This window comes from Saimiri boliviensis, chromosome 11 (assembly GCF_048565385.1).
Source record: "Saimiri boliviensis isolate mSaiBol1 chromosome 11, mSaiBol1.pri, whole genome shotgun sequence".
NCBI lineage: Eukaryota > Metazoa > Chordata > Mammalia > Primates > Cebidae > Saimiri > Saimiri boliviensis.
The window spans coordinates 25,687,812-25,805,660 of NC_133459.1; the positions used below are offsets into that span (position 1 = coordinate 25,687,812).

General features: G+C 46.1%; 3 protein-coding genes across 7 annotated transcripts; 1 reads left to right on the forward strand and 2 right to left on the reverse strand.

Annotated features, from left to right (window-relative positions):
- Positions 1–4,154: 4,154 nt before the first annotated feature.
- Positions 4,155–9,933, reverse strand: CD164L2 (CD164 molecule like 2). 3 transcript variants are annotated; one of them, XM_003921271.4, is made up of 5 exons: positions 8,383–9,933; positions 7,734–7,901; positions 7,572–7,643; positions 7,024–7,068; positions 4,155–5,173 (listed from the first exon to the last, which is right to left on the reverse strand). In XM_003921271.4, the coding sequence occupies exons 1-5, from the start codon at positions 8,468–8,470 to the stop codon at positions 5,025–5,027; spliced, it is 522 nt and encodes a 173-aa protein (XP_003921320.1). In that variant the 5' UTR covers positions 8,471–9,933; the 3' UTR covers positions 4,155–5,024. The 3 variants fall into 3 exon arrangements, 2 of the variants coding, with proteins under 2 accessions (XP_003921320.1, XP_010344304.1); XR_005580801.2 differs by adding an exon at positions 7,256–7,378 and having other exon boundaries at positions 5,155–5,173; positions 7,734–8,459; XM_010346002.2 differs by having other exon boundaries at positions 7,734–8,459.
- Positions 9,934–17,236: 7,303 nt separating this feature from the next.
- Positions 17,237–20,409, forward strand: GPR3 (G protein-coupled receptor 3). The gene is made up of 2 exons (XM_003921273.4): positions 17,237–17,352; positions 18,408–20,409. The coding sequence occupies exon 2, from the start codon at positions 18,413–18,415 to the stop codon at positions 19,403–19,405; it is 993 nt and encodes a 330-aa protein (XP_003921322.1). The 5' UTR covers positions 17,237–17,352; positions 18,408–18,412; the 3' UTR covers positions 19,406–20,409.
- A 7,925-nt stretch (positions 20,410–28,334) lies between these two features.
- Positions 28,335–117,591, reverse strand: WASF2 (WASP family member 2). 3 transcript variants are annotated; one of them, XM_003921274.3, is made up of 9 exons: positions 117,395–117,591; positions 55,746–55,917; positions 43,519–43,653; positions 42,836–42,989; positions 39,955–40,072; positions 38,819–38,949; positions 36,223–36,378; positions 33,404–33,918; positions 28,335–32,389 (listed from the first exon to the last, which is right to left on the reverse strand). In XM_003921274.3, the coding sequence occupies exons 2-9, from the start codon at positions 55,873–55,875 to the stop codon at positions 32,232–32,234; spliced, it is 1,497 nt and encodes a 498-aa protein (XP_003921323.1). In that variant the 5' UTR covers positions 55,876–55,917; positions 117,395–117,591; the 3' UTR covers positions 28,335–32,231. The 3 variants fall into 3 exon arrangements, with proteins under 3 accessions (XP_003921323.1, XP_074236440.1, XP_074236441.1); XM_074380339.1 differs by lacking the exon at positions 117,395–117,591 and adding an exon at positions 71,176–73,747; XM_074380340.1 differs by lacking the exons at positions 28,335–32,389; positions 33,404–33,918 and adding an exon at positions 33,925–34,444.
- Positions 117,592–117,849: the final 258 nt, after the last annotated feature.

Here is a 117,849-nt window from a genome sequence, read left to right on the forward strand (position 1 = left end):
CAGTGAGCCAAGATTGTGGCACTGCACTACTCCAGCCTGGGTGACAGAGCAAGACTCTGACTCAAAAAAAAAAAAAAAGAAAGTGACTCCAGGCCGGGCGAGGTGGCTCAAGTCTGTAATCCCAGCACTTTGGGAGGCCGAGGTAGGTGGATCACTTGAGGTTGGGAGTTTAAGACTAGCCTGACCAAGATGGAGAAACCGCATCTCTACTAAAAATACAAAATTAGCCAGGTGTGGTGAGGCATGCCCGTAATCCCAGTTACTCGGGAGGTTGAGGCGGGAGAATTGCTTGAACCCAGGAGGCGGAGGTTGCGGTGAGCCAAGATCGGGCCATTGCACTCCAGCCTGGGCCACAAGAGTGAAACTCCGTCTCAAAAGAAAAAAAAGAAAGAAAGAAAGTGACTCCATGCTCAATCTTGAGTTCCACAAGGACTAGGAAACAACTGCTAAGGTAGGCAACTGAGCGGGAAGCCGATGCAGGGAGCCTGGGAGGCCAGCGAGGATGTAGCAGCCAGGGTCCAGATGTGAAGGATTGAGGCTTGAGCTGGAGAGGGACCTCAGGTGATAAGGGAGGAGAGGAAGGGCTCATTCGTTCATTCACTCATTCAGCAAACGCTCCCTGAAGGCCCGCTCTGCACCTCCCTGGTATTTGTGGGGAGGGATGAGGTGCAAGAGGCGTCAGGGGAAGTGGAGGCTGTGTTTGCCCAATAGAATGTGTCCACGAGAGGGACTCTGCAATTCCAGTTCTAGGAATCTGTCTTCCTCAGACTGTCCCACGAGTGTGCTAAGATCTGCAGACAAGCCTGTTTACCACAGTGCTATTTGTAAGCATCAACGCGGAAATGACCCAGCCAGCCATTGATGGGATTCACATGAGTTAGGGCCATTCAGACAAGTCATAGGGTGAGTCTGATCTAAAATGAGAGGGGCAAAGTACAGAACAGTACGCACAGCGTTATTCCACTTTGTATTTTTGAAATGCTAGAGGTGTGTGTATATAGATGTTGTAAATTCACAGACTTTGCGAATTGTGGCTATTTCTGGAGAGTAGGACCAGGGAGAAGGGTAGTTCTCACTTTTAATTATTTATTTATTTATTGAGACATGACCTCACTCTGTTGCCCAGGCTGGGGTGCAGTGGTGCAATCACAGCTCACTGCAGCCCCCGCCTCCTGGGCTCAAGCAGTCCTCTCACCTCAGTCTCCCAGGTAGCTGGAACCACACACAGGCAGAGCCACCACACCGGGCTATTTTTATTTTTTTTTATTTATTTATTTTGAAACACAGTCTTGCCGTGTTGCCTAGGCTGGAGTGCAGTGACTTGATCTTAGTTCACTGTAACCTCCACCTCCTGGATTCAAGTGAGTCTCCCAAGTAGCTGGGATTACAGGTGTGCACCACCATGCCCAGAGAATTTTTGTATTTTTAGTAGAGATGGGGTTTCATTATGTTGGTCTAGGTGGTCTTGAACTCCTGACCTCAAGTGATCCACCTGCCTCAACCTCCCAGAGTGCTGGTATTACAGGTGTGAGCCACTGCGCCTGGCCTAATTTTTTTTTTTTTTTTTCTTTTTCTTTTTCTTTTTTTTTTTTTGAGACGGAGTTTCGCTCTTGTTACCCAGGCTGGAGTGCAATGGTGCGATCTCGGCTCACCACAACCTCCGCCTCCTGGGTTCAGGCAATTCTCCTGCCTCAGCCTCCTGAGTAGCTGGGATTACAGGCACGCGCCACCATGCCCAGCTAATTTTTTGTGTTTTTAGTAGAGACGGGGTTTCACCGTGTTGACCAGGATGGTCTCGATCTCTTGACCTCGTGATCCACCCGCCTCGGCCTCCCAAAGTGCTGGGATTACAGGCTTGAGCCACCGTGCCCGGCCAAATTTTTATGTTTTGTTGAGATGGTTTCTCACCATATTGCCCAGGCTGGTCTCAAACTCTTGGCTTCAAGCAATCATCCCGCCTCGGTCTCCCAAAGTGCTGGAATTACAAGTGTGAGTCACTGTACCTCTTGGCCAGTTTTTTGTTGTTTTTTTTTTTGAGATGGAGTCTCACTCTGTCGCCCAGGCTGGAGTGCAATGGTGCATTCTCCGCTCACTGCAACCTCTGCCTCCCAGGTTCAAGCGATTCTACTGCCTCAGTCTCCTGAGTACAGGCACCCGCCACCACACCCAGCTAGTTTTTGTATTTTTATTAGAGACGGGATTTCACCATATTGGCCAGGATGGCCTTCAGCTCCTGACCTTGTGATTTGCCCACCTTGGCCTCCTAAAATGCTGGGATTACAGGCGTGAGCCATCATGCCCAGCCAGTTTGTTTTTAGTTATGTTTTTGTTTTTAAATAAATAGAGGGTCTCGCCCTGTCACCCAGGCTGGAGTGCACTGGCATGATTTTGGTTCACTGCAGCCTGGACCTCCTGGGCTCAAGTGATCCTCCCACCTCAGCTTCCTGAGTACCTGGGACTACAGGTGTACACCATCACGTCTGGCTAATTTTTGTTTTTTGTTTTTTGTTTTTGAGACGGGGTTTCACCATGTTGGCCAGGTTGGTCTTGAACTGCTGACCTCAGGTAATCTACCTGCCTTGGCCTCCCAAAGTGCTGGGATTACAAGCGTGAGCCACCACGCCCGGCCAATTTTTGTATTTTTAGTAGAGATGGGGTTTCACTATGCTGCCCAGGCTGGTCTCCAACTCCTGAGCTCAAGCGATCCTCCTGCCTTGGCCTCCCAAAGTGCTGGAATTACAAGCATGAGCCACCACACCCAGCCCGATTCTCATTCTTCATATAAACTTCCATATAGTCCTTTTTCAAATCCTCACAGGCATTTAGTACTTTTGCAAGAAAAAGAAAGCATCCAATAAAGGAGGATGAAGAAGAAAATTTGTGCTGGGGAGAAACGAGGGCAGGGTGGCCCAAGCAGGAGGAGCTGCTCATGTGGAAGCCTGGAGCAGAGAGAAGGCAAGGCCGATGGGGGAGGCAGCAGGGCTCTAGGGAGCTGGAGGAGTGCACAAAGGCGAGGCTGACTTCCAGAGGCTGGGAGCTTTGGAGGAAGTGAGGGTGTGAGGGGGGTGAGGAGGTGGACTGTGGTTGGCAGTGAGAGGTGGAGGCTGCAGTGAGCTGAGATCTCACCCCTCTACTCTAGCCTGGGTGACACAGTGAGACTGTCTCAAAATAATAATAATAATAATAAGGAAAAGAAAGAAAGAAAAGAAAAATTAAATAAGTTTTAAGACTCGCAGCTACACGCCTGGCTCCCAACAAGTGTCAGGGAAGACTTCTGTGCCCAGGGACAGGAGGCGGGGCTTCCCAGGAGAGCCTGAGAGAGGAAGGCCAGAAATGGCTGCTCCGGAGTTCCAGGGGGCCTTTCCACCTTGGCACTGGGCAGAAACCTAACTGCAGGAAGCCGAGAGAGCCTGGAGATGCCTCCAGAATGCAGTTCTGCTCACTGGAGTCAGAAAAGTCTGAATTAATTTTATTTTTTATTATTTTCCTTTTTATTGATGGGGTCTCAACTATGTTGCCCAGGCTGGTCTCCTGGACTCAAGCGATCCACCTGCCTCAGCCTCCCAAAGGGCTGAAATGATAGGCATGGGCTACGACGCCCGGCCCAGAAAGGCCTGAATTGAAACCCCAGCCCTGCCCTGTCCAGCTGTGTGACTTGAGCACATGTACTTACCTGAGTCTCTGTACCCTCATCTGTAAAGCGGGAGAGAGTGGAGCTAAGCAGGTGTCAAAGATGAAAAAATATATATATTTTGAGACGGAGTTTCGCTCTTGTTGCCCAAGCTGGAGTGTAATGGTGCGATCTCAGCTCATTGCAACCTTCGTCTCCCAGGTTCAAGTGATTCTCCTGCCTCAGCTTCCTGAATAGCTGGGATTACAGGAATGCACCACCTCATCTAGCTAAAGTTTTGTATTTTTAGTAGAAACGGGATTTCACTACGTTAGCCAGACTGGTCTTGAACTCCTGACCTCAGGTGAGCTGCCCGCCTTGGCCTCCCAAAGTGCTGGGATTACAGGTGTGAGCCACCGTGCCCAGCCAGAACTATTTTAAAAGGTGACAGCGACAGTCCTAGGTGGAATTCTTGTCAAAAAGAGGACAGCGGCCATACCCTCCCCCCATCCAATCTGCACACAACCCGACACAGGACATGAAGCACAGTGTAGAGTTCCTTTATTTGGGGGCAGTGCCCAGGCCAGTTGGTGGGAAGAGGCAGGCACACAACCCAGTGCCAGGCTGAGGGGCCCAGCAGGGATGATGGAGGAGATGAGGCAGTTGAGGGATTCTCTCAGCTGTGGGTTCCAGGCCCAGGACAGGAGGAGATGTCAGGCATTGCACACTGAGCCTGCTTGGTGCCCGCAGGAGCCAAAAATTGGTGGCCAGAGTTCTTCCCACCCCTGCCTCCTGCTTGCCCACAAGGGGGTCAAGAGGCCAGCCTCCGCATCCTCCTTCCCCCTCAGGATGGAGTCCAGGCCCAAGAGAGTCAGATTATGCGGAGGCCACAGAGGACACTGAGGAAGGTGACCCTGCCTCAGCCAGCCAAGGACCCCCTGCCTCCAGACGGGAGGCAGCAGAGGAAGAACAAACACTTTAACACAGGCTGCAGCGACCCACCCACAGCACACACGGCACACAGAGGGCCCCAGGCACGGCTCCCTTCCAGAGCAAATCCAAACTAGACACACAGCCCGGCTCCTGCCCACAGCCACAGAAATGTGGGCCGCAGGCTTGCCTGGGCTGGTACCTACTGGTTCTCTTCCCTGCTGGCAGCATGAGGGGAAACGACACAGGTGGGCTCAGCTGGGTTCCCAGACACCAGCCCAGGCTAAGTCCTGGTCCCAGCCAACATGGGACAGAGAAAGCCTCCCAACTGGAGGAGAGAAAGGGGGTGTGGCTCACATCGGGGATGCTGTCACCTTCTTGAGGGCTGCCCATGGAGGAGACAGCTCCCTGGGTACTGAAGGGGAATGGTGGGCAGGAGCCAGGAGGTGAGCTGGGGCTCAGGTACTCGCTGCTGGCCAGGTACTCACAGTGTTTGGTAGGTGCTGTCCTTGGCTTTGAGAAAGCGCAGCACAAAGAAAGCCACCGCCTGTAGGCTCAACACCAGCACGACGCCTCCAATAAAGCTGGCTCCATCAAATCCAGGGCTGTGGGCCTCAGGGACTAGGGGGCTCCCTGCAAGGGTGAGGCAGGGTGGGGATCATAGCAGCCACTGTGAACCAGAATCCCAGTCCCACCCTATAACCAGCACAGGTAACCTGGAGGCCCTGGTCCTCAATATGGGGTCCTTAAACCCTGTGCTCAGAAGTCTAGTCCAGATCCCACAGGCAGCTGGGAAGTGCATGGTGGGAGGGACAGTGGTGTTGGAAGGTGAGGCACTGTCCAGTCCTGGTTCTGCTCCTGGCTTGCTCTGTGGCATTTTTTTTTTTTGAGATGAGTTACACTCTGTGCCCAGGCTGGAGTGCACAGGCGCAATCTCGGCTCACTGCAACCTCCACCTCCCAGGTTCAAGTGATTCTTCTGCCTTAGCTTACTGAGCAGCTGGGATTATAGGCATATACCACCATGTCCAGCTATTTTTTTTTTTTGTATTTTTAGTAGAGACAGGGTATCACCTTGTTGGTCAGGCTGGTCTCGAACTCATGACCTCTACCCACCTCCACCTCCCAAAGTGCTGGGATTACAGGTATGAGCTCTGTGGCTTTTATGCCATGCCCATTCTCTCTGGCCCTTGTGATCACATGGTTCCAATAGGTGGCTTGGACTCGAGAGTGACTGGGCTCCCAGCCTCCCTGGGCCTCACTAGCCCAATAGGGTGGGGACAGATCCAGAACTCAGACATCCAGACCCCACTCAGAATTCCTTTCAGCCTTGGACGTCAGGGTTCAGAGCCAAGATGGAGTTGATATAGCCTCTTTTCAGGACTCCTAAGCCCTGAGACCCCAGTGTCACCCAATGTCAGAGCCCTTAGAGAAGGAAGAAGCAGGAGGAGAAGTGGAGGTCCCAACTCTCACCCTGCTAAGTGGGTGGGTGGGGACTGGACAGCGTGTTTCGGGGGAATACAGCTGAGGGACAGACTTGGCCAAAGTTACCTCACAGGACACACACAGGGTCCCCTGACCATTTCCTCTGCCTCATGGAGGGTAAAGCCTTAGGGTAACGGTTGCCAGGCTATGCCTTTGTGGCCCCCAGCTGTGCCACGGTACCTGTCCACTCCCAGCAGGGATTCGATTTCAGGCCCTGGGCCAGGTGCCAAGAGCAGGGCAGGGCTGATGGATGGAACATCATTCTGGGACAGTGGAAAGGGCATAGCCTCAGCTGGGACCATTTCCCAGAAGGTGTAAGGGGTGGAAGGAGTCTGAGAATATGAAGGGCAAACAATGGTCCCAGCGCTCAGGGAGCCCCAGGGAAGAAAGCTGGGGGATGAGGAGCAGAAGAGGGGAGAAATGAGCTGCATGAGGCCGATCTGGGGCTCCAGCTGAGGGAGCTGAGCCATCAATAATTCAGCTTCTGAGATCGGTTTCTGGCTTTAATTAACCAAGGGCCTCTTCAGCCATCCCTGCCAAGTCTGGTGACCTCCAGCCTCTGAGAGGCAGTGGGAAGCAAGGGGTGCGGTTCTCACCTCTGCTCTACCAGGAACCCGCCTTGTGACCCTCTCTGGGTCTGGAGGGTGCAGTAGGTGGGTCTCCTGTGCAATTTGAGCTGCACACCCCCACCTCCAAAGACAAATCCCTATGGGTCATCTTGCATTCCAGAACTGGCGATGGGGAGGAGGGATGGGAACTGTCATTCCTTGATCGCCATCAGTGAGTCAGACACTGAAGTGGGCACCGTACAACTTTTCATAAAACCCACACGGCAACTCTGTGAGGAAGGCATCATCCAACCCATTTCACGATGCAGAGACAGGCTCCAAGGGAGAAGGCGTGGGGCCAAGGTCACAGGGCATGTCGGTGCTTGAGCCCAGAGCTGTATTCCCCTGCGCCTCTGCTCCTCCCACTCCCCCGTCCCCAGGAAGTACCCACCTGTTGTGACTGTCTTCGGTTCATAGGTGGGGTGATGGTGAGCAGCTAAGGAGACAGGGAATTCATAAGAAAGCGGCCTTCCGACCCCTGACTCCCCCATCAAGACCCCAGCCCCCACTCACCATTAAACTTTCCATTCTGATGCAGCCCTGTCCCTGCTCCAGACATCCAACATACTTGCAAGCCTCAATCACACAATTCCCTCCACCAGATGTGCTCTCTCCATCTCTACCTTTGCGGCTCATCGCTGATGCCACTTCCTCCAGGAAGCACTCCCTCTCATTCCCTCTGAACTTCCAAAGTCCTTGCTATGCCTTAAACTGGAAGAGCTAACGCTCCCATCCCCTCCACACACCTGTGCGAATTTTCAGATAAGGAAACAGGCAGAGAGAGGAAGGGACTTCTCAGTGAGCTAAAGGCAGAAGTGATACTGGGCCCAGGTATTGGTGAGCACAGTCCACTCCCCGAGAGAGGCTCTTTCCTCCTGGGGGACAGGCTGTGGCTGGGGAGACTCATGCAACTTGGCTTCTGCGCAAGAACCCCCTTACCTGGACATGCCTCTGAGCGGTTGTAGGTGGAGCAACCTTCCTTGACCACCTCAGCTTGGGCCACACAGTGTCCTGGTGGGAGAAGGTGTAGGGGTGAGGTTTGGGGAGAGGGGCCAGGGCCTTGGGGTTCAGAGTGAACCTGGGGAGGGCTCAGCTCCATACCTGGCTCTTCTGGCCGGCACTGCTCCCACACGCAGCCGGAGAGATTGCTCGCTCTGTCTCCCTCCACGCAGCGCTCACAGACCTCCAGCTGTTTGCAGCCCCCTTGGACCGCTGGCCAGATGTTCAGGCGGATCAGGGCTCCCCGCCCAAAACCTCGAGCTCCTTTACCTGGGAGTGCGGTAGAATGGGAAGGGAGCAACTCCTCGAAACCAAGTTGTGGCACTCGCCCATCCTGACTCAACACTCCGGAAGCCCTTGCCCCTCTGCACACGTCTGGGCTCTCACATACACCTGCCCCTGGATCCTCAAGCCCCAGCGCACACCTGGAGCTCCCACAGAACATGTCTACACACGCCTAGAGCCTCCCCACAGGCACCCAGGGCCCCTTCCTTTGCATACCCTGAGGTTCCCAGATTCAGTTCGAGCCTCCTCCCCCAGACCGCTGAAGCTCCCTAGGCCCCCATACCTGGGGCCTATATTTACACAGAGGGCTCCACATAGAGCTAGAGACCCCTCTCCCACCTCTGGAGGCCTGCTCTCGTCCGGAAAGCCCCCTCCCCTCAAGCCCAGGCTGCTCCTAGAGAGGTGGCTGAGGGGCAGGCTCCACCAGCCCCTGTTGGGCCCCTAACCAGACCCTGCCGGGCGTTACCAGCCACAGCCAGCTGGGCACACAGGAGGAGCCAGCAGCAGCCGCCACAGAGCGCAGTTCTCACGGCACGGGGTCCCGGCGCCTCCATGGGCTCGGGGGCAGGGGCCGGGGGCGGCGGCCAGCGGCGAGGCGCGTCACTCCCAGATTGGGCTCTGCGGAGCGTGTAGGGAGAGAGACCTGGGCAACAGGAGCCTGGCCAGGTGGGGGCGTGGCCAGTGGGAGCGGCAGGTGGGGCAGGGCTCGTCGGTCGGGGCGGAGCCAGGTGAGGGCGGGGCCAGTTAGGGGCGTGGCTAGGGCGCGCGGCCTGGTGAATTCGGGGGTCTGGGGCCGGGCTTGGACTAAAGCGGGCGGTGTCCTGGACTGGTGGCCGACGTGGTTACCGTGTGCCCCTAAGGGCAGCTTCATGAAAACTCCGGTAAATAGCGACTGCTTTTATCCCTGCTTTACTGGTGAGGAAACTGAGGCTCGGACAAGATGAATGACTCGTTCAAGGTCACAGAGAGAGGCAGTGGCAAAAAATTAGATTTGAACATTATTTCGCAAGCAGAGGTCACTTCCCTGCCTTCAGGGCTCGGTGCAGGCACCGCTTTGTCGAGTACACCCTCCACCCAGGCCCCATATGACCGCTGGGATGGGTGCCAGCTGGCTCCTGCCCTCTGGCTACACAAGCTCAGCTCCCATGCTCCCTCTTCATTCACTTCACCTCTCCACCCACCTCCCTTCTGCCCCTCATCCGCTGTGTCTGCCTCCGGCCTACCATAACCTCTGGCCAGATCAAGGGTGACTCCATTACTAGGCAATTGGGTCTCTCCGCAGCCTTCCCCAAGGCCACCACTCCTGCCCTGGCACCAGCCTCTTTTGGTTCTCCTCGAGCTCCTTAGGGGGCATTTCCTCTTCTTCCTCTTCCTTCTCCCCCCTCTCCCCTCCTTCCCCCGTCTGCTTCTCCTAACCCTCTTATGCTGGCCCAGGTTAGTTCTAAACCCTGTTCCACACTGTCCTGGGCTCATCCTGGACATTCCACTGCCCTCAGTCTTCATTTAAAAGCCAACAGCTGAGGCAGGAGGATCACTTGAGCCCAGGGATTTGAGGCTGTAGCGAGCCATGATCATGGCATCGCACTCCAGCCTGTATGTCAGAGCAAAACTCTGTCTTGAGCAAATGAATGCTAAAAGGTCATGTATCCCAATAAATAGTAGGACATCTACTATGCACCTATAATAAAAAGTTTATTTTTTGGCCGGGCACGGTGGCTCTTGCCTGTAATCTCAGCACATTGGGAGGCCAAGGCAGGCAGATCACAAGTTCAGGAGTTCAGGATGGCCAACATGGTGAAACCCCGTCTCTACTAAAAATACAAAAATTAGCTGGGTGTAGTGGCAGGCACCTATAATCCCAGCTACTCTGGAGGCTGAGGCAGGAGAATCGCCTGAACCCAGGTGGAGGCTGTAGTGAGCCGAGAGAGCACCTCTGCACTCCAGCCTGGGGACAGAGCAAGACTCTGTCTCAAAAAAAAAAAAAAAAAAAAAAAAAAAAAAAAAAAAAAAGTGTTTTGTTTTTTTTTAAAAGCCAACAGGTCCCTCAGTCATCTCCAGGCCAGTTCTGGCTTCACAGCTGCCACATCTGCAACTGATAATACATAGCTAGCAATTATTGACCCCTTACTAGCAGATGTACAATTTGAGAGCTTTTACATGCAGCTTCATCTAATGTCCGCAGCTATCCTCTAGGCATGGGTTTTGTCATCTCCCGTTTGCAGGCTGCTCAAGGGCACAGGGTTTCAATGCAGCAGGCCAGGATATAAAGCTAGGACCGAATAATTCTAGAGGCCACGATCCCTCTGCTGTGCCTCCCGTGGGTTCACCGGCTTCTGGCACTTTCACCTGAGTGTCTCTGAGGCTCCCCAAACTACCCAGTCTCTTTCCTCACTCAGGGAGGCCCCGTCATCCCCCTAGTCACTCAGGTGGAAAACCAAGTCTCATCTTCAGCCCTCTCTCTGTATGAGCCTCCAGATTAAAATCCTTCGGGTTCTGTCCCCTTGTGTTCCCTCTGCAGGCCTCACTGCATCTCACCTTCCAGGCCCCTCCCATGCTGGCCCTCACAAATCATGGATTTGACCATATCTCTTCCAGTTAACAAATTTCCTTTTTCCTTTTTGTGTTTTTGAGACTGAGTCTCGCTCTGTCGCCCAGGCGGGAGTGCAGTGGCACCATCTCAGCTCACTGCAACCTCCACCTCCCATGTTCAAGTGATTCTAGTGCCTCAGCCTCCCAAGTAGTTGAGATTCTGAGATTACAGGCATGTGCCACCACATCCGGCTAATGTTTTGTATTTTTTTTTTTTTTTTTTTTTGAGACAGAGTTTCGCTCCTGTTACCCTGGCTGGAGTGCAATGGCGCGATCTCGGCTCACCGCAACCTCCGCCTCCTGGGTTCAGGCAATTCTCCTGCCTCAGCCTCCTGAGTAGCTGGGATTACAGGCACGTGCCACCATGCCCAGCTAATTTTTAGTATTTTTAGTAGAGACAGGGTTTCACCATGTTGACTAGGATGGTCTCGATCTCTTGACCTCGTGATCCACCCACCTCGGCCTCCCAAAGTGCTGGGATTACAGGCTTGAGCCACCGCGCCCGGCCATGATTCAGGTTTTTTTTTTTTTTTTTTTGAGACGGAGTTTTGCTCTTGTCACCCAGGCTGGAGTGCAATGGCGTGATCTCGGCTCACCGCAACCTCCGCCTCCTGGGTTCAGGCAATTCTCCTGCCTCAGCCTCCTGAGTAGCTGGGATTACAGGCACGTGCCACCATGCCCAGCTAATTTTTTGTATTTTTAGTAGAGACGGGGTTTCACCATGTTGACCAGGTTGGTCTTGAACTCTCGACCTTGTGATCCACCCGCCTCGGCCTCCCAAAGTGCTGGGATTACAGGCTTGAGCCACCGCGCCCTGTATTTTTTAAGTAGAGACAGGGTTTCACCATGTTGATGAGGCTGATCTCAAACTTTTGATTTCAAATGATTCACCCACCTTGGCCTCCCAAAGTGCTAGGATTACAGGTGTGAGCCACCATGCCCGGCCCCACTTAACAACTTTTCAGCAATGATTTGAATTGTTGAAAATTCAATGTGGGGACAACCCTTTGATTCCTGGTTCTAGAAGTCTCTCTTTTCCTGGCCTGGGCTCTTCCCATCACCTTCCTACCCTCTAAGAAGTAAGAACAGCGCCTTCCCCCTATACTTCTCTTCCTTTATCCTAGCTTATCTCTCTCCTAGAGGGTCCTCCTCAACCTTGGACTTCATTTGCCTAGTAAACTAATCTTTTAAGACACCACTACAAGGCCACCTCCTGCAGGAAGCCTTCTGTGACTGTCTCAGAATGAGGCTGAGCTGCTGTAGCACTTAGCTGGAGATCTAAATCCATCTGCTTTTCCACATCAGAGCCCTCACCATCTCTTGCCTGAATGACTGTATGGCCGCCTAGTGGGGCTTCTGCTCCCCATTCCAGTCTGTTCTGCACTCAGCAGTTAGAGTGACCCTTTGAAAACGTGTCAGGTCAGACCATAACATTCCCCGCCCGTCAATGACTTCTGTCTCACTGACCACATGATCTTGCCTCTGCCCGCCTCGCCTCTCCTCCCTCTCCCCTCTCCCCTCTCCCCTTTGCTGATTTAGCTGCCAACAAACTAGCCTCCTCTCTCTGGTCCTCATACCCATAAATGCTTTCTCTTCTTGGGGACTTTGCACTTGTCATGTCCTCTCCTTAAGACTCCTGTTCTCTCTTCAGGTGACTTGCTCCATGACCTCCCTCCCTGAAAGAGGCCTCCCAGTGATTCTATATCCCTACAGCTGCTCTTTTCTTCAGAGCATGTATCTAATGGATAATTAATTACTCATTTGTTTCCTAGGCTGTAAGCTTCATGAAGGCAGGAACCCTGTTGATCCTTTTACCTCCCTAGCGAACTCCTTGCACACAGTAAGAGCTGAATAGATGTTGGGTTTTGTTTGTTTTAAGACAGAGTTTTGCTCTTGCTGCCCAGGCTGGAGTGCAGTGGCGCAATCTTGGCTCACTGCAACCTCAATCTCCCGAGTAGCTGGGATTACAGGTACCCACCACCACGCCAGGCTAATTTTTTGTATTTTCAGTAGAGACGGGGTTTCATCATATTGGCCAGCCTGGTCTCGAACTCCTGACCTCAGGTGATCCACCTGCCTCAGCCTCCTAAAGTGCAGGAATTACAGGCGTGAGCCACCGTGCTAAGCCAGATGTTTATTAAGTAACCCTACTGTACCATGTTGTGACCATCTGTGTACATGTTTGTCCCACTGGTCTGTGAGGCCCCAAAGAGCTTCCTACTTGACAGATTTTAAGGATCTATTTGTAGATTGTCCATCTCTCTGCATTAAAACTGAAGCTTGGCCTGGCACAGTGGCTCAAACCTATAATCCCACCACTTTGGGAGGCTGAGGTGGGTGGATCACTTGAGGTCAGAAGTTCTAGACCAGCCTGGCCAACATGGTGAAACCCTGTCTTTACTAAAAAATAAAAAAATTAGCCAGGCATGGTGGCACACACCTGTAGTCCCAGCTACTTGGGAGGCTGAGGCAGGAAAATGGCTTGCACTTGGGAGGCAGAGGTTGCAGTGAGCTGAGATTGAGCCACTGCACTACAGCCTGGGTGACAGAGGGAGACTCCGTCTCTAAATAAATAAATAAATAAATAAAACAATACATAAATAAAACTGAAGCTCATTGAAGATGGCAGGAATTTTTGTTCATTGCTGTATCCTCTGTACCTGGGAAATAGTAGATGCTCAATAAATGTGTCTATTGACTGTTGAAAAGGCAGGAATGTGGCCAGATCATCTTTCCGTCCCTAGCACCCACTGAACAAACCCTAAGCCCAGGGGAACTGCCAATAAATAATGGCTGAATGAATGGGTCTATGCTAAGAATATGGGCACTAATGATGCCTAGACCCTTGGGTCTTAGATAGCAGACTCAGGCGTGGAGATTATCTGTGACCGACACACACAAGCACACACTCTCCCTACCTCTCCAATTCCTCTCTCCCCAAGAGATCTCTCAGACTGAAGACAGAAGAGGCAAGGAAAAAGTCTCACCTGGAAGTGAGCGCTCACAGCCATCTGGTGGCCACCTGGGGAACTGCAGGTATTGTCAGCCCTTATCAAACTTCAGCCTGAGCCCATTCTGGGAAGAGGGTGACATCTAGGGCAGAATGGAAGGCACACTGGACTTGGTTACAGATGGAACTGGCTTCATATCCCAGCTCTATCATTTGCTATGTGATTTGGGGCAAGTCCTTTGGCTTTCCTGGGCTTCACCCAAGAAATGGGGACATGGTCTCTCACCTTTGCAGGGTTGTCCTAAGTCCTGGGCTCTGGCCGGGCACCTGGTAGGTAGGTAAGAAGGGTTGGAGGAGGTGTCAAGGAGGTAGGAACAGAGGGCATGAGGAGAACAGGAGAGAAGGAACTTTCTCTTCCTCTAGAGAGCAAGTTCTCAGGGAATGGAGACCTGATTGGCATGAGCAGTTTTGGTGCACGAGGAAGAGCATGTGAAAATCCATAGCCCTGCTTTAGAATCTCAGCTCTCCTGGGTTTCTCAGAGTAATGTCACTGAACTCTTTTCCTCCCCAGCTGCCTTAGGATCAACCTCCCTTGCAAACAACAGGGTAGTTATCAGGATCAGGAAGTTCATGACCAACTACTACTTCAGTGGAAATAAATGGTTTTCTGTGTCCTTCACCCTGGGAAGGCAACAATACCTGAGACAGAAAACTGGTCAAAAAGTAGAAGACCACACTGGATGTCATCTTTGTATTTAGAACCCATTTTGGACCAGGCGCATTGGTTCATGCCTGTAATTCCAGCACTTTGGAGGCCAAGGTGGGCGGATCACTTGAGCCTAGGAGTTCAAGACCAGCCTGGGCAACATGGTGAAACCCTGTCTTCTACAAAAGATACCCGGCCTTAGCAGAGCCAGGTGTGGTAGTGCATGCTTGTAACTCCAAATACTCTGGAGGCTGAGATGGGAGGATCACTTGAGCCCAAGAAGTTGAGGCTACAGTGAGCAGTGATCGCACCACTGCACTCCAACCAGGGTGACAGACTGAGATCCTGTCTCAAAAAAAAATAAATAAAAACAGAACCCATTTTGGTGATGTTAAGACAACTGTCTTGGGCTTGATTTATGATTCCTTGGATTATGCTAAGAAAAATTAATCCAAACACGGACTTGCAAGACATGAAAGAAAAAGACCTCAAGAAAACAGCTAAAGGAATTCAAGAACAGAATGAAGACAGCCAGGGAGTAACGGGAGTGTGGTTCCAGTGCTGGCAAACAGGAATGACTTTACCTGCAGTGATGGTGCAAATTTTTCACCAGAGGATTAATAAACTACAAAAACTTTAAAAAAAATCATTGCCATTCAGAGTAGCAGAAGATAGTCCCTGATACTCCACTTTGATGCCAACCTCCCAGCAGCCTTCACCCATCGCTGAGACCAGAACTCTGTAGGGATCCAGCTCTGATAGGGGAGAAAGGGGATCCCTGAGTCTTGGGGCCCTGGTGCCCTTGGATCCTCTCTCTGACATCCCCACCTTCCTGGGCACCAGGCATACTACTCCTCTCTGTTTTCCTTTTTCCTCTGGTTGCTCCCTTTTAGGTCAATCATCCAGTCCAGGATCATTTCTTCAACACCAGTTACTTGTCAGGCATTTCTGCAGCAGAAATGGGACATAGTCACTATCCTTTTGGAGCTTAGATTCTAGTGGGGCTGACATGTAGTAAAACAAACAAACATGAATTCATTTATAATTTCAAGAGTGCTTCATCCTCCAAAAATTAATAAACCAAAAGCAGCGGCGAGAGTGATGCGGAGGTGAGTGGCAATCTGAGAGAGAGTTCAGAGCAGCCCGTTTCAGAAGTGACTTGGGAGCAGAGACCTGGGTGAAGAGAAGGGTTGTAGCAGAGGGAACAGCTGGTGCAAGAGCCCAGGAGCAGGAACACCCTCATTCAAGGTCTGTGCCTCCAATGGTGCCTCCTGAAGCCCCTCCTCATTCTCTGCTCCCACCCCTGAGTGACAATACCCATAAAACTCAGTTGCCACCTGCACACCTACCCCTCCCAGGCATCCCTCATTGGCCAGCTGTGACATTGATGGCCAACAGCTTGCAGGCCCCACCCAACAACCGCATGAGGCCGGTACTAATATTATCCCTATTTTATAGACAAGGAAATAGGCACAGAAAGCCAAAGAAACCCCACAAAGTCACACAGCTAGGAAATGGAGAAATTGAGATTTGATCACCTCTGCCCCTTAAGCCCCCTAAACTCACACATCCAACTGGAAATGCAACCTCTTCTCCAGCTCCGACCCCCTCCTCTTCCCGTGTTCCTTGCCACTTGACTAGCTCAAGTGCCACTTGACCACTTGAGCCACTTGGCCTCATACCCAAACCCAAAACCTGCCCAGCGGAGCCTGAGCATGGGGGCTGCAGCGGTGATGCTGTGATGGGGATGTCCGGTGGAGCCCGGGGTCCATCTCCCCCCTCCCACAGGCTGCATGATTCCAGGGAGTATCAAGGCAAGAGACACAGGGAGAAGGAGCAGCCAGCCCCCTACCGCAGGACTGACCACATCTGTCACATCTGGAGAAGTCTGCCCAGAGTGGTTCCCCTGGACTAAGGGCAGGCAGCGTTGGGAAAGAGGGAGCTCTTTCTCCTTGCCCCACCCATCAGGGTGCCTAAAATGGGAGGCTGAGAGGGGCCTGCCCTGAGGACTGAGCTGCCAGGCTTCTGCTTCCAAGTTCTTCCCGGCTCCCCATCTCCTCCTGCTTCGGGGAAGTGCACCCCCTCACCCCCTCCTCGCTGGCTTTCTAGATCCTTGAATAAATAATTCAGGTTTTGAAATCTTGCCAGGCCCACCCCTCCCGTGCTGTGAGGGCGCTATTGGGCTGACATGAGTGACGTCACCCAGTTCCTTATCCCAGCTCCAGCATCACGGGACCTGCCCTGGCAGGAACTTACCTGCCTGGTCACTGTCAGTCCAGAACCTCTGCCTTGTCCCCCTCATTCTGGAGCCCACTCATCACAGTCACCTGCTGTCTTCATTCCAGGACCCCACAGCCCTCATGGCTGAGCATTGTTGCTTCAGTACCCCAGCCCTTCTGACAGGGTCATGGTGACCTGAAGTCACCTGGACACTCCGTGTTCCAGGGCCATTGCCTCCACCATCCCGGGGTCCCTGAACTCCGCCCTGCGGCAGTCACCCTGACACTGCCATGGTTGCCCTGGGGACTTCCCCTCTACCGTTAGCGTCCCACGGCCGTCACCCCCCCCCAAGATCCTGTCACCATGCTCATGTCGTCACTGCCACCCACCTCCCCGCTCCCTCGTGCTCCTTGTCATCGTCACCTCAGGGCCCCATCGTCTTCACAACCCTGTCATTCTCACCAGGGACGCACAACCAGCCCCATCACAAGCTCTTCATTCGTCACCTGGATCTCGTCAGCCTCTCTGCTATCCATGGGGTGCTATCACCCCACAGCCTCGCCGGACCCCCTTTCCACTCTCCCACCACGTTCCCTGCAGCCTCCCTGAGACTTCAAGGCTCTCCCACCGGCGCCGCTGAAACCCCCGGCCCGCAGAGGGCGCCGCGTCAAGGACAGGCGGGCCTACTCGGGAGGGGGCGGGGCCGCAGCCACGGTTGCTTTTTATGAATGGGGGAGCGGGCGGTGCGAGGCCTCATTACTATGCCGCGCAACGCGCGCTGCGCCCCAGCGCGCCTCGCCCATTGGCTGATAGAGCCGCTGACGTCACCAGACCGCGAGCCTGGGGCGGGGCGGGGTGACTCACGCCGCTTCTCCCGCGGCCGCGGGGGCTTCTCGGGGTCCACGCAAGACCTGCGCTGCCAGGACCCGAGCGGAGCCTCCCCGCGGCCCGGCCGCGCCTGGTCCTGAGCGGTGAGTAGCGGGTCCCGCCGCGGGCACCAGGGGTCCTGGAGGGCACGCAGGATGCTGGGGCGTTGGGCCGGCGGAAGGCTCCTAGCGGCCGGCAAGGGTCCGAGTTCGAAGTGGGAATTCTGGGTTTAGCCGATTCTGGGTTAGCAGGTGTGGGCCCAAGTGCTCGGGTGCTGGGGCCGCGAGTTGGATAACCTGGCGAAGGGTGAGCATTCCTGCAGGGACCCGAGGCCCTGCAGGGACTGACTGATGGTCATCTGAGGTTGAGCCGGCAGGAGGCGTCTGGGGCAGGGACCCAGGGTTCTGAACAGCAGGAGGTGTCCGACTCAGGAATCCAGGTATCCAGCCAAGAGGCGGAGTCAGGCCCAAAATCCTGGTGTCCGGGCAGAAGGTGGCATCTGACTCAGGGCTTCCAGCAGGGGGAGTCGGTACAGAGACCTAGGGATTCAGGCAGAAAGAAGGGTCCAGCCAGGGACAGAAGTCTGGGAGGGTGGGGAGTGGGGGGCTGAGTTCCCAGGTGTTACCTCGGGAGTGCGGGGTGGTGGCTGACGGGAGCTTCACGCGCATTTCCCGGGGGCGGATTCTGAGGCTGGCAGTACTGAGAGTCGTGAGGGGTCTGGGAGCCTCAGGCACGAGCTAGCATCGCTAGCATCGTCGTCTCTGATGGGAGGGAGCAGAGCTGCTCAGTCTCCAAATGTTTCCCTACGTCAATCTTGAGGCTTCAGGGGCATCCCCTGGATCCTATGGCCCTCATCCATTTATAGTACCCCTTCTTCTGGTTCTCCTCTGGTTACACACATGGGAAAAAGAGACCCACAGGACCTAGAACAGGGATCCCCAGGAAGAGACCCTTGTTTAGAGGCCTAGGGGCATTGGAGAGGACAGTGGTATCCTGGGAAGAGCCCCAGGGCATGAATGTGGGGATTAGGCATTGGGACCCTATCAAGTATCCTGAGGAGAGACTCCCATCATGTATCCTGAGGGGCACCTCACCCCCTCCAGACCCCACCTCCCATCACCCAGCTTGGTCAGCTTCTCATAAGGCCTTTCTCCTGCAGGTACCATGATGTGGGGTGCAGGCAGCCCTCTGGCCTGGCTCTCAGCTGGCTCAGGCAATGTGAACGTGAGCAGTGTGGGCCCAGCAGAGGGACCCACAGGTCCAGCCGTACCACTGCCCTCACCTAAGGCCTGGGACGTGGTACTCTGCATCTCAGGCACCCTGGTGTCCTGCGAGAATGCGCTAGTGGTGGCCATCATCGTCGGCACTCCCGCCTTCCGTGCCCCCATGTTCCTGCTGGTAGGCAGCCTGGCCGTGGCAGACCTGCTCGCAGGCCTGGGCCTGGTCCTGCACTTTGCTGCTGTCTTCTGCATCGGCTCAATGGAGATGAGCCTGGTGCTGGTTGGCGTGCTGGCAATGGCCTTTACCGCCAGCATCGGCAGTCTACTGGCCATCACTGTCGACCGCTACCTTTCTCTGTACAATGCCCTCACCTACTACTCAGAGACAACAGTGACGCGGACCTACGTGATGCTGGCCTTAGTGTGGGGTGGTGCCCTGGGCCTGGGGCTGCTGCCTGTGCTGGCCTGGAACTGCCTGGATGGCCTGACCACATGTGGTGTGGTATATCCACTCTCCAAGAACCATCTGGTGGTCCTGGCCATTGCCTTCTTCATGGTGTTTGGCATCATGCTGCAGCTCTATGCCCAAATCTGCCGCATCGTCTGCCGCCATGCACAGCAGATTGCCCTCCAGCGGCACCTGCTGCCCGCCTCCCACTATGTGGCCACCCGCAAGGGCATTGCCACACTGGCCGTGGTGCTTGGAGCCTTTGCCGCCTGCTGGTTGCCCTTCACTGTCTACTGCCTGCTGGGTGATGCCCACTCGCCGCCTCTCTACACCTATCTGACCTTGCTTCCCGCCACATACAACTCCATGATCAACCCCATCATCTATGCCTTCCGCAACCAGGATGTGCAAAAGGTGCTGTGGGCTGTCTGCTGCTGCTGCTCCTCTTCCAAGATCCCCTTCCGATCCCGCTCCCCCAGTGATGTCTAGTTGCATATTGTTGACCCTTCAGCCCTGATCACTATGGAATTCCAGAATGTTAGGTTCTCCAGGGCTTCTTTCCAAACCCCCAGTTCCACCCCCCAGACCCAGCTGGTTCTGGAGTTCTAGGACATTGGGTGTTTCAAGGTTCTGTTTAGATCCCAATGGGGGCCCAGCTGGGTCCACGGTTCCAGAATGTTCAGGCGGTCAGGGTTCTCCTCAGAAATGTCTCACAGGCCAGCTGGCTTGCAATTCTGGAACGCTGGGAGTTTTACAGTGCCATTCCAAGTCCCAGATGTCTCTCCTCTCCCAAACTTGACCTTGACCATGTCACTTTACATTTGAATTTCTGAGCTAAAGAGTCAGAGAGATTAGTCACATAGTTGCCTAAATAGGAGAGAGAAAGATTATATATGCGCACATACAAAGAGAGTATCTATTATTTATTTATTTATTTATAAATTTACTTATGGGTGGTAAGGGGGAAAAAAGAGACCCACACCTTGATACCAGGGTACCCCTTGTCCCCTTACCCCCATTTCTGACCTCAGTTCCTGGAGGGGGGAAAGGGAGAAAGAGAAACCACGTATTTTGTTATTATTTTGGATTACTTTTTATCGAAGAGATCATAGAAACCAGAGCCTTCTCCCCCAGGCCCGCCCTCCTTGGGTTTGCAGGGGGAACACACCAGCCTCTGGTTTTTTATTTTTTTAAGAAGCCATCACCTGAGCAACCAAAAATTCCTCTGCGCTGGGGTCTGACTGCCCTCTGGTGGCCATTTGGGGAGAACTGCAGCCCGGCCAGGCAGCCAGGACCAGAACGCAACCCCAGCTCCATTCCAGCCTGGCATCCAGTGCCACAGCCATGGCCTGGGGGCCAAGCCTCACCCTGTGGTGCCCTAGAGGGGGGGCACGAGCCAACACCCCACCCCTCTGCCAACCGGGGTATGGCCCCCAGTGCATTCCCCGTTCCTGTCTCCAACCCAACTCAATAAAAAATGATTTTGTCATAAATACGTTTCCCTGTATGTGTGTGGAGGGCATGGGGTGGGGCCTGATAGGGGAGGGCCTAGAATAAGAGGGCCAGGACACGCCTGGGGGGCCTGTTGGGGTATCTGCAGAGGTGGATGGAGGGTGGAGAGTGGCTAGCAGGTGACTCCCTCTCAGATGTCAGTACCTCTCTGCTCAGACCTGGACACTGAGTGGCAAGGACCTTACCTCTCCATGGTGACAGAAGCCTGGGTACTTGGCCCTTCCTGGGTCAAGGATGTCCAGATTCTGCCATATTGGCCAGTGTGGGGCTTAGGCATGATGAATATGCTCAAAGCATGTCAGTTCCCTTAACAATAATGGCCCCTTCTTATTGTGGGTGCCTACTGTGTGTCTGGCACATATGCCACCTCATTTATGCCTAATAAGCATGCCATGGCACTGGTAGTGTCTTCTCCATTTACAAAGGAGGGCACTGAGGCTGAGTGAGGGACAGTGACTGGCCCAAGGCCATTCAGCTAAAAAATGGTAAGTGCCGGGAACATCTGTTTCCAGAATCTGTGCTGTGTAGTGAGCAATTTCCTTCCTTCCCAAGCCTGGAGCTTAGGACATTCTGGACCCTGATTTATGTTGGGGTTCATTTTAAGGGCCACATTTGGGAAGTGGTCAGAGGGGGTCTGGTCATTTTGGAGTCAGAAGAGCTTTTCTACACAAAGGTGGGTGACTATCACTGTGTGCCTTTAGGTACATATGTGTGCAGGATGCAGAGTTTGGGTATTTGGGGAGAGGCAGCTGACCCTAGAAATCAAATGTGTCTATCAGGCCAGGGCAGGAGCAGGTTTGGGGTGTGGCTAAACAGGAAGCTTTGATTGGCCAAACCTCCCAGCTTCCCAAGCCTTATTGTTGGGCGAAGGCTGGAGGTGGGGCTCGCGGAGCATTTCTGGCTCACCCCTCCATATACAGACAGGGAGCCTGAGGCCCCAAGAGGAGCAGCCACTTGCTCAAACTCACACAGTTGTGCCAGGCTAGGACACAGGCCTTTCTCCATTTCCCTGGCAGAGCCCTTTTGTCTGGTGTAAAGATCCCTCCCCAATAGTCCAAGGAGGGTGGTCATGCCAAGTGGCCCAGGCATAAAGTGGGTAGGCTGTACCAGGTCAGGCCAAGCCTTATTCTTTTTTTTTTTTTTTTTTTTTTTTGAGACGGAGTTTCGCTCTCGTTACCCAGGCTGGAGTGCAATGGCGCGATCTCGGCTCACCGCAACCTCCACCTCCTGGGTTCAGGCAATTCTCCTGCCTCAGCCTCCTGAGTAGCTGGGATTACAGGCATGCGCCACCATGCCCAGCTAATTTTTTTGTATTTTTAGTAGAGACGGGGTTTCACCTTGTTGACCAGGATGGTCTCGATCTCTCAACCTCATCATCCACCCGCCTGGGCCTCCCAAAGTGCTGGGATTACAGGCTTGAGCCACCATGCCCGGCTTTTTTTTTTTTTTTTTTTTGGAGACAGAGTTTCACTCTTGTTACCCAGGCTGGAGTGCAATGGCGCGATCTCGGCTCACGGCAACCTCCGCCTCCTGGGTTCAGGCAATTCTCCTGCCTCAGCCTCCTGAGTAGCTGGGATTACAGGCACGTGCCACCATGCCCAGCTAATTTTTTTTTGTATTTTTAGTAGAGACGGGGTTTCACCATGTTGACCAGGATGGTCTCGATCTCTTGACCTCGTGATCCACCCGCCTCGGCCTCCCAAAGTGCTGGGATTAAAGGCTTGAGCCACCGCGCCCGGCCCATGCCAAGCCTTATTCTATCCCCATCCTCCTGACAGATCCCTGGGAAAAGTCCCTACTCAGCAAGCACCTCCCCCACGCCAAGCTTTGAGCTAAACATCCCACACCGTCAGCATGGCTTCATCAGATGGGCACCATTGCTCTCCCCATTTTACAAAAGAGGACGTTGGGGCTCCAAGAGTAATGGGCCTTCATTCATTCATTGCTGTCCTTGTGGACTGCTTAAGTTCTAGCTGGGGGAAATGGTAATACAAAGTTTTTCCCAAAATGTTATGTTACACAGTGACAAGTCCTCAGAGAAAGAGCAGGGGAAGAAAGATGGGGAGAATGTGAGAAATTTTTAAGTGAGGATGCCCAGGAAAAGCCTCCCTGAGAGGTGACACTGGATTGGTCCAAAATCAGGGGTTGGTAAGAAGTTGAGCTGCAATTTGAACCCAGGCCCATCTGACTCCAAATCTCTTTCTTTCCTGGATGATGGAGTGTGCTTCAGAAACAACCCAGAAACATCAAGGAAGGGAACTGGGCAAGTCCCCAGGCCAGGGGAAGCGGGGGTTCTCCAGGTTAAACCCAGATTTCTGGAAGCACGGCACAGGGCAGGGCCTTGTTGCTGCCCCTGCCTCATGCTCCTGAGCCCCACTAAGGTCCAGAGGAGAGGCACCGTGTGCCCGCCCTACCCTGGTGGGGCTCAGCCCTTTGCTTCCCCAGCCCAGCTTCCAGCTCCAGGGCCCAAGAAAGGAGCTGCTGCCATCCTTGTGCCTGGGAGGGCCTGTGTCGGGCCCCTGCACTGAGGAGCTTCTTCTGTCCCTCTGGGGGTGGCTGTGGGCTGGAGCTGTGGCATTTCTGGCAGCCTCCATCTGGGGTCTCTGCCTTGGGTCATGGGCCCACCTTGAGGGGTGTGTGAATCTGTCCCTCAGATTGTACTGTGTATGGTGGGGCTGGCTTTTCCTTCCTCCCAGGATTCTGCAGATCGGCTTCACGCTTCTTCCCTGTACCTCCACTCCATGCTTCCTCCAGGAAGCCTCCCTGCCTGAGCCCTTTCGTGGCTATGAGAGTGTGATCCAATATGCCTTGCTACACCTCCCCTGAGTAAACATTTACAGAGAAGTCTTGTCTCCCTCCTCAGAATGAAGACAGGGCTGCACGTCCTTCCTCCAGTTGAGGGTCCCCCACAGAAGGAATGTCTGTCTTCTCAAACCGAAGGCTCCGAAGGCAGATCTTTCTCCTCAGAACTACGAGCTCCTGAATACAAGGTCATGACTCCCACCTCAGACTGGGAGCCTGGGGCCTCTTGAGAACAGGGTCATGTCTTTTGCCTCAGATTGAGGGTCCCTGAGGGCAGGACCGTGTCTTCCCCACTCAGACTGAGGCCTCCTGTGTCTCCTTCAGCCTCAGAGTCCTCTGTGTTCAGCCTGGAGCTGCTCAGCACTGCATGCTTGTGTGTGCGCACGCCTGAGTTTGCTGGAGTGTGCATGTTTGGGGAGGGGTAGCCATGCCTTCTAGCCTCTCTGCCTCTGCCAGCTTTCCAACTCCCCAGGAAGGTGAACTGGTGATGTAGCCCCCTGAATTGGGGGAGACAGGGCAAGGCCCAGAGCCCCACCTTCCTGCTGGAGTAGGCCCTGGGATGGGGCTGGAGCTCAACCCTCCTCTCCACCTCCCTTGGTCCTGGTGTGTGTGACGGGGGGCAGCCCTGAGTGCTGAGCCCCCGCCGGGGCCATGTCTGCCTCTCCTTGCAGTAAGTGAGGAGACAGCAGCTATTAATATAAGATGAGTTCATGGGCTCACAGCTTCCGCAGGCTGGAAAACAGGCTCCCAGGGCTGGGGGCTGCGGCAAGGCTCAGCTGTCAGATTCCCTCTTGGAGCCTGGAGACCACCAGTCCCGCATCCCCCCAGCTCCTTCCGTGCTGAGATCTGCATACACAGACACGTGCTCATGGCACATGCAGGCACACGTCTAGGCACCTGGCTATTCTGAGAACACACACACATGCAGACACATATGTACATATACCCAGATGCATCTGCACACTAGCACATACACACTTGTGCATGCAGATACATCACTGCACATGTGTACACGAACCATGTCAACTTTCTCTGTATGTGTACACAGATGCAACAAACATGTTTGCATAACCAAACCCATTAGCACACTCACATACTCAAACAACTGCATGGGTATATAGATGGTATCCATAGTCATGTATACACATTTGCATGCAGTACTGCATTCAAGTCCTTGTGTGGATAGAGGTGCACGCCCTTTCACACACAGCATACACACTCACACATGCTCCCTGCTGCTGGCAGTGCTCAGCAATCCTGAATTCACAGGTTGACCCTCGGTTTCCAGAACCAACGGGCTGGCTCAACCTCCACTCCTTGTCTCCCCTTTCCCTTGCCTCATGACAAGCAGCTCATGCTCCTGCCAACCCCAATGCCTGCCTTCAGCTTCCCACCCCCCCCGGGGGGGGGCGATCCCTGATTAATCCCCTCACTAATTGGCCAACAGTCCCTTGACTTTGCTGCAGGCCTTCTCAGGAGCTGGGAGCGAGAGGCTGCAAATTGGCCAAGCAGGATGGGTCTAGGGAATACTGTGCATGTAGAGGGTGAGGGTGGGGGTGCTGAAAGCCCAGTGCCTGGCTGGAGCCAGGCAGAGCACCCCCTGTTCCAGGATTGGGCCGAACACTGGCTTCATACTCTCTTGGGAGGGCACTCCTATGATTCGTTATCTACATAGTCACCCGAAGCCAGCCCGGCATGCACATTTACACACAATCACCAGCCATGTGTGCAGACATATTCCACCCACTCGGCACACTAACACAGGTGAACATCTGCACAAACCCAAGTACACTCATGAATGTACCAAGTATGCATGCAAGCAAAATTTTACATGTTCATGGTCACCTGCCAGATATACAGACATCATTTATATATGCACATCCAAACACACAGAAACACAGTCGCATGTATATGGCCTCACAAACACATACACATACACATTAGACGTGCCCATGAATGTCCTAGGTGTACTTCCAGGCATGCACCAACATCTATCCACACTGTGACAGACACATGTAGAGTCCAGATATGCATGCAGAACATCCATGCACACCGCTCACATGCGTGTATATGCCTTGATGAACAAGCTATGAAGTGGCCACAGCTAGGGAGAACCCTCTTTAGCCGGCCTCTGGCTTTACATAAAAGGAAGCTTGAGGTTTGCTCAGTCTACTGTGGGGGGGATAGGGCGTGATGGAACCCACCCAACTTCCAACCTGTCTTTTCCCAGCCTCCATGCTAAATGCCTAAGCCTGGGACCTCCTCTGGGCCTCTCCTAAGCCGTTAGGCAGCCACAGGGACACTGTCATGGCTCCAAGAAAAAATGGCATAGCTTCTGGCTTTAGCCCTTGCAGTTTCAGTCTTCTTGGCTGTGGCCCAAGCCCACAAGGTGCTCTGCTCTCCTGCAGGCAGTCTAGAGCATTGGAAAAAAGGTTTCTATTTCCATGCCTGCTGCTAGCTTGCTGTGTGACTTCAGGCAAGTTGCTGTGGCTCTCTGTACCTCGTTTCCTCATCTATAAAGTAGTAACAAAAGGCGTTGCATTGGTAATCCTTCCAAGATGCACAGTCTGGGAGCGGTGTCAGTTCCCAAGATGGTGCAGGGCCAGCGTAGAGGTGCTGCATACATCATCGTAGTCAACTGTTTGTTGAATAGGTGAGGAAGCTGAGGCCCAAGGTCTGGGCTAGATCTGACCTCTGATTTCTCAGCCAGGATGTCTGCTCCTTTTTAATGATGTGTGCAGTGTGAGCTCGTGTGTGCACACTGGTAGACATGCATGCAGTTTCTTAGGTAAAGGCAGGGAAGGCATCTAGGCAGGACCTCTTGCCCCAAATATTAACTGGCAATTCTCCCATGAAAGATTCCTTTGGATGTGAAAGGCTTTTTTTTTTTTTTTTTGAGACAGTCTCACTCTGTTGCCCAGGCTGGAGTGCAGTGGTACAATCTCAGCACATTGCAGCCTCCACTTCCTGGGTTCACGTGATTCTTGTGCCTCAGCCTCCCGAGTAGCTGGGACTACAGGTGCCTGCCACCATGTCTGGCTAATTTTTGTATTTTGGGTAGTGATGGGGTTTCACCATCTTGGCCAGGATGGCCTTCAACTCCTGACTTCAAGTGATCCACCCACTTTGGCTTCCCAAAGTGCTGGGATTACAGGTGTAGGCCACTATGCCTGGCCCATGAAAGGCTTTTTGTCCTTAAGCTTCAAGAGCACCCTCTAAGCACTCACACCTCCAGGGGCTGAGGGGGCTATTCAGAGGGAGCCCTTAAATTGCTCCCAGCCCGACAATCTAGGAGGGAACCAGGTGACAACTAGCCCCGAGCAGAACTTCCAGGAAATGGTGCCAGGTTGCCCTGGCCACTGAGCAGCCAGGAGGGGGCAGTGAGGAACTGGTGGAGGCAGCAAGTAGGGAGAGCGGCTGCTGAGGACTGTGTGAGGGCTGCCTTCGAGTACGGGTTCCTGTAATCGTGTGCCGGTTTATGTTCTTGTGAAAACAAGGACAAGGATCTGTGCACAGTATGTGCACTGGTGCTCATGTGTCTTGGTCCCTGGACCTTGGTCCTCTCACACGTGTGTCTCTGTGAAGCCCTGGTCCATACCTAGGGAATCCACTTTGTTTACAGGTAGCTAAGGGTGTAGGCACTTCCTGCTCTAAGGGTCTCCGCTAGGCCCTCAGCCAAGCTCACTTGATTTCAAAGCAAAAGCAAAAATGACCATCACTGTTCACTGCCCCTGTAAAACTGGGCACCAGGGAGTCTGGCAGGTAAGAATGGAAACCTTGGGCTCCCTACAACGTTAAAGCCCTCAAGGATTTTGGATGGAGACTCTTAAGATGTTTCAGTCCCATAGTAAACAGAGCATTGGGCTCTGGCTAGAGAGAGGACTGTGTTTGAACCACATTTTGTTCCTGGCCAGCTATGTGATCTCAGGCAACTGTTTCTCTCCTGTGTCAAATGCGGGACCCTTGCCTCTTAAGAATGAAACAAAAGATAATGCAGTCCTTGGCAGGTAGTGGGCGCTCAATAAATGCTCATTCTTCTCAGGATCAGCCCAAAGGGGTGAAGCGACTTGCACAGGGTCACAGCTCCCGAGTGGCAGAGCCAGAATTCATGCTCAAGCCTCTTGCTTCCCAGAGCCACATTCCTTCCCTCTAATTCCCTAGCAAGGGCGGCTCCCGAACCACCATTTTGTCTTCGGTCAGGGCGGGCGTCTGGCTGCCTGTCAGTCACCGGCCTCGGGAAGCCAAGTGCTGACTAAACACAGGCCTGAGCAGGCGGGTGGAGCGAGGGGGCTCTGCAGGGGCGAACTGGCTCCGCGGCCCCCTCCCCTGCACTACCACCTCCAGCGATGAGCTCAGAGCGGCTGGCGCAGCAGTTGCTGACAATTCAAAACTTCTGCCCCCTCTCCCGGGATGCCAGTGGGTGACTCTCTCCGAACAGCAGGCGTGACCCGCAGTCACCAACTCTGCTCCCGCCCCTCTCCCGGGGGCCACTGCACTGTGTCTGCTGGGCCCGGAACTGGGTGTCTGCTCATAAATTACCCCCAGGGACAGTTACCCGCAGCAGCTGTGCTCGGAACAACCGTTGCTTCCTGGGTAGGTCATTTTTTGGGTCAGAATACAAACTCAGCCCCCTGGCCTTTCTCAGGCAGGAGAGGGGGCGTGTAGCAGCCTAAACCTTTTATCGGATTCCATTGTAAATCGTTCTATTTAAGGTAAGTTGCTTGGGTCTGAGAGGCTGGTAAGATGCCGGCCAGATGTTGGGAACAGCATCAGCATTCAGCCTGTGCTCCTCTCCTGCCTGATGCAAACAGTTGCCAGCAGCTTGTCTCCTGTGGCCCCAGCACACCCCCTTTCTCATGTTGAGAAGGTGACTGGATAGCTGGCCCTGCAGGTCCCCCAACCTGGGTCTCCTCCTAAACTGAAATGGTTTCCAGCCTTCTTTACCTTCTGCACACAGTGTGCCTTCCACACCCAGAAGTCTCCAGCACTTCAGGCCCACCCACACTGGAGTCCCTCCTGCGCTCTGGCCACCAGCTGTGGCTATTAGTATCACTTCCTTCTACTCTCTTGTCCCATTAAAACAATACCACAAACACCACAGGTGGTTGAGTGGCTACAAAGACTTTATCAAATTATTTAAAATGTTGGCATTTAAGTATTCATGTGTGTACATAGTTACATGGAACCTTCAGGCCAGTGGGGCACAAATATGGTAGACACAGGATAAGCCTGGCAGGGAAGCAAGAGACCAGGCCTGGAGCCACAGGGCTTTAAAAAATTGGATGTCTTTCCGAGGGTCTGAGAATGCGGCAGAAGAGTAAAGGGTCACTTTACGGGGTCTGGCTTAACCCACTGCCCAGATCTCCAACCGAAGAGCTCCTTTCCCATCTTCAGGGGAACGGGGCCTGTTTTCACATGGCATCCCTAGCACACATACACCCATTCCCTAAAATCTTGACGTGGCAAACACACCCAAGAACCCACTGGAATATGTCCTTATAAATATATTTAAGAAAACAAGGCACTTTGGGAGCATTACGGCTCAATCTACTACATGTACATCATTCTAGACAGAAAGTAAAAATTGGTTAGTTTCTCAAGTGAATTAACTGAATAAACTTAATAACAAAATTGTTCCCTAACCCACACGGAGGCACTGTTCAAGTGAACATGGCAGGAGGCACAGAATGAGACACATCTCTGCACAACACCTGGACTCAGGTCAGCTGGACCCCGGCAGGACTCAAAGCCTGATGCCCCCAGGAAGCCTGACATCTCTCATGAGCAAAGCCCCCTGGCCTCGGAGCACTGGCTCCCTCCCTCCCCAGGCCCTGAGGTCAGGTGAGGGGCCGCAGTGGGAGGCAGTCCTAGAGCAGAGCTGGGACACGGTGAGAATGCTTAAGCAGGGTCACCAAAGCCACAGAGACCTCAATCTCTCCAAGCTGGCACTGCAGAGTCGGAGGATCGGCGCCACGGGAAGAGATTTCAGATTAGCCCTGACAACACTGCCTCAGCTGTGCGGTAACATTGGCCAGGGTTGTTTCTGAGGGTGCTCAAGCTTCCACTGGAGGGGAGCTGGAGCCTGGGCCAGCTGCTCTGAGCCTCCAAGGGCTGGCTGAGCCTGCCGCCTCCCTGGGCTGCTCCTTTGGAATGTACCCATCTCACAACAAAGGCAAAGCCACAAGTCGCTTCTGACACTATTGGAAGCTGGGACCCAGGGCCACAGGAATGGGGGCAGGTCCCCTGGGTGGGGTGAACCAGGAAGGAAGGAGGCTCCTTGGCTTCAGCACTTAGGAGTCCTTATGGGCCATTGTTCCATATTCTCACCAGCCTCAGCCCAGATTCAATAATCACTAAACTTTGCATTTGACATAACATGAATCCAGAAACAGGATTACCTGCATTGGGTCCTTTCTCATCTTAAAGGGCTCTGGGTTTAAAGAAGCCCTTTTTTTGGTGCATATGCATAAGTGGAGCCCAGAGGGCCTCTTGGCTGACTGGGTCCCCGGCCCCCCGAGCTGAGGAGGCTTCGCAAGGCCGGCTGCTACAAAGCGCAGAGCTTGGCTGCATAGATTTTAATGAGAGCGTCAGGCAGAGCTGTGCTGTTGCTCTCCGGGACTTGCAGATCATTACCAAACCAGCTGTAGGATGAGAACACAGCACATCGAAACCCTAGGAGGTCACTGAGCTAATGATCTAATCCTACCTTCCGCAGGCAGTGCCCCTCCCCACCTCCTCCTGCCCCCAGCCCTTTCCGCGATGGACTCAGTCCATTCCAGAAGCCAGGCCAACACCGCCCCCTTCAAGGTCAGAGCAGAATGATAGTGAGTGGCTCTAGCTCTCCCTTTTCCGGAAAGGAGGAGGATGGGGGTAATTTAGTCAAAGCCATTAGGCCCAAACCCTGGCCTGGCCAGGTCCCAGGTCTCCTATTTGGGAGAACCACTGCCCTCTGCCTGCCTCTCCAGCTACTGCTGGGCTGCAGCGCAGGCACCTTCAACGGCCATTTTAGGGTTCTGATAAAAGCACCTTCGGCTTCTGAAGTGCACCCTGGGAAACAAGGTGGGGGCCCACATAGCCTGGTGTCTCAGCAGGGAGCCTGATGCCAAGTCCTGTGCCAGAGACACCTGATCTGGAGAGAGAAAAGAGGGCACATGTGGGACTGGCCACAGCAGGAGGGCACACTGGCCCCTACAGGCTCAGTCCCCACACCCTGAGTTCCAGGAAAGAAGGCAGAGGGGAAGCGGTCAGCAAGGGCACAGAGGCAGAACCCATGACTATACACTCTCTCCTCAAGCCGGAGGGCTTTACGAGGGCTTTGGCAATTACTACAACCATTTGCTGTGCTGGGTAGGGACAGATCCTGTTTCTCTTTGTTTCAGGGCTCTGAAAGCTGGAGAAGCCAGCAGAAGCCGATTTCAGCATAAGAGGCTACACAATAGTTAGGGCAGAAGAGAAGAAACCTCACTGTTGGCCAGAGCTGACCAGTTTTTTCCTGAATAATAGCACCTGTGTATTAGCCTGGGAAAAGCGGGGAGGAAGGGAGGAAGCTTCACCATGTGCAGTGAGGGGAGGTGGAAGCAGGACCTGGAGCCCCTCTGCCTTTCAGCCTACTTCACAGCTGCCAGGCCCCCCCAGGCAGGTACCAGCACGGCTGCCAGCCTGAGGGACTGAAGTTTCCACAGTTGGCAGAATCTATGCTTAAATTGGGGAAATAAAAGGGGGAGGAGTTGCACAGGAATTGAAAACAGCACCTGTCAAAGCTGCCTATCCCCTTCCTTCTCTCACTACTTCTGGTCCCCCAGAAGGGCAGCTCCCAAGGCTATGTGGTTGATTGGTGACAGAAAAGGGGCAACAAAGAATGACAAGAGAGGCTATGAAGGTCTGAGCAGCACTGACAGCGCTGGCACAGACCCTGAGTCCTCCTACTGGGACCCCAACCTACGGTGAGGTCTGGAGTAGCACACTGCCATGAAAGCTCTGCCCAGACTCCAGTAGGTGCCCATTATTTGGTCCCAGAAAGCACAGGTGACTTGGAATCAGGAACTCTGGGCTCTAGCTACGTCACTATCCAACTGTGTGACCTTGAGCAAGTCACTTCCTATCTTTAGGCCTCAGCATCTTTAAAGGGTGGTACCCATGGAGCACCGCTGTTATTCCTGCCCTGCGGCTCCAAGTCTTCAGGCTTTGCTCCTGACAGCCAGAAGAGGCCTCTGTCCTCATGTGTCAGGGAGAGTTTGGTCATGGATACTAGAGGTTGAAACTGGGCTGTGTTGCCTGAAGGCACCTAGAGGTGGTGGTGGTGCATCCTGAACACCATACTCACCAAAGGGATCCTGGGAGGGAGGCAACAACCTCAGCCTGCAGAAAGGCATCACTTCTCGGAAAAGGGGATGAGACATTCTTTAGAGGCTTGATGCCTCCTGGAATAAAGGACATCCTAGGCATAGAGATCACTTAGAAAAAGGCAGGCCCACCCTGCTGCTTAGGGCAGAGGGTGAGACATCTGGCCATTGGAACCTTCGGCCTGCTCTGCCCTTTCAGTGCCAGGGAAATGGGCCAGCTGTGTCCATTCAGGCCACTCCCCCTGCTTTAGAACCAGAAGGTGGCTGGCATTATTCGAAGTGGCTGAGGGCACAGGTTTTAGAAGACTGCAGTTGAATATGGCTCCTAAGGGAAGGCACCATCTCCAACGGAAACCCGATCAAAGGAATCTGCTTTGGGATTTCTCCTTCCTTTCAAAATGCAACAGGCACTTGAAGGAAAGAGGGAACATCCCAGTTACAGAATCTCAGGAGCCCCACAGGGCCTGACAATGGGGAGAAGAAATACAGGTTGATTTGGAGGAAGCACTTGGATATATCTTTGGTTGCTTCAGGGAAAGCTTTGGCCCCTTAAAATTACTTTTTTCCTCCCTTTTCTCCCCCACAGGACTGTTGGGGTTGGCATCAAAGAAGGCAGGTAGGAAGGGAAGAAAAAGAAGGTGGGCAGCAGGCAGAAAGAGTTAATCCGACCAGTCATCCTCATCAAACTCAGAGGAATCATCTTCTGAGTCACTGTACTCAACAGCAATTCGACGAGACAAGATGGTAGCCACATCATTGCCCACAACATCCCGCTTCTCTTGTTCCCGTTGCTCCTCAACCCTGCGCAGCTGGAAACCTGGTGGCAAAGACAGAGAAGGGTGAGAAAGGCATGTCCTCAGCCTTGGACTCCATTTGGGACTGGGTAAGGGGGAGTGGCCACCAATGGGTAAGGCGTATAGGAAAAGACAGAAAAAAAAAAAGAAGGTTCTTCTGGAAAAGCAGAAGTAAAGACTGAGTTTATGAAATTGGTAGTCCTGATGCCACAGGTGTGTCTGAAAGGCAGCCTGCCGTCGTTCCTGGTTACACACTTTCAGGCTGGCACGGACCTCTCATCACGCTTTGAAATGGTGAGCAGCCACCACACTCCATCTAGCAGATCCTCAGTTTGCCCAATTCCATAAACTATAATGGGGCTCGGCTGCCATAGACTGTCCCCTCTAGACTAGAATTTTTTTGAGGATCACAATCAGAACAAACCACCATAATTCCTTGGGACCAGACCTGACCTCTGACAGAATAAATATTCCAATGTTCCAGGACAGTGAGATGATAAGTGGGGAGGGGAGGGGAGGGAAGAGGAGAAAAGAGGGAAGGAGATAAAAGAAAACATGAGAAAAATGGGGTGAGAAAGAGGGCAGGGGGCAAGGAGGGAAGACATGAAGGGCAAAGTGGTGAAGAAGGCTAGGGGAGTCGCTGAGTCCAGTTGAACAAGGACCCACTAGGACAGTGATTCTTGCTTTTTTCTGAAGACATAAAACCCTTCTGAGAAACTGATGAAAAATGGGGATCCTTCCCCAAGGAAAAAAAAATGCATGCAAACATACATAAGCATATATTTCCAAGGACTTCCAAGATCCCAGTTTAAGAATCCTTTACTTTAAACCAAGGTGGAAAGAAATCTCAATCTCCGTATTTTCAGGGTGAAGTCTTTTCTCAGGCTGCTCCTAGGCCTAATGTCCCAATCTCTCCCCACCCAACAAAAGCTATTTCCTGGGAAGAGCACAGAGGCCCCCTCACCCATCCCCCAATTAGTCATCCTAGCTTCAGAAAGACAAGGCTCCATAGTCCCAGACCCACCACTGGGACTTACCTTGACGGATGGCTGAAAGTAGGTCGCTACGGGCATCACTCACGGCAGGCAAGGAAGACTTGGGCTTGGTGGCATCAGAAAGTGGTGGTGGTACAGCAGGCTGGCCATCTGCACCAGTGAAAGGGGGAGGAGGAGGCCCCGGAGGAGGAGGGGGAGGGGGAGGGGGAGGTGCTCCTCCTGTTGGCTGGGACAAGGGAGGTGGTGGCAGAGTTGGGTAGTCAGCTGCCGGTGGTGGAGGAGGAGGTGGAGGGGCAGCGAAATCAGGGTGAGGTGGGAAAGATGGGGGTGAGGGTGGCGGAGGGGTCCCTGGAGACCCAAATCCTACAGGCGGTGGTGGAGGTGGGATGCCTATCATCGAAGGGGGAGGTGGCGGAGGGGCAGGTGGTGGAGCAAACCCGGGTTTAGGGCCTGGTGGAGAGCTTAGAGGAGGAGCTGGTGGTGGATGGCTTGGGCTGACCACACTGGATCTTTTGGGTCCAGCCAAACCAGATCCTCTTTGGTTGTCCACTGAGTAACTAAAAGGCCAGAGAAAAAAGACTCACCATCACTCTGAGAATGCAAACACCTACCTACAGTTAGCCTTGTCTCTATGCTGAGGTTTATCTTGGTTGACTATACTATTTCACTTTGGCTCAAACAGAAAGAAAAGCCTACCTATGGTCAGAACAGACCAATAATAAAATAAGCAGCCTTGTAAGGTAATGAGCTTCCCACCTGTAGAGGAGGATAGCCAGATTGAGTAAAACTAACCTGAAAGAAGTGAACTTCAGATACCTCTATCAGGTAAGGGCTGGCTGAGATGTCTCTTAGGCATCCCTCTACCTTTTCAGCTCTCCTGGGGAAGGTACCCTCCTGAACCCTTCTCTAAGAATGGTCCATGGCAGTTGTCAGTTTAAACCTGCAGTCAGGATTAAGGGTGCATGCAAGAGAGAACTGGAATAAAAATTCAACCACCCACCTACACACCAGGATCTGTTTCTCAGGCTATTAACATTCACCAGCATTGGAGAGGGCAAGAAACCCAAGCCAGGCTGACCACACCTGAGCGGGATATAGATTTAGGTGAGTGCATCTTCAGTGCTCATGTGGGGAAATCTTGAGAGAGAATGAATCTCAATCTGAGAATGTGCAGAGATGGGAAATGAAATGTGCCACCAGACTCCTGACCCAGGCTTGAAAGAGGATTAAGGCTACACCTCTCCTGGGATCAGATTTGCTCAGATGCAGCTTCAAGGTCTCAGGCCATGTGTGAGGCTGCAGGTTTTCTTTTTCCACCTCTGTATCTAATAGCTACTCCTTAGAAAAGCAGCCATTTTGGAGTCTTCCACAGACCTTCAAGCCTTAGCTGCATCTGACAGGGCAACCAGCTGGAGTGATTTGGTAAGCAGAAGGAGATTTGGGATTAATGGTTTCAAAGGCCAAGAAGAATGAGGGGAGAGGAGGAGGGCAGCACTGCTTTAGGTCTCCATCTGAGGGGTCCTCAACATATTCAATCTCTAATTAAGCAGTATTCAAGGAGAAAAGTGCACCTTTCAAAGCTCTCATTTGTCAGGCTACAGAAAGGACAAAAGTAACTGAGAAAACAGTGCAATCTGAACAATTCTCAGATCTCTTTTCAATGTGTTACTGAAGTGTTACTGCCTAACACGTCCTCTGTACACCTCTGCCAGGGACACTGACAAATAGCAAAATAGACAAATTTGGAGTTTCACCCCTTTTCCCTTTGTTTCATTCTTTCTGGAGATTCTACACAGCAGTGAAACTAACCAGAAGCAGTAAGAGAGGAAGTGACTCTATGCTAGGTTCCTAGACAACTGGGCAAGGTATTTGCAACTATTTAATGGACAGCAGTTTGTACCACTTCATTTCATGATGAGTTAAAGAAAAAAAGTTGGTGACTTCTATTTGTTCGGGTATAGTCAGGAATAGTTAAGAAAACAGGTTCTGGTCCAACTGACCAATCATGGCTCTGCCCTTACTGGCTGTGACTTTTGGGTCATTTCATTGACCCCTCTGTGCCTCACAGTTTACTCATCTGTAACACAGGGACAGTGTTTAGCATAATGCCTGGCACCTTGCAAATACTGGGTAAATGTTAATTATTTCTATTATCTAGACAGTTTTGTTTGAAGTTATTTTAGTGGTCTTGACCTAGGGTTTGAACTCTTTTTTTCTGAGACGGAGTTTCACTCTTGTTACCCAGGCTGGAGTGCAATGGAGTGATCTTGGCTCACTGCAACCTCCGCCTCCTGGGTTTAGGCAATTCTCCTGCCTCAGCCTCCTAAATAGCTGGGATTATAGGCACGTGCCACCATGGCCAGTTAATTTTTTGTATTTTCAGTAGAGACGGGGTTTCACCATGTTGACTAGGATGGTCTCGATCTCTTGACCTCGTGATCCACCCACCTCGGCTTCCCAAAGTGTTGGGATTACAGCCACCGTGCCCGGCCTGAACTCTTATTCTTTTTTTTTTTTTTTTTTTTGGCTCGCTCTGTCACTCAGGCTAGAGAGCAGTGGCATGATCATGGCTCACTGCGGCCTTAGCCTCCTAGGCTCAAGTGATCCTCCTACCTCAGCCTCCTGAGTAGTTGGGACCACAGATGGGTGCCACCATGCCTAGCTAATTTTTTTGATTTTTAGTAGGGATGAAGTCTTGCTATGTTACCCAGGCTGGTCTTGAACTTTTGGCCTCAAGAGATCCTCCTGCCTTGGCCTCCCAAAGTGCTGGGATTAAAGATGTGAGCCACTGCTCTTGGTCCATTCTTTTGTTCTTGAGTGTATAACCACCAATAGTGGATGGAATAGGTGCCACCATTTACCTGAATTCTGCTGGTGGGGGAGGCAAGTTGTCCTCGGAGAAGGAAGGAGAAGGGGAAGAAGCAGAGTCTGACTGCGGTGGTGGTGGATAGTTGCTTGTATCCACATTTTCAACACAGCCAATGCTGCCATTCTGGTACACCAAGGTGGGTGGATACCTGACAATGAACCGAATGCCAAAAACTGTCATTTAAAGAGCCTGAGTGGGTTTTCTTCTTAAAAGGTACTACAAAAATGCATTTGATACAAAAGCTATTAGGGAAAAATAAAATAGGTATATTTCCCGTATATTTTCTACTACACTGAAATTTTATTTTAAGACTAAATATTCTATTGTCAAACATATCTGAGATATTTCTGCTGAATTGTTTGTAGTAAGAGGATTCAACCCAGATTATCAAAACTATGCTGCTCCTTGCCCAGTCTTGGCCTTGTCAAACCCGGCAGTTCTTTTAAATTCTCTCCCCAGTGTCAGGTGCAGATATACCTGAATCCCAAAGTCTGTCCGGGGGCAAAGGGTGAAGCCAAGTCCCACAGGCTAGTGAGTTGCAAACATGTGACTGGCACACAGCCTGATTTTGAGGTCAGCAAGCCTCTTGAGAGCTCGAAGGCCAAGGAGGCACTGGATTGCAAAATGAAGCTCAGGATGAATGCAGGGTGCTATGAGATAGTAAATGTGGTCTATCTGCCAGGTCTCTTATCAAACAAAATGAGCTGACAATTAAAGTAGGGTGCTAGGGCTTGCCTCATGAAAACCTGTCCCTCAGTGCACTGGGCCTTGGGTGAATTTGTTTTGGGTGAACAACACCAAAACTTTAAACAAGCACAAATACACAAGCATCAGCTAGCAAAATCTGGCCTGCTATGCTCTACCTCCCGCCCTCTTTCCACCATTGTTGAGTTCTAAAGAACTCATCTAAAACAGACCCCAGGGAGAACAGAGTTGGAAGAAACTAACTGAATCTAAAGATTCTCTGATGTGGAAAATCCCCAAGGCCTAGAGCCCTGGAGCCTTGGCACGTCTCTTTATAGGTTCACCAACAGGCATGTCCAGATAGACTGGCCATGCAGCCCAACTCCAAACCGCCTGGACAACAGGAAAATGGGAGGCAAATCCTCATCTTCCTACTCCGCAAAAAAAAGACACACATGGGTAGCTGGCATTCTGAACATGCAAGCTTCTGGCTTTAGAGTCACTGAACCTGTGACAAACCATGCCTGTCTGAACAGGATGGGTCCATGGAACAAAATGGCCCCCTTTACTGGGAGGTGAAGGTAATGAAGGTACCCTCAGGAGTGATTTCCTAGTTTAAAAAAAAGGTTCATTTTTTCTTTTCACCGTCTTCATCACTCTTTAAAACAGATCTCTTGGCCGGGCGCGGTGGCTCAAGCCTGTAATCCCAGCACTTTGGGAGGCCGAGGCGGGTGGATCACGAGGTCGAGAGATCGAGACCATCCTGGTCAACATGGTGAAACCCCGTCTCTACCAAAAATACAAAAAACTAGCTGGGCGTGGTGGCGCGTGCCTGTAATCCCAGCTACTCAGGAGGCTGAGGCAGGAGAATTGCCTGAGCCCAGGAGGCGGAGGTTGCGGTGAGCTGAGATCGCGCCATTGCACTCCAGCCTGGGTAACAAGAGCGAAACTCCATCTCAAAAAAAAAAACAAAAAAAAAAAAACCAGATCTCTTAATCCATGAAGAACAAGTGTCAGAAGTGTCAAGATTTTTAAAAGTCAAGATTTTCATGTAGAGTTATTTCTAAAAGCTACAACAACTCAACTCTTTCCTTTTTTCATTCCCAGACACCCAGCATGGGCTGGCATGGTTCTCTGACAGCCATGATGCAATGTATTTAGAGAAAAAACCAGGGCGACATTCATTCCAAGCAGTCATGGTGACTTGGCTTTGAATGTCAACCAGGTCAGATACCAGGATAAGCATCACACCAAGCTTTAAAACCATCTTTCCCCCGCCTTTAAACCTCCAGTGTGATTTGGTATTGGGAAATGGGGTCAGACTGACACCTCTTATTTCTTTGCAGAGATATATAGGCTCAATACTGGCCGAGCAACCTTTCCCACACTGTCTATGAGGTCTGCATTCAGTCCCTTGGCCAGCCTCTCTCCCAAGACTGACAAAAGCTGACTGAAAAGTTGCTTCAGTGATGTGAACAACTTCCTTGCCCGGCCCTCCCCAGCCCTCAGAGTGAAATGCCCAGTTCTTAGGCATGACCTTCAAATCAATGCTCGGGAGGCAAAGGATTCCCAAGACCACTTTTCTTCTTCCCTTTCAGTCTTTCCTCTGTGGCCCTGAGATGTGTCAGTGTCTCGCAGAGTAAGGGCACTAGGAGCCACGGGCTTTCTTTTCCAGACCACTCCAGTCACCTCATTTAAATTGCTGAGTCTCTTGATTTATTTAGCAAATTTTAATCACCAGATGGATGCACTTTAAAGTAGCTGATTAATAGTGGTATTGATCTAAGCCACACAGACAGACTTCAGGGGGTGTGAAAGGTGTCACACCAGAGCTGTCAGACTGTTGTCCCCAGGTCCCCAGCCCCTTCAAAGAATGCTACCGACAGCACAAAGGCATTACCTACCCAGAAGGCCCCAGCTTTTCTTTGGACTCTACGAATTCTTGTCCCATCTTCATTTTCTCCCACTCTTCCTTACGTGTCTTGATTTTACGTGGGTTTACGTTCCCTCGATTTGGATTATCTTTCTTTTCTTTCTATAATGAAAAGAACAGGAAGGTCTCTGTAGAACATTTTCCAAAGTTCTTCATTAAAATTCTACCCATCTTCATGGATGCAAATCTAAGAGATGATCTGCCTAGACAACATACAATTAACTACATAATTTGCAGAATTACTGGGTTTGGCGTGATCTAGAGGCCATCTAATCCACACCATCTCCTAGGTGAAACATTTGCTCAATCCCACATTCAAATGCCTCCAGCAATGGGAAACCCACTACCTCTTTTCATTCACATTTTTGAAAAGCTCTAATTGCTAGAAGTTAGTAAATAGCTATTTATTATTTGCTCAGCCCCAAAGATCAGTCAAGAGAGATGAGATGTAATGAGACCTACGGTTATCTGGGGCATATATAAGGAAATAGTTAAAAAAAAAAAAAAATCAATGAAGAATTTTTCAGTCTGTGCAGCTGCTCTTGCCCCTGGCACTCTCTTGGGCCTCCCGGCAGCCATGCTTAATAGGAATGAGGTTGCAACTGGTAGGTCACATACATATCAGGAAGACTCTATGGGGAGGAAGAATCTCCAAAACTTACATATATCCCCCGACCCTGGCCCCACCCAACCAGTAGTGAAGGTGTTAAACTGCTCCTGTTGCAAATCAAACACTGCAGAACCTTGTGCTAATCTCTGAGAAATGAGCTGCAAAACTGGCGGGAAGGGACTAGCCCAGCTTGCATGTCCAGCAGAGTCAGGTGCAAATTGCAAGAGAAATAAATGGTGAATAGAAAAGTCAATTTCTAAAACTCAGCCTGAATATACTCAATTGTTAATAGCGCTGGGGGGAACAAACACATTTTTGGTGTGATTTATACTTTCATCTTGGTTGTGCTTGGTGTGGCCACATTTTTTTGAGTTTCACCTGGCATCCAAGCAAGCAGCCACTCAAAATGATTACTTCACATAAGACTGGCTTCCTTTTTATCCCCCCTCCACAATCGTGCCTACTGATGTGGAGAACAGAGGCCCCTTTCCCCTCACCCTATGCTTTCTCTTCTCTTTCATGATATCCTTGGTGTCCTGCAGCATCTTCTCCTTCCAAAGATCAAAGAAGTATGAAGGGTCTGTGTAGAATTTGAGTGCCTCTTTTCCATCATCCCTGGGATAGAAATGAAGACAAGTAGCTGTCAGTAGACAGATGAGCTCCCAACCAAATCCAATATTCCAAACACCTACCAGTTAGCAGTTTTTACACCAAGGAATCAAGAAGTCATTTGAATCGATTGCATATTTCCTCTCCCATACCAGCATTTCAATGCCCCTGAATGGCACCTCTCTACTTTTCAGGCTTTTTAAGAACCTTAGCCTTACTTTCAATTCCTGGTAGATAATTTGCATTGTCAGGGCAAGAACAGGTGATAGCAGTAGGGATTCTGATTACTTCTAATGATCTGCATGGCCACAGACATCTCCCTGAGGATATTTGGATATCCTGGTACATGAGAGGGAATTTCTACCATTGGTTCCTCTTTTCGCACCAGTTCCCCAGGACTCTCTAGGAAGCATCAGTAGCTTTCCACCTACTGGAAATCTGTGTATACATGTAGAGGTTCATGTGTGTGCATATGTACACATATATACATGAAAAGTGTGTGTGTGTACAGCTGTTATTTCTCTGCACACACAGATAAGAAACCACAGCACTCTACCTTCTTGCTCCCTTCTAAAATAGCTCAGCATCCACACGCGCCCCAACCACAAGGGGGCTCCAGTGAAAAAAGACAGCCAGCTGTTGTTAAGACCACAAGGTTTAATCACCAGCTCCTAATTAGTGGCTGTGCCAGTGGGACAGCATAAGTCACACTGCGTGTCCTTATAAGGGCTACCTGCCAGACTCAATGGTCCTGGTTGGAATCTTGCACTTTGGCATGGATAAGGCCCTCTTACTATCCAGAAAATATGTGCTTAGGAGTGAACATTTATCTTAATATTATTCTGAACTAAAAAGAACTGGAAAGGCAATTCTATTCCCTCCCCTCCAATCCTATCACAACACAGAAAGCACTTCCAAATCAAACATTAATGATTGAGACAGAGCCTAGCTCTGTTGCCAGGCTGGAGTGCAATGGCGCGATCTTGGTTCACTGCAACCTCCACCTCCTGGGTTCAAGTGATTCTCATGCCTCGGCCTCCTTAGTAGCTGGAACTACAGGCATGTGCCACCACACCCAGCTAATTTTTGTGTTTTTAGTAGAGATAGGGTTTCACCATGTTGGCCAGGATGGTCTGTATCTCTTGACCTTGTGATCTGCCCACCTTGGCCTCCCAAAGTACTGAAGTTACAGGCATGAGCCACCGTGCCCAGCCATTTGTTTACTGAGACAGAGTCTCACCTGTAGCCCAGGCTGGAGCGCAGTGGCGCGATCTCGGCTCACCACAACCTCTGTCTCCCAGATTCAAGCGATTCTCCTGCCTCAGCCTCCTGAGTAGCTGGACTACAGGCACGTGCCACCACACCCAGCTAATTTTTGTATTTTTAGTGGCGACAGGGTTTCGCCATATTGGTCAGGCTGGTCTCAAATTCCTGACCTTGTGATCTGCCCGCCTCGGCCTCCCAAAATGCTGGCATTACATGCATGAGCCACCACGCCTGGCCACATTAATGATTTCTATATTAAATCTTCTTCTGAGTTAGATATACACCAGTTATTTCTGTTAGGCCAATTTCAGATAATTGAGAGGCCATGCTAATTCTGATACTGTATGTTAAAAAGAAAAAATACCGCTAACTGAAGAAAAAAATTCTATTAATATCACTTGTTTATCCAATCCTATCACAAACCCTAAGTCACACTCCCTACGCTATTACTAGACGCACGACCCCTTTCTGCCCCACAACCCCTCTGCCCAAACCCAACTAGACTCAATAATGGAGGCTGCAGAGTCAAATCTCTGTCCTGCTATGCTGGTCTCTTTGAAAGCCAAGGGGAAAACATAATTTTACACAGTAAAATGAAGGACAGATGCCATGTACTTTATACCTGTGTGAGAAGGTTCCCTGAATCAGACTGGTGTTCTTGAATTTCACATAGGGATATGCATGTGCATCCTAATTTTACACACACACTCTCTCTCTACCTTGTAGTGTACACATGTCTGATAGAAGACATCTGCCTCCAGCTATCTGTAATTACTTTTTACCTGCTCCAAAGATACGTATGGATGTAAGCAAGATAAATAATCGCCTCTGCCCCTCTTCAGTGGTTTTTTGCAGGCTGGCAAAACTAGCAAACCACTAGAGGAGAGGGGCTTTAAGTTGTCTACAAGGCTACCTTGTTTTTCAAGTCCAGCCACAGCAGGGTAGGTCCTTTCAGAAGGAAATGTCTAAAGGATGTTCAAAACAAAGTGAACAATGCTCATTTGGAAGAATGCCAATTACTCCCTAAGCTTTGGAAAGACCCCTCTGGGCCCAGAGCAGCCAGTCCAAGAGGCTGGCCCCACTAACACGCCCAAACATCTGGTAATCTAGTGGTTTCCAAGTAAGTGGGAGCCTTGCTAGAATGTTGCCCCTGGGATCCATGCTGTAGAACCGCCTTGTAACAAAGTCCTTTTGGTTCTATAATAACTAAATTCCTTGGATGGAATCCAAGATGGACCTGGCTTATATGAAATTAAACTCTGTAGCATGCAATGTTACAGAACTTTCAATATATATTATACTCACTATGCATTTCAGAAACCAAACAATAATAAGTGACAAGCATCTGTGGGGTAAATTTTAGTTTCTGCCACCACAGACAACATTGAGGTAGGCAGTAAGCCTTTAAATACAAGCCTCTGATGTAAACAACCGCTTCAGATAAAAAGACAATCTAGTGTTACTAACCATAGGTTGAAAAGGGAGGAACTAGCCGGCCATTACCTGTAAGGGGTAAGATTGTTGAGAGGGGGAGGAGTATCACAGGTATTGTATGTTTCTAAGACAGGCACTGGGAGAGAGTTTCTGTCAAAAAGTTTCTGATCTTGAATGGTGGAGCTTCTGAAGGCCTTTCGGGTGTTGATTCCTTGTAGTGACACTGAGAGAAGATGGAAGGCATTAGAAAATGGACGACAGGCTATTTGAGCAAACACTGAGTCACACCAGTCGGAGAGGCCTCAGCTGCTGCATTTCTTGGCTGCGGCTGTCTGCAGCCAGGCTTTTTTTTTATTTTCCCTCCCGCTCGGGGAAGCCCCACAAGGCTGTCAGCAGCCCAGTCATTTCACGACTGAACAAAATGAGGCAACACAAAGGTTTACTATGTGGCCAGATCTAGCAGGCCTCTCCTTAGGAGGAATGAATCTTCCAAGTACTTTTATGGTAGCAGAATACGATTGAGGGAGGGGAAATCTGAGAAAGAAGGAATTGGGGGAATGGGAGAAAGGAGTACATGGGGGTGTGGTAGAGCTAGAAAGGTTCTTCCCACCACTCAGGCTTGTGTCATTTCAAAGCAGAACTCCATAGGTTTTTGTGATTTCTCCCCTCACTTTTTTTTTTAAATAAATCAGGGAAAAAATTCTACAAAACTGTTCAGCAGAGCCTGCAAATGCTGAGCTCAACTTTCTTACCTTCTTCTTCCTTGGGATCCAGCTGAGTGACTTTAACTTGTAGTCGGTCAACCCTCTCAGCAAGGGAGCTTACCCGAAAGGCAAAGGTATTTGCCTGAGTAAAGAGCTCTCCAAAAATGTCCTCTGCATATTTACCTGGGAAGAGCAAAGAAACAAGTCACTAGTACATGGAAGTAACATAAATGGTCAGAAAAACTGTCTACTAAAGATCGTATTCCCTAACTCCCAAACACATACATATATACATACATACACACATACCCTAAGACAGTTTGGGCTATATGCAGATGACTGCTCTTGGAGACAGAGAAATACTCTTCATAGTTTAGGAAGTCTGCATATGTTCTCTAACTAATAGAGCGTTCTTGACAGACTGTGAATAGTCATGAAACTCAAAACAGGCTGAATAAAACTGAAAGGTCTAATGCAAAAAGTTAAGCCTGGAAGAACATATAATATTTCTACACATTTTCAGCCTGGGCAACATGGTGAAGCCCCATCTCTACTAAAAATACAAAAATTAGGCACGTGTGGTGGCAGGAGCCTATAATCCCAGCTACTAGGGAGGCTGAGGCAGGAGAATCGCTTGAACCTGGGAGGTGGAGGTTGCAGTGAGTCAAGATCCAGCCACTGCACTCCAGCCTAGATGACAGAGTAAAACTCAAAAAAAAAAAAAGAAAGAAAGGAAAGGAAAGAAAGAAAGAAACCCTACACATTTGCCTATAGCCATTAGCCTCTTGCTGTTCTGTAAAAGCACTTTATAAAATGGTTCTGAAAAACGGACTGGGAGTTCAGAGGACGTTCTAGGTATCTAAAATTAACATGAAAAATAAGAAATTCGTTCCTGAATGGAGCCTTAAAAGTATAGTCAATGACCATGATTAGCTGTGGTATCTTTGAGGGGTCCTGAGCTTATCAGAGATGCACAGCTTCTAAGAGGTGGAAAGATTACTTTATGTTTTATAATCTATAACTTTATCTTTTTTTTTCTATTTTTCTTTTTGGAGACAGAGTCCCTCTGTGGCCCAGGCTGGAGTACAGTGGTGTGATCTTGGCTCACTGCAACCTCTGCCTCCTGGGCTCAGGAGATTCTCACATATCAGCCTCGTGAGTAGCTGGGATTACAGGTGCACACCACTATGCCAGGCTAATTTTTGTATTTTTAGTAGAGACAGGGATTTGCCACGTTGCCCAGGCTGGTCTAAAACTCTTGCCTCAAGTGATCCACCCACCTTGGCCTCCCAAAGTTCTGAGATTACAGGCGTTGAGCCACCACATCCAGGCTGTAACCTATAACTTTCAAAGTCTTTTCTCTAGGTTACAATCCTTCAAATCTGTATCTCAGGAACAAAGTGAAAAGCTGAAACTTCCAAGCCCTCTATGAAAAACAACATACCAGTGGTCTCTTTCCACAATGTCTTGATTTTTAGAAAAAGAAAAGTTCCGTACTTTCAACCCTGGAATGCAAAGAGAATTTGCAGCCAAAGAAACCTAACAGCAACTTGACACTACCTCTATATTGTCATTCCAAGCCACAGGCACATTCTTACTAGGAATGCAAAGTGGTGCATACAAATAAATATACCATCTGAGCTTCTTCTTTTGTATTTTTTGGAGACAGAGTCTTGCTCTATCCCCCAGGCCAAAGTACAGTGGTGCACAATCTCAGCTCACTGCAGCCTCCTCCTTCTGGGTTCAACCAATTCTCATGCCTCAGCCTCCTGAGTAGCTGGGATTACAGGTGCTTGCCACCACACCAGGTTCATTTTTGTATTTTTAGTAGAGACAGGGTTTCACCATGTTGGCCATGCTGGTCTTGAACTCCTGACCTCAGGTGATCCACCTGCCTCAGCCTCCCAAAGTGCCAGGATTATAGGTGTGAGCCACTGCGCCCAACCCTACCATCTGAGCTTCCTACTTGCAAGGTGAAGGCAGGCATGAGACTGTGCCCAATCAAATGATAATTTTTTTTGATAATTATTTAAAGTAAGCTCAGTTTTTAGCTTCAAAACTACATTATGCTTAGTCCATATTTGAGGGGGAAAAAATAGCCCAAAAGGCCAAAACCATACCTTCAGGTGAACTGCAGCTCACCTTCCCAGTACAACCTGAAGAGTGGGGGATAAGACCAATCAACTGCATATTTTGAATTGCTGGTAAATTTAAGTCAATAAGGATTTCTAATCAAGGAAGAAGCAAGTCCTTGCATACTGAATGGTTTGTGACCTAAACAACTATGGGAAGCTCCTGAGCTCAAATAACTCAAATCAGCTGATGAGTGTTTCTATTCTGCAGGTTGAGGATTTTATTTGATCCCTGTTCAAAATATGGCTAAGTTCCTATAAAAACCATACTGTATCATGTTCATCCAGGTAATGGAAAATTGTGTTTGGAAGGCTAAAACAGAGAAATATGCAACATTATGTGTAGAAAATAAATCAAGCTCAAAAATATCTGTTAAAAATAATGGAAGGCTGGGGCCGGGTGTGGTGGCTCACGCTTGTAATCCAAGCACTTTGGAGGCTAAGGCAGGCAGATCACCTGAGGTTGGGAGTTCAAGACCAGCCTGACCAACATGGTGAAATCCTGTCTTAAAATAAATAAATAAATAAAATAGAAGGCTAGGCGTGGTGGCTCAGGCCTGTAATCCCATCATTTTGGGAGGTCAAGGTGGGTGAATTACCTAAAGTCAGGAGTTTAAGATCAGCTGGGCCAACACGGTGAAACCCTGTCTCTACTAATAATACAAAAATGAGCTGGGCGTGATGGCGGGTGCCTGTAACTCCAGCTATTCAGGAGGCTAAGGCAGAAAAATTGCTTGAACCTGGGAGGCAGAGGTTGCAGTGAGCAAAGACTGAGCCACTGCACACCAGCCTGGGTAACAGAGGGAGACTCCATCTCCAAAAAGGAAAAAGCTGGCTGTGGTGACATACACCTGTAATCTCAGCTACTCAGGAGGTTGAGGCATAAGAATCACTTGAACTTGGGAGGCAGAGGTTGCAGTGAGCCGAGATTGCGCCATTATACTCCAGCCTATCTCAAAAATAATAATAACAAATAAAACAATAAAATAATAAAAGAAAAGAAAAGGGCTGGATGCAGTGGCTCACGCCTGTAATCCCAGCACTTTTGGAGGCCGAGGCGGGCGGATCAAAAGGTCTGGAGATTGAGACCATCCTGGTTAACATGGTGAAACCCTGTATCTATTACAAATATAAAAAATTAGCCAGGCATGGTGGTGGGTGCCTGTAATCCCAGCTAGGTGGGAGGGAGGCTGAGGCAGGAGAATCACTTGAACCCGGGAGGCGGAAGTTGCAGTGAGCCAAGATCACGCCACTGCACTCTGGCCTGGATGACAGAGCAAGACTCCATTTCTTTTTTTTTTTTTTTTTTTTTTTTGAGACGGAGTTTCGCTCTCGTTACCCAGGCTGGAGTGCAATGGCGCGATCTCGGCTCACCGCAACCTCCGCCTCCTGGGCTCAGGCAATTCTCCTGCCTCAGCCTCCTAAGTAGCTGGGATTACAGGCACGCACCACCATGCCCAGCTAACTTTTTGTATTTTTAGTAGAGACGGGGTTTCACCTTGTTGACCAGGATGGTCTCGATCTCTCGACCTCGTGATCCACCCGCCTCGGCCTCCCAAAGTGCTGGGATTACAGGCTTGAGCCACCGCGCCCGGCCAAGACTCCATTTCAAAAAAAAAAAAAGAAGAAGAAGGAGAAAAGAAAAATATCTATTAACCATCCAGCTATTCTGGAGGGGGGAAAAAAAAAAACCAATCACCTTACACCAAGAGAGTCACCAAGAGAGTATCTAGGATTTCCTGCTTCTTAAGTGAAGGGGGTAGTGACAGAGTGGGAGTAGAGGTTCAGTGTGGCACAGTGATTTTTTTTTTTTTTTTCACGAGACGGAGTTTCACTCTCGTTACCCAGGCTGGAGTGCAATGGCGCGATCTCGGCTCACCGCAACCTCTGCCTCCTGGGCTCAGGCAATTCCTCCTGCCTCAGCCTCCTAAGAGGCTAGGATTACAGGCACGCGCCACCACGCCCAGCTAGTTTTTTGTATTTTTAGTAGTAGAGACGGGGTTTCACTATGTTGACCAGGATGGTCTCGATCTCTCAACCTCGTGATCCACCCGCCTCGGCCTCCCAAAGTGCTGGGATTACAGGCTGAGCCACCGCGCCCAGCCAGCACAGTGATTTTCAAGATAAAATCTTACAAAGAACCTCAATATTTAAAACTGCTAACAATAAAATCTCTATTTTAAGAGGAAGTGAGGTGATGTGAAGGCTTCCCCACTGTCTCAACTCAGGCCCAAGGCAGACTTACAACTATACTATGAAACATGCAAGGAGCAGTTGACTCCAAATCAGAAAATCTGAATCAAAGTCTCAGATTTGGCCGGGCGCGGTGGCTCAAGCCTGTAATCCCAGCACTTTGGGAGGCCGAGGCGGGTGGATCACGAGGTCGAGAGATCGAGACCATCCTGGTCAACATGGTGAAACCCCGTCTCTACTAAAAATACAAAAAATTAGCTGGGCATGGTGGTGCGTGCCTGTAATCCGAGCTACTCAGGAAGCTGAGGCAGGAGAATTGCCTGAACCCAGGAGGCGGAGGTTGCGGTGAGCCGAGATCGCGCCATTGCACTCCAGCCTGGGTAACAACAGCGAAACTCCGTCTCAAAAAAAAAAAAAAAAGTCTCAGATTTATACTTGTGTACTCATCAGCAAGTCACAATCTCCCAGCCTTAGTTTCCTTATCTGTAAAGTGGGGATATCTACCCCATCAAGTTACCTTGAGGATTAAGTGAGCTAAAAATGTGAGTTGTTACAATGAGATTCTTCCTTATACTGCTCAACCACATTACGTGACTTAAGATTGTAAATACCTAAGGCCAGGCGCAGTGGCTCATGCCTATAATCCCAATACCTTGGGAGGCTGAGATGAGTGAATCACTGATGGGCAGGAGTTTTGAGACCAGCCAGGCCAACAGGGTGAAGCCCCTCCTCTACTAAAAATGCAAAAATTAGCTAGGCATGGTGCCTCATGCTTGTAATCCCAGTTACTTGGGAGGCTGATACATAAGAATTGCTTGAGCCCAAGAGGCAAATGTTGTAGTGAGCCAAGATCACACCACCACACTTCAGCCTGAGCAATGGAGTGACACTGTCTCCAAAGAAAAAAAAAAGTGTAAATTCTGAATACCCTAAGTTTTTGTTTTTAAATGTTTTTATTTTTTAGACATTGTCTTGCTCTGTTGCCCAGGCTGCAGTGTAATGGCATGATCTCCACTCACTATAACCTCTGCCTTCTGGGTTCAACAGATTCTCCTGCTTCAGTCTCCTGAGTAGCTGGGATTAAAGGCGCATGCCACCACGCCTGGCTAATTTTTGTATATTTAGTAGAGAAGAGGTTTTCACCATGTTGGCCAGGCTGGTCTCGAACTCTCAACCTCAAATGATCCACCTTGGCCTCCCCAAGTGCTGGGATTATAGGTGTGAGCCACTATGCCCAGCCTAAATATCCTGTTTCAAGCTTAGAGGAAAATTTTAGATATAATTCTAATCAGTAATTTGATAGTCTCTATTCCTCAAGTGCTAAAAATTACTCCCAATTTCAGAAAACAATAGTGTGATACTGAACTAGGGAAAACCAAAGTGTCTTGCTCAAGAGTTAAATTTCACTCATTCAAATGACCAAGACAGACCCAATATCCATCAGTACATCCATTAACAGGTAACACATTCTGCAAAAGATTCCAGGAAGCAGTTTTCAATTTTGTTTTTTTCCTTAGTAGAACTCTTCAAATGAAATGTTACACGGAAGTAGAACAGGTAAAACTGATTTTTAAAAATGTGAAGCTGCTCTTATTGAAGTCTGAGTGGGAGTCTTGGAGCTCCCCAGTGGCATGCCCCACCCCCTCACCCACACTGCAGTCAGTCAGAAACCCAATCTCTAGTTTGATTTTCTAATGACCTAAGTAGGGGTTCCATTCTCCTGGGTGGCCACAATACTGATCCAAAGTGCTGGCTGGCTGGCTATACCTGTATTTCCTAAGATATGGCAACCGAATATGCGAAATGCCAATCTTACTGTTCTGAGAACAAATCAGAATTCTGGATGTGCTGTCACGGAGCAATCTATGGCTGTGTAATTTTTAGTTTTAGGCTTTATCCATTTCATAATCAGACTTTCACTACTAAATTCAGAAGTTCCACCTAAGTACAATGCACGTAAGGCCAAGGTCATGAGCCTGAAGCACATATGAACCCTTCCCTGTACTCCTCTCAGCTAGATGAAATCCTAGTCATCTTTTAAGGTCCCATTCAAATGTAACCTCTTCTATGAAGCATTCCTTGACCCTGCCTGTCCCTACCTGTGCTGCCACTGCCCACAGAAAGTATTCTTTCCATTCTTTTTTTTTTTTTTTTTTTTGAGACGGAGTTTTGCTCTTGTTACCCAGGCTGGAGTGCAATGGCGCCATCTCGGCTCACCACAACCTCCGCCTCCTGGGTTCAGGTAATTCTCCTGCCTCAACCTCCTGAGTAGCTGGGATTACAGGCACGCACCACCATGCCCAGCTAATTTTTTTTTGTATTTTTAGTAGAGATGGGATTTCACCATGTTGACCAGGATGGTCTCGATCTCTTGACCTCGTGATCCACCCGCCTCAGCCTCCCAAAGTGCTGGGATTACAGGCTTGAGCCACCGCGCCCGGCTATTCCATTCTTACTTTTTTTTTTTTTTGAGACAGAGTTTCGCTCTTGTTACCCAGGCTGGAGTGCAATGGCACGATCTTGGCTCACCGCAACCTTCGCTTCCTGGGTTCAGGCAATTCTCCTGCCTCAGCCTCCTGAGTAGCTGGGACTACAGGCACGCACCACCATGCCCAGCTAATTTTTTGTATTTTTAGTAGAGAAGGGGTTTCACCATGTTGACCAGGATGGTCTCGATCTCTCTCTCTTTTTTTTTTTTTTTTTTTGAGATGGGGTTTCGCTCTTGTTACCCAGGCTGGAGTGCAATGGCACGATCTCGGCTCACCGAAACCTCCGCCTCCTGGGTTCAAGCAATTCTCCTGCCTCAGCCTCCCTAGTAGCTGGGACTACAGGCGTGCGCCACCGTGCCCAGCTAATTTTTGTATTTTTAGTAGAGACAGGGTTTCACCATGTTGACCAGGATGGTGTCGATCTCTTGACCTCGTGATCCACCCGCCTCGGCCTCCCAAAGTGCTGGGATTACAGGCGTGAGCCACCGCGCCCGGCGGTCTCGATCTCTTGACCTCGTGATCCACCCGCCTCGGCCTCCCAAAGTGCTGGGATTACAAGCTTGAGCCACCGCGCCCGGCCTTCATTCTTACATTCTTTGTGCATCAACAGCATGAAATCATGGGAAATACATAGACATGAATTATTCGACAAACATTTACTAAGCTTCTGCTGGGTGACAGGTACTATACAAGGTAGACACTGGGGTTCAAGGACAAATAACACATGATTTCTACCTTCGACTTTTTTTTTTTTTTCGGTTGCCCAGGCTGGAGTATAGCTGCGCTATCTCAGCGCACTGCTGCCTTGACCTCCTGGGCTGAAGCGATTCTCCCACCTCAGTCTTCCAGATAGCTGGAAGTACAGGCGCATGAAACCACACCAAGCTAATTTTGTTTATTTTTTGTAGAGGTAGGATCTCACTATGTTACCCAGGCTGTCTCAAACTCCTGGGCCCAGGTAATCCTCCTGTCTCAAGCTCCCATAGTGCTTAGATTACGAGCATGAGCCAATGCACTCAGCCAATAATTTTTTTTTTTTTTTTAGATAGTCTTGCTCTGTTGCCCAGGTTGGAGTGCAGTGGCACAATCTCGGCTCACTACAACCTCCGCCTCCTGGATTCCAGTGATTCTCCTGCCTCAGCCTCTTGAGTAGCTGGGATTACAGGTGCATGCCACCATGCCCGGCTAATTTTTGTATTTTTAATAGAGATGGGGTTTCATCATGTTGGTAAGGCTGGTCTCAAACTTCTGACTTCATGATCCACCCGCCTCGGCCTCCCAAAGTGCTGGGACTCCAGGCGTGAGCCACTACACCTGGCCCCAAGTAAGAATTGCGTATAAGAGACATAGGTAATCTGTAATATAATGCGATAGGATAATATAGGCATGTAATGGGAGCTCAAGAGTGCACTCTTGGCCCAACCTGGAAGAGGAGATCCCTGAGCGGGGCTTTCCTACAGGCAGCTAGGCAGCCAAAGATGGCAAGGGCTGTTCAGCCAGGCAGGATATAAAGAGCACTACAAGGAAGTATGAGAGAGCATAGCATGTCTCAGGAGAACTATTAGTAATTGATAATTCATTCTTTCTTCCCTTCCTTTTTCCTTTATATTAATTAATTAATTTGAGACAAGGTCTCACTCTGTTGCACAGGCTGGAGTGCAGTAGCATGATCATGGCTCACTACAGTCTTGAACTCCCAGGCTGAACCAATCCTCCCACCTTAGCCTCCCAACCAGCTAGGTCTAGAGTTGGGCACCACCACAACTGGATAATTTTTTTTTTTTTTTTTTTTTGAGACAGAGTTTCGCTCTTGTTACCCAGGCTGGAGTGCAATGGCGCGATCTCGGCTCACCGCAACCTCCGCCTCCTGGGTTCAGGCAATTCTCCTGCCTCAGCCTCCCGAGTAGCTGGGATTACAGGCACGTGCCACCATGCCCAGCTAATTTTTTGTATTTTTAGTAGAGACGGGGTTTCACTATGTTGACCGGGATGGTCTCGATCTCTCGACCTCGTGATCCACCCGCCTCGGCCTCCCAAAGTGCTGGGATTACAGGCTTGAGCCACCGCGCCCGGCCTCACCTGGATAATTTTTAAATTTTTTGTAGTGATAGGGTCTTGGTATGTTTCCAGGGCTGGCCTCGAACTCCTGAGCATAAGCAATCCTTCTGTCTCAGCCTCCCAGAGTGCTGGAATTATAGGCTTGAGCCACTGTGCTGGGCTCCCTTTTTCCATTTTAAAAGACTGTAAAATGAGGGTTGGGCATGGTGGCTCACACCTGTAAACCCAACACTTTGGGAAGCTGAGGTGGGCAGATAACCGGAGGTAGGTCAGGAGTTTGAAACCAGCCCGGCCAACATGGTGAAACCCATCTCTACTAAAAATACAAAAAATTAGCTGGGCATGGTGGCAGGTACCTGTAATCCCAGCTACTCAGGAGGCTGAGGCAGGACAATCACTTCAACTCGGAGACGAAGGCTGCAGTGAACCAAGATTGCGCCATTGTACTCCAGCCTACACAAGAAGAACAAAACTCCTTCAAAAGTAAAAAGATTTTTAAAAGATTATAAAATGGAAGACAGATTGTAGAAAATGAGTCTAGAAAGGAAGGCAGGTCTTAGAGTGTCCTGCATGCTAAGCCAAGGAATCTAGATAATTTCATAGAGAGGAAGAGGAGAAATAGTTGAGATGTATACTCTGACTATAAAAACATTTGTTATATCACAAAAGTTAACACAGAATTAATTGTCAAAGCCTCAGAAATTCAGAATTATAAAAGTAAAAAAGTAAGATTTAAGTTTTAGGCAGATCACTCTGGCAGGGATAAGGAGACAAATTTAAGGGGGCTGGATCAAAGAAAGAAGGCAGAGGGAGGCTTGGGTAATAGTTTAGGTGAAAGTCAATGAAGTCTGAACTGGGGCAATATTGGCAGAGACAGAGCTGAGAAATTCATAGGAAGTCTGAATTTAAACAGTGACTTTGCCTCTTACTGGCTGTGTATCTTTAGGAAAATTACCTTAATTTTTTTTTTCTTTTGAGATGGAGTCTTGCTCTGTTGCCCAGGCTGGAGTGCAGTGGCATAATCTTGGCTCACCGCAACCTGCCTCCCAAGGAGTTGGGACTATAGGCTTGCGCCACTATGCCCAACTAAGTTTTGTATTTTTAGTAGAGACAGGGTTTCACCATGTTGGCTAGGCTGGTCCCGAACTCCTGATCTCAAGCGATTCACCCCCCTCAGCCTCCAAAAGTGCTGGGATTACAGGTATGAGCCACTGTACCTAGCCAAGTTACCTTATTTTTCTGAGCCTTCTTTGCTTCATCTGAAAAATGAAAATACCACCACCTAATCTCAAAGGATTACTGAGAAGACTAAATGAGACAATCTATGTCAAGATCTTATCCAAACCCGGAATAAAGTAGGCAATCAACAAATGTGAGTTCCCTTCTCACTCTCTCCCCATTCTCTCCCCTTTTTTTGAGACTGTTGCCCAGGCTGGACTGCAGTGGCGTGATCTCGGCTCACTGCAACCTCTGCCTCCCGGGTTCAAGTGATACTCCTGCCTCAGCCTCCTGAGTAGCTGAGATTACAGGCACCCGCTACCACACCCGGCTAATTTTTTGTATTTTTAGTAAAGATGGGGTTTCACCACGTTAGCCAGCATGGTCTTGAACTCCTGACCTCGTGATCCACCCACCTCAGCCTCCCAAAGTGCTGGGATTACAGGTGTGAGCCACCACACCCAGCTCCTGTTAAGAATTATTTATTTGTCTCCCCTTGTAGATAATGAGCTCCTGGAGGGCAGAGACCATTTACTATTATTGCTGTATCCCCTCAGCATCTGGTACATAAAATACATACAACACATGTTTATCAGATGAATAAAGGGTCAGTTAGCCCTCACAATGTAAGAAAATCTTGTTTCCTTGGGCGTAAGACTTTGGCCCTCAGATCAGCTTCCTCAAGATAGGAGTGGCCTGATCACAAGTGCAAGTGTGAGCAATGGCACCCATCAACACCACCCTGGAAAAACAGCTGAGAGCATAACTTCAGTAAGTGAAAATAAGAACACCATTAACTAGATATTCTTTGTCCTGTGAAGAAGGAACCACTGTGTGATTGACTTCCACCCATTTGGCCTTCTCAGGGAGAGAGAGAGGCAGAAATTATGCCTTTAAAAAGCAGTGAGGCTCTCTGCAGCCTTCATGTCAGCTGCACTGCTGTTGTGCTACTGTCAATGTTCTTTTGTATAAGACAGGCACTGGCAGGGTTTCATTTCTTCATGATGCCCCATATAGGTTTTTCAAAGCCCTGGATCAACTGAGATGGTCCCTGAGGTAGGTGAAGGCTTAGGAATCTCAGACTCCATACATCATCTGGTCATACAGTTCTGTCTCCTCAGGCTCCTATTTTAAAGGCTGGGCCTATTGCTATCCGGGGGAATGCAGGCTTTCTTGATATTCCACTGCCTTCACTAAGGGTAGTGATGCGATAGGAGGGGTGAGTGCCTGAAATAATTCACATCAAGATGCCTTTGCTAAGGAAGATCACTAAATGGCATTTTGACGGAGGTGCTTATGGGAGCTGGAGTGGCACTAGACAAATGCAGAGCCAATCCAAGCATCTGCCCTTCCCATATCTCAGCTTCAAGCAAACAAAGTCAACTTGATTCAGAATGAATCCAAACCACATGCACGTACCCCACCCAAAGCAGTCTCATTCATTCTTGCCAATTAAAAAAATATATATAGTTAAGCTGGCTTTCCCTCAGCTCCAAAACAGTCTGGGCTAACCCCCATCTTCCTCCTAAGGAAGAATGGCTCCAGCTACTATTTGTGTCACTGTATGTTCACACAGCTTGCAAAACTCCCAATACCCCAGAGACTGCAGAAGTAATTTGTACCCTGAACTTGGACCTAGGGGCTTGCAGCACAGTTAAATGTGTACCAGGGTGGACAAATCAGTCAGAATCTCTCCAAAGGCATGTTTGCTTTGCTCCTCTTTGGGAAGAAAAGGGGTGGGGGTGTTGGGTAGATAAAGACTATTGGCACATTTGAGGCTTCAACAAAGTCAAGCTACATCGAACAGCTCATGTAATTACAGGCACATTCCCCGACCCAAGATACTGCTCTGTGAACCTCCCACTTTACACACACAGAATTCTGCTCTGTCATTCCGTCTGCAGTTTTTGCTGCAGCCCTTCCTGCCACCCTTCCCACAGATTTCTGTTGAAGCAGGTGGAGGGGGAGGGGGAGGAAACCTACAGAGTGGTGGTAGATAAAGAAGGTTGAAGAGAAGAAGCTACACCAAAAGGGAGCCTCTCTTTGGGGACCAGAGGGAGGATACATTTCGCATTACCTAGGGAAGGCAGATGGGGGAGAAACAGGAACGCAGGAGAAGAAGGAAACTAAATAAAGAGCACCAACGACCCCTGAGGGCAAAGCACAGGCTCTCCGAGGCACTCACTCAGGCTGCCCAGCTGTCGGATGACATTTGCCAGGGTGATGTTGGTCACGCATTCCAGCTCGCTTCTAACGCTAGGCAACGTCTGACGGCACAGGTGCCTTGGCTCGATGTTCCTCGTTACTAACGGCATGGTGGACCTGCTTCAGGCAATGTTCTGAATGATGAAAACAACCTAAAAAAGAAATAACAGGAAAGTATTACTCAACCACAAATTCCAGGCACACTAGGGCTGTGTGAATCTTTTTTTTTTTTTTGTCTTACCCTGATCTAAAACAGCTTTAAAAAAGAAAAAAAATTTTCGCTCCCCCTATCTTTCTTTTTCTTTCATTTTTAAGTCCTCCCTCCCCTGCCCCTTTTAAGGTTCGCTATTAGAAGATCTGCTATGTAAGTTTAGAAATTCTGGATTGATGACTGCTGCCTGAGGTACACAGGCAGCATAGAAACCTTAAAGCGCCAACTACTGCTCCAACCAACAAGAGTCCCCAGAGGCAAGGAGGCACGGTTAGAAAACAGCCCATTCAGCAGGCACTGGATGGTACAGATCCTATCCTTGGGGTGTTCATAACCTGCACAGATCAGATTCTGGGCCACCAATTATAAAGATCAAAAAAGAGCACTGTCACCTGATAATCTCCACAATGAAATCAAGCTGCCAATAGTGATTGATATACATCAGGATATAACTTTTCCAGTCCTTCCTTGGTGGATGGCTGTTAATGTATGACTAATCCTAATGCCAGTATTAAGTTTAGTTTGTAAATTGACAGAATGAGAGAATATAAAGTAAAAATTTTACACGTTCAATATGTCAAACATGATGCTGAGTAAACTGTGCTATAAGATTCCCTGTTGCTTTCTCTTCTACCTAACAGCTCTCTTTTCTCACTTCCATCTGGTTCAACACACCTGGGCCAAAAGGCTCCAGAGACAGCAGGAAATGTCTGGAGCAGATCCGGAAACCTTCCAGTTACTGTTTCTTATCCGGTAGGCTCAGCCCCTTTCCCTAGGAAATCCCCCATTACTTCAGGTTCATGCTGAGCTATTGTTTTAGATTTAGATTACCAAATTCCTAGTTTTACAAGGATAGGAAAGGGTTTTAATTTCCACAAAATGGATGTGACTATAGTCAAGGCACACTGGACTGGTCCTCTTCTCCACATCTTATAAAACTAAAGAAATCAAAAACAGCCTAATGGTTTCATGCTAGGGAAAACAACAAATTCACTTTAAATGGAAAGGTAAAGCATAAAGTCAACATGCCTAAATCCTCAATTTCTTTTCTTACTTTTTATTCTTTTTTGAGGCAGGGTCTCGTTCTCTTACCCAGGCTGGAGTGCAGTGGTGCAATCTCAGCTCACTGCAACCTCCACCTCCTGGGCTCAAGCCAGCCTCCCATCTCAGCCTCCCAAGTAGTTGGAACTACAGGTATGTACCACCACACCCAGCTAATTTTTGTTATTTTTTGTAGAGATGGGGTTTTGCCATGTAGCCCAGACTGGTCTTGAACTTCTGACCTCCCAAAGTGCTGGGACTATAAGCATAAGCCACTGCACCCAGCCTTTTTGTTTTTTTGAGATGGGGCCTTGCTCTGTCATCCACTATGGAGTGCAATGGTGCGATCACAGCTCACTATAGCTTTGACCACCTGACTCAAATGATCCTCCCACCTTAGCCTTCTGAGTAGCTGGGCTATGTCCCCAATATTATAAACTCCTTTTTTTTTTTTGAGACGGAGTTTCACTTCTGTTATCCAGGCTGGAGTGCAATGGCGTGATCTCGGCTCACCGCAACCTCCACCTCCTGGGTTCAGGCAATTCTCCTGTCTCAGCCTCCTGAGTAGCTGGAATTACAGGCACGCACCGCCATGCCCAGCTAATTTTTTGTATTTTTAGTAGAGACGGGGTTTCACCATGTTGACCAGGATGATCTTGATCTCTTGACCTCATGATCCACCCGCCTCGGCCTCCCAAAGTGCTGGGATTACAGGCTTGAGCCACCACACTCAGCCCTAAACTCCTTTTTTTTTTTTTTTTTTTAAAAAGGCAAAACGGATTTACTTACATCAAATCTTAAAACACCAGCTCATCACCAAAAAGTTGACTATGGATACAAAATGCTTAAACCAAACTAAACATTACAGACATATTGTCTGACCAAAAGAGAAAAAAAAAATAAAAAGCCTTTCAGGCTCAAAGCGGGAGTAGAACCCTTTGGAACAGACTGCTCCTTGTTATGGACATTCTGATCTGCTACAAGTAAAAATAAAACAGGAAGCCAGCAGCTTGGGGAACAAGATTTCCTGTCACCAACAGCAACAGCCCAAGAACCAAGAGAATCAGCTGTTTGCTTATAACTTTGAACCTCCCTTTAATAGTCACTGTGTGGCAGCTGTGCCTATCTTTGGGGTGCAGAGGTGTTTCCTGAATACTTGTCTACTGTCTCAGGAAATGATTTCCATTCCAATCCTCTGCTAAATTCCCCCTTTAACCCCAAGGGTTTTCTAGTCCAAACCCTGAACTTCCTAATTTAACTCTTTCCCTCTTTTATTTAATGTAAGGGGTATCAGGTACTAAGATGCAATCTTCAGTAACACATGGTAAAAAAGAGAGTTTAGAACAGGAAAGGTGGGAGGAGGTTCCAAATGAAACAACCTTGCAGGGCTCTGAACACCATCCTCTAGGTGTCCTTAGATTCCCAAATTTCAAACTTTCAAGATCAACCAGAAATTTGGTGTATGGCCAGGAATGATTGAAAACAGCCACTGTCGCTCTTCCACTGGTAATCATTTCAGTACTCATTCCAGCTTCTCAGAGGAGCTAGAAGAACCAGACTACCTTGAAATTCTGCGCTGAATGTGACCACTGACGGCATTCTGGACTTTCCCTCTGGATATCTAATAGAAACTAGATTCCAGATGGCTATATAAATTTCAGATTGAGTGTGGGGGGCAAATTCTAACACCTTGGTACCTGGTACCTTGGAAAAGCAGAACAAATGGAATTAACTCTATGTCATCTGGTTGGGGTTTACCTGGAACCAAGTTTTCAAAAGCAAATGGTTAGAAAACAGCCCGTTCAGCAGGCACTGGATGGTATAGATCCCACCCTATCCTTCTTCTTGTCAAAAAGGCCAGTTCCCACAACCGGTGGAAGAGTGCTCAAGAAATAACAGTATGTCAATATATACTAGGACAAAACAATTAGAAAAGTTTGTCTGCTATTGTTTGAAGTGATTGTTTCAAAGCCACCAAAGAGGGACAAGATTCCTTGTTATGTGGAATTACATGCACCATTGCTCATTTTTCTTTTGGATAATCAAGGATTGGTATGCATAAGAAGTATGAAATTATTCATGATCTGAACTACAACAGTAACTTGACCAAGAAGAAAAAATCTTACATTCAGAAAATGATAAACTTTGAATTGGGCAAAAAGATTTCCAGGCTTTCTCTCTTACACCTCAAGTTGTAGAAAATGTATGAGCTTTATGGAGTCAAGACAGTCTTAGGTTAGTACCCTGACTAACTGATCTGTGTGATCTTGGGGGCAATTTTCCTAGACATACTAAATAATACATATAAAATAAAATACCCACTACAGGGCTTTAAAGAAAAAAAAAAGGCATTTATTTGTAGTTCCACAGTCCCTAGACAAATCCTCCTGTAGAATAAATCCTATTTGTTGATAAATATGTTATCTTATTTTTTTTTTTTTGAGACGGAGTTTCGCTCTTGTTACCCAGGCTGGAGTGCAATGGTGCGATCTCGGCTCACCGCAACCTCCGCCTCCTGGGTTCAAGCAATTCTCCTGCCTCAGCCTCCTGAGTAGCTGGGATTACAGGCACGTGCCACCATGCCCAGCTGATTTTTTTTTTTTTTGTATCTTTAGTAGAGGCGGGGTTTCACCATGTTGACCAGGATGGTCTCGATCTCTTGACCTCATGATCCACCCGCCTCAGCCTCCCAAAGTGCTGGGATTACAGGCTTGAGCCACCGCCCGGCTTATCTTATTATTTATTTTAAGAAACAGGGTCTCAGGCCGGGCGCGGTGGCTCAAGCCTATAATCCCAGCACTTTGGGAGGCCGAGGCGGGTGGATCACTAGGTCAAGAGATCCAGACCATCCTGGTCAACATGGTGAAACCCCGCCTCTACTAAAAATACAAAACATTAGTTGGGCGTGGTGGCGCCTGCCTGTAATCCCAGCTACTCAGGAGGCTGAGGCAGGAGAATTGCCTGAACCCAGGAGGCGGAGGCTGCGGTGAGCCGAGATCGCGCCATTGCACTCCAGCGTAGGTAACCAGAGCGAAACTGTCTCAAAAAAAAAAAAAAGAAACAGGGTCTCACTCTGTCATCTGGGCCTCACTCTGTTGCCCAGGTTGGAGTACGGTGGCATGATCATAGCTCACTGCAACCTCAAACTCCTGAGCTCAAGTGATGCTCCCACCTCAGCCTCCCAAGTAGCTAGGACGACAGCCACATGCTACCATAACTGACTAATTTATTATTTTTTATAGAAATGGGGCCTTGGAGGTTGCAGTGAGCCAAGATCATGCCACTGCACTATAGCCTGGGTGACAGAGTTAGACTCCTCTTTTTAAAAAAAAAAAAAAAGAAAGAAAAAGAAATAGAAATAGAAATGGGGCTTTGCTATGCTGTCCAGGCTAATCTCTAACTCTTGGCCTCAAGCCATCTCCCCACCTTGGCCTCCCAAAGTGCTGGGATTATAGGTGTGAGCCACTGTACCCAGCCACTCATTGATAAATATTTAAAAATACTTTTAACCATAGACATATTATGTGGTGGAACGAAATATTTACATTAAAAAATTTAAAGACAAAACTAGCTTTGCAAGGTATTTTTCCCGGAGTTTTTCCTGGCGGCTGCTTCCAGCTGTGATCCTGGACCTCCTGAAGAACATATACTATCTCTTTCTTCCAGTCTTTCATAACCGGATTCCCCAACTGAACCACAGAACAAAAAAGATGATTACAGTGACAGTTTTCTCAGTTCCCCTCAAGACTGTATGTAACTAGCACCATTCTACGCATGCTGTAATATCGTACGTAATATAATACATACGATGAATGCCTACTGACATTAAGATTTAATTCTCTCATGAACTCTAGTTGAGAAAGGCTTCTCTGATCAGCAGCACTTCACTGGTATAGAGCACTGGCTGCTGGGGAACCACTGAATTAAGGAAGTAGATCAGGGCTATATTTGCATTTTAGACAAATCATTCTACATAAGCACAAAGATCAATTGGGAAACTTCACCAGCTGAGAAGGAGAAAGTAGAAATGGAAAGGCCCACCACACCACAGCTAGCCAATAGGAGTGGAGAAACTAGACCGACTGCAGTTGCAGGGGTGAGTCTAGCCCTTCAGCCCCACCTACTGCTCTCTTTAGTTTTATACAGTTATACTCACAAAGTGACAAAATGTGTTTCTTTATTAAAAGTGTCAGAATGCTAGTGCCAATGAAGGAAACACAGAGAAAGTGAAAAAACCAATGAAATGGGGGTTCTTGGTCAAAAAGGGACATTCTGGATACATGAAAGAGTGGAATGCCCTGTCTTTATGGAATCAGTGAAGGTCTTTTTCAGACATCTTTTACTTTGATTAGGGAAATTATATACTATAGTGATATCTGCTAATATGGGGAGTTGAGAAGGTCTTACCTTGGGAGATGTTACATAGAAGAGGAATTAAATTAGAACTGCTGAGAATATAAAAGTTACAGGGAAGTAGATTTCAATTTATCTAGGTCATTTTAATTAGAATTGTCCTATAGTAGAATGGGTTATCTTTAGATAAAGTTATGAGTTCTCTAGCCCCATCTTCTGGATGACCAGCTATCTGGCATATTGGGGGAGAAATTTCTAGCATTTAAGAAGGTGCTGGAAGGTCAGACTAGATGATCTCTACAATGCCTTCTAAATCAAAGATTTTACAATTTTTATTCTGGGCTTCGGTGTCCTCACCTACAAAATAAATGGACTAAGCTAAATAATCTATTAGAAGCTTCTCAGCTCTAAAATTTCCAGATTTGCTTCTACCCAAACTGCCATAATCTCCTCACTCAGCCAACATCCACTTGTATTCTGAACACACAATCAGAGGCACATTTAGGGACCGTAGAGAGGGGCTGATTATGGTCATGAATCAAGCTCCTTCTCCAGGTCTACATTTGTCTAGTTAGTAGGACCTATGAGATTCAGAATTGCCCAAAGGAAGTTCCAGACAAAGCCCTGAGGTTATTTACACCCAAGAGGCTCCCAGACTCATCAGGGAGTTAGCTGCCCAAAAAATTCCAAAGGAAAAAATTGTCTTTTGGACTAGTTTCAGACATCCAGGCCAGACTCATAAAAGACTGCCAGGCCTTCCTAGCCGTGGCCCGGCCGTATACTGACCAGTCTGGACTGTTAGTGCCATGATAGTGTTCACGCTTTGAAATGGAAACTGGAGGCCGAGTGCAGTGGCTCACGCCTGTAATCCCAGCACTTTGGGAGGCCAAGACGGGCAGATCACGAGGTCAAGAGATCGAGACCATCCTGGCCAATACATTGAAACCACGTCTCTACTAAAAATACAAAAAAATTAGCTGGGCGTCGTGGCACACGCCTGTGATCCTAGCTCCTCCGGAGGCTGAGGGGGAAGAATCGCTTGAACCCAGGAGGCGGAGGCTGCAGTGAGCCAAGACTGTGCCACTGCACTCCAGCCTGGTGACAGAGCAAGACTCCGTCTAAAAAGAAATGGAAACTGGATGAGGTCCTTTAAGGTCCCCTCAAACAGTGAGACTGTTCAAGTCTATATATTTGAAGTTATCATGGAGTTATTTTTACGTATCACATTTGGTCAATATAAAGTTAAAAAGAGACTCTGGGGCCAGGGACAATGGCTCACACCTATAATCCCAACACTTTGGGAGCTGAGGCTGGAAGTTTGCTTGAGCTCAGAAGTTGAAGACCAGCCTGGGCAACAAAGTGAGACCCTGTCTCTGCAAAAAAATTTAAAAATTAGCTGGGTGTGTGGTGGTTTATGCCTATAGTCTCAGCTACTAGGGAAGCTGAGGTGAGAGGATCACTTGAACCCAGAAGGTTGAGGCTGCAGTGAGCTGTGATTGTGCTACTGTGCTCCAGTTTGGGCAACAGAGACTCTAGTATCTACCCTACTTTCTGAACTCTCATGATTCTGCTCCCAACAGCCTGAGGTAGGGTGGGGTGGGGTGAGGTGAGGTGGGGTGGGGTGAGGTGAGGTGGGAGTTGGAGAGTGGAAGAAAATACAAAGGGAGGGATAACTGTGAGAGAAGGGAGGGTACACTCATCTGTGCCCTACACTCTGAATTCCGTACCAGGAGAGAAGACAGATGACTGCTCATTCTGGCTATGTTTATTACTAGCTGTTCATGACAAATAAACAATGCTGCATTTTGAGCCAAGGTCACTGATAACACCTGCAGATTTCTATGGTCACATCCAAAAAGCAAGCATATTTGAGCTACAGCAATAACCATCACAACAGAAATGCTTCTCAAGGCAGTTCCTCTTTAAAACATACCCCCAAAATGCTGATCAGCAGTAGCAGGGGATGGAACATGTGGGGATGTTGCATGTGTGGCAATTAGGACTTCTGCTTTCACTTCAGCGTTTCCCACTGTTCTATAGTTAACAGCACTTTGGATGGGGACATATGAGTAGAGGTTTACTTTGTGGTTTCCTCTTTCAAGAGATACATTTCTTTATGTTAAAGACTATGGCTGGGTGTGGTGGCTCACACCTGTAATCCTAATACTTTGGGACGTTGAGACAAGAGGACTGCTTGAGCCCAGGAATTTGAAACCAGCCTGGGAAACGTAGCCAGACCTCATCTCTACTAAAAAAGATTAGCTGCGTGTGGTGGCACGAAGCTGCAGCCCCAGCTACTCAGGGGACCGAGGCAGAAGGATTGCTCGAGAGTTGGAGGTTGCAGAGAGCTATGTTCACGCCACTGCACTCCAGCCTGAGTGACAGCAAGACTCAAAAAGTCTTCTTTGTCTTGAAGAAGAAAAAAAGTATGCATTTCACCAGGTTCAAGACTTTCAGTTGTTAAGTCGAATAGTCATTTGACTTCAAAATGATAGACAATACATGGTCTTACTGTAATTTAAGTCTGTATATTAAAATGTTTAAGGTATGAGTTTACTGTTGCATATAGCAGTCCTCATTACCATGCAGCAACTACAAGGAAGAACGCTTCATTATAGGCTTAGGCACCCACCTACTTCCTGCTGAAATACAGGGTGGGGCTGAACTAACAAATATAACCACACTCTCTCCAAGCACAAGGTCACTAAAACAATGTCCAAAGGAGTTAGTAGGACAGAAATGGAACTCCTGTGGTAGACACAAAGTATTTGACTGGGAAAACTGAGAAAAAGAGCTTACTTGTAATATAAAAGCAGGAGATATTTCCAATTTCATAAAGGAATGACACACCAATTCTGTGCCTACATCCAATCAATGTAGGGATCTTTCTTGTCTTGATATGGCTTTAAGACAGTAGCTGAGGAAAAAAAACTTCTAAAATCCAGTATCTTACTCCTTGAGCACAAGGTACATCCATGAAGGACCATTCACACCTGGTAATTCCATAACTTTTTATTATCTTTGGGGGCAATAGAACATTTTGTTCTCACCTTTTTACACTTCAGGATCTAATCATAGTTTTGTTCTTAAAACTAAAATTGGGGGAATCTCTTTAGCCTTCAAAATTGGTTTCTTCTAGTATCAACTTTTTCATAGAAAACTGCCTTCTAAATGGCCAAAATTAGACTCTCCTTTTAGTAGGATCCATCTGGTTATCCAAAAGAAAATACATTTAAATTGAGTTGGAAACCTGGATTGCAGCTCTTAGTCTAATGATGACTGGCAATCGGGGATAAAATTTCAATTCATCCCTCTAGTCCAGCTGTAAACTACACTAAAAAATGCTTGAAAGATCCTATATAAAACTGATTTTGTAGGCAAAGTATTCTTAACTCTGATGAAAAGATTTACCCACATAAAGTATTTCTTGTATCTCCATCTTGGCCCAATTCTCTGTTATGGATCCACTTATTTACACGGGATCTACAATGTGGTCACTGATCACTTTCAGTTACAAAGTTCATTTTACTTTCTCAGTCTAATGCCAATTTCTAGCAAAACCCGTATTCCCAAAATTGTATGGTTTGAAATACTTCAAACTACCTATATAAATGGGCTTTTACTTAGATTGGATAAATATGGATTATAAGTAATTATACTCATAAATGGAGAAATCTTACCCTTTACCCCTAATAAGATACTCGATTTCTTTCAGCCATTGTCATCAACTGAACATTAAATTTACACAAGTTTAACATGAAAAACAACCAAGCTGCTCTGAAAAAACAAACACCCACACACAAAACAAAAAAGTATAGTATCAAACCTCAACAAATCAGTTCACTCGATACTAGAAATATGTCAATAACTCACACAAGCCCCAATAAAATACTGTTCACATTCAAACCCTTCTTTTTACATTTATAGCTAATGACAAAAGAGAGTGCTTTCCAGTTGGTGGTACCTAGAAATTTGAGATAAGAGAATAGATACAAAAACACATTCCTCTCCAAGTACTTGGGAAGAACCCAAACCTGCGCATGTATTCTCCCAGACAAATAGCCAAAAGTCCAATACACAGCTGGTTTTTATGTAAGGGTCTAACCCCATTTTACTATCATACTCTGGGATGGAGAAGATGGAGCTAGACTGTAACCTTTCGATCCTGACTCTTGCAAGTAGCATTGAGTACTGTAGGCTAAACTTCCTTTGGACAAGGTACTAGAGTACCCACTGGTGGATTAGTTACAGTGGCAGGTTTGAAAATGAAAGAGGAAGGAGACAATAAGAGCTGAATTGCCCATCAGGCACTAAGTCTCAATTCATCTGGCTAGCTGTCTAACCATTTGTTTTAATTTTTATGATGCCTTACTTTTTTTTTTTTTTTTTTTTTTTTTCAGACGGGGTTTCGCTCTTGTTACCCAGGCTGGAGTGCAATGGCGCGATCTCGGCTCACCGCAACCTCCACCTCCTGGGTTCAGGCAATTCTCCTGCCTCAGCCTCCTGAGTAGCTGGGATTACAGGCACGCGCCACCATGCCCAGCTAATTTTTTGTATTTTTAGTAGAGACGGGGTTTCACCAGGTTGACCTGGATGGTCTCGATCTCTTGACCTCATGATCCACCCGCCTCTGCCTCCCAAAGTGCTGGGATTACAGGCTTGAGCCACCGCACCCAGTCCGATGCCTTACTTCTTATTGCAAGCTTCTCTCTGCAGTAACTGTAGAGAGAAGCTTGCAATGGGATGGAAAGACCAAGAAAGAAGCCAACTTTACACAACTGAAAAAGGCCAGGGAAAAGAAGGCTGCAGACCAACAACAAAAAGAAAATTCAGCAAAATGTTCTGCTGACACTTCAGGGCAATACACAAACACACCGTGTGGTCATGGAGAAGGCAGAAACCACAGTCCTGAGATGTGACTATTAATAACACCAACTTAAGTGAGAAGAGAGACCAAGCAATCACAACTGCATGTAAGACAGCGAATGGGATTATGGAGCAAACTGCCATATAATTCCACATGAACTATTCAATAGCCAGTTTTAACAAGAATTCCCAAAAATGTATCACACATACATCTGTCAGTAATGGCCAAGCCACCAGCAACTGACTAAAAGTCGCAGCAAAGGGCAGCTGTACCTTTACTTCCTCTCACAAGGTCTAGTCAGCACTCAAAGCATGAGATTTACAAGCAAAAGTCCTTGAGCAGTGGGAAAAATAAGTATCTGTTCTTTCCTTTTGAACCTCAGTTTACTATGAAGTTGCTAAAGCCCTAAAAATCTAGTAAGCAGTGGGCAGAGCAAGAGCATGAACGTTAAGAGACATAGGTGTGGGTTTCACTTTACCACTGCCACATTTTAGCTCTGGAACTTTAGCAAGCAGTCTAATCTCTCAGTCTATTTCCTAGCCTGTTAAATTATTATGATCCCTAGTTTGTAAAGTTATTGTGAAAAAAAATGAAATAGTGCGTGTATAAAATGTTTAGCCCAGTGCCTGGCACAAAATAATTGAAATAACAGTAGTAATAATAGTAGTATAATAGTAGTGGTGGTGGTAGTAGTAGTAGCAGAATGACTAACATCTATCTAGCACTTGCACTGTTCTAAATGTTCTATATATGGTTCTTTTAACCATTATACAATACTGTCTTAGTAAGCTGCAGGTTGTATTAATGGTTAACTACTAATTATAGCACTCTTATTAATCACTGATTATCAGGAAGACACTAAAAGACACAAGGAAGTATAAAATCTCTTTCTTGACTCCAGGAGCTTATAATTTAGTTGAGGAGACAGATAAAACCATAGTTAAGTAACAATATAGCAAATAAATAGTAGTTCAATTATCAAATGAATGATGTACTCAACGATGACAATAGAAAGGATGAAAAGATCACTGTGAACTGAAGGTACTGAACAGACTCTCTGGAACCTTAAAGATCTAAACTGGGGCCGGGTGCAGTGGCTTATGCCTGTAATCCCAGAACTTTGGAAGGCCAAGTTGGAGGATTGCTTGAGCCCAGGAGTTCGAGATTAGCCGAGGTGACATGATAAGACCCTGTCTCTACAAAAAAATTTAAGAATCAGCCAGGTGTGGTGGTACACACCTGTAGTCCCATCTACTTGAGAAGCTGAGGCAGGAGAATTACTTTAATCCAGAAGGTTGAAGCTGCAATAAGCCAATATCTGCACCACTGCACTGCAGCCTTTGAGACACAGTGAGACTCCGTCTCAAAAAAACAAGCAAACAAAAACCCCAAACCCAAGATCTGAACTGGGTAGAACTGAATGTGAAAAACAGAGGAAAAGGCTTTTCAAGGAGAGCTAATATGATAAACAGAAGTCCTGAACTTTACCACAGTATTTATGGAAAATTCACAATTCCAATGGATTTCTACCATATTTCATCAAATCTAAGATGCCACTTATTGTAAGAGGCATTATAATTCAAGAGATGTCAAAATGGGGTGGGTACGGTGGCTCATGCCTGTAATCCAAGCACTTTGGGAGGCAAGGCAGGTGAATCACTTGAACTCAGGCTTTTGAGATCAGTCTGGGCAATGTGGGGAATCCCATCTCTACAAAAAATACAAAAATTAGCTGGATGTGGTGATGCACACCTGTAGTCCCAGCTACTCAGGAAGCTAATGTGGAAGGATCATTTTGGCCCAGGAGGTCAAAGCTGCAGTGAGCAGTGATCGCACCACTGCACTCTGGCCTGGGTGTCAAAAGAGAGAGATGTTAAAATGTGAGGGAAAAAATGTACACCTCAGAGTCAATAAAATATAAACATATTATTTTAGAGGCAAGGTCTCACCATGTTACCTGGCTGAAATTTAGTGGCTCTTCATAGGCACAATCACAGTGCACTGAAGCCATGAACTTCTGAGCTCAAAAAATCTTCCAGCCTCAGAAGGTGGACATGGTGGTCTTTAAAAAAATCTCTCTAACTGGTCAAGTGTGGTGGCTCATGCCTGTAATCCCAGCACTTCGGGAGGCCGAGGTAGATCACAAGGTCAAGAGATTGAGACATCCTGGCAAAATGGTGAAAACTTGTCTCTACTAAAAAATACAAAAATTAGCCGGGTGTGGTGGCGCAAGCCTGCAGTCCCAGCTACTCAGGAGGCTAAGGCAGGAGAATCACTTGAACCTGGGAGGTGGAGGTTGCAGTGAGCTGAGATCACGCCACTGCATTGCAGCCTGGCAACAGAGCAAGACTCTGTCTCAAAAAAAAAAAAAATCTCTCTAACCCTAAAATGCATTCTACAACTCGGACTTACAAGAGAATACAGTTATGTACTACATGACAATGTTTCCGTCAATAATGGACCATGATGGAGATCATAACCTTCTTTTTTTTTTTTTTTTTGATATGGGGGTCTCACTCTGTCACTCAGGCTGGAGTGAAGTCACATGATCTCAGCTCACTGCAACCTCCCCTTCCTGGGCTCCAGCTATCCTCTCACCTTAGTCTCCCAAGTAGCTGGGACCACAGACAAGTGCCACCATGCCCAGGTAATTTTTTGTATTTTTGGTATAGATGAGGTTTCACCATGTTGTCCAGGCAGGTCTCGAACTCCTGAGCTCAAATGATCTGCCCACCTCAGCCTCCCAAAATGCTGGGATTACAGAGTGAGCCACCCTGCCCAGCCCCTTTTCTATGTTTATGTATGTCTGGATGTACAAATACATACTGTCTGGGAGTGGTGGCTCATGACTGTAATCCCAGCGCTTTGGGAGGCCAAGGTGGGAGGATCCCTTGAGCTCAGGAGATTGAGACCAGCCTGGGCAAAATGACAAGGCCCTGTCTCTACAAACAATGAAAAACTCAGCTGAGTTCAGTGGTGTGCACTTGTAGTCCCAGCTACTCAGGAGGCTGAGGCAAGAGGATACCTTAAGCCCAGGAGTTCAAGCCGTAACTGAGTGTTCCACTGCACTTCAGCCTGGGCAACAAAGTGAGACTTCAGCTCTAAAACAAAAAATAGTAAATAAAATAATCAATATAACCAGCCTGGGCAACATAGGAAGACCCTATCTTTACAAAAAAAAATTAAAATATGCTGGATCCCATAAATATATACAACTACTATGTACTTACAAAAGTTAAAAATTAAAAATAGGCCAGGCATGGTGGCTCATGCCTGTAATCCCAGCACTCTGGGAGGCTGAGATGGGCAGATTGCTTGAGCCCAGGAGTTTGAGACCAGCCTGGGTAACACGGAGAAACCTCGTCTCTATTTTTAAAAAAAACAGGAAAAATTAGCCAGAGGGCTGGGTGCAATGGCTTACGCCTGTAGCACTTTGGGAGGCCAAGACAGGCAGACCATGATTCAGGAGTTTGAGACCAGCCTGACCAACATGATGAAACCCTGTCTCTACTAATAATACAAAAATCAGGTGGATGTGGTAGCACATGCCTGTAAATCCAAGCTACTCAGGAGGCTGAGGCAGGAGAATTGCTTGAACCTGGGAGGTGGAGGTTGCAGTGAGCTGAGATTGTGCCTCTGTACTCTAGCCTGGGTGACAGAGCAAGACTCTGTCTCAAAACAAAACAAAACAAAACAAAACAAAAAAATAGCCAGGCATGGTGCTGAGAGCCTGTAGTTCCAGCTACTCTAGAGGCTGAGGTGGGAGGACTGCAGTGAGCTATGGTTGGGCTACTGAACTCCCGGTTGAGCCTGCAGTGAGCTATGATTGGGCCACTGAACTCCAGCCTGGGCAACAGAGTAGGACCCTGTCTCTATATAAATAAATAGGTAAATAAAAAATTAGCCAGGTGTGATAGCATGCGCCTGTGGTCCCAGCTACTTGGGAAGCTGAGATAAAAGGATCAATTGAGCCCAGAAGTGAGAATCCAGTCTGGGCACAATACAGCAAGACACTGGCTCTTAAAAAAACAAACAAACAAACAAACAAAAGGCCAGGCACAGTGGCTCACACCTGTAATCCCAACACTTTGGGAGGCTGAGGTGGGCAAATCACCTGAGGTCAGGAGTTGGAGACCAGCCTGGCCAACAAGGTGAAACCCCAACTCTACTAAAACACAAAAACTAGCCGGGCATGGTGGCGGGTGCCTATGATCCCAGCTACTCCGGAGGCCAAGGCAGGAGAATGGCTTGAACCCAGGAGGCGGAGGTTGCAGTGAGTCGAGACCATGCCATTGTACTCCATCTTGGGCAACAAGAGTGAAACTCCGTCTCAAAAAATAAATAAATATTCCTTCAATGCCAAAAGCAGAGAATAAGATAAGAAAAATTAAAAATCAATCAATCAATCAATCAGTATAGCTTGGTAAACCCAGAAGAATATTCAGACAAAGAAAGCAAGGATTCCTTGAGTCACTAGCTATATGACCCAGGCTGGAGTGCAGTGATGTGAGTGTGGCTCATGCAGTCTCAGTCTCCTGGGCTCAAGCAATCCTCCCACCTTAGCCTCCAGAGTAGCTAAGGTTAGAAGCATGCAGCACCATGCCCAGCTAATGTTTCAGTTTTTGTAGGAACAGGGTCTTACTATGTTGCCCTGGCCGGTCTCAAACTCCTGGGCTCAAGTGATCTTCCCATCTTAGCCTCCCGAAGTGCTGGGATTACAGGCATAAACCACCATGGCCAACCTAGGGTAATTCCAAGGATAAGATGTAATAACATACATAAGCATTTCAGAGGGGTACCTAGCATCCAGTAGGTACTCAGTAACTGAGAGCTCTCATTATTACTAACTCAAAGGAATTATGAGTTTATATGGACCTACCTCCTAGTAATGGAATAATCTAAAGAAAGCAGGTCAAATTAAGCAACAATGAGCATTACCTAAAGGTGTTCCTAAACAGTCCTCTTTTATTTGGTTTCAGTGGAGGCCAAGGAGGTGGACCTCTTGCTTTCTGAGACAGGCTCTTCAGGAGTATGGAGACAAATACTGAAAAAGATGGATGGCCTCCGCTTACATTATACCAATTTTAAGGATTACAACAAAGGGCATCAGTCTTCCAAATCACAGTCAAGGGTCAATCCAGTATTTTCACTTTACTTTGAAGGCAAAACATTCTCCAAGAGATTATTATCTACATTGTGGTATTTCTTTACAAAAACACACAAACAATCCTTTTATCTTAAAAGCCTGAGGTGAATGTCACCACTTCTAAGACTCCTTCCCTGACTCTTCCAGTCTGAAGTCATTTTCCTCTCTACAAGTGCCAATGAGGTATGCTGAACCTCTCTTATAGCAGTCATCACATTCTATTTTATAGCACAGATTTTTGGGGTATATAACTCTTTGAATACAGGAATTGAAAAACAAAATATCTTTAAACCTAACAGAAAGTAGTAGTAGTAGTAGCAATAGCCACTATCTGGCGACAAAGTAGGATTCTTAAAATTTCTTCCTTTTTTTTTTTTTTTTTTTTGAGACTGAGTTTTGCTCCTGTTACCAAGGCTGGAGTGCAATGGCGCGATCTCGGCTCACCGCAACCTCCGCCTCCCGGGTTCAGGCAATTCTCCTACCTCAGCCTCCTGAGTAGCTCGGATTACAGGCACGCACCACCATGACCAGCTAATTTTTTTGTATTTTTAGTAGAGACGGAGTTTCACCATGTTGACCAGGATGGTCTCGATCTCTTGACCTCGTGATCCACCCGCCTCGGCCTCCCAAAGTGCTAGGATTACAGGCTTGAGCCACCGCGCCCGGCCTGGATTCTTAAAATTTCTTTTCATCCTACAGTGTCTGTTCAATAAATACCTGTTAAATTCCTGAAATGTGCCAGACTTATTCACATCTTTTTGAATATTTCGAATCCTCCAAACAAATTTCCAAGGTAAGTAGTATATTTTCATTTTACAGATGAGAAAACTAAAACCCAGAGTGATTCATAACTTAATGAAAGTCACACAGACAGAGAGCTTTCAAACCCAAGTCCAACTGTGTCCGAAGTTCATGTTCTTTCCATCACACCACACTGACTCTCCACAAAACACTCAAACTCAGAAGTTAGTTAGATAAAACTTCTCATCTTTATACATAAGTGCCACCAAAAGACTAGTTTCTTTCTCATGGAAAAAAGACTGCATGCTAACACATGAGTCTTCCTATTTACCCTAAAAATGAAATGGTGCTAATGAGTGTAACACACTGCTTTCTCCCTCTCTGCATCCAATTTTAGCCAGATGCTCTGGGGCTTCACATCTTTCCTTTAAACAACATAAACACAGGCTTATTTAAAGTGCCAGCCTCAGATAACATGTTCAGATGCTACTGCTTTTCAAACAAACTCCTGTTTTCAAACAGCTAGGCATTAAGGGTTCTGTCACTTCTGACAGGTTACTTTTATCTACAGGGTCCCTGAGAATCACTTTAAGTTTCATTCTGTGTTCAGCTCATCAAATCTTCTCATCAGGGATTTTTTTTTTTTTAAGCACCTAATCTTTCATCTTCTTTTACAATGAACCAAAACAACACACTCCTATAGGTAATTCCTAATCTGTATATTTTAATATAATATTCTTCTGACCCTTTTTCTAAAAAGCATAGTTGTTTTTCCTATTTAGCCCAAGTTAAGATAATAATATCATAAGTGAAATTTCTCCCATCTTTCTGCATATAGGGAATACTAAAAAGTAAGTCTGTTTTAATTATTAAATGTAAATAGCTCATTAAATATAATCCAATTACTTTAATTTTTAAAAGGAAGTAATTACGATATGTACATGTATTCTTGCCTAGATTTAATATCTTAATCTTTTCAGCATTACTATTTTAAATTAACCTTTGACATTAGAAAAATGCAAGAAACTGATATCTCTTTCAAAATATATATAAAGCTGTTCTTTATGGATTTTTGTTTCACCCACAAACAATTTTAGAGGGATTGCAAAGAGGGACAATTAAATACCACCTGCCCAAAGTGAACTGGTATTTCTTGTCTGCTATAAATCATGTTAAAGGGTCTGTTTTAAATTCTAATGCTTTAGTGGGACAAGAAGCCTAATGACTTCTATAGCATTCCAATAATCACAAAAGCTTCACTTGCAAAGACAACTCCAAGACAAAATTTGTTAGGAGAAACGCCTACAATCCCAGCCAGCACTTTGGTAGGCTGAGGCAGGCGTATCATTTGAGGCAGGAGGATCACATGGCAAAACCATATCTCTACAAAAAATACAAAAATTACCCAGGCATGGTGGCACACACCTATAGTCCCAGCTACTCAAGAGGCCGAGGTTGGTAAATCAGTTGAGCCTGGGAGGCGGAGAGTGCAGTGAGCCAAGATTGTGCCAGCATACTCCAGCCTGGATGACAGAGTAAGAGCCTGTCTCAAAACAAAAAAAGAAGAAGAAGAATGTCTTTGGTACAGTAGCCTTAACTTTCCATTACCTAATTTCTTTTTTTTTTTTTTTTTTTTGAGACGGAGTTTCGCTCTTGTTACCCAGGCTGGAGTGCAATGGCGCGATCTCGGCTCACTGCAACCTCCGCCTCCTGGGTTCAGGCAATTCTCCTGACTCAGCCTCCTTAGTAGCTGGGATTACAGGCATGTGCCACCATGCCCAGCTAATTTTTTGTATTTTTAGTAGAGACGGGGTTTCACCAAGTTGACCAGGATGGTCTCAATCTCTTGATCTGGTGATCCACCCGCCTCTGCCTCCCGAAGTGCTGGGATTACAGGCTTGAGCCACCGCACCCGGCCCCATTACCTAATTTCTATTCTGTTACTACAAATCATAGCTCCCTGGGACCACCCTCAAGGATTCTTCTTGCTCTCTGGTCTCTAGCCCCTGGAGTGTGCTTTTATAACATTTTCCCTCAGCGGCCTTCTGGTTCTTCCATTTTTACTTTCTTGGTGACCAACAGTAAACAAACTGCATAGCTAAATCTCTATAAACTGCCTTGAAAATGGGCTTTGGCGCAGTCTGTAGACTGTCTTCTAGAATGGAGGGAAGAAACTTACATAAGTGAATAATTAAGAAGATGGAGCTTTCCTACTAAAATCAATCAATGAGTATTATTTTAAGATATGAATATATATTTATAAAAATGAAATTATGCCGGGCGCGGTGGCTCAAGCCTGTAATCCCAGCACTTTGGGAGGCCGAGGCGGGTGGATCACGAGGTCGAGAGATCGAGACCAACCTGGTCAACATGGTGAAACCCCGTCTCTACTAAAAATACAAAAAATTAGCTGGGCATGGTGGCGCATGCCTGTAATCCCAGCTACTCAGGAGGCTGAGGCAGGAGAATTGCCTGAACCCAGGAGGCGGAGGTTGCGGTGAGCCGAGATCGCGCCATTGCACTCCAGCCTGGGTAACAAGAGCGAAACTCCGTCTCAAAAAAAAAAAAAAAAAAAAAAAAAAGAAATTACATTTATATTAACACATAACTTTTTCCAAAATTCAGAAGTAACAAGACCGGTATGAATAGATATGCTGTGAAGGTATCAACTGGAGCCATGTTTGTACAGCAATTTCTCTCCAAATTAGAATAGTTCTATTTAAAGTACTAAGACATACCATGTGTTTTCAGCAGTTTCTCAAAGATTTCACTGAAATAGATTTTTCCAGTTCAGACCTTGTATTAATGAGCCAAAGGTGTAGCTCTGCCTCACTGATACCACTTGGCAAAATAAATTAATAAAATGCATGAAGCTGGCTGTGATTAATTACTTTCGTTGTTCAGACTGTAGCTATGTTGCAGCAGCTCCTGACTACATAAGGCACTAGTTTCTGCAGTCATCCAGCCTAAAGATGGAAAGTTATTTTATGGTCCAAAAAGACAGTAACAGTAACACAGGTTGCTGTGGGTTCCCTCATCTCAAACACTAATGGATTCCAAACAGTTACCAAAGGTTAGTTGAAGGAATGAAGCCTGACACCTGATGATGATCACAGTTCTCCAGAGGGACAGCATCATTAAAAGAAAATAAGAAGTAATTTCACAGGTAAAAGGTATACCAGCAGCTAAAACTAAGTCCTTAGCAAAATTTAAATGATTCAAGTTTCATCTTGGTAACACTGGCATTTTGTGCAAAATATATCCTATTAGGCTAGCCCATGAAAGTTAAAAAGGTGTCTTTAAATGCCTGCTGACCTAAAATTGCCATGTTCCATGCTTTAAAGGGATTGATTTTCTAGAGAAGGACAATATGATGCCAGATTCTGTTCAATGGGGATCAGAATACTATTTGGTGAACCTATTCTGCACCTGTGGAAGTAAAAGAATAAAACTGGCTCACACACCCCAAGGGAGGATGGTATTTATGTGGGCTCTCCCTCTGACCTCTTGGCAGCAAATGTAAAAAAGTCCTTCTTTGAGCCTTAGGGGCGGGCCCAGGACTTTCAACTATCCATTCAAACAGGATTACGATTCCCCTCCTCCATAATTAAGTTCCTTTCCCATTCTCCATGCATGCGTGAACTGCAATGACACTGACATGGGGGCTTGACATTAGTCTTTGAAGGTCATTTAAATCCTCCTCCTTCTAAACTGCCTTAAAAGCAATGTATCATCCATTCCACAATGCCTGAGAGTAGGGTTTGACTAGATCGTACTCGAAGCAGAATCATCTGAAGAATAAAAAAAAAAAAAGCTCCAAATTTGGGTATCATAAAAAGAACAAATCATCCACAGCCTTGTTTATTAAAAAAAAAAAAAAGAAGAAGAACAAAGAAATAAAAAGTGATGAAACTCAATTACTCAAAAGACAACAGTAAGAAAAACACTAACACCAAACATTGGATGAATGAAAACACTTCTACTGACAATCCCTTTGATCTAGTAAAGTAGAAAAGGTTATCTACTGGCCAGCCGCAGTAGCTCAACACTTGTAATCCCAGCACTTTGGGAGGCTGAAGTGGGTGGATCTCTTGAGGTCAGGAGTTCGAGACCAGCCTGGCCAACATGGTGAAATCCCATCTTTACTAAAATTAGTCAGGCGTCGTGGCGCATGCCTGTAGTTACAGCTGTTTGGCAGGCTAAAGCAGGAGAGCTTGAACCTGGGAGGTGGAGGTAGCAATGAGCCAAGATCACACCACTGCATTCTAGCTTGGGTGCCAGAGTGAGAACTCATCTCAAAAAAAAAAAAGACAAAGGTCATCCACAAAATGGCCCCTTTATATGGCTCCAGTCTCATCTCCTGTCACATTCTCATACACATATACCTTTGCAGTCCTATAGAACTTCCCATCGCTCCCCACTGTACCATGTTCTTTCTTATCTCCATACTTTTGCTTAAGTTTGACCACCCACCACAACCCCCACCAACCTATAAAGTCTTCCAAGTCTGAGCTCAAGTGAAACATCTCTTCATGGGTCTTGCCCCAAAGGAAGTTGGTGTCCTGTGTTCCACATGCTATAATGGTTCTCTAAATGTCCATAACACTTTGTCCATGTCTATACCATCACACTGGATTAAAATGAGTGATTTTCCTACTTGCTCTCTCACTAGACTATGAGTTCTCTGAGGCTGGTGCTATGAGTCATCTCTAATCCTAGTGCCTACCACCATGCTAGATACCAAGAGAATGCTCAGTAAAGGCCAGGTACAGGGGCTCACACCTGTAATCCCAACACTTTGGGAGGCCAAAGAGAACCAATCACTTGAGGGAAGGAGTTCAAGACTAGCCTGGCCAACATTGTAAAGCCCTGTCTTCACTAAAAATACAAAAATTAGCATGTGCCTGTGGTTCCAGCTACTTAGGAGGCTGAGGTAGGAGAATCGCTTGAACCCATGAGGCAGAGGTTGCAGTGAGCTGAGATGAGGCCACTGCACTCCAGCCTGGGTGACAGAGCAAGACTCCACTTCAAGGAAAAAAAAAAAAAAAAGGCCAGGTGAAGTAGCTCAAGCCTGTAATCCAAGCACTTTGAGGACCGAGACAGGCAGATCATAAGGTCAGGAGATCAAGACCACCCTGGCCAACATGGTAAAACCCTGTCTCTACTAAAAATACAAAAATTAGCTGGGTGTGGTGGCATGTGCCTGTAATCTCGCTACTCAGGAGGCTGAGGCAGAAGAACAGCTTGAACCAGGGAGTCGGAGGTTGCAATGAGCCGAGACTGCACCACCACACTCCAGCCTGGTGACAAAGCCAAATAGCATCTCAAAGAAAGAAAAAAGTTTATCAAATGAATGAAGCCACAGTGGGTTCTTGTGCTTTGGCTCTCATAAAGATAAGGATAAAGACAGTGTCTAGACCTCCAGTCTTATAGCACTGTTTCCTGAGAGACGATAACCCAATGTGAATAGCCCAAATTCAACCTCTGTTTTAGAAATAGATTCCTGGCATTTTACCAGGTCATGAGACAGGATCTACATTTACCCCTCAAACTCAGGCGGGCATCAGGAGTCCAATCTGGGACAGGGACAGAGCAGAGAGAGAAGTTAAAAATCAGAGACCAGGACCACCCTGACTAACATGAGCTCTCCGCCACCACCATCTCATTCTTGTACCTCAAAGCTCTTATTCCCTAATGTAAAGAGAGAAACATGATAGTTATCAGCCAAGGGAGAGAAATTTCCAAAAAGGCTAAGGAAGGTCAGAATAAGGTAAATCATGAAAATTAGCACATATCCAAAGCTTGAAAGAAATACAGGGTGTTTTAAACTGTCCAGGCCCTTGACCTAAAATGTTAGTAAGACCCTGAATCTCTCCCAAATCATCTTCTTGTTTTCCTCTCCTCAATACTTTCCTCCCACCATCTACCCACCCACCCACCTGCCTTTCTTTTTTCCCTCTTCCATGTTTTGTTTTTTTTTTTTTTTGAGATGGAGTTTACCTTTTGTTGCCCAGGCTGGAGTGCAATGGCAAGATCTCAGCTCACCACAACCTCTGCCTCCCAGGTTCAAACGATTCTTCTGCCCCAGCCTCCCGAGTAGCTGGGATTACAGGCATGTGCCACCACATTGGCTAATTTTGTATTTTTAGTAGAGATGGGGTTTCTCCATGTTGGTCAGGCTGGTCTCAAACTCCTGACATCAGGTGATCCACCAGCCTCGGCCTCCCAAAGTGCTGGGATTACAGCCACGAGCCACCGCACCTGGCCTCCCCCTCCCTTCTTTTCTGTTCTCTTCCCTTTTCCTCCCCTCCCTCCCATCTTCATTTCTTTCCTCAATAAATATGAGTAGAGCTGATGAAAATCTTGCACACGAATGACATATATATACGTATATATATATATATATATATATACACACACACATATATATATATATATATATATATATAAAATATATATAGGGAGCCAGGCATGGTGGTTCATACCTGTAATCTCAACACTTTGGGAGGCCAAGGCAGGAGGATCACTTAAGCCCAGGAATTTGAGGCTGGCCTAGGCAAGTATTGAGATCCCATCTCTTAAAAATGCATACATACATACATACATATTGTCTTTGTAGAAAGTAACATACAATTATTTGTTCATACAATGAACCTTATGTACCAGGCACTGTGCCATACCCTTAGGATATTAATTCAATACCTCCTTTGCCCTCACAGAGCTTGCAAGCTACTGGAGATATAAATAAAGGGGACAATAATATTCTGGTAAGTGACTACAAATGTTAAGTTCAAGGTGTAACAGAAGTATCCAACTCAAGTTGAGGCAAAGAGTGGGGGTCAGTTAAGAAAAGGTGTTTTAAAGGACAAATAAGTCTAGTTAAGTACTTCGAGGTGGAGAGAGTAGCATATGCAGAGGCAAAAAGTGTTCCAGAACAGCAAATGGCTTATGTGGCTGAAGTGCAGGAAGTCATGAGTGATGAGGCTAATAAGGCAGACAGAAGCTGAGGCACAGAAAGCCTTGTATGCCAGGCTACAGCACTTAAGAGTGTGCTGAAAGCTATAGGGAGCTGTTTAAGATTGAGGCCAGAGAGTGACATGATCAGATCTGCATTTAGAAAGCTCTCTCTGGCAGCAGTATGGAGAATGTACTACATGAGACAGTGAAAGACTGAGGCAGGAAGTCCAAGTGGAAGCAGTTCTAATTGATAGACGGAATCTACGTAATGGGAGAGTTGCAAAATTGGATGACAGAAAGTGTGCTATGCTGGGTTTGAAAGACCAGGTATACTTTATTCCTTGAAAAATTAAATTACAGTAGTCACCCCTTATCCTCAGAGCATAATTCCAATACCCTCAGACAATGCCTAAAACCACAGATAGTACTGAACTTTGTATGTTTTTTCCTATCCATACATACTTATGATAAAATTTAAGTTATAAATTAAGGCACAGGGCTGGGCATGGTGGCTCACGCCTATAATCCCAGCACTTTGCAGGGCTGAGGTGGGCAGATCATGAGGTCAGGAGATCAAGACCATCCTGGCTATGGTGAAACCCCGTCTCTACTAAAATACAAAAAATTAGCTGGGCGTGGTGGCACGCGCCTGTAGTTCCAGCTACTCAGGAGGCTGAGGAAGGGGAATCGCTTGAATCCGGGAGACGGAGATTGCAGCAAGCTGAGATTGTGCCACTGCACTCCAGCCTGGCAAAAGGGCAAGACTCCATCTCAAAAAAAAAAGGCACAGTAAGAGATTAACAACAATAATAAAATAGAACAATTATAGTAATATACTATAATAAAAGTTAAGTGAATGTGGTCTCTCAAAACATCTTACTGCACTGTATTCACCTGTTTTTGGACCAGAGTGGACCACGGGTAATTGAAACTGAGTAAGTTGGGGGACTACTGTATTTAATCTCTCTGAGCCTTAGTTTTTACTTTCTGAAAAATGTGTCTATTTGTAAAAGAAGAAATAAGGGGAACACTAGACTAGATCAGGTGTCACCAATCTTTTCTTAGTGCTTTAAAATTATTCAGATACAGTTAACAAAAAAAATAGGCCAGAGGCCAGGTGTGGTTATCTCATGCCTGTAATCCCAGCACTTTGGGAGGCTCAGGGCAGATCAAGAGGTCAGGAGTAGGGCTGGGCACAGTGGCTCACACCTGTAATCCCGGCACTCTGGGAGGCCGAGGCGGGTGGATCACGAGGTCAAGATATCGAGAGGCATCCTGGTCAACATGGTGAAACCCCGTCTCTACTAAAAATACAAAAAATTAGCTGGGCATGGTGGTGCGTGCCTGTAATCCCAGCTACTCAGGAGGCTGAGGCAGGAGAATTGCCTGAACCCAGGAGGCGGAGGTTGCGGTGAGCTGAGATCGCGCCATTGCACTTCAGCCTGGGTAACAAGAGTGAAACTCCATCTCAAAAAAAAAAGGGGGGGGTAAGGAGTTCCAGACCAGCCTGGCCAATACGGTGAAACCCCATCTCTGCTAAAATTACAAAAATTACCTGGGTGTGGTGGGGTGCACCTGTAGTCCCAAGCTACTTGGGAGGCTCAGGCAAAAGAATCGCTTCAAACCAGGAGGCAGAGGTTGTAGTAAACTGAAATTGTGTCACTGCACTCTAGCCTGGGTGACAGAGCAAGACTCCATCTCAAAAATAAATAAACGAATAATAGGCTGGACTCGGTGGCTCACGCCTGTAATCCCAGCACTTTGTTTTGGAGGCTGAGGTGTGTGGATCACCTGAGGTCAGGAGTTCAAGACCAGCCTGGCCAAGATGGTGAAACCCCTTCTCTACTAAAAATACAAAAATTAGCCACGCGTGGTGGTGAGCACCTATAATCCCAGCTACTTGGGAGTCTGAGGCAGGAGAATTGCTTGAACCCAGGAGGGGGAGGTTGCAGTGACTGGAGATCATGCCACTGCAGTCCAGCCTGGGTGAGAGTGAGACTTTGTCTCAAAAAATAATAATAATAAAAGAAGAAGAATACTACTATTAGCCTTAAAGCTAATTTCCTTTCCTTATCCTGAAATAACTCTTAAATGTGTTTACCATTTCCTTTTCTTTATAGTTTTATCACATTTCTATCTCTAAATGTTATATTGTTTAGTCTCACAGAACTTCATATGACTCTAATATTTTCTTTTCTTTTTTTTTCTTTTTTTTTTTTTTTTGGTAAGATACAGGGCCTCACTCTGTCACCCAGGCTGGAGTGCAATGCATGATCACAGGTCTTTGCAACTTGTAACTCCTGGTCTCAGGCAATCCTGCTGCTTCTGCCTTCTGAGTAGCTGGGACCACAAGCATGTGCCACCATGACCAAGTAATTTTTTTTTTTTTTTGAGACTGTTGTCCTGTTGTCCAGACTGGAGTGCAGTCTCAAACTCCTGAGCTCAAGTGATCCTCCCAAATGGCTGGGAACAGGCATGTACCACCAATGCTCAGCTAATTTTTAATTTTTTGTAGAGACAGGGTCTTCTTATGTTGTCCAGGCTGGTCTGGAACTTCTGGGCTCAAGGGATCCTCCCACCTTGGCCTCCCAAAATGCTGGGATTATAGGCATAAGCTACTGTGCCCGGCCACTTTTAAAATTTTTTTGTAGAGACAGTGTCTCACTATGTTGTTCAGGCTGGTCTTGACCTGATTTTATTTCTAATATTAACATATATACTCTTCTGCAACTTTTTCCACTCTAAAATTTGTTCTTGAGATTAATTTATGCTGCTATAGCTACAATTTACTCATTTTCACTGTTATATAGTACTCTATTGTAGGAACATATTTACTTATCCAATCTCAAGTTGATAGACATTGGAATTTTTTTTCCAGTTTGAATATTTTGTTAGCTTGTTTTGCTATTGTCAATAGTGTTGCTATGTTGCTATTTTGTATATGTCTCTTGATCCACATGTATTAAGAGTTCTTTTTTTTTTTTTTTGAGATGGAGTTCCACTCTTGTTGCCCAGGCTGGAGTGCAATGGCGCAATCTTGGTTCACCACAACCTCTGCTTCAAGTGATTGTCCTGCTTCAGCCTCCCGAGTAGCTGGGATTACAGGCATGTGCCACCACACCCACCTAATTTTTGTATTATTAGTAGAGACAGGATTTCTCCAGGTTGGTCAGGCCAGTCTCAAACTCCTGACCTCAGGTGATTCGCTCGCCTCGGCCTCCCAAAGTGCTGGGATTACAGGTGTGAGCCACCGTGCCTGGCAAGAGTTCTTAAGGGTAAATACCCAGGAGTAGAATTTCTGGGTCACAGGGCATGTACATCTTTACTTATGAGATAATACCAAATTGTTTTCTTAAAATGGTTGTACTCATTCACACTACTGCTTGCACAGCTCTAGTTGCTTCATATCCTTGCCAACATTTTTTGTCACTTTAATTTTTACCAATCTGATGAACATAAAACCAATATATCACTGCAGTTTTAATTTGCATTCCTCTGATTACTGACGAAGCTGAGCATCCCTAACCCTTTTCACAGGAAGGAGCTACTTTTTATTTTTCTAAAACACTGAGATCAAGCTCTCTCTATGAAAGTCTGGAATGGCTGGAGTGTGTGCCAGCAGCTGCCTCCTAATAATTAACCAGATGAAGTCTGGTCTCTTTCAGCACTAAGGTAAAACTATATGACCAAATCTCTGGCATGTATCAACACATGACGTAGCAGAAAACCTGAAAATTTTTATCTGAGAATTGGGGGTAGGTTATCGACGTTAGAAGGGCTGAGACTGAGAATGAAAAAAAATCAGACTAGGAGTGATCACAGAGAATATGTGTTATTTAAGGCCCTTCACTATCTGACACAAACATACTTGTTAAGCCTCCTCTCTGGCCACACCTTTCCAATGCTCTACTCAGGGCTCACCACAGAGGCGCTGCACTCCAATGTCTCTGTGACTTCACTCAAGACATTTCCCACTTCCTGGATTACCTACCCGTTTTTTTCCTGCTTCTTAAAATTTGATTAACGCTTCCCGGCCCAGTTCAAGTGTAATTGCTTCCATGAAGCCATCCTGACCCCATTCCCCAGAAAAAATTAATCAAGCTCTCATCTACTCCAAGAGCACTTTATTATTACTTTATTATAGCATCCATCCCATCTTACAGTTAGAACAGGAATAGACTGTGAGCTCTCTGCGGGAAGGTACTATCTTTTAAATCCTGTGGTGCCAAGCAACACTTCCGTCACTCATCAAATCTTCATAAAATTCCTGACAAGTGGATAGAAATATGAAAAGAAATCTATTGGGAAACAAATCTCTAAACAATGGAAAGGTTCTTTCTGACTCTTGCTGACTATGAAGAAAAAAAAATCACAGAAAAAGCAAGAAAGGAGATATGGAGTGTGAGCTAATGAAAAAGAAAATAGGACAATTAGGTGCCCTTAGCAGAGATCCATATCAGATAGGCCAGGAAGTGAAAATGTAAACCACAGTTCACCATCTTAATGTGGGAAATAACAGCATGGAAAGTGAAATTTATAACCGATTCTAAAACTATAGGCTGTATCTTGAAAGTCTGATCAAATCTAACTGGAAAATTATTGGAAGATTCCCTAATGGTTAGGAATAAATAAATAAATACATAATTTGGTCATGGTGCTTTCCTCTGGAAGAAGTTGTTTAAGTAAAACTTCCATTTATTAATAAAGGTTTTCTTTCTTGAGACAGTCTTGTTCTGTCACCCAGACTGGAATGCAGTGGTTTGATCTTGGCTCACTGCAACATATGCCTCCCAGGTTCAAGCGATTCTCCTGCCTCAGCCTCCCAAGTGCCCACTGCCAAGCCCAGCTAATTTTTTTATATTTTTAGTAGAGACAGGGTTTCACCATGTTGGTCAGGCTGATCTTGAACTCTGACCTCAAGTGATCCACCCGCCTCGGCCTCCCAAAGTGCTGGGATTATAGGTACGAGTTGCCACGCTCAACCAGGTTTTCCATTTTTTTCTTACATCATCTTGGAAAGTTACCTTTTCCTAGGAGTTTGTCCATTTTTATGTAGGTTTGCAAATTAACTGGCACAGTATTTCTTAAATTGATTAGTAGGGCCAGGTGCAGTTGCTCATGCCTGTAACCCTAGCACTTTGGGAGACTAAGGCAGGCAAATCCCTTGAGCTCAGGAGTTCAAGACCAGCCTGGGCAACATGATAAAACTCTGTCTCTACAAAAACATACAAAAATTAGTCAGGCACGGTGGCTGGCGCCTGTAGTCCCAGCTACTCAGGAGACTGAGGTGAGAGGATCACTTGGGTCCAAGTGGCAGATTGGTCGTCTTAATTGTTAATTAAGACAAAATGGATAGAAGAATGAAGAATGGAATAATGGCAGAGATAATCCAGACACAAAGATCTGGGATTCAAGAAAATTGTGTATTGTTACCTTTTTTTTCCGCCCCCCCTAAATAAGAGACAGGTTCTTAACTCTGTTGCCCAGGCTAGAGTGTAGTGGCTTAATCACAGCTCACTGCACACTGCAGCCTCAAACTCAAGTGATCCTCTTGCTTCAGCCTCCTGAGTAGTTAGGACTACAGGTGTGAGCTACCTCTCCCGGCTAATTTTTAAAAATTTTGTAGCGATTAGGTCTCACTATGTTGCCCAGGCTGGTCTCCAATTACTGGGCCTCAAGCAGTTCTCCCAACTCCACTTCCCAAAGTGGTAGGATTATAGGCATAAGCCATCCCACCCAGCCTATAATTTCAATATTTTAACATTATCTCTGTGTTTTCAGAATATAGGTTTCTTTTAGACAGGATATTGTATCTTTTGCACACACTGTATCGTGAAAAGTATTTTATTTCCTATAACAAATAAAAAACACAAAATTGGCAATTCAAGGCAAATAGGCATTTATTTCATTATTTTAATAGCTCAACTTGATTAATGCATGGTTGACTCCAGTTAAAGATAACTAATACGGCCAGGTGCAATGGCTCATGCCTGTAATCCCAGCACTTTCAGAAGCCAAGGCAGGTGGATCAATTGAGGTCGGGAGGTTAGAAGTTCGAGACCAGCCTGACCAACATTGGAGAAACCCTGTCTCTACTAAAAATACAAAATTAGCCACGTGTGGTGGCAAATGCTGAGGGAGGCTGAGGCAGGAGAATCGCTTGAATTTGGGAGGCAGAAGTTGTGGTGGGCCGAGATCATGCCATTGCACTCCATTGTGGGCAACAAGAGCGAAATTCTGTCTCAAAAAAAAAAAAAAAAAAAAAAAGATAACTAATATTTGAAGTTATCCTTAAAAACAAAGATTTTTAAAAATTAAGTAAAAGGCCGGGCGCAGTGGCTCACGCCTATAATCCCAGCACTTTGGGAGGCCGAGGCGGGTGGATCATGAAGTCAAGAGATCGAGACCATCCTGGTCAACAAGGTGAAACACCGTCTCTACTAAAAATACAAAAAAAATTAGCTGGGCATGGTGGTGCATGCCTGTAGTCCCAGCTACTCGGGAGGCTGAGGCAGGAGAATTGCTTGAACCCAGGAGGCGGACGTTGCGGTGAGCCGAGATCGCGCCATTGCACTCCAGCCTGGGTAACAAGAGTGAAACTCTGTCTCAAAAAAAAAAAAAAAAAAAAAAAAAAAAAAAAAAAAAAAATTAAGTAAAAATTAGGCCGGGCACTGTGGCTCACACCTGTAGTAATCCCAGCACTTTGGGAGGTTGAAGTGGGTGGATTGCTTGAAACCAGGAGTTTGAGACCAGCCTGGCCAACATGGTAAAACCCGGTCTCTACATATAAACATTATATGGGCATGGTGGTACACACCTGTAATCCCAACTGCTCAGAAGGCTGAGGCAGAAGAATTGCTTGAAACCAGGAGGTGAAGGTTGCCTTGAGTTGAGATCATACTACTGCATTCCAGCCTGAGCGACAGAACAAGATTCTGTCTCCAAAAAGAAAAAAATTAAGTAAAAATTGGTGGCTAGGCGCAGAGGCTCACGCCTGTAATCCTAGCACTTTGGGAGGCCAAGGCGGGCAGATCACCTGAAGTCAGGTGTTTGAGACCAGCCTGGCCAACATGGTGAAATGCTGTCTCTACTAAAAATACAAAAATTAGCTGGGCGAGGTAGCAGGTGCCTGTAATCCCAGCTACTCAGGAGGCTGAAGCAGAAGAATCTCTTGAACACAGGAAGCAGAGGCTGCAGTGAGCTGAGATCGCACCACTGCACTCCAGCCTGGGCAACAAGAGAGAGATTCTGTCTCAAAAAAAAAAAAAAAAATTAGCGTCAGAAGCCATTCTCATTTGTGAATTTTTTGTTGTTGTTGAGACCTGGCCTTATCTGTCACCAAATCTGGAGTGCAGTGGCACGATCATAGCTCACTGTAGCTTCAATCTCTCAGGCTCAAGTGATCCTCTTGCCTCAGCCTCCCACGTAGCTAGGAATATAGGTGTATGCCACCATACCTGGCTAACTTTTAAAATTTTTAGCAGAGACAAGGTCTGGCTGTTACCCAGTCTGGTCTCTAACTCCTGAGCTCAAGATCCAGCCTCCAAAAGCGCTAGAATTACAGTCATTGAGCCACCCTGCTGGGCCACATTCATAAAATTTGACATAAATAAAACATCTATCCTTTTAAATACAGTAATTCACTAAATTTAAAGAAAACAACCACCAAAAATAAGAAATTTAGTCAAGCAAGGTGGCTCATGCCTGTAATCCTAGCATTTTGGGAGGCTGGGGTGGGCAGATCATGAGGTCTCAGGAGTTCAAGACCAGCCTGACCAACATGGTAAAACCCCATTTCTACTAAAACTACAAAAATTAGCCGGGTGTGGTGGCACACACCTGTAATCCCAGCTACACAGAAGGCTGAGGCAGGAAAATCACTCAAACCCAGTAGGTGAAGGCGGAGGCTACAGTGAGTCGAGATCATGCCACTGTCCTCCAGTCTGGGTGACAAAGCGAGACTCCATCTCAAAAAAATAAGAAAAAAAGAAATTTAAACAGCTTTGAACTATAAAGTATACATTATTTTATTTTATTTTTTATTTTTATTTATTTTTAAGATTAGGTTATTTATTTATTTATTTATTTATTTATTTTTAAGACGGGGGTTTCACCATGTTGGTCAGACTGGTCTTGAACTCCCGACCTCAGGTGATCCACCCAACTTGGCCTCCAAAGTGCTTGGATTACAGGAGTGAACCACCACGCCCGGCCAATATACATTATTTTAAAAATAAAAATGTAGTTAAGACTATTGTTACTATAAAAGTACATGTCATAATTTAAGGGGAAAAGTCATTTTAGTGGTTTTTTTTAAAAAAACTATATTCACATTTGTTTTATCCATTCTTCCCTCAAACTTTATACCACAGTAGTTAACTGAAAGGAAAGCTATCTGACATAAATTTCAGTGTCCTTACCTGTCCCACCTCCTATCACCCTAGTGGATATATACTTGGTTAAATATATACTATATGAAGAAGCAAAGAGGTAGTTTGATCTTTAAAAAGCCAGAATAGATTCTATTAGAATAACTTTGAAAGTTTAGAGATTAGACTACAAATACCAACCCTCTATCAGTGAAAGACAACTTCTAATTGGATGCAGCTTCAGGATAGTGTTATTACAAATAAGTCTGATCCAACAGATCAATGAAACAACACATATGCTTTTTCATTCTAGGCTGGTATAATCGTTTTTAAGAAACATTAACAAAGCCTCTAGTATCATACAATAAGGTTATTTCCAAATATCTATAGGAAGTTGATGACAATAATATTTCTTTGCCAGTCTAGTAATGCAGATGCATTTACCAGCTCCTCTCCTTGTAGAAATCACATTAATAAAGATATTTTGAGCCGGGCGCGGTGGCTCAAGCCTGTAATCCCAGCACTTTGGGAGGCCGAGGTGGGTGGATCACGAGGTCAAGAGATCGAGACCAACCCGGTTAACATAGTGAAACCCCGTCTCTACTAAAAATACAAAAAACTAGCTGGGCGTGGTGGCGCGTGCCTGTAGTCCCAGCTACTCAGGAGGCTGAGGCAGGAGAATTGCCTGAGCCCAGGAGGCGGAGGTTGCGGTGAGCCGAGATCGCGCCATTGCACTCCAGCCTGGGTAACAAGAGCGAAACTCCGTCTCAAAAAAAAAAAAAAAAAAAAAAAAAAGATACTTTGAGATTTATGGCTTTAAATGCCAATTTTTTTTTTTTTTTTTTTTTAAATGGGACAAGTGTTACAGAAATTCCTGCTGGTATTTTTCAGACTTGGAGGAAATGAAGTTTGACAAAGAGTATTTCCCAAATGGGAGGGAAGCAAAAGAATTAGCAAAATTGAGAGATATGAAAATGAATCAGCTAAAGGCCTGCGTTCTGTTGGCAGAAGAAAAAAAATGCACCTGTATTATGTAAACAAGAATCTGTGGTAAACAAATTTAATTATAATGAAGCAATTATCATGTCCTGTCACATTTGTTAAAACTAAACTCTGCCAAGAGGTATCCTTTCAGGGTGTCCATTCACCTTGGTTTACATCAGTCATCCCAGAGTGATTAATAGTATTTCTTCTTACTCTCAAAAGTGAACCAGTTTACACATTAAATTATATGATCACCCTATCCTTGAAGAATCAGGAGGCAAACCTGTTAACGTAGCCCCATGTTTCAGTCGGGCGCAGTGGCTCATGCCTGTAATCCCAGCACTTTGGGAGGCCGAGGTGGACAGATCGCCTGAGATCAGGAGTTCGAGACCAGCCTGACCAACAGGGAGAAACCCTATCTCTACTAAAAATACAAAATTAGCCAGGCATGGTGGCACGTGCCTGTAATCCCAGCTACTTGGGAGGTTGAGGCAGGAGAATCACTTGAACCCAGGAGGCAGAGGTTGTGGTGAGCTGAGATCGCGCCCACTGCACTCCAGCCTGGGCAACAAGAGTGAAACTCCGTCTCAAAAAAACAAAAAACATAACCCCATGTTCAGGATCCAATCATAGTCCCACAGTCAAAATAAGATACACTTATCTAGCACTGTGAATACAGCAGAATAGTCCTATAATTCAGAACACGAATTCTGAAACCAAATGACCTAGGTTCAAATCTCAGTCAGCCCTGTTATATATACTCTTTGGATGTATAACCTTAGAAAAGTTTTTTATTTTGAAATAATTTCAAACTTGGAGAAAATCTGCAAGAACATTACAAAGAATTCCCATATATCCTTTACTTGGGCTCACCAATTGCGAACATTTTGCCACATTTACTTTACACATCTCTCTACACACCCTCACATATACAAAATTAATTAACTACTTAAGACAGGGTCTCACTCTGCTGCCGAGGCTGGAGTGCAGTGGCACTACCATGGTTCACTGTGGCCTTGACCTCCCAGGCTCAGGTGATCCTCCCACCTCAGCCTTTCAAGTAGCTGGGACTACAGACACACACCAATAGGCCTGGTTACTTTTTTGTATTTTTGGTAGAGATAGGGTTTCATCATGTTGCCCAGGCAGTCTCAAACTCCTGGGCTCAAGTGATCCTTCCACCTTGGCCTCCAAAGTGCAGAGACAGGTATGAGCTACCACACCCAGCCACACACTATTTTTTACTAATTTTTTAACCATTTGATAATAGGGTGTAGACACTGTGTCCTTTCTCAAAATATTTCAGTCGGTTATTTTCTAAAAACAAACTACAGTACAATTGTCACATTAGGAAATTTAACAATGACACAATACTATTATCTAAAGTCCATATCTAAATTCTACCAGTTACCTCACTAATGCTCTTTAAAGAGACAGAAAGAGAGAGAGAGAGAGAGAGAAAAAGAGAGCGAGAGAGAGAGAAAGACAGAGACAGAGAGAGACAGAGAGACAGAGAGACAGAGAGACAGTCTCTAGTTGCCCAGGCTGATCTCAAATTCCTGGGCTCAAAAGATCCTCCGTCTTGGCCTCCCAAAGAGCTGGTATTACAGGCATGAGCCACCACACCCTCCCCTAATAATATTCTTTATAGAAAATTTTTCCCTCAACCCAGAATCCCAGTAAATAATCTTGGCTAGATTTCTTAACCTCTCTGTATATCAGTTTCCCCATCTGCAAAATAGAGATTAATAATAGCACCTACTTCACAAGATTAATGTAAAAAATGAAAGAGTAACTATAATAAAGAATTTAGGACAGTTGCTGGCATTTAGTGCAGGTGTTAACTGCTTTCATTTTTATTATTAAAAAAAATTTTTTTTTAGACAGAGTCTCGCTCTATCACAGTGGTGCAATCTAGACTCATTGCAAACTCCACCTCCTGGGTTCAAGTGATTTTCACGCCCCAGCCTCCCAAGTAGCTGGGATTATAGGTGTATACCACCATGCCCAGCTAATTTTAGTATTTTTTAGTAGAGATGGGGTTTCAGCATGTTGGCCAGGCTGATCTCAAACTCTGGACCTCAAGTGATCCGCCTGCCTTGGCCTTCCAAAGTGCTGGGATTACAGGAGTGAGCCCCCATGCCTGGCCATTAGCTGATTTTAGAGAATGACAGACTTCATATAAGGTAGAACTGTCAGATAATTAAAATAATTATTTAGACACTATGCTTTTTGAAGCCATTGTAAAGAAAATCAGTAAAATATATTGTGCATATCAATTATTTTCTAAACAGAATATATTACAGATAATTTAACCTTTGCTTAGAAACTCAGGGTCTTCACATCAGCAGTGGTACTGCTATAAAACTGTGATACTATCAGAGCCACCTCCGGTGTGAGGTCTATATATACCTCTGTAGTAAAATGGATGCAAAGTTCTGGATAGACAGCTTGAATTTCCTTCTGCTGTCCTGCTTCTGATCATTAGCATGTATTAACATGCCTCATCTATATTATTATAATAATACTTTTGGTCATACAAAGCTTCTAGTTTAAAAAGTACTTTGGGCTGGGCACGGTGGTTCATGCCTGTAATCCCAGGACTTTGGGAGGCCAAGGCAGGATGATCACCTGAGGTCAGGAGTTCAAGACCAGCCTGGCCAACATGGTGAAACCCCGTCTTTACTAAAAATACAAAAAATTAGCCGGGCCTGGTGGCGGGTACCTGTAATCTCAGCTACTCGGGATGCTGAGGCCGGAGAATTGCTTGAACCTGGGAGGCAGAGGTTGCAGTGAGCCAAGACTGCACCACTGCACTCCAGCCTGGATGACAAGATGACTCGTCTCAAAAAATAAAAAAATTAAAAAGTACTTTCTCATTAATTCAATAAATATTTTATCATTTGATTAATGACAACTATTATATCATTTGATTAACTAGTATGAGTCTTGCCAAGTAGTCTATGAGATAAAAAGAACATGTATTACTACTCCCAATTTTAACTACCTAATTACAGACAAATAAAGTAAGGCTCAAAGAGGTCGAATAACACTTTGGGCCACAGAGTCAATAGGCAACACAGTCAGCCCTCATACACCTGGGTCCTCTGTGTCTCAATATACACAATTATCTGAGTGAGGCCCTGAGATGATGCTACTTTTGAGGTAAAGTGAACAATCTTTACCACTTAGGAGCACGTTCAGCTTACTTTAATTTTTTTTTTTTTTTTGAGGCAGAGTCTCACTCTGTCACCCAGGCTAGAGTACAGTGGTGCGATCTCGGCTCACTGCTCTGCCTCCTGGGTTCAACCAATTCTCCTGCCTCAGTCTCTCGAGTAGCTGGAACTACAGGCACCCACCACCACACCCAACTAATTTTGGTATTTTTAGTAGAGATGGGGTTTTACCATGTTGGCCAGGCTGGTCTTGAACTTCTGACCTCGTAATCCACCTGCCTCAGCCTTCCAAAGTGCTGGGATTACAAGTCTTACTTTTTAACTTTTATTTGTCATTTCTAAACGCAGCAAGAGAAAAACAGCTTACTTTTAGATGCAAGGAAATACAATCTGATTGGCTGAGAATGCCAAATGTCTGTCAGATGCTGTTCCCCTGTACTTCTCAAGAATCTTTCTAAAATTCTCTGAACTTCACAGCAACACTTTATCAATATAGACTCCAAACATGAAAGTTGAGATAAATTCAGACCTGAGCTAAAGTTTACCTCTGCACTCTAATAAAGACTAAGAAAACAGTGTAAATAAGATCACAGGGAGAAATGTTTAATGAGCTGATTTTAAGCATTTCAAGTCTAATTTACATACAATTAAAGTTAATTTGCACATCATTCTCAGCTATTCATTAAACCAGGTATAAGGATTTCTATCTAACAAAGTAACCTGGTAACACTATTAGCCTAGTTTCAATTATTGTATGAACTCAAAGTAACAGCTGCACCTAAAGAAAAACAACCTAGAGCACTCTCACTAGGTTTTCCCCCAATTAGCCCAAATTAATGAGGTTTAATACTACCTCCATGATGACTCACAAAACCTATCTTCCCCTGATGACCCCTAGAGTATAAGCTGAAATGTAGTTAAATCACCTGTCCTAGAGACTAGGCAGAGGAAGCAAGACAAAATGGCAATGACTAAGGAAGACTACAGTTCCAGGACAGATTACGGCACTAAATCTGTGCTACCTTAGTTAAATCACTCAACTTATCTTGCCTTCAGTTGCCTCTTTTACAAAATGAAGGAGTTAATAATGTGGTCTCTAAACACAATATCCCACTAAAAGGATCCAGAGCTCTTTGGGAAAAGGGCAGAAAATGTACAAGATGAGTTGGGAACATCTTACCATCCTAGAAAGCAAGGAACACTATCAAAGACTGCTGAAGTTATGGCAAAAGGAATCAGGAGCTAGCTTGAAGAACTTCCCACTGGTCCAAGATGAAACAAATTGAACATCAATAAGAGTAACTACAATGGATTAAAACACATCAAATATGTTAACACCTAAAAGTTCCTGATCATGTCCTAAAAAACCCTAAAAAGTCACTGGTCCTCTCTGAAGTATATCAGAAAACCAACTCATTATTTTGAAAACTAGTAAATAAAATAATAAAGGGAATGAATTAAGTATTTATCTTGCCTTCCTTGTACATACCAAACCTCAGGGTAACCAAAGAGTTGAAACGGTAAACTTTTTCTTTTTTGAAGTATTGCAGCTGATAAACAAACAAAAAAAATGATAGAATTAAAATCTAATCATTTTTCACATGTTAAATGAAATTATGGATCTAGGTAATCATCATCCATGAACATGTACAACAGAAAAAGAGACACCTGGACATTATAAGCCTCCTGACAGAATAATACAACACCATTTATGAAGTATTATTGCCAAAAAAGCAACCTGATTCAGGTCAAGCCTCTAGAGGAGCACTGCACAACTGCACACAAACATGCAGCTATGGAGCACCCAAAACATGGCCAATCCAAACTGATATGTGCCATAAGAGCAAAGCACCAACTTTCAAAGATTTAATATTAAAAAACAATGCTGCTGAGCATACTGATGCATGCCTGAAATTCCAGTACTTTGGAAGGATGAGGTAGCAGGATCACTTGAGCCCAAGAGTTCAAGACAAGCCTGGGCAACATCGTGACACCTGTCTCTACAAATAATTTAAAAAATTAGCTGGGCATGGTGGTGCATGCCTGTAGTCCTAGCTACTTGGGAGGCTGAGGTGGGAGCGCCCAGGTGGCTGAGGCTGCAGTGAGCCGAAATCATGTCACTGCACTCAAGCCTAAAAAACAGAGTGAGATCTTGTCTCAAGAAAAAAAGAAATCACAATAATTTTTATTGATTATATGTTATTCTATTAATATGTTAAAATAGTAACAGTTTACAGACTGGGTGCAGTGGCTCACACCTCTAATCCCAGCACTTTGAGAGGCCAGGGCAGGCAGATCGTTTGAGCCCAGGAGTTTGAGATTAGCCTGGGCAACATGGCAAAACCCCATCTCTATAAAAAATACAAAAATTAGCTGGGTGTGATATTGCACACCTGTAGTCCCAGCTCCTTGGGAAGCTCAGGTGGGAGGATCACTTGAACCTGAGAGGTGGAGGTTAAAGTAAGCTGAGATAATGCCACTGTACTACAGCCTGAGCAACAGAATGAGACCCTGTCTCAAATAAACATAAAAAACAACTAAGGAAAAAAAATAATAGTTTGCAACTACTGGGTAAAATAAACTATACTATTAAAATGTATTTCTTCCTATCTTTGTAATGTGCCAAATAAATTTTTTATTTTTTATTCTTTGAGACAGGGTCTCACTCTGTTGCCCAGGCTGGAGTGTAGTGGCACAATCTTAGCTCACTGCAACCTCCACCTCCCAGGCTCAAGCAATTCTCATGCTTTAGCAACCCAAGTAGATGAGATTACAGGCATGTGCCACCACAACTGGCTAATTGTTCTGTTTTAGTATAAATGGGGTTTTAACATGTTGGCCAGGCTGAAATTTTAAATTTAAGTTGAAGCTTGACTATTTCTTTAGACAACACTCTCTAGATCTAACAACCAGTTTACAGGGAATAAAAAGGATAGAGGAACATAAGTGAATTACAGAAATTCAATTAGCAAAGTCCAGAAGGGGAAAATTACACAACTTTGTTTCTTTAACAGCAGCAGCAATAACAAAAAAAATACAAGAGGAAAAAAGAACTGGCTGGGTGTGGTGGCTCACACCGTAATCCCACCACTTTGGGAGGTTGAAGCAGGCGGATCACCTGAGGTCAGGAGTTCAAGACTAGTCTGGTCAACATGGTGAAACCCCATCTCTACTGAAAATACAAAAATAAGCCGGTCGTGGTGGCTAATGCCTGTAATCCCCAATACCCAGGAGGCTGAGGCAGGAGAACTGCTTGAATCCCAGAGGCGGAGGTTGCAGGGAGCCAAGACTGTACCACTTCTCTCCAGCCTGGATGACAAGAGCAAAACTCCGTCTCAAGAAAAAAAAAAAAGAAAAGAAAAAAAGAACCAACAGAATCTGTAGATTAAAAAAGACATAAAAGAGGGCTGGGCATGGTAGCTGACACCTGTAATCCCAGCACTTTGGGAAGGTGAGGCAGGTAGATCACCTGAGGTCAGGAGTTTGAGACCAGCCTGGCCAACATGGTGAAATCCTGTCTCTACCAAAATACAAAAGTTATCCAGGCGTGGTGGTGGAGGTGGAGGTTACAATAAGCTGAGATTGCACCACTGCACTCCAGCCTGGAGACAGAGCAGGACCCTGTCTCAAAAAAAAAAAGAGATATAAGGAGACACAGAAGCCAAATAAACCAAATCAATGTATCAACCTTGTCTAAAACCTGATTCAAATAAACCAAATGTTCAGAGCGAAAGGGTGGCAGGGATGAAGGGAGAGGAGAAAGATAAATGTTCAAATTGCGGAAATTTGAACATTAACAGGATACTGTGTGGTTATGTTTTTAAAAAAGAGTATCTTATATTTTTTATAGCTATATACAGAAATTAGCATTTAAATGATATGATGCCTGGGACTTGTTTCAAAAGGATCCAAGGGGGATGAGGGAACAGATAGTGGTATGGATGAAACAAGACTGACCATGAGCTGATAATTGTTGAAGCTGAGTGATGGGCATATAAGGGCTAGATGTCAGGTTGATGGGTGCAGCAAACCACCATGGCATATGTAACAAGTAACAAACTAAGTAACAAACATGCACATTCTGCATATGTACCCCAAAACTTAAAGTATAATTTAAAAAAAGAAATTTTCTATAATTTTCTAAAAAATGAGATGGATGGACAAATTTATTAAAACTCCTTGTAGCTTTTGAATCTACAAGGATCTATGAAAATAAGTCACAGTGTTGGCTAATACTTCAAGAGACCATTCGACCTAGTGTACTGCCTCTAGGACACACTAAAACATTATCACACTCAGCAAATATTTATTGAGTAACTACTAAGTACAAAGGCACTAACAATGTAGAAGATGCACAAAAATGCAAGAAATAGTTTCTGTTGCAGAACTTTAGTCCTATAGGAGAGATGAGAAAAGTACCTAAACATAAAACAAGGTAAAAAGTGATGAAGTTGGCCAGGTGTGGTGGCTCACATCTGTAATCTCAGCACTTTGGGAGGCTGAGGCTGGTGGATCATCTGAGGCCAGGAGTCTGAGACCAGCCTGGCTAACATGGTGAAACCCTATCTCTACTAAAAAGACAAAAATTAGCCAGATGTGGTGGTGTGCACCTGTAGTCCCATCTACTCAGGATGCTGAGGCAGGAGAATCACTTGATCCCAGAGGGCGGAAAGGTTGCACTGAGCCCGGATCGTACCACTGCACTCCAGCCTAGGAGACAGAGTGAGACTCCATTTAAAAAAAAAAAAAAAAAAAAAAAAAAGTGGTGAAATTACGGTTTAAGTATCATAAGCAAGGTACTTTTTGTTAAGTTTATCAGAAGCCATCTTAGAAGACCGTCATATAACTGGGCATGAAAAATAGGCAGGATTTGGACATGTAGTGACAGGGAGTATTAGATCTGAAGTACACAGACAGTGTCAGCAGAAGCACAGAGGCAGAATATAATGAAACATTTTTGGGAAATGAAGATGAGTGCATTATTGAACACATAGTGAGAAGCAAGGTCAGAAAGAAAAATAGGGGCTAGATCACAGAATCTTAAATATCAGGTTGAGTTTGTACTTTAGTCAATAAGCATTGGGAGTCACACATTTGGAGTTCTAGACGACAGAATATTTAGGAAGAAACTATACACCTCACCTTAGTAGAAAAGAACAGAGCTGGGGAGGGGGATGAAAATAAGGATAAATAATCAAGGCAAAAGGTAATAAAGGACCTAAAATGGAGTAGTGGGAGAGAAAGACAGGGAGGGATCTGAAGTATCAGGGCATGAAAACAGGCAGGAGCAGGCCAGGTACGGTGGTTCAAGCCTGTAATCCCAGCACTTTGGGAGGCTGAGGCGGGCGGATCATGAGGTCAAGAGATGAAGACCATCCTGGTCAACATGGTGAAACCCCGTCTCTACTAAAAAAATACAAAAAATTAGCTGGGCATGGTGGCACGTGCCTGTAATTCCAGCTACTCAGGGGGCTGAGGCAGGAGAATTGCCTGAACCCAGGAGGCAGAGGTTGCAGTGAGCCAAGATCGCGCCATTGCACTCCAGCCTGGGTAACAAGAGCGAAACTCCTTCTCAAAAAAAAAGAAAACAGGCAGGAGTTGAGAAGTCAACAGTAACTAACATTTTAAAACTGGATGAACTGGCCAATGTTTAGCATGTTGACAGACCTATACCAGTCCTGAATAGTGTTCAATAAATGACCGACTGAATGAATAAATAAATAGAAATACGTGAGTCAGGATGAAGAGCAACAAGTCAGGGGATTTGGGGGGCTGGAGAGTAAGGTGAGCAGGAGATAAGCTGAACCTTCTCATTTAACCTGTGAGGAAGCAAAGTTCTGAAGAACAAAATGCTGCCCAGGAGCACTCAGCATCTTTCTTGGGAATGTACTTCTTTAAAGCAAAGGACTCATCACTAAAACCTACATAAAAAGTATAAAACCCATCCTTAAAAATTGTAAAACAGCCAGGCACGGTGGCTCATGCCTGTAATCCCAGCACTTTGGGAGGCTGAGGTGGGCAGATCACCTGAGGTCGGGAGTTCAAGACCAGCCTGACCAACATGGAGAAACCCCGTCTCTACTAAAAATACAAAATTAGCTGGCATAGTGGTGCATGCCTATAATCCCAGCTACTCAGGAGGCTGAAGCAGGAAAATTGCTTGACCCCAGGAAGTAGAGGTTGCAGTGAGCCAGGATCGAGCCACTGCACTTCAGCCTGGGCAACAAGGGCAAAACTCTGTCTCAAAAACAAACAAACAAACGAACAAACAAAAACCTGTAAACATGTCTTCAAAGCCAGGAGGAGACAACCTGTAACAATCTGACCACAGGTTCTCAAAACCAGACAGCTAATGAAACACTGGAGGTGTAAACAGGATATCAGTGAAGTAGTCCAATAGGAATTCTGGCACTGGAGCTCAGAGGCAAAAAATAGATGTGGGAGTTACCACACGAAGGCTGTAATAGAAGACACAAGAGTAGGCGGGCACAAAGCCTTACACCTGTGATCCCAGCACTTTGAGAAGCCGCAAAGGAAAAATCGCTTGATTCCAAGAGTTCGAGACCAGCCTGGACAACATAGTGAAATCTTGTCTCTAGAAAAAAATAAAATTAGCTGGGCATTGTGAGGCACATCTGTGGTCCCAGCTACCTGAGAGGCTGAGGTGGGAGGCTCACTTCAGCCCAGGAAGTTGGGGCTGCAGAGAGCTGGGATGGCACCACTGTGCTGCAGCCTAGTCAACGGAGCGAGAGAATGTCTAAAAAAAAAAAGACACAAGAGTGATGACCTCTCAATACAAAAGCATAAAAAGAGAGGCAAGGCCTGAGACAACTTTGAGACTGACAAAGGACGATGAGGAAGGCAGAAAGAGAACCAGAACAATGCTGTGTCATAAAAGCTAAGAGAAAAATGTCCAGAAGGAAGGCCTCTTCAATCCTTGTCTTCTTCTTTGACCCACAAATCCAACCAGTCAACAAGTCTTACCAGCTCTACCTCCAAAATACTAAACACATCCATTTCTCTCCATCTCTTTAGCCACCTACCTAGTAGTTCAAACTTCCATCATTACCCAGATTTCTTTTTTTTTTTTTTGAGACGGAGTTTCGCTCTTGTTACCCAGGCTGGAGTGCAATGGCGCGATCTCAGCTCACCGCAACCTCCGCCTCCTGGGTTCAGGCAATTCTCCTGCCTCAGCCTCCTGAGTAGCTGGGATTACAGGCACACGCCACCATGCCCAGCTAATTTTTTGTATTTTAGTAGAGACAGGTTTCACTATGTTGGCCAGGATGGTCTCGATCTCTTGACCTCGTGATCCACCGCCTCAGCCTCCCAAAGTGTTGGGATTACAGGCTTGAGCCACCGTGCCCGGTCCATTACTTAGATTTCTGTGTGGCCTTCTGTTCAACTCACCTCAATTAAGTCCTGCCCCCAAATAATCCACCCTCTTTGTAGCAATTGGATTAATCTTTTAAATACGTAAATCAGGGCTGGATGTATTCAAGCCTGTAATCCTAGCACTTTGGGAAGCTGAGTCAGGTGGATTACTTGAGCTCAGGAGTTCAGGACCAGCCTGGGCAACATGGTGAAACCCCATCTCTACAAAACATACAAAACTTAGCTGGGCATAGTGGCTAGCACCTGTAGTTTCAGCCACTTGGAAGGCTGAGGTGGGAGGATCACTCAAGCCCAGGAGGCACAGGTTGTAGTGAGCCAAGACTGCACCACTGCACTCCAGCCTGGGCGACATAGTGAGATCATGTCTCAAAAAAAAAGAAAAAGGAAATCAGACCATGCCCAGCACCTTGGGAGGCCAAGGCAAGGATTGCCTGAGGCCAGGAGTTCAAGACCAATCTGGGACTCCTGGAACAAATCTGGAATAAAGCAAGACCCAATCTTTACAAGCAAACAAAAAAATAAACAAAGAAAAAGAAAATTAGCATGGCATGAGGGTGTTAGCCTGTAGTCCTAGATACTTCGGAGGCTGAGGTGGGAGGATCTCTTGAGCCCAGAAGTTCAAGGCTGTAGTGAGCCGTGATGGCATTAACTGCATTCCAGTGTGGGCAACAAAGCAAGAAAAAAGGAAACAAAAAAACTGTGCTTTACAGGGCATGGTCATGAAAAGTGAAAAGAAAACTCACAGAATGGGAAAAAAATCTTTGTAAATCACATATATGATAAAGAACCTGTATCCAGAATAAATAACTATTAAAATACAATAATAAAAGGACAAATAACCCAAATTTAAAAGAAGCAACAGCTTTAAATAGGCATTTCTCCAAAGAAGATATACAAACAGCCATAAACGGCCAGGAGCGGAGGCTCATGGCTGTAATCCTAGCATTTTGGGAGACCGAGGTGGGTGGACAATCTGAGGTCAGGAGTTCAAGATCAGCCTGACCAACAAGATGAAATCCTTTCTCTACTAAAAATACAAAATTAGCCAGGAATAGGAGTGCATGCCTGTAATCCCAGCTACTTGGGAGGCTGAGGCAGGAGAATCACTTGAACCCAGGAGGCGGAAGTTGCAGTGAGAAAAGATTGTACCATTGCACTCCAGCCTGGGCAACAAGAGTGAAGCTCTGTTTCAATAAAACAAAACAAAAATAGCCAATAAACACATGAAAACATGCTCAACACCATTAGTCATTAGAGAGATGCAAAGCAAAACCACAATGAAATTATCTATTCATACCTAGTAGGATGGTTACAATCATAAAGACAGGCCCAGTACCATGGCTCATGCCTGTAATCTCAGCACTTTGGAAGGTCGAGCCCAGAGGATCAGTTGAGCTCAGGAGTTTGAGACCAGCCTGGCCAACATGGCGAAACCCTGTCTCTACTAAAAATACAAAAATTAGCCAGGTATAGTGATGCATGCCTGTAATCCCAGCTACTCAAGAAGCTGGCAGGAGAATCGCCTGAACCCAGGAGGCAGAGATTGCAGTGAGCCAAGATCATGCCATTGCACTCCAGCCTGGGTGACAGAACAAAACTCTGCCTAAATAATAATAATAATAATAATAATAATAATAATAATAAAAATACTGGTGAGAATGTGGAAAATCTGAACCCTCCTATGCTGCTACTGGAAATGTAAAGCGATGCAGCCACTTTGGAAAACAGTCTGTCAGTTCTTCAAACATAGAGTTACCACATGACCCAACAATGGGTCACATAACTTATGACTCACAGGTATGAATTAAAAATATACATATACACAAAAATTCTGTACATGCATGTTTATCGCAACATAATAGCCAAAATGTAGAAACCCAAATGTCCAATGAAATATTATCCAGTCTTAAAAAGAAATGACACACTGATACATGGATGAACCTTGAAAATACAATGCTAAGTGAAAGAAGCCAGTCACCAAAGACTACATATTGTATGATTCCATTTATATGAAATGTCCAGAATAGGCAAATACACAGACAGAAAACCATTACCTAGGGTTAGGGGAATGGGGAAAGGGTGGTGACTAATAGGTATGAGGTTTCTTTTGGGGTGATGAAAATGTTCTGGAATTAGACAGTACTGATGATTGTATACCGTGTAAATATATTAAAAAGTACTAAACTGTATAATTTATTGCCCAGGCTGGTCTCAAACTCCCAGCCTCCAGTGATCCATCCACCTCAGCCCCACAAAGTGCTGGGATTACAAGTGTAAGTTGCCACACCTGGCTTAAACTAGACACTTTAAATGGGTGAATTGTTTGGTATGGAAATTATGTATCAATTTCTAAAATTTAAAAGCTCAAAGACTTACACACAAATGTTTATAGCAGCTTTATTGGTAATAGCCAAAAACTGTCCATTAACAGGTGAATTTATCAACAAATTGGTATATAAAAAAAGAATGAATAATTAATATGGATGAATTTCAAAATAATTATCCTGGACGAAAGAAGACAGAAACCCACCCCCCAAAATGATCACATTCTGTATGATTTCATTGATATAAAACTCTAGAAGATGCAAACTGTAATGAAAGAAAGCAGATCAGTGGTTGCCTGTGGACTGGGAAGGCTGCGGGGGTTAAAAGGCAGGAGGGAGTGATTACAAAGGAGACAGAGAAATGTTTAGGGACAACAAATATGTTCATTATCTTGATTGATGGTGGTGGTTTCACTAGTGTATACATATGCCAAAACTTATCAAACTTTACATTTTACAAAAATGAGCAGGGCACAGTAGTACATACCCGTAGTCTCAGCTACTCGGGTGGCTGAGTTAGGAGGCTTAGCAATCCTACAGGCATGAGCCACCGCGCCTGGCCACATTGTAAATATATGTAGTTTACTCTATGCCAATAATACCTCAATAAAGCTGCTGTAAAAATAAAATGGGCTGGCAAGATGGTTCACACTTGTAATCCATTACTTTGTGAGACAGGGGCAGGAGGACTACTTGAGCCCAGGAATTCAAGACCAGCCTGGGCAAAATAGCGAGACCTCATCTCCACTAAAAATTTAAAAATTAGGGGAGGTCGAGGCAGGTGGATCATGAGGTCAAGAGATTGAGACCATCCTGGTCAACATGGTGAAACCCCGTCTCTACTAAAAATACAAAAATTAGCTGGACATGGTGGCGCATGCCTGTAGTCCCAGCTACTCAGGAGGCTGAGGCAGGAGAATCGCTTGAACCTAGGAGGCGGAGGTTGCGGTGAGCCAAGATCGAGCCATTGCACTCCAGCCTGGGCAACAAGAGCAAAACTCTGTCTTAAAAATAAATAAATAAGAACTCCTATGAGTCCTAAAAAGCTTTGAAATATCTGGCTCCTACTCATCTCTCCAATCACATATTTTGTTATCACAGTTCAATAATACATAGCTATGGTAGGCTTCCATCACTCTCAGAATACACTAAGGATTTTCCTAATTCAGGGCCTCTGCCATTAACAGTTCCTTCTCCCTGGAACTCTCTTCCCTCATCTCTTTATTTGGATGGTTCATTTTCATTTTTCACTTTCAGTATCTTACCTTCTCAGAGAAGCCTTTCCTGACCATTCTTACCTAAGTTCCTCTATTACTTTCTATTACAGCACCTTATTTTATTCTCTTCCTAACATACATCACAATCTTTAACATTTTATGCGTTTTTTGGTTGTTTTTTTTTTCTTTTGAGACAGGGTCTGGCTCTGTTGCACAGGCTGGAGTACAGTGGCCTAATCTTGGCTCACTGCCACCTCTGCCTCCTGGGCTCAAGTGGTGGTCCCACCTCAGCCTCCCAAGTAGCTGATACTACAGGCGCACACCAGCACACCCAGGTTGGTCTCAAACTCCTGGGCTCAAGTGATCTGCCCACCTTAGCCTCCCAAATGCTTGGTCTCACGCCTCCTCAAGTGGGCATGAGCCACTACACCCAGCCTTATTTATGTCTTCACTGTCTATCCAAGCCTTTCCAAACTGCATGAGAGCATGGACTTTGTTTCTTCTCAAGATCACTGAGTTGTATCCTTAGTAGTATGTGACACACAGTAGGCACTTAATAAATCTATTGAATGTTAAACTAATAACCCAAGACTAGGCATTACCCTATTGTTGAATGTTTAATATAGCAAAGGCTTACAGAGAACCTACAGGTAAAGGCCTCAGGTAACACATATACACATTTGATGAGAAGATACATGGTGTATTAGGCCATTCTTGCATTGCTATAAAGAAATACCTGAGACTGGGTAATTTATAGGAAAAGAGGTTTCACTGGCTCATAGTTTTGCAGGTTGAACGGGAAACAGTGCCAGCATGTGCTTCTGGGGAGGCTTCAGGAAGCTTTTACTCATGGCAAAGGGAAAAGCACAAGCAGGCACTTCATGTGTGAATTCACAGAGAGTTCACACTTATCACTAAGGGGATGGCCCAAGTCATTCATGAGGGATCCACCCTCATGACCCAAACACCTCCTACCAGGCCCCATCTCCAACACTGGGGATTACAGTTCAACGTAAGATTTAGAGAGTGTACATAATTCAAACTACATCATATAGTATAATGAGAATTAAGTGGACAAAAATTTAAAAAAAAGAAAAAAAGAAAAACTCTTCCAGAGGTTTCCAAAAACAGCAAATAAGCAGACTATTTCTGGCAGAGTGCAATGGCTCAAACTTGTAATCTCATTACTTTGGGAGACCAAGGCAGGTGGATCACCTGAGGTCAGGAGTTTAAGACCAGCCTGGCCAACATACTGAAACCCAGTCTCTACTAAAAATAAAAAAATTAGTTGGGTGTGGTGACATGTGCCCGAAGGGTCCCCTAGGAATCAAGGCTGAAATCTATCACAATTAACATTTTAAGAAATTACCTAGAAAGACTGGGCATGGGGCTTGCACCTGTAATCCCAGCACTTTGGGAGGCCAGACGGGCAGATCACGAGGTCAGGAGTTCGAGATCAGCCTGACCAATATGGTGAAACCCTGTTTCTACTAAAAATACAAAAATCAGCTGGACATGGCGGTGCATGCCTGTAGTTTCAGCTACTTGGGAGGCTGAGGCAGAATTGCTTGAGCCCAGGAGGCAGGGGTTGCAGTGAGCCAAGATCATGACACTGCACTCCAGCCTGGGTGACAGAATGAGACTGTCTCAAAAAAAAAAAAAAAAAAAACCACAAAGAAATTACCTAGAAAAAACACTAGTGAAATCTTCCCAGTTTGCAGATAACTGTACATCAAAAGATATAAGCACAATGGTGCAAGGCTCTACATGTACAGGAATGCGAAAAATAGCCACTGGGACCAGTGGCTCATGCCTATAATCCCAACACTTTGGGAGGCCGAGGCGGGAGGATCACCTGAGGTCGGGAGTTCAAGACCAGCCTGATCAATATGAAGAAATAGAAAACTCTACAAAAAATAGAAATAGAAACTTTCTATCAAAAAATAGAAACTCTACCAAAAAAATACAAAATTAGCCAGGCGTGGTGGCCCATGCCTGTAATCCCTACGTGGGAGGCTGAGGCAGGAGAATCGCTTGAACCTAGGAGGCAGAGGTTGCAGTGTACCAAGATCGAGCCATTGCACTCCAGCCTAGGCAACAAGAGTGAAACTCCATCTCAAAAACAAAACAAAACAAAAAACAGCTTCCATGTAGATAAAAATAAGGTCATCAAGTGACAAAAACATCGTTCAAACTGTAATTATGAGATGATGAGCTCTAAAGCTACCTGTTATAACATAGGAAAGGGATTTCTGAGACCCTAGACTGTATCCTGAATACAGCTACAAAAAGGTGACAAAACACTGGCTGTTATGAAAGCTTTGGAAACACAGAACATATTATCCTATCCTTGTACAAACCAAAGTGTACCTGTACCTAGAACAGAATTTGTTTTTTTAATTATCATAGCACAAAAAAAGGTAAAATAAAGAAGGCCTAGAAGATATCCCAAAAGACCAAAGGGACAGGGGGGCTTCTATATATGAGTACAGATTTTTTTTAAATGTCTTTTTAAAAATATGGATAAATTAGATACTTTAACAAGAAACAAAGAGGATATAAAAGTGGCAGGTAAGAGAGTTCTGCATCAAATCTTAGAAATTATGAAGCAGCCAGGCGCGGTGGCTCAAGTCTGTAATCCCAGCACTTTGGGAGGCCGAGGCAGGTGGATCACAAGTTCAAGAGATCGAGACCATCCTGGTCAACACGGTGAAACCCCATCTCTACTAAAAATACAAAAAATCAGCTGGGCATGGTGGTGCGTGCCTGTAATCCCAGCTACTCAGGAGGCTGAGGCAGGAGAATTGCCTGAACCCAGGAGGCGGAGGTTGCGGTGAGCCGAGATCGCGCCATTGCACTCCAGCCTGGGTAACAAGAGCGAAACTCCGTCTCAAAAAAAAAAAAAAAAAAAAAAAAAAAAAAAAAATACTGCCTCCTATTCTGCAAGAAATGTTGAGTAGTGAGTATGCAAGAATCAGGTGGGTGATAAAGGAGTGTACACTAAATGGTTTTGGTTTTTGCAGGGTTTTTTTTTGAGAGAGTCTCACTCTGTCACCCAGGCTGGAATGCAGTAACATCTCAGCTCACTGAGGCTCTCTGCCTCCCAGGTTCAAGTGGTTCTCATGCCTCAGCCTCCTGAGTAGCCATGCCACCATGCACAGCTAATTTTTGTATTTTTCGTACAGATGGGGTTTCACCATGTTGGGCAGGCTGGTCTCAAACTCTTGGCCTCAAGTAATCCGCCTCCTTGGCCTCCCAAAGTGGTGGGATTACAGGCCTGAGTCATCGCACCTGGCCAAAGGAGCATACAGTAAATGTTTAAAAATGTGGCCAATGAGGCCAAGCCAACCACCGTTACTAGCAGCTAATCCAATATAGGTGGCCCAAAGTATGAGCACTGAAATAACAAGAACTGATTAATGAGGATGTGACAAATCTAACAAAAAGAGAAACCTACAAATCCCTGAACTATGCTCTCAGCTGTGATAAATGAAGTTCAAAGAGAAAGGAAAATGTATCAAAGTGCTAACTGGTAGGATGATAAGTGATACTTTCTGCTTCATATTATCTGAGTTGGATATATATATATATATACACATATATATGTGTGTGTGTGTGTGTGTGTGTGTGTGTGTGTGTATGTATATACACATATATATATACTTTTTTTTTTTTTTTACAAAGAACACTCACTGTTTTCATAATTGGAAAAAGGCAGAAACAAAAATAAATCTCAGGAAACTTTTACTCTTTATTCACTTCTGATTATATAATTTGTTGCAATTGCTGGGCCCGGTGGCTCACACCTATAATCACAGCACTCTGGCGGGGCGGGGTGGGGGAGAGGTTCACATGAGGTCAGGAGTTCTAAACCAGCCTGGCCAATATGACAAAATCCATCTCTATCAAAAACACAAAAATTAGCCAGGCGTGGTGATGCATCCCTGTAGTCCCAGCTACCTGAGAGGCTGAGGCAGGAGAATCATATGAACCCAGGAGGTGGATGTTGCAGTGAGCAGAGATCATGCCACTGCACTCCAGCCTGGGTGACAGAGCAAGACTCCGTCTCAAAAAATAAAATAAGGCCGGGCGCGGTGGCTCAAGCCTGTAATCCTAGCACTTTGGGAGGCTGAGGCGGGTGGATCATGAGGTCAAGCGATCGAGACCATCCTGGTCACCAAGGTGAAACCCCATCTCTACAAAAAAAAAATTAGCTGGGCATGGTGGTGAGTGCCTGTAATCCCGGCTACTCAGGAGGCTGAGGCAGGAGAATTGCCTGAACCCAGGAGGCGGAGGTTGCGGTGAGCCGAGATCGCGCCATTGCACTCCAGCCTGGGTAACGAGCGAAACTCCGTCTCAAAAAACAAAAAACAAAAAACAAAAACAAAAAAATAAAATAAAAATAATCTGTTGCAATGAGCAAGTATTACTTTTGCAATTTCAAAAAGATTTTAAAAATAAATAAATCCAGGATATTAGAAATGGGAGGCAGGCCAGGCACGGTGGCTCATGCCAGTAATCCCAGCACTTTGGGAGGCTGAGGCAGGTGGATCACATGAAACCAGGAGTTCAAGACCAACCTGGCCAACATGGTGAAACACTATCTCTACTAAAAAGAGGCTTGGGAGGCTAAGGCACAAGAATTGCTTAAACCCAGGAGGCGGAGGTTGCTGCAAGCCGAGATCGTGCCACTGCATTCCGGCCTAGGGGACAGAGGAAAGACTACCTCCAAAAAATTTTTAAAAAAAGAGAAAGAGGGCTGGGCACCGTGGCTCATGCCTGTAATCCCAGCACTTTGGGAGGCCGAGGCGGGTGTATCACAAGGTCGAGAGATCGAGACCATCCTGGTCAACATGGTGAAACCCCGTCTCTACTAAAAATACAAAAAATTAGCTGGGCATGGTGGCGCGTGCCTGTAATCCCAGCTACTCAGGAGGCTGAGGCAGGAGAATTGTCTGAACCCAGGAGGCGGAGGTTGCAGTGAGCTGAGATCGCGCCATTGCACTCCAGCCTGGGTAACAAGAGCGACTCCGTCTCAAAAAAAAAAAAAAAAAACAGGCCGGGCGCGGTGGCTCAAGCCTGTAATCCCAGCACTTTGGGAGGCCGAGGCGGGTGGATCACGAGGTCAAGAGATCGAGACCATCCCGGTCAACATAGTGAAACCCCGTCTCTACTAAAAATACAAAAAAAATTAGCTGGGCATGGTAGCACGTGCCTGTAATCCCAGCTACTCAGGAGGCTGAGACAGGAGAATTGCCTGAACTCAGGAGGCGGAGGTTGCGGTGAGCCGAGATCGCGCCATTGCACTCCAGCCTGGGTAACAAGAGCGAAACTCCGTCTCAAAAAAAAAAAAAAAAAAAAAAAAAAGAGAAAGAAAGAAAAGAAGGGGGAAGTACATTTCATGCAAACAGCAAAGAAAAAAATGAATGTGACGTAAGAATAAGCAAATTAATAGCTGTGGTTTGTTGGAAAGAACTCTAGATAACGCATCAAAGGACTTGGGTTCATACACACAATAACATGGACAAATATGAAAAACTTTACATTGAACAGAAAAAGTCAAGACACAAAAGTGTACATACTGTCTGATTCAACAAGAGGCAAATTTAATATGTGGAGATAGAAATCAGAACATTGGTTGCCTATAAAATGGTAGAGATTGACTGGAAGGGGAACTGGAAGAAGGGAAATTTGGGGGGTTATAAAAATGTTCTATTTCTTTCTTTCTTTCTTTCTTTCTTTCTTTTTTTTGAGACGGAGCTTCCAGTTTCGCTCTTGTTGACCAGGCTGGAGTACAGTTGCATGATCTCAGCTCACTACAACCTCTGTATCAGGGGTTCAAGCAATTCTCCTGCCTCAGCCTCCCAAGCAGCTCACCACACCCAGCGAATTTTTTGTATTTTTACTAGTGGTAAGGCTTCACCATGCAGCCAGGATGGTCTTGATCTCCTTACCTCGTAATCTGCCTGCCTCGGCCTCCCAAAGTGCTGAAATTATAGGCATGAGCCACTGTGCCCAGCCAGGAATACTATTCTTTAAAGACTATCAATATTCTACAGGAATACTATTCTTTAAAGACTATCAATACTCTACAAAGGGAAATTCACTTATAGTTCCCAATTGTGAATGAAAAGGAGTATCAATAGGCATGATCCAAACCTTCTTCTACATAAACAAAATTTCTCAAGACCTGATTTGAGAGCAAGCTTTTTAAACTGAATACTTACGGCTGGGCCTGGAGGTTCAGGTGTGTAATCCCAGCATTTTGGAAGGCCAAGGTGCGCAGATCACTTGAGTTCAGGAGTTCAAGATCAGCCTGGCCAACATGGTAAAACTCATCTCTAATTAAAATACAAAAATTAGCTGGGTGTGGTGGCAGGCACCTGTAATCCCAGCTACTCGAGAGGCTAAAGCACAAGAATCACTTGAACCCAGGAGGCAGAGGTTGCAGTTAGCCAAGATCGCACCACTGTACTCCAGCCCGGTAACAGAGTGAGACTCCGTTTCAAAAAATGAATAAAATAAAATAAAAAATAAAGCAAAATAAAAATAAACTGAGTACTTGCTAGAACAAAGTCATAATCCAGGTATGGAAGAAGGAGCAGAGATTTCAAATCGAAATACTTGAGAGAAAATGAACTGCTCTTGTTACTTTACTATGTCAATTATGAAGTTTAATCACACAAGCCACAAGACATATACATATATAACTATGCGTGTGTGTATTCACACACACACAGTCACTCATATCGGAAATAAGCCAAACCACTGCTTTTTCTCAAAAGGGCTGGGCCGGGCGCGGTGGCTCAAGTCTGTAATCCCAGCACTTTGGGAGGCCGAGGCGGGTGGATCACGAGGTCGAGAAATCGAGACCATCCTGGTCAACATGGTGAAACTTCGTCTCTACTAAAAATACAAAAAATTAGCGGGGCATGGTGGCACGTGCCTGTAATCCCAGCTACTCAGGAGGCTGAGGCAGGAGAATTATTTGAACCCAGGAGGCGGAGGTTGTGGTGAGCTGAGATCGCGCCATTGCACTCCAGCCTGGGTAACAAGAGCGAAACTCCGTCTCAAAATAAAAAATAAATAAATAAAAAATAAATAAAATAAAAATTTAAAAAAAAAGGGCTTCTATATTCTAAAAATAAGAAACTTGGGGCCAGGTGTGGTGGTTCATGCGTATAATCCCAGCGCTTTCGGAGGCAGGGGCAGGTGGATGACTTGAGACAAGGAACTCGAGCCTTGCCAACATGACAAAACCCTGTCTCTACTAAAAATACAAAAATTAGCCTCGCCTGGTGGTGGGCGCCTGTAATCCCAGCTACTCAGCTCAGGAGGCCAAGGCAAGAGAATCACTCGAGCATGGGACAGGTGGGGGTGGGGTTGGCAGGGGGGCACTCGAGGAGGCTGCAGTGAGCCAAGATCATTGGGTCACTACACTCCAGCCTGGGAGACAGAACAAGACTCCATCTCGAAAAAAAAAGAAAAAAGAAAAAAAAGAAACTTAATTTTGTTCAAATGGAATTAATCTTACAGCTGAGAGTATGTATCTCAGACTTCTCCGTATTTTACCAGAAAAGAAAAACAGAGCTTGAAAAGAAATATCACAGGCAAAGTTTAATAGCCTCTCCTATCAATCTCAAATTGTTTATTAGTCTGTGGAAATCATGATGAAAAGAAAACTTTTCTGAGATACTTCTATATCTGAACATTATTTCTTCAGCAAGCATTCAACAATCCTTGTTGCTATTCTCTTTTCTAATTCAATTCTGTTTGGTTTCTAAGTTAAGAAGTGTGTTTCATTTGCATAAATGGTAACTATTCTGAGATACTATTCATAACTATACATTTGAATTCTGTAAAGTACCATTCATAACTTCAAACAGAACAGGGGAAAAAAACACTCATTCAACTTTACCTTAATGGTGACTTAGACATGAATGATTATAATGTTATATTGTATAGAATTGGCCAAAAGAGAATGAAGTCCTCAAATATTACCATTATCTTGTCATTAATCTATGAATACCCAGAGGAACCAAGGACCACTGCCTTGACCAATCTGCCTGTCACAAAAAATACTGAGCTTAGAAAAGCATGCCCATGCTAAACATGTTTTTTGGAGTTATGAAGTGTCTATGCAGGGACATCAAGAGATACATATTAGCCATGAAGCTCAAAAATTATCAAAGAAGAATTCTGACAAGTTCTGGCAAGTTCTTTATACAAGCAATGCTGGTTATCCTTTAGGTGTTAAACTTTTCAGCTATCAGCTTTTCTGAGAAACAGTCATCATGCAAGGTAGGTAGTACTATTCTAGCAGCTCTTTACTCCATCTAATCTTAATCAGTGGTAAAAATTAAATTTACATAGATCTGCATAAATAATTGAGCTATCTGTCCTGCCCTAATAGATTTAAACCAAATAAAATAAAATTTAAACAGAATAAAAATAATGGGGCTATTTTAAAGTTGTCACCTCCTGATTTTTCTCATTTTCTTATCCAAAGTCAGAGACAGGAACCGCATAACCAGAAAGAAGGAATAAGGACATCTATAGTCACTTTCCTCTACTGCTCCACCACTACTACCCCTGTTGATACAGTAGCTCTCAACAGGGGGCAATTTATCCCCCCAGGATAAAAGTCACAATGTCTAAAGACATTTCTCCTTGTCACAACTGGGGCAGGGAGCGGGGGGAGGTTGTCACTGGCATCCAGTCACTCACTGAGTAGAGACAACGGATGCTGCTTAAGTATTCCTGATCTGACCATGAAATGGAAGAGTAGCACACAAGAATGAAGCAGAATACAGAGGCCATAATTAAAGCATTATTAAGCTTATATTTGTATACTGAGCACTAGTCATATAAAAACAAACAATAAGGCTGGGTGCGGTGGCTCACGCCTGTAATCCCAGCACTTTGGGAGGCCAAGGTGGGTGAATCACCTGAGGTCAGGAGTTTGAGACCAGCCTGGCCCACACGGTAAAACCCCATCTCTACTAAAAATACAACATTAGCCAGACGTGGTAGTGCACACCTGTAATCCCAGCTACTAGGGAGGCTGAGGCAGTAAAATCGCTTGAACCTAGGAGGTGGAGGTTGCAGTGACCCAAGATCACACCACTATACTCCAGCATGGGCAGCAGAGTGAAACTCCACCTCAACCAAAAAAGGGGGGCAGACAGGCATGGTGGCTTATGCCTGTAATCCCAGCTCTTCGGCAGCAGGATGGCTTGAGCTCAGGAGTTCAGGACCAGCCTGGGCAGCACAGCGAGACTTTGTCTCTAAAAAATGTTAAAAATTAGGTAGACAATGGTAACCTACACCTGTAGTCCCAGCTGTGTGGGAGGCTAAGGCAAGAGGATGATTGCTTGAGCCCAGGAGGCAAAGGCTGCAGTGAGTGAACTGTGATATTGCCACTGCACCCAAGCCAAGGTTATAGAGCAGACCCTATCTCAAAATAATATTAATAATTGTTCCCATTCCCTAATCCAATCATACACTGACTCCACCTGCAACTCCTGATACACTGTTTCTCACCCCTTGTATCTCCAAGGCAGGGAAGGTACCATTCTTAGGAACTATGGAGCCACTCCAAGTAGGTAGATGAATTCAGGCCCTCAAACCAGGCAGCTACTTGGTTTCTTAAAGGACAGAATTAGGACAGAATTCCACAAATCCATGCTGTCATGGGGCTTTCTTCTAAAAAGAAAAAATAATTCTTCATCCTCCAACGATACTGGTCCACCTCACTCTACAGTAGAGATGTCCGAGAAAACTACGAGTAGCCCGAGTTCTTAAAAACTGTGCTTGTAGAGGCCCTTGGCCATTTAAAGAAACCACCCAAATTCATATGGCTGGTAAACACAAGTTTCTCATACAGCATATACTTAAAATAAAAATACTCAAAATTAAATGTATTTTAGTAAACTCCTTAAACTAAGATGTGCAAATTGTGGAAGCTTTATAAATTAAAAATAAACAAAATTTTGACCCAAATCCCATCTACAGTTATTATCTCATACTAAAGAATACACTAAAGGAAAAAATCAGCTTTAAAATCTGGCAAACATGGCAGGATGATGTGGTGGCTCACGCCTGTAATCCCAGTATTTTGGGAGGCCGAGGCCAGTGGATCACCTGAGGTCAGGAGATGGAGACCAGCCTGACCAACATGGAGAAACCCCGTCTCTACTAAAAATACAAAATTAGCCAGGCATGGTGGTGCATGTCTGTAATCCTAGCTACGGAGGAGGCTGAGGCAGGAGAATCACCTGAACCTGGGAGGTGGAGGTTGCGGTGAGCCGAGATCACTCCATTGCACTTCAGCCTGGGCAACAAGAGCGAAATTCTGTCTTCCCCCCTCCCCCCACAAACACACACAAAGGCAAACACAAATCTGCAGATCCTCATTTGTGTCATTTTTCTCTGAATTAAATGGAAAAAGTACAATTTTTTGTTTTTGAGATGGAGTTTCCCTCTTGTTGCCTAGGCTGGAGTGCAAGTGCAATGGCACGATCTTGGCTAATTGCAACCTCCGCCTTCCGGGTTCAAGCCATTCTCCTGCCTCAGCCTCCTGAGCAGCTGGAATTATAGGCATGCACCACCATGCCCAGGTAATTTTGTATTTTTAGTAGAGATGGGGTTTCTCCATGTTGGTCAGGCTGGTCTTGAATTCCCAACCTCAGATGGTCCGTCCCCCTCAGCCTCCCAAAGTGCTCGAATTATAGGCATGAGCCACCACTCCTAGCCAATTCTCTTAAATGCTATACAGAAACATAATGAGCAAAGACCCTACAAATTACTATTTAAATAAGAGGTGGGGGCAGGGCATGAAGTCTCACGCCTGTAATTTCAACACTTTGGGAGGCCAAGGCAGTAAATTCACTTGAGGCCGGGAGTTTGAGACTAGCCTAGACAACATTTCGAGAGCCCATCTCTACTGTTTAAAAAAAGAAAATATAAGAAATACAAATTTATAAGTTAAAAATAAGAGGTGGAGGGTGTCATTTTAACATTTCAGAGACCAGTGAAGATATTAAAAGATAAATTGTGGCACTTAAGGAAAAATGCTTATCAGGCATATTTTAATTACAGTAAGAGTTCTGTATGACAGAAACAAAAAAATGTGTCTTCTATGTAATACTGTTTTTAGGACCCATGACTTTGAAATTAGCTGGGGTATATAATATTTTTCCTTGTAATTGTTTCTATTAGAAGTTTTACCCATAGAGATCTACAATCCCTTCACTTCATCTCCAAAATTCAAAGGCTGTGAAAAACAAGTTTTTCATTATTCAACTGGAGGCAAAACCTGACAAGAAATGACCTAAGGATATTGATACTACAGTATTTATTTCTCCCAGTGTGAGCATCCAGATATTTTACTACAGAAATAACAATGCATCTGATTTTAAAAAGTGCTGACCTCTCTGGGGTATTACATAACACAGTAACATATTTCTTTTCTAAAAGTCAAAAATCCAAAAGATTTTAAATTCAGATACACATTTGGCCCTAAGAACTTTTTTTTTGGTGCTAAGGATTTTGAATAAGGTACTGTGGACTGGTATACTAATTAAGATTAAATATAGCGGCCGGGCGCGGTGGCTCAAGCCTGTAATCCCAGCACTTTGGGAGGCTGAGGCGGGTGGATCACGAGGTCAAGAGATCGAGACCATCCTGGTCAACAAGGTGAAACCCCGTCTGTACTAAAAATAGAAAAAATTAGCTGGGCATGGTGGCTCGTGCCTGTAATCCCAGCTACTCAGGAGGCTGAGGCAGGAGAATTGCCTGAACCCAGGAGGCAGAGGTTGTGGTGAGCCGAGATTGCGCCATTGCACTCCAGCCTGGGTAACAAGAGCGAAACTCCATCTCAAAAGAAAAAAAAAAAAAAAAAAAAAATTAAATATACCCTGGCGTAGTGGCGGGCACCTATAATCCTAGCTACTTGGGAGGCTGAGGCAGGAGAATCACTTGAACCCGGGAGGTAGAGATTGCAGTGAGACAAAATCACGTCACTGTACTCCAGCCTGGGCGACACAGGGAGACCCTATTTCAAAATAAATAAATAAATAAATAAATAAAAAGATTAAATATAACATATTGAGAATGAATGTAGTAATAAAGCTTCAGGTGCAATAAATTCAGTGTCTTCACAACTATCACATCCACACAATCGTGGAAAATAAAGCATAAAAAGACTTAACAAATGTCAAAAACTAAACACATTATTATGTGTTTTTGAAGTGATATTTGTAACCTCTAATATCTAAATCAATTCCTTAGGCTGAAATCACAATTCAAATATAGCCAAACAGTAGGCCGGGCGTGGTGATTCACACCTGTAATCCCAGCAGTATGGGAGGCCAAGGCAGGTTGATCACCTGAGATCAGGAGTTTGAGACCAGCCTGGCCAACATGGCAAAACCCCATCTCTACTAAAAATACAAAAATTAGCCAGGTGTAGTGGTGCATGCTTGTAGTCCCAGATACTTGGGAGGCTGAGGCAGGAGAATCACTTGAACCTGGGAGGCGGAGGTTGCAGTGAGCTGAGATGATGCCACTGCACTCCAACCTGGGCAACAGAGTAAGACTCCATCCTCCATCACACACAAATACCCCCCACACACACAAAGTCCGAATTGGTAATTATGCTGAGAAAAAGAATAATCCACTGTAAATAACTTAGTAAAATGCTCTGATTTTTATTATTTTTATTTTTATTTTATTATTTTTTATAGAGACAGGGTTTCTCCACATTGGCCAGGCTGGTCTTGAACTCCTGACCTCAGGTGGTCCAGCCGCCTCAGCCTCCCAAAGTGCTGGGATTACAGGCATGAGCCACTGCACCCCGCCAATGCTCTGATTTTTAAACAACTATTCTCAGGGGGTTTAAGATTTAAAATTATTTCATTCTAGAAGAAAACTATGAACAAATTACAATTGACTTTTTCTGTGAAAGTAGAGCCTGGGACATGGATAGAGACAGAAACAGCTCTCAAAGATATCTGAACAGGAAAAAGAGTTTTACAGTTCTTTCCTTCCTTCCTCCTTTAGTTGCTGTTTTTCTGGTTTTAGAATTTCAAACAAAGAAATACATATTGGCTCCACTGCTAAGAAACGCCCTCTTTCTCAGCAACTTCCTCTTCCAATTTTCTTCCTCACCATTGACACATGAGAACAATACCCATAGCCGTCCTTACCATTCTGATTAACCAAAAGCTCTAAGGGTTGGAAAAATTAAGGGTAACAAGTTATTGTGCCCAACTACCGCCTACCCCAAATCCACAATCTTCACTCATTAAAAGTCACGTAACAGGTGGCGCAAAGAAAGGGCTACTAAGCTCAATCAGGAAGGCTACTGAACTTTCACCCCACGAAATCCAAAGAAATGTGAACTAACAAATGGGAACATTTCTCCCATCCCAAGAAAATGTGGCTCTCTGATGGAGGAGAAAAAGCGAATCGGCTGGCACCACCCTGAACCAAAGTCTAGTCTGTATACCAACAGCTGCTGAACTTTCTTCTACAGGCAACCCTATCAAGATTAAAGGGAGCTCTCTCAGGTTCTGACACACTTCAAAGTGACTTTATGACTTACAAATAGTCCTTTCCAACTTACAGACTGAATAAAGGGGCTGGACTTATAATTAACCATCCAGAGATCAAGACTGTCCCCATGCCAGAAGTCAAATCAAATATCTGGGGACAGACCTCTGCCCCATTTGTGACAAGGCAAACTTCCCTAACACTATCGTTTGAGTGGGCAGTGACTTCCACCTTGCCTAGTAATTCTCAGAGGAAACAATTTAGTTTGGTAACCTCTGCCCTTTACCGTGTGACCTTGGGCAAGTTACTTAACTCCTATGAAATTATTTTCCATATGTGTAAATTCTCAAGAGTCACTGTAAAAATTAAATAACATATGCCTAAGCAAGGGTGGGCACCTAGTAGGGCTGCCATAAAAGTTCTTACTCTTCCTTCTAACCTTCCTGACTTCTGGGCCTAAATTCCAATCAAAGCCCCAAGGGGCTCCAAGGAGTCCTTCCTCTTGTCTGGTTCTGTGGACAACTGTATTAAAACTTCCGTATCTCAGAGGCTCTAGGATTCCTGGAGAACCAAGAGGCCCCCAACTCACCACATCATGGTCTGGACAGCACCCACGTCCTCCTTGGAAGAGCCCCTGCAGACAACTCGCCTCCTTACTCTGCAGACCATACTGTACACACACACACTTACAGTCTCATACACACTCTTACACTCACACACTTTTACACACACACACACATGAGTGTCCTCCTCCTGCTCAATTTAGCACACTCTTACACCCCGACTCTCACACACACACGAGTGTCCTCCTCCCGCTCAATTTAGCAGGCCGGGGCCTCAAAGAGCACCTTAATTACTTCGTGTTCCAGATATGGAAACTGAGGTTCTGCCTGCGGAAGAACTAGTCCAAGGTCTCAGACAACCGCTGGGACCCAACTCCTGTGCATCCATCTGCCGACGAAACCCTCGTTTTACACAGGGGAAACTAAGGCCTGGACAGGAAAGTGACTTGCCCAAGATCACACAGCGAGTTGATGGCAGAACCAGGTCAGGCTGGGACACTCGCAGTCTCTCAGACCCTCCAAGTTTCCAAAGGGGACTCGGGGTCACTCCCTCCCTGAGGGGGTGGGGTGGACTAGGACGCCATCCCGCGCTGACCGCTCGGCCGGCCTCTGCCCGTCCGCAGTAGGAGCCGCGGCACTGACTCCCCGGGACCCTGCGCGGCTCGGGAGGAGCGGCCCGGCCGGGGCCCGCGCCTCCCAGCGGGGTCTACCCAAAGGGACTTGTTGCTCACCTGGCCTCTCGCAGTCGCCCTCAGCGACAGGAAGGGCCGGCCGGCCGCCCTGTCTCCGCACAGGGAGTGCTCCCGCGGACCGCCTAGCGGGCTGCCACACTGCCGGACCCTCCTCAGTGCGCTACGCCCCCAGCCGCGTTCGCCCGGCCTGTGTCCGCCATTACGCGATTCCCCGCCCTGGGACGCAGCCACACCCCGCCAATGGCCCTGATTGGTTCTCTGCCACACCCACCCGGGGCTTCGGGGCATTCCATTGGTCTGAGTAAAATGCCAGTTAAATAAGTACGCAAAAGACGTACTCACGGGTACCCTCCCCGGAGCTCCACCCGGGCGACTTCCGCAATCGGAGTAAACAGCGGGGTGCAAACCAAGTGAAGTAGGGGGCAGAGATGAACGTAAACCTACTCCTAAATTCAGAATAGGAAATTCTCACATAAGAAAGTCTAAAAACTCGT

Coding starts and splice junctions, on each gene's coding strand:
- CD164L2 (XM_010346002.2), bottom strand. CDS start 8,076: ATGTTCTGTGGGAGCTCCAGGTGTGCGCTGGGGCTTGAGGATCCAGGG. Junction 7,644..7,733: donor GTGCCGGCCAGAAGAGCCAG/GTATGGAGCTGA, acceptor TTCTCCCACCAG/GACACTGTGTGGCCCAAGCT. Junction 7,069..7,571: donor CCGCTCAGAGGCATGTCCAG/GTAAGGGGGTTC, acceptor CTGTCTCCTTAG/CTGCTCACCATCACCCCACC.
- GPR3 (XM_003921273.4), top strand. CDS start 18,413: ATGATGTGGGGTGCAGGCAGCCCTCTGGCCTGGCTCTCAGCTGGCTCA.
- WASF2 (XM_003921274.3), bottom strand. CDS start 55,875: ATGCCGTTAGTAACGAGGAACATCGAGCCAAGGCACCTGTGCCGTCAG. Junction 42,990..43,518: donor GGATCCCAAGGAAGAAGAAG/GTAAGAAAGTTG, acceptor ATCTTCTCTCAG/TGTCACTACAAGGAATCAAC. Junction 38,950..39,954: donor AAGAGAAGAGAAAGCATAGG/GTGAGGGGAAAG, acceptor TTTTCATTATAG/AAAGAAAAGAAAGATAATCC.